The sequence below is a fragment of the Thamnophis elegans genome, chromosome 13 (genome assembly GCF_009769535.1).
Source record: "Thamnophis elegans isolate rThaEle1 chromosome 13, rThaEle1.pri, whole genome shotgun sequence".
In the NCBI taxonomy this organism is placed as follows: Eukaryota; Metazoa; Chordata; class Lepidosauria; order Squamata; family Colubridae; genus Thamnophis; species Thamnophis elegans.
The window spans coordinates 40,560,789-40,690,798 of record NC_045553.1 but is presented as its reverse complement, the minus strand read 5'-3'; the positions used below and the strand labels follow the sequence as shown (position 1 = coordinate 40,690,798).

Sequence of the window (130,010 nt, the reverse complement as noted above, 5' to 3'; positions counted from 1 at the left end):
TCCAGCCCAGCAGCCGTTCCCACCATCCTTCAAAATGTGATTATGAGGATCATTCAGGCTTTACACAGCTTGGTTTGGATTTGCCAGCATTCCTGTGAACAAGTGTCCAGGGACAACATTTGATCATTGGCTGCCATTTGCTGGTTTATTCTTGCTGGAAGTCAGCTGCCCAACAGCACAGGCTGACCATGAGGTGACCGGTCCCAAGGAACACACAAGGATCTCTCCTTTTTTACACCCCTAGCTCTGGACCAGCGTCCTCTGTCAAAGCCACCAAATTTAACTAGACGGGGAAAAGGCCGAGGCGTTTTCAGGGTAAGCATTTAAATGTCATTTCCTGTCAGGAAAGTCTGTGAAGATTTTCAGTCATTCAGGTCATGGTAATTAGTCCCACAGATGCTTTTTCAGGAGCCACTTTTTGTCATGAAGTTTTGGTTCTGTTTTGCAGGTGTTTTCCTGAGGTCCAAAAGGTTGGAGACTCCTGGCCCAGAGGGAACTGTGACCTGAAATCTCCCACACTGAATGAAACTTCTTTTTTTTTAACCAACAACATAACAACAACCACAAAGATTTGTGAGGGATCTGCAAGGCACAATGCCAAGCAAGGACAACTATGATCTGAAGCGAACCACGGTGGCTATCTATTAGTTTACATGCCCAGAAAATGACCCCTCACTTAGACAGCCCAATTACAATATTGTTGAGTCTCAACAAGCAAAGGGGATTAAAATATTACTTCCCCCTTTTCTTTTCTCTTTACGCAAAGAGAGAGAAAGCTGTAATGCAAATCTCTCTCACCCTACAATCCATCAATTCAGTCTTGTTTCCCACATTTCAAACCATTACATCACAAGCACAGTAGGTTTTGGGTTTCAAGCTGAGAGGACCGCAGAGAGAGACCATCTGGCAAACCTCACCGTCAGTAACAATGGTTAGTTTTTCAGATGACTGGGTCTGCTTAGCGATCTTGAGACCCTGGTGCAAAATGGAGGGTGGTGAGTTGCTCGTGCAGCAAACAGCAGCCCTAGGGTAGAGAGGCAGTTGGGATAATGGTTTCAGATTTGGGTTAATGTCAGGGTTCCAAATAGCATCCAAAATTAAATCAGAGTCCGAGGCAAAGCATTCCTCAAAGTTCCAATTTATTAAGAGAGCCATGTTGGCACATCTGGGAAAACCCGAATCTGAATGCTTCCTGGTTTTCCCCATCTAGTTGAAAGGTCAAGATCTTGCCCCCCACACCCACAAGCCCATCACATGGTCCAATCTCCCACTATCATGCTGGCAATTCCACCCTTCTAGTTCCGGTCAAGTGCAGGAGTGCAGAGACAAAGGATGACCTTGGCTTTCTAAAAAGAATGTTGTTATGGCTACATAGCATCCAACTTCGTACAATTCCCCCTCCCATTTTCCCACCATAGAAAATCTGGGTCCTCATTTTACCCACCTCGGAAGGATGGAAGGCTGAGTCAACCCTGAGCCGGTGAGATTTGAACCGCTGAACTGCTGATCTAGCAGTAGCCTGCAGTGCTGCATTTAACCACTGCGCCACCTTGGCTCTTAGAAAGTGTGGCAGGCCAAAGACCCAAAAGAAAAGATGGCTGCAGGTCTGACAAATGGATTATTTCCTCTCTGGTGTTCTTTCAGCTTAGTGGGTTTTTTAAAAAGACCTTTCATTATCCAAACGAGATAACATCATCAGTTTGCACTGCTCAATTAGCTTCTAGCACTAGAGCTGAGGAATTCTGGGAGTTGAAGTACACAGATCTTAAAGATGCTCAGATTGGACGTCTTAGGCCCGTACATTAGCCCAATTCAGATGCTTTCCAGACATGATAATTTGAGGCCATCGTAGCTGCGGATGATGGGACACGGTGGCTCAGTGGCTAAGACGCTGAGCTTGTTGATCAGAAAGGTTGGCAGTTCGGCGGTTCGAATCCCTAGCGTCACATAACGGAGTGAGCTCCTGTTACTTGTCCCAGCTTCTGCCAACCTAGCAATGCAAAAGCACATAAAAATGCAAGTAGAAAAATAGGAACCACCTTTGGTGGGAAGGGAACAGCATTCCGCGCGCCTTCGGTGTTTAGTCATGCTGGTCACATGACCACAGAGACATCTTCAGACAGCATTGGTTCTTCAGCTTTGAAACAGAGATGAGCACCGCCCCCTAAAGTCGGGAACAACTAGCACATATGTGCAAGGGGGACCTTTACTTTTTCGCTGAGGAAGTGTTAGCCCAATTCTGGGGCACTCCTTTCTCCAAGGCAAGCCATCCTTTCAGCACTCCCCCGACTTCCCTATTGTCTACACATTCCATTTTTCTGTTATTGCATGTTAGGCCTTTCCCTGAGTGTGAGCAACTGATCGCCTGCTTCCAGCTTCCAGTTAATGAAAGGGAAGGGCTGGTTTTGTTCTCCCATCTCACCCCCATCATTTTTTAAGTGTTAAAAAAAATTCTAGCAACTAAAATGTGAAAAATGAAACAGCCTTCCATCAGCTTCCTTAGGCACAAAGCCAGAACAACTTGCCAGAGTCCGCATGGGTTTGAGAATTAATGAAAATTAATGTCTTCTGCATATTAAACCCCAAAACTATTTTCTCTCTCCCTCCCTCTCCCTCTCTCTTTCTTTCTTTCTCTTTCTTTCTTTCTGCCTCTCTCTTTTTCTTTCTTTCTCTTTTTTCTTTCTCTTTTTCTGTCTCTCCCTCCCTCCCTCCCTCCTTTCTTTCTTTCTTTCTCTCTCTCTTTCTTCCTTCCTTCCTTTCTTTCTTTCTTTCTTTCTTCTGGCAGGACACATGCCAACTTGGTGATTTCATCGCCAGGGCAGGCTGTGTCAAACTGGTGGGATTAAAACATACAGGAAATCAATCTTGGATTGCAGTCAAAAATAAAATAAGAGAACGCAGCAGCACAAAAACCAAGAATCAATTGCAATTAAGAATGGCAGCCCTTTAGAACTCCAGGGGTTAGAAGATGGCCACCTTTCAAACAATCACATTTCCCTGTGTCTCAGGTAACACCCTTTCAGTCCCCACTTCTTCAGTGTGATACTCAAAGCAATTTAATCCTTGTTTTTCTAGACTCATTCCAGTGAACATACTTGTCTTTATTTCTCTTGGCAAGATAGTGTCTCCATGCTCAAAGCCAACAAAACATCTGATTTGTAACTTGGGTTATATATATATATGCCACCTCTTTCTACTCCATAAGGACCTTGAAAATGTACAATTTTGTTCAATTCGTTCTACATGGAAAAGAAAGCACCCTTCCTTGTTTCTATCACTACAGTACAAGGAATAATGACATTCTGGCAAAGATGTAGAGCAGGGGTCTCCAACCTTGGCAACTTTAAGACTTGTAGACTTCAACTCCCAGAATTCCACAGTCAGCTTTGCTTTGCTGGCTGGGGAATTCTGGGAGTTAACGTCTACATGTCTAAAAGTTGCCAAGGTTGGAGACTCCTGATCTAAAGCGTCTGTTGCAGCTTTCTCCAAGTTGGTGCCTACCTCAATGTATCAGATACTACATTCCAGAATTCCCAACCAGAAAGGAAGTTAATTTCAGCACAGGTTGGGAGGGATTGATCTAAATTCTAAATTCAATTTACCTTCTCTAAAGCTATCAATGTCTATAAAGATTCTCAGTCATCCAAGTCATAATTGTCGTTAAAGGTGATTTTTCAAAGAGCAACTGGACCAGAAAGTCCACTTTGCCTCTTGAAAAAGTACTTTTAGGACTATCAACTTTGCTGTCCAAATTTACCTAACATGAACCAATTCATATAAACAGACACTCAAAAACAAGGCATTTTTCACCCAGATAAATAACCCTTCCACATTCACCTGCTAGAATGAAAGCAATGAGGTATCTTGGAAAATTGAGGCCCCTTTAATCAAAGAGTTTGGAAGAAGAATTTCTCCTTTTTTTCATCCTTTCTTGTAAATCACTCTCAACTATTCTGGAAGGAAAATTATAGCCATATAATAAAGAAACCAGTATAAACTAAATTGAGATGGACAGTATTTTGGAACTCTTCGAAGGTCCCTGATCAGGGGTGGGTTTCTCACCCCATTCGAACCAGTTCGGTTGGAACAGGGCCGGCGGTGTCCTCATGCACGCGCACAGTGCACGCATGCGTACTAGCGTCTGTGCGATGCTCCAGCTGCTCCTGGAGGATCGCGCAGGCGCTGTATGCATCCTGCGCATGCGTGGAAGTGCAGAACTCGTCAAAACCGGGTAAGAAACGCAGGCGGGAGGGTGGACCCTTCGGCGTTCCCGGAAGTTACTTACTTCCGGGTTCGCCAACCAACCGGTTCGCGGGGACCACCACGAACCGCCTGAAACCCACCCCTGTCCCTGATTCAACTTATGACATTTCCTGTTCAAAGGATCACATATCTGATGGATAGGAAGGACCTTGGAAACAGGTGTGTGGTTTTTTTAAAATTTCCCCAAAACTTGGTGTCAAATCACAATATGGACAACTTAGATAAATTAGGCAAAGAGGCTGAGAAGGATGTTAAATCTGTTTCCTTAGAATTCTGTCACTTTAAACCATTTTTATTTTGCAAAGCATAAAATTTGACTTTGCCTGGGGCTATTAGCTAAGTTTTATTGATAATTCCAGAAAAGAGGATTGAGGGTTGGTTTTTTGTTTTGTTTTTACATTTCCCCCCCACCCCCAGACAAAATCAGTTGGCCAATTCACGAACGTACAAACCAAGCTCTTCCATGCTCTTTCATTTATGGCAATAAAAGTGTGGAATAACCATTCACATGAGGACATCACAAAAACTCAAGTAGAAAGCCCAAGGGCAAGTAATTCTACCAGAAACAATTAAGGGAAGGAGACAAAATAAAGCAGAACCAGGTTCTGCAAAATTAGAAGCATATGAAATGACGCACCTACTCCAACAAAAATTCGGAGCTCTTCCAAACTGCTAAAATATTGCTTTAAAAGAAGTTATTTTAAATGATCACGGTACATAAGTTCAGTTCAGGCTCCATCAAAAGACGACTGGTCTGGATGGAGATTAAAAATTAATCTCACAACCATCTCGATGGTCCATGCTAAGGATCATCCATCAAGCTTTGCTGCTCTAGATAGACTTAGAATAACTTTATTGTCACTTTGAATGTACGCTACTTGGCATACATTAAAATGAAATTTCGTTGCATAAAGCTCTCAAAGGGTCACCATCTCCAATGTAAACTGCATAAACATGACAAAATAAATAAATACAAAATTATGCATATACCCACATATATTATATGTCACAGTCTAATCCGGATGTAAACATGTACATGGCGAGACAAACAAAATCCTGCGAGTTACCAGATGGATGGCATAGGCAACAAAGCTATTACAGAATCCGGTAGTCCTGCTAGAAATACTTCAAAACCTCCTCCCAGAGGGGAGCAACAGAAACAGACTGTGGGGTGGGTGGGGTCTCTAACAGTGCTTTGAGCTCTAAGCATATAGTGGTTATAAGCAGTATTCTGAATAATCTTCTCCGCTGTCCTCACCACTCTCTGTATGGACTTTCTATCTGAGGTACTACTACCAAACCAATTGTTTGTTAAAACGCTCTCAATTGTGCCTCTGTAAAAAGTGGCCAGGACAGAAGGAGACAGATAGATGGGGTAGATGTGTATTTATTTAGCAGTTCCACAAACTGACAATGTGAAATTTTAAGGGATGCATCCTGCCATGAACTTATTGGACCTGGGTACTTGAGAGACCGCCTGCTGCCAATTACCTCCCACAGACCCGTTAGATCGCACAGGGTCGGCCTCCTCCGGGTTCTGTCTACCAGCCAATGCCATCTGGCTACCACCCGGGGGAGGGCCTTCTCTGTTGCAGCTCCAGCTCTTTGGAATGAACTCCCCGCGGAGATTTGGACCCTCACCTCTCTCCAGGCCTTCCAGAAAGCCATCAAAACCTGGCTGTGCCGGCAGGCCTGGGGTTGATGAGTTCCCCTCCCCTCTCGACTTGTATGGCTGTATGACTCTTGTGTATTTTAATTACGTGTATTGTGTTTGTATCCCCTTTCCCCTTTTGAGTTGTTCGCCGCCCTGAGTCCCTCCCGGAGAAGGGCGGCATACAAATAAATTAAATCTTAATCTTAATCTTATGTAATTTTGGATTGGGGAGATAACATGGCATCCTATAGGTGGTTTTGCCCGGGCCAATTTTGTCAGTTTCTCAAATCTACTGGGAGTTAGAACATATAAATCTTCTTCCTTTTAACTACTCAGAACTAAACATTACATTGAGAATATGGCATAGAACTAAAACAACTTAGGCTCTTGCAGAATTACAAGTTGTTTCATTTTGATTCCTCTCTAACCACTGTTGGGTCTGGTTTTTTTTTTTTTTTTTACTGAAATTGCTAAGGAGATGTCCATTTGGAAGCACCTTTGGAAAATGCAATTACTGTTTCGATGATGTTTTAGTAGCTGCCTCCCGTTCATCCCCAAATGGTAATGCACTCAAGCTGCTGAGAGTTTTTATTATTTATTTAGTTGAAGTCATAAGGCTGTCTATCTCACATTCATGATTCTGGGCAGCTAACAGCAGTTTAAAAATTCCATACAACAGCACAAACCATAAAGTTTAATCAGTGGAACAATGTGCCTCCAGAGGTTGTGAGTGCTTTGACACTGGAAGGACAACCATCTGTATGAAATAATGTTTGAGCATGAGGTTGGACTAGAAGACCTCAAAGTCCCTTCCAACTCTGTCATTCTATTAAAATAATATATACATAATTGGTAGCTGAACTAAAAATTTAAAAAAAGCAGCAAGCAAAACGCTCTCAGGATTCCAGTAACACACCCAATGAAAGAAGACTCCGAGACTTGAAGTTCCTCAAACTTCCATTTTATTAGAGATGTCATATTGGCACATCTGGGAAAACCCGAATCTGAAAGTTTCCAGGTTTTCCCCACCCAAATGAAAGTTCATGTGCCTGCCCCAACACCCACATGTCCATCACATGGCCCAATCAGGCACCGCCCCAACTGGAGATGCCTCCTGTTCGTGCATTCCAGGTGCAGGGCAAGATGTCCTTGACTCTTTGAGAAAGGAATGTTATTTTGACTACCGTATTTTTTGGAGTGTAAGACGCACTTTTTTTCTCAAAAAAAAAGAGGCTGAAAATTTGGGTGCGTCTTCTACACTGAATACAGCATTTTTTGCCTCCCCAAACCCCGTGCCCTTTGCAAAAATGGCTGTGTATAGCCTTTAGGGGTCTTCAAAAGTGCTCCTGGAGGATGGGGAGTGCAAAAATGAGCAAAAAATGGGCCGTTTTTGGAAGGTCTGCAGAATGCAAAAACTTTTTTTTTTAATTTGCCTCTTCAAAATCTTGGTTCGTCTTATACTCCGAAAAAAATAGGGATATATCCCCCAGCTCCATACAATCCCCCCTCCCAGTTTCCCACAGCATTGAATGTGGCAGGCCTGAAGGCCCAATGCACAAGATGGCTTCCAGGCCTGACAACAACACAATCATTTCATGGGCTCTGCCTCAATTCTGAACTCCCAGGTTTTCATGGCATGGAGCCATGTCATTAAGACCTCATGGAAGGCTAGCATGATTTAGGTTAATCTAATCTGCAGGGGGAGGTTATATTCCAAACTATGTGTGCCACAGAGGTGGGTTTCTAATTCTTTTAGAACCTCTTCTGTAGGTGTGGCCTGCTTTGTGGGAGTGGCTTGCTGGCCATGTGACTGGGTGGGAGTGGCTTGCCAGCCATGTGACTGGGTGGGCGTGACCAACTTGTAAAATGTGGTGAAACTCACTTAACAACGCTCTTGCTTAGCAACCAAAAGATTGGCTCAGAAACTCTGGCTTTTGAAGAACGCAAGTCTTAAAGCTGTCAAGTTACAAGACCCTTGCACCCCTAACCGTTTAGAAAAAAAACCCTAGGGATGTTCAAACTTGACAGCTTTAAGACTTGTGGACTTCAACTCCCAGAATTCCTCCTCTCGCTCTTCATCTTGATGATGTGCAGACGGGCAGGGGGAGGGAGCTGGAACCGGTTCTAAATGGCACTGTAGATTTGTGGAACCTCTTCTATAGGTTAGAACTGGCAGGAACCCACCCCTGGTGTGCCACAACAAAATAGAAACACCCTGGTCTCAAAAGAAAAGAAAAGAGCAAATATTGTAGTCATACTGGACCCATTTCTTTGCTTGCTACATTTCTATAAGAGCTTGCATGGATGGGCTATATGTTGATTTAGTCACGCTTAGACCTTGTGAAATCAATTGAATTCAAGATAGCCATAATAAGTCCAGTTGATTGACTAACTCTAAACCTACAGAAATCTGATTCTGGTTTTAGGTAAGCAAGGGAGCAATGGTGCAAACAGAATCACAGAGTTGGAAGGCACCTTGGAAGTCTTCTACTCCAATCCCCTGCTCAGATAGAAAACCCTACACCATTCCAGATAAATCGCCCAGTCTCTTCTTTAAAGCCTCCAGTGTTGGAGCATTCACAATTTCTGGAAGCAAGTTGTCCCGCTGATTAATCATTCTCACTGTTGGGAATTTTCTCCTCAGTTCTAGGTTGCTTCTCTCCTTGATTAGTTTCCACCCATTGCTTCTTGTCCTGCCTTCAGGTGCTTTGGAGAATAGCTTGACTCTCTATGGAGAATCTCAGCCATCCAGGTCCCAAAGGTGCTTTTTTCAAGAGGCAACTGGATTTTCTGGTTCTTCTTTGAAAAGGTTTTGCTTACTCCCTCTTCTCTGTGGCATCCCCTGAAATATTGGAACATTGCTATCGAGTCTCCCTTAGTCCTTCTTTTCATTGAATTAGACATATCTTGCAAACTGTTCTTCATATGTTTTAATCTTCATTGTTTTATATATACTTCGTATGTTTTAGCCTTTCAGTAGAAACAGAATATAGTGTAGAAGTAATATCATCATAAATAATGTATGTATGTGTCAGTGTTGGGTTTCAAAAATTATTCGAACCTATTCTGTGGCTCCTTTGTGGGAGTGGCTTGCCACCCATGTGACCAGATGGGAGTGGCTTGCCGCCCATGTGACCGGATATGAAGATGCCGACGACACTTGTCAGAACCACCTTAAATTACCTCACACACAGCACTGGCATGCATAAGAATAGGATGTAAACGTGTTTTTTAAAAGGCATCTTTGGTTTGCGTTAAAACAACTTCAACACACGCAATGTTCTGATTGCACCACAAACGCAGTAGTCATCCTTACCTTTCACAGAGGCACAGAGTTTTATAAATATGAGCATGATAGTGTAGAATAGTCATATCCAAGGACCAGTGGTGGGTTTCAAAAAATTTTGCAACCTCTTCTGTAGGTGTGGCCTGCTTTCTGGGTCCACTGGTGGAATCTCTTCTAACCAGTTCGGTAGATTTGACGAACCAGTTCTACCGAATAGGTGCGAACTGGTAGGAACCCACCTCTGGTATGTGTGTGTGTGTGTGTGTGTGTTTGTATGTATGTATGTATGTATGTATGTATGTATGTGTGTATGCATGTATGTATGTTATGTGTTACATTTTCTTCTTCAAGAAACCCTAACTGGAGGCATCTAAAAATGAATCAAGGGAGCAGCACCAGAGACAGAGTTGGCACAAGTTCTCCGCTTAACTAGTACAATGTGAATTTTGACATCCACATATTTGCAGCAAATTCTTTAGTTACATCATTAAAAGCCCTGCGACATCATCCAAAAATTTGGTGATAATAGCAGCTGCGAAGAACAGCCAAACAATACGGAGAACCAGCTGTGTTTGCTTCCCAGACGTTGGGTCAGAAGTTACAGCCATGAATTAAGAAAACGTTGCCAATAGACAACAAAAACTCAGAAGTCCTCAGTAGTCTCAAGATACTTCCAAGATTATGAAGTGGAAGAAAGAGGAGGAGGAGGAGGAGGAGGAGGAGGAGGAGGAGGAGGAGGAGGAGGAAGGAAGGAAGGAAGGAAGGAAGGAGGAGGAGGAGGAGGAGGAGGAGGAGGAGGAGGAGAAGAAGAAGAAGAAGGAAGAAGAAGAAGAAGAAGAAGAAGAAGAAGAAGAAGAAGAAGAAGAAGAAGAAGAAGAAGAAGAAGAAGAAGAAGAAGAAGAAGAAGAAGGGACACAGGATATAGGACACCAGTTGGGTGGAAGCCAATGCATATTTCAGTGATTAGGAAGTGAGGGAGTTTAGCCCAAGAGTTGATCTTAAAGTTTGTTGTGTCCAGATCAGATTCATTCACTGGTAAAGGTGAAAACTAAGGTCTCCATCAGAAGATGGTTATAGATGAAAAGGAAGCACGCATGAAGACAAACTGAATGCAAACCAGCTAATCAAGGTCTAAATGAGGTTTGACCTGACTTGACAGCATGAATCAGTGAAAGGAAATCAGTGGGCTAAGAGAAGAAAAGTTTTGCAGAGGCTCTCTTGCCATATTGAGAACTCAGAATAATAAGAGTTGGAAACAACCTTGGAGGTCTTCTAATCCAACTCCCTTCTGACGCAGGAAAGTCCATTCCATTTCAGACAAAGTGTTGTCCAATCTCTTCTTAAAAACTTCCAGTGTTGGAGCATCCACAACTTCTGGAGGCAATTTCTGTTCCACTGGTTAATTGTTCTCACTGTCAGGAAATTTCTCCTTAGTTCCAAGTTGATTCTCTCCTTGATTAGTTTCCATCCATTGCTTCTTGTCTTGCCTTCATGTGCTTTGGAGAACAGCTTGACTCCCTCTTCTTTGTGGCTGCCCCTGAGATACTGGAACACTGATATCATGTCATCTCTAGTCCTTCTTTTCATTGTACCGGACATATTCTGGTCCAATTCTTGCAATTTTTCTTCATATGTTTTAGCCTCCAGTTCCCTAATAATTTTTGTTGCTCTTCTCTGCACTCTTTCTAGAATCTCAACATTGTTTTTATACCCTGGCAACCAAAACTGTATACAGTATCCCTAGTGTTGCCTTAGAAAGGCCTTATCAAGTGACATAACAATTCACATGAACTTGTCTCTATCCCTCGGTTAAATGGAGCCTAGGATTGTATTTATCTAGCATTGTTCAACAAGAGATGCAGCATGAAGACACACATAACTCAGAGGTGGGTTCCTGCTGGTTCGGATCTGTTCAGCCAAATAGGTAGTAACTCAGCCAGACAGGCACCCAAACTGGTTCTATCCTCGGGATTGCCATCTTGATTTTTTATTCTGCACATGCGCAGAACGATCTTTATTGAAGAAAATGTACATTTTTTGCCTTTTCTAATGTTGTGCACATGCGCAGGCCTTTTTAGATGCAAATGCACATGGAGCACGCCCATGCAGAAGTGCAGGACTCTTATGTACTCTTGACCCAAAACACTGCACATATCTTATCGGGATTTGTTATCCTCTTCTGCCAAGCATCTAGTTCAACCCCCTGCTCAGGAGACCCTATACCGGTGTTGCCGAAAGGGGAGCACGCACGGGCGGGAGGGGGAGGAGCACCAGAAACCAGAAGAGCTGTTCCCTGGCATGCATGTGCATGCTGGGAGGCTGAGCCTCCGTTTTCTGGCACGCACCTGCGTGCCAGTCACCTGCTCTTCCAGGTTTCTGGCGCACATGTGCATGCAAAGACCAGCTGGGCCGGTGCTCATGTGCGCCAGGGAGCTGCTCTTCCAGTTTCCAGCACGTCCAAGCATGAGAAGATCAGCACTGTAGCCCAGAAGAGTAAGAGGCGACAGCTGGCATGCCTGGAAAGATGGCTCTGCGTGCCACTTCTGGCACACGTACTACATAGGTTCACACCACAGCCAGAAAAGTGGCTGCCCAGGCTTTTCTTAAAAGGACCTTCTTTGTAGAAAGACGTTCATGAAATGATGGGGGAGCAAGGAGAGATCATCTAATCAGCCATATCAGCCAAATCCACCTAAGCACTGACAGATGTGACAACCACATTGCACTCCCAACTGATCATACCCCACAATAGAGTACAATTTTCAGACTAGGGTTGACTGCAGTCATGCTAGATAGCCCTTAAGAAACTGCAGTCATGCTGCATCTCTTGTTGTTTATTAATGAAAGATGGTGGGAGAAAAGCGAAGGCATGCAAAGAATGTAACAAGCTCTGGCTCAGGACATTTGCTCAAAGCCAAAAGTGATGTGATTTCACAAGTATTCATCCCCTTTACTACAGGCTAGTCTCCCAGGGAAGACTGCAAATGTTGGGTCAAGATTGTAAGCCAACAATTCCTCTATTTGCTTCCCCTATTTTATTCCTACAGTGAAGGGAGCATGGCAGGCTGAGTTACTACCTACTCGGCCGAACCGGTACGAACCAGTAGGAAACCACCTCTGGTGTCCAGTGTGGCCATGGCCAGCTTGACGTCACTCATGTCAAGGGCACCTGCGGTAGCCGAAGTCCTCTACCAGAGAAAATGAGCTCTTGAGCTCCGTTTCGGCTGTGACAGCCTCCTGCAACCCTCTGCCAGTGGAAACGGACCTCAAGAGTGCAGCACGCAGCTCTCCAGTGCTCCATCTTTTCTGGCAGAGGCACCGCAGGCTAGTCCTTTGCTGTTTCCAGGGTGGCCCCATGCGCCAGATCTAAGCATCCCATGGGCCAGATCCAGCCCCTGGGCCTTGAGTTTGGCACCCCTGTTGTAGATAATCAGTCTGTGAGATTTTTTTAAATTGTTGTTATTGCTATTAATCTTTTGCAGGATGTCCGAATTCATTCGTTGAGTCCCACCCTAAATTTCAGAGCAGGTGAAGTTTGGAGCCATTTTCCACCTCATCCCTCAATCACCCTTGCACAGAAGCTGGCTTCAATCCTCATCCTTCTGTATTGATCAGGACTATGAAATTGCATTTCTTTATATTCCTGGTTCCTGCAGCTGCCTCTTATCCATCTCAAAGCATCTGCTATTTATCATTTTTATAAGCCCCCGTTATTGATCTTCTGGCTTGCGCGGAGCAAATCCTAATGTCATGGAAAATCAAGTTGGAAAAGGCTATGGGGATGGGAAAGGGCCAAGGTTGTGTGTTGTTAAAATGTGCGCCCTCCTCCCACGCCACGGATTTGTTCCTTCCTTTTGGATTTTCCTGTAGCTCATCCAAGATTAATTTAATTACACCCCAAAGCTTTTACCTTTTCCTTCGAAAGGCAGTTTCCACACACTGTCAGAATTTCCCTGTGGAACAGCCAACTCACACCAGCTCACACACTTCTAGAATGTTCTGTTTTTAAAGTATTCTATAACATGAAGATGTATGGGTGGGGTACAATTATAGCTTGTATCTCCCGTTTTTGTTTAAAAGCGATCCATAAAAACAATACAGCATCTCAAGTGCAGGCCCCCCACCCTCCAAAAAGCAGTTAAGCTTCCATTGCTGCCAATTACCTCCAATAGACCGATTAGATCCCACAGATTAGGCCTCCTCCGAATTCCATCCGCCAGCCAATGCCGACTGGCGACTACCCGGAGGAGAGCCTTCTCTGTGGCTGCTCCGACCCTCTGGAATGAGCTCCCCGTGGAGATTCGAACCCTCACCACCCTCCAGGCCTTCCGCAAAGCCCTTAAAACCTGGCTGTTCCGACAGGCCTGGGGCTAAAGAGCTGTTGCCCCCGTCTCAAATGGTATGACTGTTGTGTGTTTTTAAATTATGTATTGTTATGTATCGTCTTTTTTATTTTCTGTCTGTACCCCCCTTCCCTGATTTGAATTGTGAGCCGCCCTGAGTCCCCCTTGGGGAAAAGGGCGGCATATAAATAAAATAAAATAAAATAAAATAAAATCAATCCTATCTCATCCTGCCAACTTAACCTATTTGGATTAGCAAATAGATGATTCTTCAGAGGTGACGTTATGAAGCTTCCTAACTCTCCCAAAGGTGATTTTTTTCAGGAGGCAACTGGGCTTTCTTATTTTTTCTTTTGAAGACGTTTTGCTTCTCATCCAAGAAGCTTCTTCAGCTCTGACTGGATAGTGGGGAATGGAAGGGTTTATATTCCTTGCAGAGAGAACTGATCATATGCATCCTTTTAGAGAGTCCTTGAGCCCACTTGGAGTTTTATCTGTGTCTTCAGGGTCACCTGAGTGGTGCTCCTGGTTCCTGTAGTCTGCATTATTTTTTTTCCTCTGGAAATCCATTCCTCCTCCCACACCATTCCAAGGGTGTCCATCCCAAATTGTACAGATAAAAGTCTGTAGAGATTCTCAGTCATCCAGGTCATGGTTGTCCCAAAGGGGCTTTTTTCAGGAGGCAACTGGACATTCTTGGTTTTTTTTTTTTTCCTTTTGAAGATATTTTGCTTCTTTAGCTCAATATTCTCCAGCTCAATTCTTCAAGAGCTGAAGGCGTTTCTTGGATGAGAAGCAGAATGGCTTCAAAAGAAAAAAGAAAAAGAAAAAAAAGTCCAGTTGCTCCTGAAAAAGCACCTTCCAGACAACCAGGACCTGGAAGACTGTGAATCTCTACAGATTTCCTAACTGTCTTTCACAGTTTGCCTAAACCTAGAGTCCTTTGAAAGAAGAGCCCTCCCCACAACAAAATATTCCTAAGAGATGATTGGGCTCCCCTGGAACCCCTGCAGCAAAAGAAATCGCACAGCACTTGATGTTAACTCTGTTCCATTCACAAATTGATGATGCGGTTAAGATGTGAGCATCGTTGAAGAAACCCTGCTATTTCCTAATCAGGTAGTCCTTGACTTACAACCAGGGATGGGATTCAGCCGGTTCAGACTGGTTCGTGTGAATCGGATGCTAATTTTGCATCTGGTTCACCGAACCGGTAGTTGGAAGGACTGGCTGGCCGTGCCCACCCCACCCTGCCCCTCCCAGAAGTCTCCACACAGCCCATTCATCATGCCAGGTCAGTGCAAGGCCCACGCGGTGGCTCTGGGAGGGCGACGAACGGGCCTTCCAGAAGTTCCAGAAGTTCAGAAAACCCCCTAAGCAGGGGTTTGGACTAGAAAACCTTCAAGGTCCCTTCCAACTCTGTTATTCTCTAAGTGTCTCCATTTCCACAAAACCAGAATGAGTCAAGCTCTCACAGTCCCCTTCAGGGATGTTTGATAGCATAATTTTCCCAGCTGTGATCACAAATTTGGCTAGCAATTGAGGCCTATGTCATCTGCCAAAGCTTCACACACAGAGGGCTTTTGATCATATCTTGATGTGCCTGAAGCTTCCCTTCTCCAGAGGGACAAATTCTATGCTTATGATGAAGTATTTCTCACTTCCTTACTAACAGCACATATTTTAGCCTTTTGGGTCCCCCCCCCCATCATCTTGAGCATTAACAATTATGTTCTCACCGACTTTAATCTAGAACAAACTACTCACTGGTTTCTGAGAAGACGCCTGTACAAATATCGCAACTTTCTCTGGAAATTCTCCATTGGAACTTCGGCTATTTCCCATTATCCTTAAGAGTGAGATTTGTCAGGAACTGTCTAGTCAAGGTCAAACAGAAGGAGAGGAAATTGAGACTGATAAAGTCTGTGCCAAAAGTGCTTTTCAAGAGGCAACTGGACTTTCTTGTTTTTCTTTGAAGACCTTTCACTTCTCATCCAAGAAGCTTCTTCAGCTCTTGAAGAATTGAGGTGAAGAATATTGAGCTGAAGAAGCTTCTTGGATGAGAAGCAAAACGTCTTCAAAGAAAAACAAGAAAGTCCAGTTGTCTCTTGAAAAAAAGCACCCTTGGGATAACCATGAACTGGATGACGGAGAACCTCCATAGATATCTCATAAAGTCTAGTAAGGTTAAACCTTTTTCCTTTCCTGGTTATTCCCATCTATCTTTCCTGATGCCCTCCAGATCTATTGGACCAACTGCACATCTCTTTGTCAGCATGGACAATAATCATATATTAAGTGTGTGCGTGTGTGTGTTTGTGCATGAATCCATGCATGTCTCCATGGACACTCATATATACACACCCAAGCTTCAGGAATATTCAGCAGAAAATGAGACATTTGAGAGATCTTTGGAAATCATAACGGTGGAAAGATGTTTGTGAAAAAACAAAACAATATTTAGACAATGGCCTCTACTTGTCCAACAGATCCTTTAATCTGTCTTTCATCCCCAAGCAACTGTAGGAGATCACCAGGCTGAGTCCGAGAGAGGAGTCAAACACGTCATCAATCTTGAGTCGCTTCATGTCTGTTAGGTAAGCTCCTCGTTGGGAGAGCGAGTGCGTTCAGAGAAGCATTGTGAGAGTTGTGTTGGAGAACACACAAACCAGCATACAGAGACACTGCAGTTTAAATAGGCTTTTACTTTCATGGAAATAGAGGTATCAGAGTCCATCAAACAGTCCAAGTCATACACGGATAAGACAGTCAGTCATCAATGTCTTTCAGTTATGGGATAATCCAAATAACATAGTCCCTAATCATACAAACAGTCTGGTACTCAAAGTTTGCTAGCAGTTGCAAAACTTACAATAGCTCACGGCACTTTCTAACAGCCAGCTTCCAAAACACTCAGATCAGATCAGCCCAGCATCTAACAAACAAAGAGCTAACAGTCATTCTGGCTCCCTCTTATGGCCGATTGAGGAAACAGCAACCAGTCACATTTTACAGTATGATTTAAAGAAACAGGTACAACATTGTTACATGATTTATATATTGCCAACCCAACCGTTAGATTATATTCCTAACAATGTCCACAAGAGATCTAAGTCCCATCCACCTTGAATCCTATTGACTGTTATCTATCGCCAATTTGCTTTGACTGTTATTAGTTCAGATTCTTCCGAAGAGCTTAAGCTTGCAATAAACCTTTATATTCATTTGAACTGCCGGGTTTTCCTTATTTCTCTGACACTTGACAGCAAAATGATGGGCACCAAGGTCCTAATTCAACACAATCACGCTGGCTCCATGATATAAAAAAAAAAGGGGGGGGTATCAAAATAACAAATACGTGCTGAGAATTCAGAACTGAAACTTCTCTTGGGTTATTCTCAAACGATGAAACATTCCCTGCACAATTGCATCCCACAGAGACACTTTTGATCTGTACCAAGGGGTAAAACCCATTTTTTTTTAGCTTTGATATTTAAAATGTATCCAGGGAGTTTATTGTGGTTGATGCTTAAGGAGGTCGTGTGGCTGTTTCTATTTTTTTTTAACGACGGGACCATTTTAATCTTTGATTTGATGAATGCTACCTTACCCAAAACCCAACCCAAAATAAAGGATGCCTTTTGCACAGTGCAGCTGCTCAGATTTATTTTGGACAGTTGATATATTATAAGACCCATTGTATGGGAGTGTATTTTTAACTCAGTATGAACAACCTATTTTCAGGGCCCATTAATTATACATGTTTATTATTACTCTAGAATTTGGGAGTTAGCCTTTAACTTGATGCCTTTGGCTCAGACACCATGGACAAGTTGTTGGGGGGGGGGACAATATTTCAGAATCCAGGCACATCATGAACTTCAGAGGAACATGTTCACCATTTATTTATTTACATACAATACAATACAATACATACAATACAATACAATACAATACAATACAATACAATACAATACAATACAATACAATAATATAATATAATATAATATAATATAATATAATATAATATAATATAATATAATATAATATAATATATATAATATAATACAATACAATACAATACAATACAATACAATAGCAGAGTTGGAAGGGACCTTGGAGGTCTTCTACTCCAACTCCCTGCCTAGACAGGAAACCCTATACCATTTCAGACAAATGGCTATCCAACATCTTCTTAAAGACTTCCAGTGTTGGGGCATTCACAACTTCTGGAGGCAAGTTGTTCCACTGGTTAATTGTTCTAACTGTCAGAAAATTTCTCCTTCATTCTAGGTTGCTTCTCTCCTTGATTGATTTCCACCCATTGTTTCTTGTCAAAGCCTCAGGTTCTTTGGAGAATAGGTTGAGTCCCTCTTCTTTGTGGCAACCCTTGAGACATTGGAACACTGCTATCGTGTCTCCCCTAGTCCTTCTTTTCAATGAATTAGACATACCCAATTCCTGCAACTGTTCTTCATATGTTTTAGTCTCCAGTCCCCTAATCATCTTTGTTGCTCTTCTCTGCACTCTTTTTAGAGTCTACCTACCTACCTACCTACCTACCTACCTACCTACCTACCTACCTACCTATCGCCAAGTACAAGGAAACAAGTATGAAAACACATGAAAAATGGCACAAATAAATGGATATAAATAAGCAAAACATAGCCATAAACACATAAAGAGTACATATAAATGGGGAGAGTAGGACAGGGATGATAGGCACGCTGGTGAGCTTATGCTTGCCTCCTTGGGGACCTCTTAAGAAATGTGTAAGGTCCATCTTAAGGTCAAAGGTCTGGGGTTAGAGGAACTAACAACAGGATTGGGTAGGGTGTTCCACACATTAACTACTCTATTGCTGAAATCATTTTTCCCGTAATCAAGATTAGAATGGATTACATTTGGTTGTATCTATGGATAGCCCTTGTGTTCTTGCACTTGAAGTCAAAGTAGCCATTAACAGGGAGGACGTTTGGCTCGTGTGGGTGCCATTAACAGGGAGCAGATTATCTTGTGGACTAAGCTCAGGTCAGAATGTAGACAACGTAGTTCAAGGTTATCCAAGCCTAAAATTTCAAGCCTGGTGGTAGAAGGAATTTTATGACGAGCAGAGGAGTGGAGTCCTCTTCTTGTAAAATACCTCTGGACCCTCTCTAAGGTTTTAATATCCGAAATGCAGTGTGAGTTCCAGGAAGGTGAGCAGTATTCAAGGATAGGTCTGGCAAAGGTTCTTCTTAAACCTTCTTAAAGTTTCTTAAACTAAAGCAGTACAAGTTATAATACCGTTTTACAAAGCCTTAGCAAAACCGCTCTAGGAATACTCCATCCAGTTTTGGTCTCCACAATTCAAAAAAGATATCTGGAAAGAGTGCAGAGAAGAGCAACAAAAATGATTATGGGAGTAGAGCCGTGATGGGTTGCTCTTATCTTCACTACTGGTTCACTGCTCATAGTCTATCTGTGCATGCGCCTGACATGCTCTGTGCACGCATGCATACTCCACTGCCCCCGTGACACCCAGCTGCTCGTCGGAGGTCACACAGGTGCCGCATGCTGTGTGCGCATGCGCAATTGGCCCAATGGCCTTAAAAACAGGTATGGAATGCAGGCGGGCAGGTGGGCCAAACCAGCCACCGTACCAGTACGGTAGTCGCTGCTCCTGACTACTACCGGTAGGGCCGTACCAAGCCGTACCTGCTGAAACCCACCACTGGAGTAGAGGCTAAAACATAAGAAGAACACTTACAGGAATTAGGTTTGTCTAGTCTAATGAAAAGAAAGACTAGGGGGAACATGCTAGCCATGTTCCAATATTTGAGGGGCTCCTACAAAGGTGAGCGAGTCGGATTATTTTCCAAAGCACCAAAACGCATAGTCCATAATCATACAAACAGTCTGGTACTCAAGTTTGCTACTTCCTAATGGTGAGAGCAATTGACCGATGGAATGACCTGCCTTCAGAAGTTGTGTGGATGCTCCATCACTGGAGCCTTTCCAAAAGAGCCTGGGCAACCCTTTGTCTAAAATGATACAGGCAGTGATGGTGAACCTTTCGGCACCGCGTGCCCAAACAGGAATGCGTGTGCATGCACATGCATGTGCGTGCACCAAAGCATCGGAAACCCAAAGACCAGCTGGCTGGCATGCGCATGCCCATTTTTGCCTGGTTTTTTTTTGGCTGTTTTTATGCCATTTTCAGGCTGTTTTGTGGCCCCAAAAATGCCCCCCAAATGACCTGAAAACAGCCCGAAATGACCCAGGAAAAGGCCTGTTTTTTGGCTATTTTCAGGCCATTTTCAGGCTGTTTTCTAGTGTTTTGGCAGAAAAGCAGCTGGCAATGGCGGTGTACCCACAGAGAGAGCTCTGGGTGCAGAGCTGGGTTCCTACCAGTTCGCACCTATTTGGTAGAACCGGTTCGTCAAATCTACCGAACCGGTTAGAAGAGGTTCCACCAGTGGACCCGGAAAGCAGGCCACACCTACAGAAGAGGTTCCAAATTTTTTGAAACCCACCACTGGTCCTTGGATATGATTATTCTACACTATCATGCTCATATTTATAAAACTCAGTGCCTCTGTGAAAGGTAAGGATGACTACTGCGTTTGTGGTGCAATCAGAACATTGCGTGTGTTAAAGTTGTTTTAACGCAAACCAAAGATGCCTTTTAAAAAACAAGTTTACATCATATTCTTCTGCATGCCAGTGCTGTGTGTGAAGTAATTTAAGGTGGTTCTGACAAGTGTTGTCAGCATCTCATAACCGGTCACATGGGCGGCAACCCACTCCCATCCGGTCACATGGGCGGCAAGCCACTCCCACAAAGGAGGCCACACCCACAGAGTAGGTTCGAACAATTTTTGAAACCCGCCACTGTCTGCGTGCCACCTCTGGCACATATACCTTAGGTTCACCATCACAGATACAGAGTCTCCCTACAGGGTCAAGAAGGGAGAAAGACCTCTGAGGTCCCTTCCAACGATCATTCTATGTTCTTGAGAAAAGTATCATCCACACACAGTCACAGAGAGAGACAGCGGGAGGGGAAGACTTCTCCAGCTCTAATATGCCGTAAGCCAAGCAGAAATGAAGTGCCACACTTCTTCTGTCTGAACATTTGGAAACAATTTTCACAGAATTCAGAGGTGGACTTGGCGCGAAGCTAAAATAGACCAGGAACTTGGAATCTTGGGTTTTCTGTTTCCTCGATGAACTCAACATCCAGTTGCCTAGAATTACACCCCCTGCTTTGGAAAATGCAGAGATGAATTTCTGATGAAACAGGCCTAATCATGCCCATAAAATTTCCATCATAACGAACGTGCTGATCATTGCCACCAAATAAGAAATGCCACAAAAAAACTTTTTCTTTAGAAAGCATCTTAATTTCTTCCGCTCCACTTAAGGTTGTGGGTTTTTTTTTCGCTTTGTTTTGTTCCGGTCCTCAAAGACCACAAACCAGAAATAAAAGTTTACAGTTTGTAGCTGTCCAGCCCCCCTTATTTCTAACTATGTTTACCATGTACTGAGTCCTGAGGGCCTAGGAAACAGATTTAATTCCATACCAGCTTGATAATAAGTGATTGGAAAGGAATGTTTGATTTCTTCTATGAAATGATTCCTAACCAAGTGTGGGAATGGGGTCCAATGTCTAGAACATAGTAGTCAACCTGGTCCCTACCGCCCACTAGTGGCGTTCCAGCTTTCATGGTGGGCGGTAGGGGGTTTTTGTCCGATACTGAAGCACTTTCCTTTTTTTAAATTTAATTGACTTTTTAAAAAAATGTCATAGCATTATTTAAAAACATTTTCATTAGGTTTTCATAAAAACACCATTACTGTGGAACCGGTGGGCGGTTAGAAAATTTTTCTACTAACTGAGATACAAAAGTGGGCGGTAGGTATAAAAAGGTTGACTATCCTTGGTCTAGAATAACCTTGTGTCTTAGAGGGAAAATCTGACACAGAATTTAATTGACAGGGTGAACCCTTTTTAGATTACAATTTAAGATGTGGATTCTTATACACAACCAAAAGTTACTTTACACAGAGTCTTAGGATTTCTTAAATTACAAGTCTTTGAAGAAGTACTATGTCTTCTTACGAATCTGAAAATCATTGTGGAATGCTGAGGTGTTAAAGCATAATGTGAGACATAGTAATCTACAATAAATTCTACGTGTACGACTACGAGTATGGGTAGAATTTATTGTACTATCTCATATTAGGATTCATTCCTCAGAGTCCCATAGTGATTTTCAGGTTCTTAAGAAAACATAATATATTCAGTTATATACAGAAAGATTTCTAGTTCATGTGGTACTTGTAAATCCCTTTTTTCTACTTCTTCAGCATCTTTCTATCTTCTACGGCAGTGGTCCCCAACCTTTTGAGCATCAGGTACTACCGTGTTTCCCTGAAAATAAGACAGGGTCTTATTTTCTTCTGACCCCCCAAAATAAGCACTTGGCCTTATTTTCAGGGAGGTCTCATTATTTTTGACGTGCAGGAGGCGGCGAGCGTGGTCACCTTATGGCTGCTGCTGTGTTGCAATATTTTTGGGAGGGCTTATTTTAGCGCATGCACTCAAAGTCTGATTGGGCTTATTATCCGGGGAGGTCTTATTTTTGGGAAAACAGGGTAGTTCCATGAAGAGAGATATTTCCATGGACCCGAATGAGTGTGGTTTTGCATGCTGCCTGCATCCTGTGGATGGGGCTACTCTTGTTTGCATGGACTGGCGTGCCGTAACCTAGTACTGCTCCAGAGTTGGGGTTGAGGATCCCTATTCTATGGAGTTTTTTTTTACACTTCATCCTCAGATTCTACTTTGGATCATTCATATTGTATGTAAGACTCCACAGGATAAGGAATCAACTTCTAAGTAGAACGTTTTATTGTGGTATTTTCCTCTGAACACAAGTATTCCTTTACCTTTGGGTACATCACTTAGGAGGGCTTGGTAGAACTTCAGGATGTCTTACCAACTTGCTATCTGTTGTGGCCCACCAGTGGCCAGCAGAGCTGGTGGCAGACTCAGACAGTGAGGAGGTTGGGGAGGACGTGGGCCAGTCCTGGACTCTGGGGAAAGCTCTGAGAGGGCTCTGTGTCGGAGGCAGAGATGGGGCCAGGGCCGTCTCACAGTTATCAGCTTGCCTTCGGAGTCAGATATTAATGGAGCAGAAGAACAGCTGGAGCCTGTTCAAATGTGCGTAAAGCTGCCAGGAAAAGGGAACAGTTAAGGAACAAGGGCTGACTGAGGAGTAAAGGCACAGGTAGACGGTGATGGCCCCTCCTATAGGGAACAAAGAGGAGCAAAAGGGAAGTGGAGTTTGCAGGAGACAATTAGTTTGCTAATTAGTGAAAAGATTTGTTTGTGACTCTCAGACACTCCTTGCCAAGTATCTTCTTGTATGGCATTGCATTTGGAAGATATCGGCCTGGCAGCTCTCCAAGCCTGATAAGGACTGTGGTTGTAAATTCACCCTTGAAAGACTGTTTGCCGGAACTTTGCTGGATGTGAACTGGAGGAATTTACATGAGCTTAATAAAAAGGGGTTTTGTGAGGACAAGGAGTCTGCTTCGTGCTTTTCTGAAGCCTCGGTTTCTGAAGCCTCTTCCTCTGATTCCAGCAGTTTTTGGTAGCAGTGAATTGTCTTCCAATCACAATGGATCTGAAAAGGTCAACCAATGAATTGCAACCGTTCCCAGCCTGAGCTCCTTGGCATACAGAGTAGCCTTGAAGCTTGCTCTAGATTTGTCCTTCCCTTGGCTGAATGACTTATCATTTCAGTTCCATTTCTAGAGAAGGAAGAACCTTCTCCAGCCACTTCCTTATTGCTCAGGGCTGCCACGGAGCATCTCAGAAGCGAAGACAACCAATGAAATCCATCCAAGCCAGACTTTTTATAGGACTTCTCTTTCTTTGTCTTGAATGCTATTTAACGGTATACTTAAACGACAGCTATATGGAACAAAGCTGGACTGTTTCAGCCAAGAAGCCTTCCTACCTACTTGGCCTCTCTCAATTCAGTTGTGTCAGAATGCTGTGTGCTTCTCAGAGACCAAGACCTCCTCCAAAATTTTGAAGGGACTGTAAAAAATGGTTTTGATTTGCTTCTTCACAGGGGGTGCTTGTTGGTGCACCAAGATGAAGATGAAGATGCCCATGCTGCTTGGAACGGGCGGGCGCTGGAGTCCAGCATAACGAAAGGGCACCCAACACGAGCCAACTCTTGAGCTCCAGATGTTTAGCATCTGGCAGGCAGAAGGCCAAAACTATTGTGATAACCGATAAAAGAGCGACATCTAGTGGGTGGAAGGAACCGTCATTGGATTCTGTTGAAGCCTAGTGAAGAACAAAAAAACCTCCACAAAAACCAGAATGTGAGAATTAGAATAGAATAGAATGGAATGGAACGGAACGGAATTCTTTATTGGCCACATTTGATTGGACACACAAGGAATTTGTCTTTGGTGCAGATGCTCTCAGTGTACATTAAAAGACAAGATACATTCATCAAGAATCATAAGGTACAACACTTAATGATCATGGCACGACAAAACCGCGAAGCCCTTATCCGCGGAGACATAAGCGCGTCGCTAAAGCCGCGACGTCATCATCGCGTGTCATCACCGCCATGACAACGGCGCGGCAACAGAAGGGCGCTTTAAAACGGCGCTGCAGCAGAAAGCAGATTTCCATTAAGGTAAGGGTTAGGATTAGGTTTAGGGGTTGTTTTAGGGTTTGTTTTAGGGTTTGTTTTAGGGTTAGGTTTAGGGTTAGGTTTAGGGTTAGGTTTAGGGTTAGGTTAGGGTTAGGTTTAGGGTTAAGTTTAGGGTTAGGTTTAGAGTTAGGTTTAGGTTTAGGGTTAGGTTTAGGGTTAGGTTTAGGGTTAGGGTTAGGTTTAGGGTTAGGGTTAGGGTTAGGGTACTGAGTGCTTGGGAATGCGCGGATTTGCCCTCCGCGATTATGTCATCGCGGTAGGGTTGCGTTTTTCCTTAGCGCTTTGAACGGCGTGAATTAGTCTTCGCGCTTATGTCTCCGCGGATAAAGGCTTCATGGATTTGAGGTGGAACCCTTAATGATAGCCATAGGGTACAAATAAGCAATCAGGAAACAATCAACATCGATATAAATCTTAAGGATATAAGCAAAAAAGTTACAGTCATGCAGTAACTTATGACTATGTGGAAGGAGATGGGTGATAAGAACGATTAGAAGACTAATAGTAATAGTAATGCAGCTTTAGTGAATAGTTTAATAGTGTTGAGGGAATTATTTGTTTAGCAGAGTGATGGAGTTCTGGCAAAACTGTCCTTGTGTCTAGTTGTCTTGGTGTGCAGTGCTCTATAATGTCGTTTGAGAGTAGAAGTTGAAATAATTTATGTCCAGGATGTGAGGGGTCTGTAGATATTTTGACAGCCCTCTTTTTGGCTCGAGCAGAGAACAGGTCCTCAAGAGAAGGCAGGTTGGTAGTAATTGTTTCTTCTGCCATTTAGTGACTGTATTGCTAACACTGAAAAGATTCACTAGAATGATAGGGAGTGGGAGAAGATTTAATATGGCCAATGATTACATTTATATATATAAAAAAAACCTCAAAATTTGGTAATCCACCGCAGAGTTGCGTAGATTTCCCAACTTTCATTGGAACACTTATTTCTAAGGCTGCACAGAGAAGAAAGAAGGGATTTGAGCTTGCTCAGAATTGTTTATTTATCCAGTGTCTTTCTTCATCTTTGTTCCTTTTAATCCAAGAGAAAAGGGCAACGCTCTGACGACGGCATGTTTAAAGGAAGAAAGCCATAGATAGAACTTCAAGCCATAAAAGGAAATTGAGTCACATTGAACATGGCCTGAGCAACCTCTTGCTTCACACCCCGTGTGAAATGGTGGATTACATAAGGATGACTTATTGAATAAACTATTATTGTTTGCATAACAGGCTAAGGCAAAAAACAAGCAAGCTCTGTCAAAAAACACCCCCCCCCCCCCACATACAAAATATAAATATCTTTTATATTCTTAGGGTCCCCAAATCCATCTTCAGAGGTTGCTTGTTTTGGTTGCTTGGTTATAAATCTTAACTGTATTCAGCAATCAATTATTCTTGGGGAGCTAACAAGAACAAAAATAATTTTGGACTGGGTTTGCAGTGGTGAACGAGAGGGGGGGGGAATCCAAAGCTCAGCTGAGGACTAACACAGGAAAGGGAATAGCAGAAAAAGAAAACAGATGGGCAAATGGATATCAGGCACTTCGAATACAGAGCAGAGCTGAAAGGGAACTTAGAGGTCATCTAGTCCAGCCCCCTGCTGAAGGAGATCTTATAGCAGGGGTGTCAAACTCAAGGCTCGGGGGGCCACTTTGGTAGGAAAACCGTTTTGGTCTGAATGGATAAACCTGTTTAAATAGTTTTTTCAGTCTCAGACTGAAAACTCAGACTATGAGTTTAACAAGGAGATTGGTCTGTAATTCTTAATTTACGTGTGTCTGCCTCTTCTTTGGGTATTAATCTACCAACCGTCTACCAGCCAATGTCACCTGGCCACTACCCGGGGGAGGGCCTTCTCTGTGGCTGCTCCGGCCCTTTGGAACGAACTCCCCGCAGAGATTCGGACCCTCACCCTCTCTCCAGGCCTTCCGAAAAGCCGTAAAACCTGGCTGTGTCGGCAGGCCTGGGGTCGATGAGTTCCCTTCCCCCTCTCGAATCGTGTGGCTGTTGGTTGTTTTTAAATGCCCTGTACTTTTGTAGTTTTTGTGTTTTTCCCTTCCCCTCCTTGAGTTTGTGCGCCGCCCTGAGTCCCGCCGGGAATAGGGCGGCATATAAATAAAATGAAACTCGAAACTAATGTAATGTATGCTTCTAACCAGGAGTTGGGTATATAACACTTTGGAATATATGAAGCCCACCCTGAAAAGCAAATGGCCTTGATGTTTCTTGACGCGCAGAAGGCTTTTGATAACGTGAACTGGTTATTCATGATACGATAAATGGAACTAATGAACTTTGGCAAGAACCTTATTCAAGCTATACAAACAGTACGTGGCACGACAAAACCGCGGTCCACTAAAGCGCGCCCGTTAAAGCGCGTACCTGACATCATCAGCAGCGCAACAAATACGACCGCGGAGATTTTAAAAAGCGCTTTTAAAGCAAGCCGATTCACGTAAAGTTAAGGGTTAGGTTAAGGGTTAGGGTTAGGTTTAGAGGTTAAGTTAAGCGTTAGGGTTAGTTTTAGGGTTAGGTTAAGGGTTAGCGTTAGTTTAGCGTTAGGTTAAGGGTTAGGTTTAGGGTTAGGTTTAGGGTTAGGTTTAGGGTTAGTTTAGGGTTAGGGTTAGGTTTTGGGGGGGGTTAGGGTAAGGTTTTCGCGTTAATTTAAGTTTACCGCTCACAGCGTGATGTTTTCGTCGCGCTGTGATGACGTCAGGTACGCGCTTTTGTCGAGCGCGCTTTAGTCTACCGCGGTTTGTGGTGGAACCCAAACAGTATACTACAAACAAACAAAAGAGATAATGATAAATGGAGAAAAAGACTTGGGGGGCCATATCCGGCTCACCAGGTGCTTAAATCTGGTCCACGGGGCCACCCTGGAAACAGTGAAGGGACCGGCCCATGGTGCCTTTGCCAGAGTGGAGCTCAGGAGGGGCATGTGCATTTTGGCTGGCAGAGGATTGCAGGAGGCGGTTGCAGCCATAAATGGAGCTTGGGAGCCCATTTTCGCTGGCAGAGCGCTTGAGCCACCATAGGCGCTTATAACACAAGGAACATCAAACTGGCAACGACCACCCTGGCCACGCCCCACACATGCCCCCCCCCTGAGGTCAAACACAACCCTGATGCGGCCCTCAGTGAAATTGAGTCTGATACCCCACCTTATACCATTCCAAGCAAATAGTTGTTCAGTCTCTTCTTGAAAACCTTCAGTGTTGAAGCACCCACAATTTCTGGAGGCAAGTCATTCCACTGATTACGGTATTTTTCAGAGCATAAGACACACCTTTTCCCTCAAAAAAGAGGGTGTAAATCTGGGGTGCATCTTATACACTGAATGCAGTATTTTTTTGCCTCCCGAAACTGCGCCCCCTTCACCAAAATGGCCATGCCATAGCTTTTAGAAGGCTTTCAGAGAGCTCCTGGGGGCTGGGGAGGGCATAAATGAGCAAAAAATGGCCCATTCTTGCCCCCCAGCCACCAGCAGCACTCTATAGGCTTCCTAAAGGCTATTCATGCCCTATTTTTGACAAAAAACAGGCCCTATTTTTGACCAAAAAAAACAGGTCACGAAAAATGGGCTGTTTTTTGCTTGTTCCCCCGCCCCCCAGAAGCACTCTACAAGCCTCCTAAAGGCTATTCATGCCCCCCCCCTTTTTTTTTTAAAAAGGGCCCGTTTTTGGGAGGTTTGCAGAGTGCAAAACCTTTTTTTTTTTTTACATTTTCCTCTTCAAAACTTTGCTGCATCTTATACTCCGGTGCGTCTTATACTCTGAAAAATACGGCAATTGTTCTCACTGTCAGGAAAATTCTCGGTTGCTTCTCTCTTTCATTAGTTTCTATCTGTTGTTTCTTGTCCTGCCTTCAGGTGCTTTGGAGAATAGCTTGACCCCCTCCTCTCTGTGGCAGCCACACAAATATTGGAAGACTGCTATCATCTCACCCCTAGTCCTTCTCTTTGTTAGAACACATATTCCCAGTTAAAGACTGTGGTTTATTATCTCCCCCTTTCTGGCTTACTCTGCAAAAGAGCAGTGGGGAATGGTATTATTTGCAGAACGGTTTGCAGCAGCACAACATGTGATGATAATGCCCAGACCTGGCCTGTTTGACCAACACCCCAGCACAGAGCTCTCCCTATAATCTCCTGCCTCTCCCGAGGCACAATTAATCTTTAGATTTAATACTTTAATTCCACTCTGGGCCCTGCGAGCCTCTCCCTTTCTCTCCCCCACAGCAAGTTTGCATCGGTGCCAGCAGGCCGATCAATGAGGGAGACGGAGCTGCAGAGGGAGGGTGTGATCTGCAGCATAAGAAGAAGAAAAAAAATATCCAGATTTTCAGATCTGTCACCAGGAGAACCAAAGCAGTATATTTCTCCCCTCCCCACCCCAGGTTTATACCTTCAATCATCGCATGGCTTAGTTGTTCGTGCCCAAGCAACACATTTCCCATGGTGCCTGGAAGGCCTCCTGCAACATCCTGGAAGGCATTGACAAAGTAGACGGACAATCACTTTACATAAGCTAGGGAAAAAGTGGGATAGAGAGCTTCACACACCGGATGGATCTGCAACCGGCTGACAAATGGTACTCAACAAGTAATCCTTAATGGGTCTAAGTCTACATGGAGAGAAATAAGCAGTGGGGGGTACCACAACAGAAGTGGGTTCCTACTAGTTCGCACCTATTCGGTAGAACCGGTTCGTCAAATCTACAGAACCGGTTAGAAGAGGTTCCACCAGTGGACCCGGAAAGCAGGCCACACCTACAGAAGAGCTTCCAAAATTTTTTGAAACCCACCACTGGTCCTTGGATATGATTATTCTACACTATCATGCTCATATTTATAAAACTCAGTGCCTCTGTGAAAGGTAAGGATGACTACTGCGTTTTGTGGTGCAATCAGAACATTGCGTGTGTTAAAGTTGTTTAACGCAAACCAAAGATGCCTTTTAAAAAACAAGTTTACATCATATTCTTATGCATGCCAGTGCTGTGTGTGAGGTATTAAGGTGGTTCTGACAAGTGTCGTCGGCATCTTCATATCCGGTCACATGGGCGGCAAGCCACTCCCATCCGGTCACATGGGCAGCAAGCCACTCCCACAAAGGAGGCCACACCCACAGAGTAGATTTGAACAATTTTTGAAACCCACCACTGGTGCAGAAGCAAAAAACAAGATGGTAGCGCCTATGGCACCACCGGGAAAACAGTTTGATGTAAACTTGTGTTTTTTTCCACCACTGGTGGAACCTCTTCAAATCGGTTTGGTAGATTTGACGAACCGGTTCTACCGAATAGGTGCAAACTGGTAGGAACCCACCTCAGTTCTGCACATGCGCCCATGGTGCATCACGAGCAAAACTGTACACCCCTGTGTACAACGATTGTGAGTACTATCCATAGGGACTGAAAAGTCTAACACGAAATGGCTGTCTCCGGTCTCCATCTGAAGTCAAAACATGTCGTTCTTTGCGTCTGAGCATTGTCTGATGAAGTCACTTTAGCCTTAGCCACCACTTCCTTTCACAAAGTCATTTTTTGGGCTCCTGCTTTGCACCTAGGCTGGGATCTAAAGAGAATCTGGACTCGGTTCTGGTTTGTATTTGGATGAAACAAACAGCAAAAACCAAGACAAAATCTATTCATTGGTGAATCTTTTTGCAGTAAAATTCATCTTGCAACCTGGAACAAAAAGAAAAATCGGAATAGAGCTGGAAGGACCTTGGAGGTCTTCTAGTCCAGCCCTTTGCTCAAGCAGGAGGACCTATACCATTCCAGACAGATGGCTGTCCAGTCTCTTTCTTTTTTTAATATATATATATATATTATATGTGTGTGTGTGTGTGTGTCTGTGTGTCTGTGTGTGTGTGTGTGTGTCTGTGTGTGTGTGTCTGTGTATGTGTATATGTATATGTATGTATGTATGTATGTTATTTTGTGCTAATAAATAAATAAAGGGAGACTTTATCAGCACAAATATAACAAATGTAACAAAAAGGCAACAGTAAAAATATTGGGTTTCTGTCTGGATGGTCTCTTGTGACGAGCCGAAGGACAGAGAATGGAAATAGTGATCTTCCTCCCATATTTGGGCATACCAGGGGTTGTGACTTCATATATATATATATATTCTTTTTCTTAAAAAAACAAACAACACATACAAAACAAGAGCAAGAAAAACACATATGCTCAATGACAGCGAAATATTCAGTTATGTTTAATGCAAAACCAGTGATGTTATTCTTATCTTAAGAATTGATGCACAAAAACTTGTAACCAAATGACTGTCAGCGTTCCAAATACCATGTAGAATCAAATCAGAATCAAAGGCAAAACTATGCTTAAAGTTCCAATTTAATAAAGCAGGCATGTTGGCATAGTGCTGTGGGATTCAAACTCTGGAAGTACATCAGAATCCCACCCAGTTAAAAGTTCATGATCTTGTCCCCATACCCACAATCCATCATCACATGGTCCAATCTCTCCCTTCCACGCTGGCATCCATGCCCAGCTTCTTCCAGTCAGGTGTGAAAGTGTGGAGACAAAGGATGGCCTTGGCTTCTAGCAAAGAATGAAAAACAATACATTCCAAAATCCTACTCCTTCTAATCCCCCCTCCCATTGTCTATACTTAAAGAAACAGCATAATAAAATAGGAGAAAGTGTGGCAGGCCAAAATTCTAAAAGGAATATAATTGCAGGCCTGACATGACATGCTTGGATGAATGGAGGAAAGTTTTTTTTCTTGTCCAGTCTCTTCTTAAAAACCACCAGTGATGGGACACCCACAACTTCTGGAGGCAAGCCCTTCCACTAATTAATTGTCTTTTAGAAAGTTCTTCTTAATTCTAGGTTGCTTCTCTTCTCCTTGGAGTCGTCCTCCATCCATTTGTTTCTTGTCCTGCCTTCAGTGCTTTGGAGAATAAGTTGACCCCCTCTTCTTTGTGGCAGCCCCTCAAATACTGGAATACTGTTATCGTGTCCCCCCCAAATCCTTCTTTTCTCTAGACTAGCCATACCCAGTTCCTGCAATCTTCTTCCTGTGTTGAGCTCCACGTTTTTCTTCTCATTTCACACCAACTGTGGCCTATTTTACACTTGAAGAATCTGTTGCTGGACAGTTTCCTTTTGCTCATCTAACTTTAAACCAAGAGAATGAGCATCTCTGGCTTTTCAATCTGTGTGAGGGCTCTGCCTGGCTACTTCCTGAGCCCAACGGCTCTCTTATTCTGCAGCTCAGCAGGAGGAGAGGAAGCCAAGTGTAAATGACACACTGGACATTTCTCCACTAGCAATTTATAGCCTTGCCCGGCCAGCTTCGCAGCACCACAAAACTAGCTTTCCTTAGTGATATACTATAGCATAGCAAAAGCTGGAAGTCCGTATACATGATTAGTGTGGAAGTACTCATTAAAAAGCAAATAACCATAAATATATGCAGCCTTAGCTCCAGGCCTCTGAATCTGCCAGGGTTTTGAACAAAATTTGAAACACTTGTGTTATTTATCCCAATGCTCCAAGGGCAACAACACATCCGAGTGCATTGTGGAGTACAGGAGATTACATCTTCAGCTCTTTTGTCCACAATTTAGAAGGGAATTATATGGGCATCTTATGGTCATTGCCAATCTGTTAAAAAATAGGACAGAATATCTATCTAAACATGCATCCATTCATCCATCCATAGACCTACCCATCTCTCTCTCCCTCCCTCCCTCCATCTAGTCTATTTACCCATCCATCCATCTAAATCCAACTATATCAATATTTATGATCTATCAGGGATGCGGTGACTCAGTGGCTAAGACGCTGAGTTTGTCGATCAGAAAGGTTGGCATTTCGGCAGTTTGAATCCCTAGCGCCGCGTAACGGAATGACCTCCCGTTACTTGTCCCAGCTTCTGCCAACATAGCAGTTCGAAAGCAGGTAAAAATGCAAGTAGAAAAACAGGGACCACCTTTGGTGGGAAGGTAACAGCGTTCTGTGCACCTTCAGCATTTAGTCATGTCAGTCACATGACCACGGAGATGTTTTTGGACAGCGCTGGCTCTTCGGCTTTGAAACAGAGATGAGCAACGCCCCCTAGAGTTGGGAACAAGAAGCACAGATGTGCGAGGGGGAACTTTACCTTCATGGAGGAAATATATTGGCTTCAGAAGAATTGGATTCACACACACAGCTGAAGCATCTGTTGCTCCAGACTTTATCATTCTTGTTGCTCTTCTCTGCATATTTTCTAGGCTCCGAACATCATTTTTTCTGTCGTAGTGACCAAAACTACACAGTATTCCATGTGGCTTCACTACTATGGTATAACGTGATATTACAAATAGTTCTTGACCTACAGTAGTTCATTTAATAACCGAATAGCAATAGCAATAGCAGTTAGACTTATATACCGCTTCATAGGGCTTTCAGCCCTCTCTAAGCGGTTTACAGAGTCAGCATATCGCCCCACAACAATCTGGGTCCTCATTTTACCCACCTCGGAAGGATGGAAGGCTGAGTCAACCCTGAGCCGGTGAGATTTGAACAGCCGAACTGCAGAACTGCAGTGCTGAAGTAGCCTGCAGTGCTGCATTTAACCACTGCGGCACCTCGGAGTAACAACAGTGCTGAAAAAAGTGCTCTATGACCGTTTTTCACACTTATGACTGTTGCAGCATCCCCATGGTCACATGATCAAAATTCAGATGCTTGGCAACTGATTCATACTTATGACGGTTGCAGTGTCCCAGAGTCACATGAACTACCCTTTGCGAACTTCTGACAAGCAAAGTCAATGGGAAGCCAAGATTCACTTAACAACTGTGTGACTAATTTAACGACTGCAGTGATTCACTTAAAAACTATGGCAAGGAAGGTAAAAAAAAAGGATAAAATTCACTTGACAACTGTCTCACATAACAGCAGGACTTTTGGGCTCAGTTGTGGTCATAAATCGAGGACTTCCGGCATCAATTCTTGTGATCTTGATGCAACTCTTCTGTTTTGAGGTTCTCATTTGCTTATCGGATCTAACTCAGGCCAGCTTTTCAAAAATATTTCAATCAACACAGTACATGATGAATTAAAATGAAGCATCCATTAAAAACAAGTTTAATAACAGATTAAGAATCATCACACATTTCCACTTCATTCAGTTTTCCAATAAAAAATAAAAAATGGGGGGGCAGAAATATTGGTAGGAATCATGTTTGGTAAAGTTTTCTCGTATTTAAGCTATTTACGCATTTTTTTAAAAAAAAGATACAATCTTATACATATACAAACACGTTAAGAAGTAAAATTGAGCTGATTAGTTTCAAATAATTTTGAAAAGCTTTCTTTTAACGTGAAATAAAACAGTTAAGTCTGCACCCGGTCCCTTTCTGTAGCTTTGTGCTTTAAAGAACAGGACACGGTGAAGAATTTCCCCGATTGTTAAAATATCCTTTTCATTCAAATATCCTAATGGGTGGGGTTGGGAAAGACCTCTTCCCATTTTTGTCCTATGTCTGTACAACAACGTCTTCAAGAACATTATGTAATTTTCTCTGGTCTACAACTTTGGAGCAATAGAGGTGTAGAACAACACTACGTTTTACAGTAAAGAATCATTACTTGTCCATCCGTTGTAAAAGAAACAATTGTAAAAATAACAGACCACACAGTGAAATACTGCAGTCTTGTCCATTGTCTTGCAGGAAAGTTTTAGTTCTATCTAGCTTTACTTAATAGTGTTTGTTCCCTAAAATAATCTCACAGGCATCCTTTCTTTCACTCAACGGCTTAGACAGAGGCACTTAATCTACTCAAAGAAGGCTCAAATCCTGTTGATGCTGCCAGCAACACCGAAGCAAATCAGCATTTGACAGGATAGAAATGCTCCCTAAAAAGACTGGACTACAACTCCCAGAATGCATAACCAGCTTGGCCAACAGCTAGGAGAAGAAGAGAAATGCTAACAGCACAACGGCTTCCAGGGAGGCTCCAGATTGGAGAACTGGCATTATCTTTAGCCATCAACCTATCAAGAACCTTAGTGGGCTCCTAAAAGGAAAGAAATTATGCAGAGTAGCATAGATTAAACAATGCTGTACAATAAGGCACATTGTGGTAATGCCAATCTGCACCAAAACGGGGCAGAAAAAGGAAACAATCCACTCATACAAACACACACAAATTCACACACACACAATTATATTCTCTAGATCTCTCTACATCTATCTCATTCTAATGAGGTAAACAGGTGCAGAGGGACTGGATTAAAAGTGCAGGGCCTCAGAGATCTCTGCTCCGTATCAATGTTTTTCCAAGATGGGCTTTCTCCTGGACATTGGCATTCCCATTCCCAGGCAGCTTATTTTGGTGCTCAAGGTATCGGAGGGGGACTAAGTGAGGGAAGATGGGCTACTAAAACCTCCTGGATACGACGGGATTTGGGGAAGGCGACAAGCATGCCAGGAGGTGTGCAAATAATCTCAGAATGTCTTCCAAGAAGGTCAGGAGACCAAGTCTCAAGAATATCTGAAACATGCAGCATTTCACAAGTGCCAAGTGGTCCCCATATTTTTTCGGAGTATAAGACACACTTTTCCCACCCTAAAAGAGATTGAAAATTTGAGTGCGTCTTATACAACGAATGTAGCACCGCCCACCTGCTGGGCCCCACCCTTTGGCCTCTGCCTCCCAGCAATTTGCGTCCTTGCAGCAAACAGCCTGTTTCCGTTTCAGCCTGATTAGCACAAGCAGCTGATTGTCTCTTGGATCAGCCTCCCAACCATCAGCTGTTTCAGGCTGCAGGGATTGCCTATTGCCGTCTCGGCGCACCCCATTTTCAGCCTCTGCATGGCCCATTGTCCACCCATTGCAATTCCCACCACCTAGAACGGGCAGAATATGGGGCACATGGAGGCCAAAAACGGGGAGTGCGGAGGCTGAAAACGGGATGCAGAGGCTGAAAATGGGGCGCACAGAGGCAGCAATCGGCTATGTCAATCCCTGCAGCCTGAAACATTGGGAGGCCTGACAATCAGCTGTTTGTGCTGATCAGGCTGTGCTGAAACTGAAATGGGCTGTTTGCCGTTTGCTGCAAGGAGGCAAATTGCTGCGAGGGCAGAAGCAGATTTTTGTTTTTTTTTGTTTTCCTCCCCAAAAGCTAGGTGCATCTTATACTTCGGAGCATCTTATACTCCGAAAAATAGGGTAGGTCTTTGTCATTGACAGGATGTCTCAGGAGATGAAGTCCAACTTAGATGCAAGGCACAAGCTTTTCAAAACTCAAACAAGCAAGATATGTGAGTTCCAACAGGCTTGCTTTGAAGTCTTCCCCTCATTCCCATTTCCATCCACCATGTTCCATCTTCGATGGAAAGAATCGTGATTATTTTTTCACTGTTGGAAAAGTCCAGAATCAACTGGGTTTTGTTTTTTTAATATAAAAAGAAGAGGCAAGTCGATTGCAAGTCCCAAATATTTCAGCTGGACTTTTACATGCAGGCACAGAAAAGGCAAAAAGTTATTATTCCCTGATTGTCGGTTTTTATCCTTAGAGGCATTTTGGAGATTTGTAGGCAACCTAATAATAATCGACAGAACCCTTGTAGAAGTTGATTCTGCCTACAAAAATGAAGATTTTTTATCCCATGGATTCAAATGGATAGAAATAGGGGTTAAAAAAATATCAAGGAGGGAATCTCAATCTAAATTATGCTGGCAGGTAAGATGTAAAGACAGGGAAACAAATGAGGATGGGTAAGGAAAAATTCAGAGGTGGAGGGAGGAACATCCTTGCTGTCCTCTCCCTTCCTGTTTTTCTTCCCTTTTACATCTCTGACCATCGTATTATAAAAAGGAGGCGAAGTCAGAGATGGGAAATATTCCCTTTAAAAAAAAAAAATCTGGTACGATGCTTCTTACATTGCAGACCAAGTATGATTTTCAGTGCTTATTTTGTCAGCAAGGCTGTATTTTACAGGCAATTCTGCACCGATATTATGAAGTTCACTCAGGGGGAATAGGGAGGAAAAGTCATTTAATCAAAGAAACTGCTGCCTTATTTTGCTGCAAACATCCGAAATATCACTGGCGATGAGCAAAAGGCAGCTTTTTTTTGGTATCTCTCTGCTCCCCTCTAGTGGTCCCGCCAAATTTTGCAGCGATTTTATAGCCTTCAAATCTATCCACATCGTACAAATCTGGAAATTGTCACAATTCCCTTTCCGTAAGGATTCCAGGGGGTTACACACCGAGACAGCAAAGATAGCAACCTCACTCTTAATGAGGAATTTTAAGGGAACAATGATAGGACGCAGGATCATTGCAGATGGCATTGTGTCGGACACAACAAGGAAAAGAACAGGGCGCCAAGCTCAGAGACCTGGAATCTGTTTTCTAAACAGGCAGGTTAGTCTTCCTTTCTTCCCACTGCCATCTGTTTGGGGCTTGGGAAAAGAGGAGCCAGTATAATCCCATCTCAAATTGGTTCCAATCTCCCCATGCACACCTGTGCAGAAGTCGGATCTGGGCCGGAGCTCCAGGCCAGTCAAAAAACCCCTCAGTTCGTGTTTAAATGAAGACACTGCGATGATCTCGGGAGTTGCAGAAGCAAGGAAAGAAGCAGCTGGAGGGCTCTTCAGGTGAGCATGGTGTCCATGTACAATTAATCCAGGTGGGTCATTTATGATCAAACCAACCTTCCCCACCCAGAAGACCCAGAAGAACAAGGACAAGAGGAGGGAAGGGTTGAACGTATGAGACAGGTTTCCCTTCACATCATGTGGGAAAGTCTTCTTCAATGGCCAAGTTGACCGATCTGTGCAAGGGGGTCAGGTGTGAACAATCCCAGGGGCAGAAACCACCTACACCCCTGTTTTCTCTTTGATCCATGTTCGTAGCTTAGTGACCCTGGTGTAGACTCCTGGCCTGTCCCGGCGAGCACAACCGTCTCCCCAGCTGACTACACCAGCCAGGAACATCCGATTGTTAACTTCTATGCTGGTAAGCGGTCCTCCAGAATCTCCCTAGAAGGAAAGGAGGCAGCATTTAATCAAGGAACATAATCCCTGGTGCTCCCTTCCCTCGTTTCATACTTCAAGGACGTTTGCCAGGATTTCGGTCTCTAGCAGTGATGGCAAATCTTTAATGCACCAAGTGCCCAAACTGCGCTCCCACGCATGCCCAAACTGAAAGGTTCACGAACGCACACATGCGCAAGCATGCACACATGCGCAAGCACACACACATGCATGAACGTGTGCATGCATGGACATGTGTGAACATGCATATGTGCGGACGTGCGCACACATGTGCAGATATACACACATGTGAAGGAGGGACTCGAAGACCAGCTTGCTGGCGGGAGGTGAAGCATCCCACAACCGGCAGCGTGGCAAGAGGTCCGATCTTTTTCCCTTCGGGAGCTTCTGCTTCGTCGTTTGCAGGGAAACAGAAGCTGACGAAAGAAACGCCAGGGAGATCTGACCTGGGGTGATGGTGCACATGTCAGCAGAGAGGGCTCTACGTACCACCTCTGGCATGCCATAGGTTCGCCATCATGATTCTATAGCTTGGACTTTCTAGAACAGGACTGTCCAACCTTCGCAACCTTAAGTCTTGTAGACTTCATCATCATCACCTTCTTTTAACCACCCCATAATCCCTTGTGGGTTGGAGTCTGGGCAACTTAATGGAGCTAGCAGAGCGTTTCATGGCCAGATGCCATTCCTGTTGCCGATGAGGAGTTTTGTTCAGCAGATTTATTCTCATCATGCCCAGAGAAAGAAATATTCGCCTCTACCTAGGATCGAATTCACAGCCTCCTGATTGTGAGGCGAGAGCTCCACCTCTAGGCCACCACACCACTCCTTAAGTCTTGGGGACTTCAACTCTCAGAATCCTCTAGCCAGTATGGCTGATTAGGGAATTCTGGGAGCTGAAGTTCACAGGTCTTAAAGTTACCAAGGTTGGACACCACTGTTCTAGAGCGAGATAAACAATAGAAAAGAGGAGCATAGTCAGATGGTCTGAGCACAGCCTATGTTGTATGGTCAGTGGTTGCTTCTTGCCAAGTGCCTACAAGGATAGTGAAGGAGCAGATAAATCTCCCAATGCTGCTGAACAATTCTCTATCTTCTGGATGGAGTGGCTGTAGCGGCTTATTAATTGCCATTGAGCAACATCTAAAGAGCTTGCAGTTCTTCAGGACTTGAACCTCTCCAGGAGAACATCTAAAGGGCTTGAACGTCTCCAGAAGACATCTAAAGGGCTTGAACGTCTCCAGGAGAAGATCTAAAGGACTTGAACATCTCCAGGAGAACATCTAAAGAGCTTGAACATCTCCAGGAGAACATCTAAAGGGCATGAACATCTCCAGGAGAACATCTAAAGAGCTTGAACATCTCCAGGAGAACATCTAAAAGGCTTGCAGTTCTTCAGGGATGGAATGTCTCCAGGAGAACATCTAAAGGGCTTGAACATCTCCAGGAGAAGATCTAAAGGGCTTGAACATCCTCAGGAGAACATCTAAAGGACTTGAACGTCCCCAGGAGAACATCTAAAGGGCTTGAACGTTCCCAGGAGAAAATCTAAAGGGCTTGAACGTTCCCAGGAGAAGATCTAAAGGGCTTGAACATCTCCAGGAGAACATCTAAAGGGCTTGAACATCTCCAGGAGAACATCTAAAGGGCATGAACATCTCCAGAAGAAATTGCAAAGTTTCTCACCTGGCAAGCATCAATTCCTCCTGTCAGGACTCCTACACACATCATCCGTGGAGTGAGTTGATTAACCAACAGGGACTCACACATGGTCTGATTGATCGCCCGGATTTCTGCCTTCTGCAAAATTCTGGCACCAGCACCTGCCCCCCCCAAAAAAATCAGAAATGTTTGCATGAGATTTAGGGAAGTCACATATGACAACCAGGATGTAGTTGCAATATCCATTTAACAAGCAAAATCAATGGGGAAAGCCAGATTCGCTTAATAACCGCATACAGACAAGGTGATAAAATTGACCAAAGTTCATTTAATGACTGCACTACATACCCATGGACATTCCAAATCCTAACTACCGTGTTTCCCTGAAAATACAACATGCCCTGATAATAAGGCCATGCCACGTTTTTCTGGTGGGCAAAAATATAAGCCCCCCCCCCCCACAAATAAGCTCCCTGGATAATCCCTACCTACATCCGGCCAGGCAGAGCACCGCTCACCAACTAGCGGTATCCCAAAGGTGCACGGTGGAAGGCACCTTGGAGGTCTTCTAGTCCAACCCTCTGCTTAGTCAGAAAACCCTTCACCGCTTCAGACAAATGGTTGTCCAATCTCTTCTTAAAAACGTTCATTGTTGGAGCATTCACAACTTCTGGAGGCAAGTTGTTCCACTGGTTAATTGCTCTCACTGTCAGGAAATTTCTCCTTAGTTCTAGTCGCTTCTCTCCTTGATTAGTTTCCACCCATTGCTTCTTGTGCTGCCCTCAGGTGCTTTGGAGAATAGCTTCACTCCCTTGTCTTTGGGACAGCCCTCAAATATTGGAACAATGCTATCATGTCACCCTTCGTCCTTCTTTTCATCAAACTAGACATACCCAGTTCCTGCAACCGTTCTTCTAGGTTTTAGTCTCCAATCCCCTAACAGCAATAGCACTTAGATTTATAGACCACTTCATAGTGCTTTACAGCCCTCTCTAAGCGGTTTACAGAGTCAGCATATTTCCCCCAACAATCTGGGTCCTCATTTTACCCACCTCGGAAGGATGGAAGGTTGAGTCACCTTTGAGCCTTAATCATGTTTGTTGCTCTGCTCTGAGTCTCTTTCTAGAATCTCAACATCTTTTTTTTACATCGTGGCGACCAAACTGGACGTTTGATCCAAAACGAGCTGCAGATTGGTGCTAAGCCCTCTAATCTTTTCCCCTAGGAGATACCCTCTTCTTCCCACCTCTTCAACAGAACCGAGGTGGTGCAATGGTTAAATGCAGCACTGCAGGCTACTTCAGCTGACTGCAGTTCTGCAGGTCGGCTGTTCAAATCTCACCGGCTCATGGTTGACTTAGCCTTCCATCCTTCCAAGGTGGGTAAAATGAGGACCCGGATTGTTGTTGGGGGCAATATGCTGACTCTGTAAACCGCTTAGAGAGGGCTGAAAGCCCTATGAAGCGGTATATAAGTCTAACTGCTATTGCTATTCTCATTCCTTGACTCACCATTTTCTTGCGTCCTTCCCCATCCAGTCACCCAGAAGGCTTTCCCTGCAGGGAAGTCGTGGGTGGCATCAGGCAAACAGATAGGAATGATTCTTTGGAAAAAGTGACGGGGCTGGATAGCTCCATCAGAGCGATGTCATAGTCGAACGTGAAGTCATTGAAGAGGTGCCTGATGATTTTCTTGATAGTCCTTTTCTGAACGAGCCTATTCGTCCTGTTCTCCAGATCCAGAAGACCCATGTAGGCAGTCCACAGGGAGGGGTCAGTATATCTGCAGACAGAGCAGTGGATCTCGGTCAGTGGTGAAATCTGTTTTTTTTTTTTTTTTGCCCACCAGTTCTGTGGGTGTGGTGTGGCGGGTCATGTGACTGGGTGGGCGTGGCCAACTTTTTTTTCACTTTTTAAAACATTTTTTCCTGCCGGTTCGGGTGAATAGGCAGGGGAAAAAATGAGTTTAAAAGTGTGTGTGTGGGGGGGGGGGAAATGGTTTCGACGATCCCACGGCTCATAGCTGATCCACACAATCCTCGAACCATTTTTTTAACTTTTTAAAGCATTTTTTTTACTACCAGTTCTGGTGAATAGGTGGTAAAAAACACTTTAAAAAGTGAAATAAAGAAGGTCCAACGATTGCGTGGTTCACAGCTGAATTGCGGGATCATCGGAAGCTTTTTTTTATTTTACTCTCGGTTCGCAGAACCAGGGACAATTGTCCCTACCAGTTCGGCCAAACCAGGCTGAACCGGGAGGATTTCACCCCTGATCTCAGTTAGCGAGGGCGAGACTAGCAAGGACATTTTTGAAGACAGGCAGCCCTTGTGTCAGCATTCCAGAAGAACCCAACTCCAATTAAAAACTCCGAGACAGGCATTTTTTCAATGTTCCCTTTCATTAGAGTCGTTATACTGGCACATCTGGGAAAACCCAAACCTGAGAATTCCAGGTTTTCTCTCAGTAAGTCAAAAGTCCAAACCCATCCCTTGCACCCATTGGTCCATCACATCATCCCCATCCGTCCCGATCACTTCAACCACTCCTCTTCCAAGTGCAGGAACACCATGGCCTTGACTCAAAAGAAGAATGCTATTTTGTCTAACTACATTCCTCTACTGCATTTCCCAAGCCCAGAATGTGGCAGCATGGAAGCTTCCGGTGTTAATATGGCATCCAAGGCTGACACCTTGACTTAGAACCACTGTTTAGTTGTCCATTTCAAGTTACAACACCACTGAAGAACTTGTGACCTGGTGTCACACTTACTGTCAGGCCTGCATTTATATTCCTTTTAGAATTTTGGCCTGCCACACTTTATCTTATTTCATTATGCTGTTTCTTTAAGTATAGTCAATGGGAGGGGGAATAGAAGGAGTAGAATTGTGGAATGTATTGTTTTCATTCTTTACTAGAAGCAAGGTCATCCTTTGTTCTCCGCACCAGTACACCTGACCGGAAGAAGCTGGGCATTACTGCTTTCTACCTCAGTGTTTTCCACTTTCTCATACCAAAATGGGATTCATGGCATGGATCAGGATCCTTGAAGAACCCTCCCATCCCAATTAAATTGACCCGTTCCCAACCAGTCAAGCAAGGAGGCCATGCTGTTTATCCCATTGGTCTTTTGAGGGTCTCCAACCTTGGCATCTTTAAGACTTGTGGACTTCAACTCCCAGAATTCCCCAGCCAGCACGACGGGATCTTGGGAAGGGTCTTCTCAGCTGCTATCCCCACCCTATGGAACATCTTACCCTGTCGACCCTGAAGCTGACCTGGCTGAAGCCATCTCGGAGCCTCAGCACTGCCACACTGGAGCCAGGAGTGGGGAGGGGAGATGAGAGATATCTGGGGTTGTGTAGTCAAAATAAAATTGGGAACCAAGGACATTCTGATAGGCTGGAACAAGGAGGAGTAATGTCACCAGACCAGCGGACTCTCTCTTGATTGGGCCATGTAACTGATTGTATGTGGTTGAGAGGGAAAACTTTGAATTAGGTGAAAACTGTGGGAACCTTCAGTTTTCACCAGAGTCGGTTTTCACCAGATCTGTGCCAATATGAATATCCAAAATGCTATTCATTGAGGAATTCATCTGCCTCAGAGTTTTGCTTGCTATGGATTTATTACTTGGAACCCTGACATTACTCCCGTAAAGGTGAAACACCCTCCCCCAACGCTTCTGGTTTCTTTACTTTAAAAAATTAAATAAAGTATTTAAAAAAAAACAATTAACTTCTGAAGCATGATTAAAAAAAACTCTACCAACCTGATGTAGTTCTTTTCATTAAAGCAATGGGAAGCCGTGACCAGCCACTTGTTGGATATCAAGGAAGCCCCACAGACATGGCCATCATTCTGGGTATGGAGACTGACCTGCCAGGGCCATTCGCCCGAAGTGGAGTCCATTCCACCCCACAATCCGGACTGCTTGCTATATGCCCGGATGCCACAATCTGAAAGGAACAAAATTCAGACACACACCCAAAAAAGATAGTTAGCAATAGCAGTTAGACTTATATACCGCTTCATAGGGCTTTCAGCCCTCTCTAAGTGTTTACAGAGTCAGCATATTGCCCCCACAGTCTGGGTCCTCATTTCATCCACCTCGGAAGGATGGAAGGCTGAGTCAACCCTTGAGCCGGTGAGATTAGAACCGCTGAACTGCAGATAACAGTCAGCTGAAGGGCCTGCAGTACTGCACCCTAACCACTGCGCCACCTCGATTCAGTTCAATGGATCTCCTTAGTTCAGAGATGCTTGGCCATCAGTCAAAAGACATTCAACAAGAGTTTATGACGATTCTCAACCAGGGTGAAATGCTACCGGTTCACCCAAACTGGTTGTAAAAAAAAATGCTACCAGTTCGGGTGAACCGGTTTTTCCAAAGATCAGCTGTGCCGCATGATTTTATTAGCTAGAAAACAGGATTTCCTGCTTTCGGTTAATCTAAACGTGTGGCATAGTGGAATCCCCAACCCTCCGCTGTTCTACTTACATTTGCAGGCATGCTCAGTAGCACGCTCCACCCACCTGCCCAGATTGACTCTCTGAGCATGCTCACACTGAGCATGCTCACATTGCTAACCGAACCAGTAGCAAGAGAAGTGGATTTCACCCCTGTTCTCAACCATTCAGTCATGTTGTCCCAAGGTGCTTTTCCAAAAGTCAACTGGACTTTCTTGAGGGGGGGGGTTCTTGAAAATGCTTTGCTTCTCATCCAAGAAGCTTCTCCTGTTCACTTCTTCATGAGCTGAAAGCTTCTTGGATGAGAAGCGAAACATTTCAAGGGGGGAAAAACAAGAAAGTCCAGTTGCCTTTTGAAAAAGCAGCTTTGGAACATTCCAAGAGTTTCCCACAATCCTTTGTGCGGGAAAATCCTCCTTCCCCAAATTCTGTCCCCTCTTTAACATCAAGGCAAGAACTGTCTGTTTTGATCTACTCTTTTCTGCATTAAGGTGGTGAAATATTTGGAAGACGTTGGGATAGAAGTAACCCCCATCTCTCCAAAAGGACCAGTGTCCCCAATAACGGAGAAATAAGAACCTCTGGCTAATGAAGACCATATCCTGCCCATCAACACTGCTTCCAACACCCCAAACAGATCAAGAATAACGTCATCATATTCACAGCACATACTCTGTCCTCTCCAGGGGATAGAAAGAACAAACATGGCCATTTAATCCAAGTTGGTTACCCTACCCTAATTGCTCAATTAAAAAACAACAAGTGCAAACAATAATATAATAGTAATCTCATCATCATCTAAGTTCAACCTTTTCATGCAAGTTAGCTAATTTCTTTTTTCTTTTAAATTTTTTTAATTGGTTCATATCATACATCTATTTCTATGTTGCGCAGTGTGTTCTCTAGGTGTCCAAGGTGTTACATACGAACATCATCATCGTCATTATAATCAGTGGTGGATTGCCATTCTTTTACTACTGGTTCGGGTGCGTGCGTGGCGCCGCTTTTGCTCATGCGCAGAAGCGCAGGAAGGTGGGCGAGCCTCCACTGGGACTATACTGGTTTGCCCGATCCAGGCTGAACTGGGAGCAACCACCTCTGATTTTATATATGTATGGTATGTATGTAGTATGTATGTATTTGATGTAGGTATTGCATCTTAGGCAAACGTCTTAGCCATTATGCCACAGGACGTTTGCCTAAGATGCAATACAGCACAGATTCGAATCCCAGTAGGGTATGGCTAGCTGATGAGAGCTAAATAGCTTGAAATAGATCTATACTAGTCTCCCTTTATTTATTTATCAGCACAAATAAAACACAAATATAACAAAGGCAACAGTAAAATATTGGGTTTCTGTCGTGATGGACTCTGTGACGAGCCGATTGACGATGATGGAAGCAGTTAGCTTCCTCCCATAATGGGGCTTACTGGGGTGGGTTGTGACACTAAAATATACCTTCTTCCCTGGCTTCAGCTGATAAGGAGGAGACCTGTGGCATATGGCTAGAACGTTTGCCTAAGATGCAATACAGCACCAGGTTCGAATCCCAGTAAGGGTATGGCTGCTGATGAGAGCTAAATAGCTGAAATAGATCTATACTAGTCTCCCTTTATTTATTTATCAGCACAAATAAATATATATTAATATAATATATATATATATATATATATATATATATATATATATATATATATATATAATGTTTTATATAGTCCCCATGTTGTAAATAATCTGAATCTTCTTTTCCTTTAATTTTTAGGGTTAACCTATCCATCTCTGCACGTTCCATAATTTAATACCTTAATCAATACTGAAAATTAATCGTTTAATTTTCCAAGATTGCTACATGTGTGAATCATTCACTTCCCCAGCTTATCCACTTTCTTGCTATCTTGGTATAATCAGAACTCACTGCAATTCTCTTCGTCTGATTTGTCACTACAGTCTGTCGCTCCATCACATTCGGGATTCTTCTTGCTCACACACAAATTGTTGCGGCATTTGTAGGTGTATGCTTGACAGGTAACGGTGTCCACTTTGGATAGAAGCAAAGAGAGATAAAAATTTGATGTCGAGGAGGAGGACTGTTCTGATCCAACCTTTGCAAGTAGGAATAAGGCATTTACTCATGAGTAAAACAAGCCCTTTTTTATAACAGGGCAGTAACAGTTGTTTATTCGCAGGGATAAACAAAAAATCAAACGTAATTAGTCCCAACAAACCTGGGTTTAGCCAAGGAATATGAATTGCTTGCTGTATACTAGAAACTAATGATTGTCTGTGATAACCGGACATTTCAAAACCCCTCCTATTTATTTCCCAGCCAGTGAGGAGCTGGCTATTGTCTGTCTCTGCCTTTTCCTGAGAGCCAGCTTATTGTTTTCCTGTTGCTCTCCTCTCCTCTCTACGCATACAGCATGTGGGATGAGCTCCATCACTTCAGGTGCTTTGGAGAATAGCTTGATTCCCTCTTTTTGTGGCAGCCCCTGAGTATTGGAAGACTGCTATCATGTGTCCCCCTCTTTTCATCAAACTAGACACACCCAATTCCAGCTTCGTCAAACTAGACATACCCAAAGCTTCCCTGCTTACAAACCACATTTTTCACAGCTTTATCCCCACTCTAGAGCCTTTACCGGAGCCACACTCCCCCTCGTCGCGCCGTCTTCGCAGTCTGCTTTTCCATTGCATTTCTGCTGCATTGGGATGCAATTGCCGTTACTGCACTTGAAGCTATCAGGAGGACATTCTGAGGAGGAAAAGAGAAAAGCAAGTTTCCTATGCAACGCTATCTTTCATGGTAGCTTTGCTTCAACACTGGAGCTGATTTTTGCAAGACTCCATCGAAAGACCATCACACGTAAAATTGGGTTACAGATTGTAACAGAAGTAGAGTGTGTTTCAACCCTTTTAGTTAAGTCACACTAGGGATCTAATTGTTATGTAGATCAGTTTTATCACTATAAAGCTGTAGCGCTGAGCTAGCAACTCTGAATGGATATCATCTCCCTTTCTATTTGGGACAACTTGGAAGGGGCTTGTCTTGGATGTTTTTTCAGATTACATTTCTGCCCTGGACTCAAGTCTTCTTTTATCTGACCATTTTATTGAAACATTATAGTCATCCATTTTCAGCCAATTCTGGCAGTTCCCAATCAAAAACTAAAAGAGATATAAAAATGATAAAACACAACTAGTTAAAACCTAAAACATGGATAAACAAATAAGAAATAAAATAATAAAATAATTTAAAATAAAATAAAATATATAATAAAATAAACTAAAATAACATATAAGATAAAATAAAAATTAAATTAAATTAAAAAATAAATAATAATATAAAATAATTTAAAATAAAATAAAAATAATAATAAACTAAATTAAACTAAACTAAACTAAAATAACATATAAAATAAAAATATAAAATTAAATTAAATTAAAAATTTAAAATAAAAATAAAATGAAAAATGAAAAATAAAATAAAAAATAAAATAATAAAATAAAATAAAATAAAATAGAATAGAATAATAAAATAGAATAATAAAATAGAATAATAAAATAAAAATAAAATAAAAAATAAAATAATCAATCAAAAATACAAATAAAATAATAAATAAATGAAATGAAATATAAAACAAAATACTTTATAGTTGTTTCCCAGATAAGGTCAAGATAAGTTATATCTGGGTTTGGAAGATGGATATAAAGATACTTCTCACCCAAGATGAGAAGTAAGTTTAAAGTCTATTTTTTACATTTTCATGGGGCCCCATGAATGGTATCCTTGGAGCGATACCATTGCCATGGCAATATCTCTTCCTTCCATCCCTCAAGGCCCTTCCATTTTCCCTCAACTCTTACCAGCTTTGAGCTTCCTAAACTGTGTAAATCCAGTTCATGTTTCAATATACTGCGCAAAACGTCAAATTACGGTTTCGTTAAGAAACCCCATCTGGACAACTAAGAGCTTTGAACACCAATTCATACTAAGAGCGCTCCAAAGTGTGAACTCGTTCTTTGTGCACTAGATTTCTCCATTTCATAGAAATGACTCACCACACTGCAGTTCGTCGCTGTTGTCCCCGCAGTCATCCACCGTGTCACAAAGCCAGTACCTTGGCTTACACCATTTATGGCATCGGAATTGATTCTTAGTGCAGTCTGAAGAAGAAGACCATAAGCAATGTAGTTATGGAAAGGCCACCAACAGCTTTGGACACTGTGGGCAGTACAGCCCACTGGAAAAAACTAAACAAGAATAGAATAGAATAGAATAGAATAGAGAATAGATATAGGAATGTAGAGTAGAGTAGAATAGAATAGAATAGATATAGGAATGTAGAATAGAATAGAATAGATATTGGAATGTAGAGTAGAGTAGAGTAGAGTAGAATAGAATAGAATAGATATAGGAATGTAGAATAGAATAAAGATAGATATTGGAATGTAGAGTAGAGTAGAGTAGAGTAGAATAGAATAGATATAGGAATGTAGAATAGATAGATATTGGAATGTAGAGTAGAGTAGAATAGAATAGAATATATAGGAATGTAGAATAGAATAGAATAGAATAGATATTGGAATGTAGAGTAGAGTAGAGTAGAGTAGAATAGAATGAATAGAATAGATAGGAATGTAGAATAGAAGAATAGATATTGGAATGTAGAGTAGAGTAGAGTAGAATAGAATAGATATAGGAATGTAGAATAGAATAGATAGAATAGATATTGGAATGTAGAGTAAGTAGAGTAGAGTAGAGTAGAGTAGAGTAGAGTAGAGTAGAGTAGAATAGAATAGAATTCTTTATTGGATACACAAGTGTGATTGGACACACAAGGAATTTGTCTTTGGTGCAGATGCTCCAAAGCTCTAAACAAGACTTATGAGCATCATCCACACCACCTAACAGAGCTAAAAAGGAGGACTTACTGCAATCTCTCTCATCGCTGGCATCTGGGCAGTCAAGCCACCCATCACAGCGCAGTTCTTTTTTGATACAACGGCCACTTTTGCAGGTAAATTGCCCTGGGCAAGCTACAAGTCAACAAAGAGGACGGGGAGAGAAAAGATATAAATACATTGATGTCTGCATAGGTGAAAGCATCAACATGTTTTGCTGCCATTCTGTATGGTATATTTGCAATTCTGCTCTTGGGGAAAGTCTTATTTTGCCATAGCGTTGAGTCTTGAAAAACCCAAGGACGACCCTTGGAGAAACTCTCTTAAAAACTGTCTCCAGAGATTATTCTATATGGAATAAAACTCTGATATTAGAACAAGCATGGACATAATTTCATCTACTGTGAATTTTCAGAGGAGACACCCAAAAGGAATAATTAAGGAACGTGTCAGTATATGATTTGATACTATCGGTTATTTCAGCACCAGTTTAGGGATCATCTAGAAATTGAATGTTCTCAATTGACATTCTCTCCTTCTCTCTCAGAGTGATTCCAGATCCTCAGAAGGATTCCAGATCCTCTTTCATTATGGAATAAATCCAATGTTTATCTGAGCCAGAACCTGGAGCTGCAAATCATGCTGAAAGGACAAGAGCCATCTCATAATTTATGGATTATTTGTCTAGTTTATCCATCTAGTAAAACTTGGAAAAAAATTCCCTAGGGTCTCCACGATAGAAGTTGGACAGAGCAGGGTGAAATTGAGATCTTATGCAAATAATGGACCTCACCGTTGAACTTTGAATTAGTTGTTGGATAGTGCCTAAATATGAGCAGAGGAAAAAGGCAGGAAACTAAGTTCTAAAATTCAGTTTACTAACTGTCATTCCAAGGTACTTATCATTGGAAGCTTCTTCTAATATTGTTCCTCACATTCTCTAAAGCAGGGGTCTCCAAACCCTGGGCTGCGGACTGGTATTGATCTGTAGCCTATTGGGAACCAGGCTACACATGTGGTGGGTGATCATGGTGAAGCTTTATTTGTGAATGCATGGGATTAGGCAACCATCCCCTTCCCCTTCCCCACTGCCTTCATCGTTGCTGGTCCATGGACCCAAAACGGTTAGGAACCACTGCTCTGTAAGGGTCCCATACTCTATGTGCTAGTCATTCCCAACTCTAGGGGCAGTGTTCATCTCCGTTTCAAAGCCGAAGAACCAACGCTGTCCAAAGACGTCTCCGTGGTCATGTGGCAGGCATGACAAAACGCCAAAGGCCCACAAACACTGTTACCTTCCCACCAAAGGTGGTCCCTATTTTTCTATTTGCATTTTTACATGTTTTTGAACTGCTAGGTTGGCAGAAGCTGGGACAAGTAACGGGAGCTCACTCCGTTATGCAGCACCAGGGATTCGAACCACCAAACTGTCGATCTTTCTGATCGACAAGCTCAGCGTCTTAGCCACTGAGCCACCATGTCCCTTCACTGCTCTGTAGGATGCTTCATATCAAGCAAGGACTTTCCTCTTTCCCATAGAGGGCTTCTCTCTCTAAAACTCAACCTTTCCTGACTGAGAAGGTGACTCATCCCACCACCTCCCTCCCTGATTAATCTCACATTTGACATCTCCACTTACGATCATTGGAGTCAAAGGACAAATACTCAGCCGAGAAGCCATTGTCCACGTGTGAATTATCTGAGTGGAAACGAACTGTGATTTTGTTGGTTTTACTCATTACCACAAACCCTTTGCTGGGCTGACAATATCTAAAAAAACAAGAAAATAAAAATCAACTGGAGGCCGGCTCATTCATTCATAATGAGCTGCATCAATCATACATAAGATCCCTCTCTCTCTCTCTCTCTCTTTCTCTCTCTCTCTCTCTCACACACACACAAACAAACAACACACACAAATGACAAGAGAAATATTGTGCTTTTTTTAATCAAGCAAGGACCTTTCATTTATGGTATTTCTATCCTAAAAGATGGCAAGGAAGAGTCTTGAAGACATTAAGGGGCTAAGACAGTTTTTCTCTTCTTGCCCATTCACAACAGATACACAAGAACTGGCAACCCAGATTTACCAATGAATAACGTCTCTTACTTGATACCGTTGATTTCCACATAATCTTTGGGGCAGGAGTTGGAGGAGTCACCAGGATCCTCCAGGTGGAATTCATTGAAGCGTATCTTTACATTTTTGTCCCTAGGCACCTGAAAATGAGATTGAAAGTTGGCAGGGGTAGGCAGAGATGGGAGGAAACAAACACTGACACCACTCCCAAGATAGACGTCTTTTCCAATATTTTCTGAAAGAAACTACGGCAACTGTTGTCGTTGATTTAACCATTCAGTCGGATCCAACTCTTAGTGACTTTATAGGTAGGTGCTCTCCATGCTACCCCATCAATCGCAACTTTTTTCAGTTGTTGGATGTTCATCATTGTATCAGTTTTGATGGGATCAAGCCAATGTGTTGGCTTGTTTTGATGGGATCCAAGCCAATTCTTTCTTCCTTCTTCTTGCTCCACTAATCATTCCTAGCCTCATTGTCTTCTCTAGTGAATTTGCACACATGACATACCCAAAGTAAATAATACATAGTCTTGTGATTTTCGGCTTCTAGTGATGTGTCTAAGGTAAAGTAAAGGTTCCCTTCGCACATATGTGCTAGTCATTCCCAACTCTAGGGGGCATTGCTCATCTCCGTTTCAAAGCCGAAGAGCCAGCGCTGTCCAAAGACGTCTCTGTGTCATATGGCTGTCATGACTAAATGCCGAAGGCGCACGGAACGCTGTTACCTTCCCAGCAAAGGTGGTTCCTATTTTTCTACTTGCATTTTTACATGCTTTCAAACTGCTAGGTTGGCAGAAGCTGGGACAAAATAGTAGTGATAAAAAAGGGTTTGGTTCTCCATTGTTGAGTTGACATGATTTTTTTGTTGTTTTCAAACTTTTAAGAATACAACCCAGAAAAGGCCTTTCAACTCTTGATTTAACACCTTGATAATTAGCCAGATCCACAGGTTAGAAAGGCTCTCCCTTAGTCCATGCTACGGGCCCCAGAAGAAAAAGAGAATTAGTACTCTGGAATTCTTACCTCTATATTCCACACGCAATCCAGATTTGGAGGGTAGTAGGCTGGATAGTACGGAGTGGTGAAATTCCCTGATATGCCTTTCAAAACTCCGCCACAAGCTGCAATCAAGTGAGGGAGAACCGGTGTGGAGGGAGAAAACAGAATCTTATGAGCTTTATTGGTGACCAGAAGAGAGGCATTTGTGCATAATGGCCATTAATAAGATAACGTCAACTGTTAAGAGCCTGATTCAAAAGTATGGCTATAACCCAGGAGACCAATTAGGGTTATCTGTACACACCTGTCCATCAGCTCAACCCCGTCCAATTTCAACCCCAGTTCTCATTAGGAAGCATTATCAGAGTCTCCAGAAGTGTGGTGGGGGAGGGAGAGGGTGTTATTTATCACAACATCTCCTGTGTGAGGGAAAAATAATTGTGCCCCTGATGCATTGTTATCCTCAAGACTTTCTCCCTCTCTAGCCTGTTCATTTTTCACTCTTTATCTTCTTCTTCTTTGTTCCCATTTTATTTGTTTTATTTATGTAACATTCAATTTCCATCAGTGTGATCTGGTGAGATATATTTTAGAATAGAATAGAATAACAGAGTTGGAAGGGAAATTGGAGGTCTTCTAGTCCAGCCCTCTGCCTAGGCAGGAAACCCTACACCACTTCAGTTAAAATTGTTATCCAATCTCTTCTTAAAAACTTCCAGTGTTGGAGCATTCATGACTTCTGGATGCAAGTTGTTCCATTGAGTAATTGTTCTGTCAGGAAATTTCTCCTTAGTTCTAAGTTGCTTCTCTCCTTCATTAGTTTCCACCCATTGCTTCTTGTTCTACCCTCAGGTGCTTTAGAGAATAGCTTGACTTCCCTCTTCTTTGTGGCATCCCCTGAGATATTGGAACACTGCTATCATGTCTCATCTAGTCCTTCTTTTCATTAAACTAGACATACCCAGTTCCTTCAACCTTTCTTCATATGTTTTAGCCTCCAGTCCCCTAATAATCTTTATCTGAGTACAATTATGAGTACAATTATGTTTAGATAGTCATATTACATCTTCTTTGTGATATTCATCACCATCATATTGATAATTTAGCAACATAATAATATAATAGCATTAATACTTAACAACATCCTCTTCTTTACAATTTTCCACTTAACCATTTCCTCTTTTTCTCTTTATATTTCCTCCTTTCTAACCGGTTTCTGTTATCTAGCCATTGATAAAATATGTCCCGTATCAAAAAATATTCGATTTCTTCTTTATCCTTAATAGTAAGTGTTAGTCTGTCCATTTCTGCACATGCTAATATTTTCTTAATTACATTCTCCTCTAGCAGAATCTTATCATTTTTCCATTGTCGCACAAATACAATTTGTGTTGCAGTTAATATATGCAAAATCAAGCATATAGTCTTTTATCATATTTTTCTGATAGAATGCTTTCAGATATATATGTTGTTTTATCATTTTTTCCAGCCATGTATGTATTTTTGTCCAGTATTTTATTTGCTCTTGTCATGTCCACCACATATGGTAATATGCACCAGATAACTGATCGAACATTTAGCACTCATCTTTATCTCTACTGGACTGAACCCTTTACTTAATTAGGAGTAAACTTTTTTTTGCATGAATGGCTTAATAATGTGTACAATGGTGGGGAATGCCTGCTATTCTTTGAAGAAAGTGAGGATAAATCAGGGTCAAAAATGGCTGCTAAAATCATCTTTTTTTCTTGGGCGTCTGGCTCATATCCTTCTAGTCTCTTCTTCCCTCTCTTAAGGAGAAAACAGCCAGGAAAAGGAGCAATAGTAATACTGAATTTATTATCAGGCCGCATCCTGCCAACCCATGATCTCCTAGTATTACCCCAAAATAGAAAGAATGGCATTCTTACATGTCTTTGACATCTGGAAGAAGTCTGCTTTGAATCCAGGAAATCTTCCCTTTGCATCTGTACTTAACATAACCAGGAGAACGTTTTGGGGAGGAGATGAAAGTCAGGTTGTATGAAAAATCAAAGCTCCCACACAGCCTGGGAAGGAAAGAAGGAAAGAAGGAAGATAGGATGGAAGATAAGAAGGAAGGAAGATAAGATGGAAGGAAGATAAGAAGGAAGGAAGGAAGATAGGAAGGAAGGAACATAAGAAGGAAGAACATAAGAAGGAAGAAACATAAGAAGGAAGGAAGGAAGAAAGGATGGATGATATAAAGGAAGGAAGGAAGGAAGGAAGGAAGATAGGAAGGGAAGGAAGATAAGAAAGGAAGATAGGAAAGAAGGAAGATAGGAAGGAAAGAAGATAGGAGGGAGGGAAGGAAGGAAAATAGGAAGGAAGGAAGATAGGAAGGAAGGAAGATAGGAAGGAAGGAAGGAAGATAGGAAGGAAGGAAAGAATATAGGAAGGAAAGAAAATAGGAAGGAAGGAAGATAGGAACGAGGGAGGGAGGGAAGGAAGGGAGGTGAAGGAGGAAGTTGGAGGAGGAGAAGAAGAAAGAAGGACGATTAGTGACTAAGCAATGAATATTTGGCAATCTCTTTCCCCATCAGAGTAGGTATCAGTAACAGGGCAACCCAGAAGAAGCCATGAAAACTGAAGACTACCTCAGGCTCCTGCCAATTATCCCCCAGCAGCCCATCCTTATTTCTCCCCAAGAGAGCATGTCATGCTGTACTTACTTCACCAGTGAGCGTTCTTCCACTGGGCTCAATGAATTGTACACCTTGACAAAGTCCTTGCCTTGGTCGCATCCCTCGACGTCAAAGGTAGTGAAGGTCAGGCTAATGACTGCGTTGGCATCAGCTCTCAGCGCCCAGAAGCAGCGCATGTTGGATGGGTAAGGGCTGTTTGGGAATCCTGGTGTGGCAAAGCTTATCACTTTCCCTTCTTTGGCATGCAACGCATAATTGCAGCTGTCTAGTCAGGTGAGAGAAACAACATCAGGAGAGAAAGTTCTCAAGATAATGGCAAAAAGGGTTTACTCTGATTCAGTAAAAAATATTCAAATGGGCAAATTAAAACTGGAAGGATCCGAAACATGTTAGAGATGGGCAACAGCACTTAGCAATAGCACTTAGATACGGCTTCACAGTGCTGTACGTATCTAAGCGGTTTACAGAATCGGCCTCTTGACCCCAAGAATCTGGGTACGCATTTTCCCAATCTCAGAAGGATGGAAAGCTGAGTCAACCTTGAGCCAGTCAGAATCGAACGGCTGACAGTCAACAGAATTAGCCTGCAATACTACATTCTAAGTATTGTGCACCCTGAAAGGAAGGGAGGGAGGGAGGGAGAGAGGGCACTAGCCCTAGCAATAGCGCTTAGACTTATATACCGCTTCACAATACTTTACATCCCTCTCTAAGCAGTTTACAGAGTCAACATATTGCCCCCGACAATCCAGGTCTTCATTTTATTGACCTCGGAAGGATGGAAGGCCGAATCAACCTTGAACCGGTCAGGATCAAACTCCAGGAATCACCAATCTTTCAGACCTCAGGGACCACTAAATTCATAATTTTAAATCCTTTTGGACCACTAATAGAAATTAGTGACGGGATGGAGTCCTTCAGGCACTTAGCTTGGACGCCTGTTAGCAGAGAGAAGCGCTCAGGGTCAACCCTAGGTTTGCTGTCCATTGGAGCTAGAAATTTCAAGTACGGCCAAGAATGAATGTCTTGTAGCCAGCCTAGATACTAGATTGGCCCCCTGCAATTTGTCTTTCGAGGAGCCCGGCTGAAATTTGGTGCACTGCTCACTGAAGCGCCTGGACTCCCAGGGCGGGAGGGAGGGAGGGAAAGGCTGGAGCTACTAAACAGGCAGCCAAGCTAAGTGCCTGAAGGACCCCATCTCATCAGCTAGCGGGAGTAATTGCTTCGACGGGCCATATCTGGCCCAGGGGATGTAGTTTGAGGATCCTTGATTTAGTGCAGTGGTTCCCAAACTTGGCAACTTTAAGACTTGTGGACTTCAACTCCCAGAATTCTCTGCTGGCTGGAGAATTCTGGGAGTTGAAGTCCACAAGTCTTAAAGTTGCCAAGTTTGGGAACCACTGATTTAGTGCAATATTAAAAAATGCAAAAATGCAAAGATTTTTCTGTGGACCAACAAAATTTTCTCGCAGACCCATCGGTGGTCCACGGACCACCAGTTGGTCACCTCTGCTCCAGACTCTGGGCAACGTTAGCCTGCAATACTGCTTTCTAACCACTGTGCCAAGACAGCTTTTTGAATAAACTGTGTTTCCAGGTTAAGACTGGTTTTGTTTTCCATTCATTTAAAACAGCAGTAAAAATAAAAAGCTGTGTCACATGGTTGTAGAACTAATTTTCTTTGGTCATCTTCCTTGTTACCATTTCCTGTTTATCACCTCACTGCAGTGGTTCCCAAACTTGGCAACTTTAAGACTTGTGGACTTCAACTCCCAGAATTCTCCAGCCAGCAGAGCTGGCTGGAGAATTCTAGAAATTGAAGTCCACAAGTCTTAAAGTTGCCAAGTTTGGGAACCACTGCCTTACTGTTATCGCAACACTTTACCTTGTTAATTGAGTCACTGTCTATTTTGAATTTTTTCAATACAGTCAAACCGCTTTTCAATGGTGACTATTAATGAATTTGCACACCATCCCAAGTAGGGCAATTACTGAAGTGGTTATAACAAATAAAGAAAGCAAGGAATGTGTTCTCGAAGTGATTTTTAAGGCCTGCCTAGACAAAATTTCATGTTCCTTCCTTGGTTTGGTGAAGAACTATATATTTCTCGGAGAGATTACACTGTCATGTTTAATGAATACGGCTGTCAAATCTTGACAAGAGTTTTAGCAACAAAGGTCTCACAAAAGGAAGGGCGTACACATTCTCCTAAACTGTTGAGAAAATAGAGCCATGTGTTTTGTTTGCTAAGAATTGGGCCAGAAATGAAAAAAAAAAAAAAAAAAAAAAAAACCTTTGTGAGATACTGTACTAACATGGCAATCTGTGAAAAAGCAGATAGCAGAAATATCTACATCCTGAGACAAGCAAGCTCAGAGAGCATCAAGGACCCCACATATGAACCCTGAGCTACAAATATTCTCCTTCATTGATGCTTCTAAGGGGTCCAGTTTCACGGAAATATTTTAAGTAATTCTTCCATCTTAGTTCTTTTCCCATCAGTTTTGGTTCTAGTCACAATGCTTTTGTTCACATTTTGTAACAACTTTTCAAATGTTTGTCTAAAGGTAAAGGTTCCCCTCGCACATACTGTATGTGCTAATTGTTCCCGACTCTAGGGGGCAGTGCTCATCTCTGTTTCAAAGCCAAAGAGCCAGCGCTGTCTGAAGACGTCTCCATGGTCATGTGGCCAGTATGACTAAATGCCAAAGGCTCACGGAACCTTCTGTTACCTTCCCACCAAAGGTGATTCCTATTTTTCTACTTGCATTTTTTTTATGTGCTTCCAAAGTGCTAGGTTGGGAGAAGTTGGGACAAGTAATGAGAGCTCACTCTGTTACGCAGCACTAGGGATTTGAACCTCTGAACTGCCGACCTTTCTAATCTACTTATAGCAATAGCAATAGCAGTTAGACTTATATACCGCTTCATAGGGCTTTCAGCCCTCTCTAAGTGGTTTACAGAGTCAGCATATTGCCCCCAACAACAATCCGGGTCCTCATTTTACCCACCTCGGAAGGATGGAAGGCTGAGTCAACCCTGAGCCGGTGAGATTTGAACAGCCGAACTGCAGAACTGCAGTCAGCTGAAGTAGCCTGCAGTGCTGCATTTAACCACTGCGCCACCTTGGCTCAGTGGTTAAATGCAGCTACTTAGATTGTCCCTTAGCGCGTCCCTTATTCTTGTCTACTCAGCAGATAGAAACTTACCAAAAATTAATGTAAATGTCTTGGAAAACATCTTTTCAGAAGCAAAGAGAAAACAAAATCATACATGCAAGATTGAAATCTTCCTGAAAGTCCCTCATTAATGTGTTTGTTTGTTTGTTTGTTTGTTTGTGTGTGTGTGTGTGTGTGTAGAGGGGGGATCTCAGTCAACATCCTGCTTCTAATGTACAAACCGCACTCTTTACTAGCATTGATGATGTTCCTTAGTTTGGGTAATGAAACATCTGCAAGAAAACTAGAGAGCACCAAGGTCTCCTCATTTCAACTCTGAGCTACAAATATTTCCTTTATTGGTGCTTCTAAGGTGTCCAGTTTCAAAAAAACCCAAAACATTTTAAGCAATTCTTCCATCTCCTCCCATCAGTGTTAGTTCTAGTCACAATGCTTTTGTTCACGATTTTGTAACAACTTTTTGAACGCTTGTCTATTCGGCAGAGATCTGTGTGTGACGAAATTTTAATGTATGCCAATTAGTGGACGTTTAAAGTGACAATAAAGTTATTCTAAGTCTAAGATGGAAACTAACCAAGGAGAAAAAGTAATCTAGAACTAAGGAGAAGCTTCCTAACGGTGAAAACAATCAATCAGTGGAGTACCTTCCCTCTAGAAGTTGTGGGAGCGCCATCACTGGAGGCTTTCAAGAAGAGATTGGACAGCCATTTGTCTGAAATGGTAAAGGGTCTTTTGCTGGAGCAGGGGGTCGGACTACATGACCTCAAAGTCCCTTCCAACTCTGTTGTCCTATGTCCAACTGAGTTCAAGAGCCTTTATCCCACATAAGAGGTGATGGGATTGCAGCTTCAATATGTTTTTTTCCCCCCTGCAGATAGCAATATTCCATTCTATCCCCACACAATCTCCAATTATTCAAAGATCCCATAATTTATTATTACTGTGATTAAAGCAACCACAATTTTTTTTTTAAAAAAAACCAAATTTTACTTACTGTCTCGGGTTGCTTTGACAATATCCTCATCAGTAGCTGCAAGTTAAAAACACAAAACTTTTATAACGAGGAAATTAACTTTGCACCTTCAATGTAGAGCAATCGCAGACAACCCAAATTCACAGAAGGGAAATTCCCCCAAACAATCGTTTTGGGAAGAATCATCCAAGATTGTTTTCTATCGACAGACACTGATGTCTTTAACAGATGATGTAAATCTAGTAAATGAGGTAGTCAAAAATATTTTGAAGCCTCAGACAAATTTATATGGTTTTTTTTAATGATCCTGATTCCTTGCTTTGGGATGCCAATTGCCAAATCTCAAAGCAACTGCCTTTTCTTTCCTCATGATAGTATTGTCCCTAAAACTAAACTAAGACTAAAACATATGAAGAACAGTTGCAGGAACTGGGCCTGGCTAATCTAGTGAAGAGAAGGACCAGGGAAGACAGGATAGCAGTCTTCCAATATTTGAGGGGCTGCCACAGAGGGGAGTTAGGGGATCAAGCTGTTTTCCAAGACACCCAAAGGCCAGGCAAGGAATAATGGATGGAAACTGACCAAGGAGATATTCAACTTGGAAATAAGGAAAAATTTTCTGACAGGGAGAACAATCAATCCATGGAACAGAAGTTGCCTTCAGAAGTTGTGGCAGCTTCATCACTGGAGGCTTTCAAGAGGAGACTGGACTGCTATCCGCCAGAAATGGTGTAGGGTCTCCTGCTTGGGCATGGGGTTGGTCTAGAAGACCTCCAAGCCTGGATTGGATGACCAACAAGGTCCCTTCCAACTCTGTTAATCTGTAATCCCGCCCCCTCCAGACTGATTCTTAGAAATCTCTCTTTTAACATGAGTTTTCTGACCATTCCTCATCAACTCAAGTCCAATTATACTCTTGCAAATAAAAAAATATGGTTGCGTTTCAGTCCTCTGGATTGTTGAGACATTAGAAGTGGGAGTATTAGATTAGATACCACATTCTGGTAGAGAGAAGTTCCCTCAGGATGGGCTCCAGCACGATTCCAAAAACTCAGAAGACACAACTTCTGGTCCCCGTAACCGACCCAGAGTGGATCTTGCCACATTATCCTGGGACACTTATATTCACCTTCATTCAGATGAGATTTACTCTGCTGTTTTCTACTAATGTCACCTTTTAAAGGTTTCCTTTGCTTTGACACACCCCAAAGCTCAACCTTTCCCTGGTGACTAGTGCAAATACTTCACCAAGCTTGGTTATGTGGGAAGAGCAGAACAAAAAGAAAGAGAGACTTACGAAAAGCGGTGAGAGACTCAATTTGAAATTCCTTCAAACGCCCTCTTCCCGGTCCTGATAGTTTTAAATTATGGAAATTGGCCATGGCATTTTCAAGAATATCCGTCTTGTATTTAGGAACACTGAATGTGGACAAGAAGTAAGCAAGCACACTGCCCTCACTGTGTGAAGGGGAGAAAAAGACAGAAAGGTTAGCACCCAGCTTAAATAATTAGGGTGGCAAAAAAAAAGATTTCTGTAGTAGAACATTCTACTATGAGCCATGCAGGGGTGAAATGCTTTGAAGTCTGCTACCGGTTTGTTTTGCGTGCGCCTGCATGCTAATTAGAAATTGTGCAGCACAGCTGATTGTCAGAGCTACCGGTTCGGGCGAACCGGTAGCATTTTTTAGTATCGGTTCGGGCGAATGGGTCCGAACCGGTAGCATTTCACCCCTGGATCAATGGCTTCAAGGTCTAAAACAGTATTTTTTTCCCCAGACTTGGCAATGTTAAGATAACAAACATACCTAATATGCTTTCCCCACAATGGCAACTCTGTTAGGTGGATTGGGCTGATTAGTCCAAAGTCACCCAGTTGGCTTTCATGGCTAAGACAGGACTAGAAGTCACAGTCTCCTAGTGAACAGCCCAAAGTCACCCAGCTGGGGCTTTCATGCCTAAGACAAAACTAGAACTCACAGTCTCCTAGTGATTGGCCCAAATTCACTCAGCCATCTTTCAAGCTTAAGGCGGACTAGAACTCACAGTCTCCTAGTGATTGGCCCAAGTTCACTCAGCCATCTCTCGTGCTTAAGGAGAGACTAGAACTCACAGTCTCCTAGTGATTGGCCCAAGTTCACTAAGCCATCTTTCGTGCTTAAGGAGAGACTAGAACTCACAGTTTCTTGGTGATTGGCCCAAAGTCGCCCAGTCTCCTTTCATATTTAAACAGGGACTAGAACTCATAGTTTCCTGGTTTCTAGATTGATATCATTTATTTATTTCATTGATTTATAGGCCGCCCAATCCCGGAGGACTCATAACCATTAGACCAAACTGCTCTAAATTTTCAGGAGGTACGCACCTGAATGCTAGTATCTCTGAGTCATTGTGGAATGGACCAACATCCAAATTATTTTTATAGATGTCCAAGAGCTACAGATAAAAAAAATGGCTGCATTAAGAACAAGTATATGATATGTACATACAAGTATATACGCTGCTATTTAATTCAGCTTTAAAACCAGCCTGTTCCTGCTCATTTTTTCACACCCTAAACTATTATTTGTCAAGGTCTTACTTATTCGTCTGTTGGAGTTCTAGCTTCTTTGCTTTATTACAGGATGTCCCCTTTGTTAGCAGTCTTTGTCTTAGCTAGGATTTACTGAACAAACTATGGGATTGGACTACAGTCATTCAGAACACTAAAGTGGCTTATAAATTGGGATGACTGGATCCATGTCAACATGCTAAGCCCAAATCCAATAAACCACATTATATGATTTGTGTCATGTAGGAACCCTACCAGATAACTAGAATATCGTCTGTTGCAGGACCTGAAGATCAAGGAAGAACTAAGCCTTAAAGTGCCGAATCAAGGCAGAACTGAACAAACATTGAACACAGAGGTTGCTACAATGCTGGACAAGAGATCACTAGCAAAGCTTTTCTCTGCTCAAGACCCTAGAGAACTATTCCAATATGGGTAGTCCACCATTTGAAGTTACAATAGCATTGTACAAGCAGGACTTGTGAGAGATCCTCATAGTTGTGACCATTGCAGCATCTCCACACTCATGTGACCTCAATTCAAGTCAGTGGTGGGATTCAAATAATTTAACAACTGGTTCTCTGCCCTAATGACCAGCTGGGTAGGTGTGGCACAATGGTCATGTGACTATGTAGGTGTGGCCAACTCAACGTCACTCATGTCGATGGGCGCTTCACCTTAGCTGTTACAATGTAATAAGGGTTAAGCGGAGAGGCAGTTTCTGTAAGCAGGGCAATCAAGATTAGGCTAGAAACAACACTAGAATGTTTCCTTCCTGCCTTCCTTACAGGATTAGCCCTGTAAAGTGGAAAAAAAACAAAAGGAGATTTCTTCCAACAACCAGTTCTCCCAACTGCTTAGAAAGTTAACAACCGGTTCTCCCGGATAGGTGTGAACTGGCTGAATCCCACCACTAATTCAGGTCCTCATTAAACTGGCTTGCAACTATAACATTGCAGTGTCCCGCTGTCACATAATCACCATTTGTGACAATGTCCGTCTTCCACCAACTAAAGGCAATGGGGAAGCCAGCAGGAAGTCGCAAATGGAAATCACATTGACTGTAGGATGCTGCAAGCATGTGATATTCACTTAATGGCGGCAACTGGGACTTCTGGAACTACCTTCTAGGTTGGCAGTCACATGAAGTTGCATCTTACAACCATGTCGCTTAATGATGGAGTTCCAGGACCCAATTAAGTAAGGATTACCTATAACATTGGGTAAACATCAGCTGGACGATTGTTGAGTTCAGCCTTCCTTAAATATGGGGTTTATAACTCCCAGAATTCCTTGCAGCTAGGGAATTCTGGGAAGTATAACTGCAACACAGCTGGAATCAACAGGGGATGAGGAAGCTGCCGTAATCTAGCCCTTGATATTCAAGGCAGAGAATCCGTTGCTGCCGTTGCTCATACAGCTTTCAATTCTTACCATCGTCTTTGCCTTCTCTGCCAATGCAGCAAATTCAGGAGAGCTGGAATCCTCGTAGGCATCGATGAACTGTGTGCCTATCAGTTTCATGTGGCCGTTGTATGACTTCTTCACCACGGCAGCCCTGTCTAAAAACAGCCAAGAGAGGACAGAGATCAGAACCAGCAAAATATTGGACAGGTGTTCTGACCCAACTCCCCAAACATGACAAACCCTCTGAAGTTAACTCATTATAGGAGTGCCAGCAGCCCCGGCAAAAATATTTCTCTCACCACAGGCCAACAAGTCCGGCCAGCTGGGAGATGAATAGTTATCTGCTACATCTAGTCATCTCTGCCCACTGCCTTTTATCCCCAAAGCTAGAGTAGGGCTTCGCTAGCAGCAGTGGCTCTTCCTTCCCAAGGACCGGCCCATAGATTTCCACAGCTCTCCTCTCCTCTCCTCTGCCTTCTGTGCATTTGTGCATCGGGAACGGAACACAGCTGTTCCTCCTCTTCCTCCAGACCTGGGGGCTGTTGACTCTTAATCTGAAGGCTGACAGAAGGCCCAGGCTCCCCACCCTCTCCCTGCCAGCTCCATTCCCTCTTCCCCCATGGAGCTCCCAGTTTGCCCTGATTCCCACGCCTTCTTCTCCTCCTCTGATTCAGCTCTGGAGAGGCCAGCAGCTGACAGGCCACAACACTCGGGCACTTTCTGCTAGCAACCCAGAATGTCTGGAATAAACAGATACCCATTAAATTATTTGGAAAGTGTCATCTTTTGATCCTTTCACCTTGTTGCTTCTTGGCTATTACAGCTGAAACCCATCTGGAAGACAACTGTAACTGGGTTTACTGGGTAAACTAAATAAATTCACCAGGACTAGAAACTCAGCACTTCTACTTTATTGGTGATGAAACCCACGTGGATGTAAAGCTGGTAGAATCAGTCACGGGTTATTAAGTAATGTATTAGTTGTTTTCTACCTTAACGTATTATATTCGTAACCTATTTTTAGTTTTGGAGTGCAAGCTGAACCTTACACAACTTACATTTGAAGTGCCAAACCAGCATCCCAACCGTCAGAGAAACGACCACGGAGATGGATGCCACGATGACCAGCACCACCCAACATTTTGGACCACGCTTCTCAAGCTTCTTGGTATTCATGGTGGGGAGGAACTCCACCCCTTCCTCAAGGCCGTTCATGTCCTAAGTACGACAGACAGAGAGGTGATCAGGTTGCATCTTAGTACATCCAAAGTCCCAATCCCTAAGTACCCCATGGATGTTTTCTCATCCAAGTGTATTCAACTGGGTCAACATCAGAATTGTTCTGACCTGAAGAGCATGAAGCCAACTCCTTGTCCCGACAAAAAACCCTTTTATTAATTTGCTGTGCATTCTGCTCATTCACATCCAGCAAAGTCTTTCGAGGGAGGATTTACAGTCACAGACCTTATCTGGCTTGGGGAGCTGCCAGGCCGGTATCTGCAAAACTTGACAAGGAGTCTTGGAGAGTCATGAACCAATTAAGCGAACTAATTGTCTCCTGCAAACTCCACTCCCCTTTCGCTCCTCTTTTTTTCCTCTGGGAGGGGCCATTCATCATCCACCTGTGGCCCCCCAGAGTCAGGAATAACTAGCACATATGTGCGAGGGGAACCTTTACCTTTATGATTCAATAGGTGCTTTATTTATTCTCTCTTACTTTCCTCCTTACTTGCAATCTCTTAGTTCTAATTAGTTTTTGCTCTGTTGGATTTTGCTTGCTCCATTTTTTTTTTTTTTTTTTTTTTTTTGCTTTAAGCTCCAAGGATTAACCGACTTGAGTTTAAATTGCTTTGCGTCACACTGCAAACCAGCTCACCATCGCCTTTGCGGCTGCAAAAAGCAAAGCAGGCAGAGAGATGGATAGACACAACATCCTTTCTTTCTCTCACCCCACAGAATGACATGTGATCCTTTTGCACATTTATTTGAGTGTTCAAGGGCAAACCCCCACCCCCAAACTGTTGGTGGCGCAATACTGGAAGAAGGAAGATTTGCCTATTATTCAAGAATGGACATTAAAAGTCACAAACTTAGCAGAGATGGCTAAAATATCAGCATATCTCAAGGACCACTCAAATGAGAGATATAAACTGGAGTGGAGAAGATGGATTGACTATATTCAAAATAAATACGGGACTAAGAAATTCCCGATAGTTTATGACTGAAGAAGCGAGGAATGATATAATCTGTTTAGAGTTAGCCTAACAAAAGAGGAGTTAAAGCTTAAATGAAAGATGATACTAACTTCTTTTTAAAGTTTATTTTAGAACATCTTTGTTAAAGATTTATACCCTGTATTTGTTCTGGGAAGTTGGGGGGAGGGAAAGGTTGGGGGGGGGAGGGTTGGGGGGGGGTTCGGGAGGGGCGGGTGGGGGAGGGGAGGTAAATATTTGTAAAAGCTTTTTTTTCAAAAATTTTCAATAAAAAAATTAAAAAACAAAAATAAAGGAAAAAAGGGCACACTCCTAATGCCTGGTCAAGAGACTCACACCTGCTGCTTCTCAGCCCATCCACCTGCCCTACCACCAAGAGTTTTCACTTCTTGCCATATCTGAATTATAATATCTACCAAGCCATTCTCTCAGCAAATGTACATATGCAAAGGTTATCTCAATATTTGATTCCAACACAAGCTACAGAGGCTATAGAGAAACAGAATCGCTATTGTGAAACGGCTTCTTCTTATTGACATATACAAATGCAGGACCAAATAAAGTACTGGAAGACTTGAAGCTGCTGGAATAGCAACTGAATACCCATGGAGGAAAATATTACGCATTTCAGGTCTAAATCCAAGTTCTCCATCAAAAAAGCACAGATCTATAGCACAGGCTGTCAAACTCAAGGGCCAGATCCAGCCCAAGGGATCCTTAGATCTGGCCCATGGTGTCGCCCTGGAAACAGCAGAGGGCCCGCCCGTGATGCCTCTGCTAACAAAAACGGAGCTCGGGAGGGTTGCGGGTGGCCCTCACAAACTCCATTTTCAATGGCAGAGAGTTGCAAGAGACCGTGGCAGCTGAAAACGGAGCTCGGGAGCCCATTTTCACTGGTAAGAGTGTTTGGCCACCACAGGCGCCCTCTAACACAACTGACGTCAAGCTGGCAACACACACCCTGTCCCCCTGAGGTCAAACACAACCCTGATGTGTCCCTCAATGAAATCGAGTTTGACACCCCTGCTGTAGCCCTGTATTTGAAAATGAAAACCACAGACTCAGAACAACAGCTAGCCATGTTACATTCAGGTCAGGCTGTAGAATTCAAACTACAGACTCTAGTTTCTTCAACCAATTACTCACAGTGTTGGGGAGAAAAAAGCCTGCAATCCAATCTGCTTATCCACGAATCAAAAATGGAGAAATTCCTTAATCCCTTAACCCTTTTTGTCAAATCTTTTATGACCCTGGGCCGATCTTGGTGAGCCTGACCCACCTCATGGGACTGTTGTTATTGTGGGGAAAATAGGAGGGAAAGGAGGCGAGGTGGAAATATTCGCCACGTTGAGCTGTTTGTAAAAATAATAAAGGCGGGATGCAAAATAAATACATTAAAAAAATGTGTCGGGCTACAATTACCCTCCCCCTGTGGGTTGGGGCACTGCTCTTCTGGCGCACAGAAACTCTGAATGCACAGCTGGAGAACCTGCACACTCATTTCCAGAAACTGCAGGGACATTTGAGTATTGCTTGCACACTCACCGAGGAGTTTCAGGAACACTCTCTTCTCACTCGCCCAACCCAACACCTCTCTAGCAACTGAGAGTCAATCTGGCCAAAACAGGTTGTCTCACCTGGGCCACACCTGTGCTGCACTCTTGGCAGCAAAGAGCTCCAAGGTGATTGAATCCCCTCTATAAATCTTTCAACAACAAGGAAAAAAGAGGCGTTTTCTTCCTTTTCTCGGGCGCCAAACCCAGCTTGAGCTAACAACCTGCTTCTTCCTGTAACCTTTCAAGAATGGAAATTCAAAGGAAGTAGAAATGGCAGTCAGGGAAAGGTCGGATGGATCCCAGAAAGTACCTTCCTCTTTTCCATCTTAGGCAGGTGGATGCTACAGTAGTGGCCAAAATTGTGGAAACCTTTTGGGAAAAGTGTATTTTTGAGGTTTGATGGCTAATGACACCACTTTTGTTTTGGAGTAGTACCATAACATTATATATCAATGATAATTTAATCAAGAATATAATGCAACAAAGCTTGTTTAATTATTGTAGTCTATGAAAAGTTATTGCCAAATATAGCCAACAATAAGACGCAGTTAATAGAAGCAATCATTCAATCTTGGTTTCACATTATAACAGCTGTAGAACTCAAAAGACTTGGTTCACTCCATGGGAAGATGTTGTAAGGCCATAATTCATGCTAAAGGTTACCCAACTAAGTAGCAGTTAGACTTATATACCGCTTCATAGGGCTTTCAGCCCTCTCTAAGCGGTTTACAGAGTCAGCATATCGCCCCCATAGTCTGGGTCCTCATTTCACCCACCTCGGAAGGATGGAAGGCTGAGTCAACCCTGAGCCGGTGAGATTTGAACAGCCGAACTGCAGATAACAGCCAGCTGAAGTGGCTGCAGTACAGCACTCTAACCACTGCGCCACCTCGGCTCTATTATACTAGAGCCACCTCGGCTCTAGTATTAACTGACATGGTGATAATTTTTGTATATCTCGTTTTTTCTACCTGTTTCACTTCTTCATAACTGCTATTCTAATAGCAAATCCTTCATAAAAGTTGTTGCATTACATTCTTGATTAAATTATCTTTCCATTGATATATAATTTCATGTACTACTCCAAACAAAAAGTGGTGTTAACAGCCATCAAACCTCAAAAATACTATACACTTTCCCCAAACGTTTGGCTACTACTGTACCTTACAATGAACAGAAACACACCTGGATGGGAGATAATTCTGTCTCACCAGCAACACTCTGTTGCTCTTCTTTCTCTTTGACCTGATTAATTAATTAAGGTAGATGGATGTGACTCCTTGTTAAACCTACCTGTCAGATAAATCATCTAGTAACTGGGGAAGGGTTCAAATTGCCTACTATACAGCTAGATCGTTCCATTTATGTGTAATGAATTTGCTCACAGTTCCTTGAAATTTTCCTCCAAATACACATTTTTTTGCAGTTTTTTGAGCCCATTAAATTCCTCTTGCAGTTAAAAAAAACAACCTTCAAATTTCGTTCTTTGCTAGCCCATCTCAAACGTTCTACCACATATGTTTATAATGGCTCTCCAGACTCTTGGCTTTTTTTCTACAAACAATAGGAACTATGTTTATTTTTGTTTATTTGTTTACTTGAATCCCGCCCTTTATTACTTTTATAAATAACTCAAGGCAGTGAACATGTCCATCACATAACTTCCTACTGCCACAACAAACAACCCTGTGAGGTGGGTTGGGATGAGAGATAACGACTGGCCCAAAGTCAACCAGCCACTTTTTCATGGTCAAGGCAGGACTAGAACTCTCAGCTCCTGGCAATTAGTCCAAAGTCACCCAGCTGGTTTTCACTGCTAACACGGGACTTACAAGTATGTACATATATTCAGGCATGTATGCATCCATTTCTGGGGTTTTCATTCTAGATTTCTCCTCTTCCACACTGGTATTTGGTCACCAGAGCCATAGAGCAGTGGCGCAGTGATTGGAATGCAGTACGGTAGGCTACTTCTATTGACTGCCGGCTGCCAGCAATTTGGTAGTTCGAATCTCACCAGGCTCAAGGTTGACTCAGCCCTCGTCCTTCTGAGGTGGGTAAAATGAGGACCCAGATTGTTGGGGGCAATATTCTGACTTTGTAAACCACTTAGAGAGGTATGTAAAGCACTGTGAAGCGGTATATAAGTCTAAGTGCTATTTTCCTTCCTTCTTTCTTTCCTTCCTCCCTCCCTCCCTTCACAGTGGTTAGAGTGCAGTACTGCAGGCTACTTCTGCTGACTGCCGGCTGACTGCAATTTGGCAGTTCGAATCTCACCAGCTTAAGGTTGACTCAGGCTTCCATCCTTCTGAGGTCGATAAAATGAGGACCCAGATTTTTGGGGCAATAGGCTGACTCGGTAAACCACTTAGAGAGGGCTGTGAAGCGGTATGTAAGTCTTAAGTGCTCTTGCTATTACTATTTTCTTCAAGGTAATAGAAAGCAACTGGCCTTTGTTGACACAAGCCTGGGAACCTTTGGACTCTGCCTTCCCACTTCATTTCCCGCAATGCTTCCTTTTCCCTTGCCTATTCTGAACTTGAAGTGTTGTAAGAGTCAGAACCTGGCTACTGTTCGTTTTTAGACATTTTAAAAGGATGCGGGAGCTCTCAAATAGCCAACCTTAAATGTAAGACTGATCTTTAGAAAGTTAGTGTTGAGAAAAAAAAAAACTGTAGCCAGATGCATCTCTAGAGTTTCAACTCTGACTGTTTAAACAGAACATATAGCCAAAGTTGTTGGATTTCTTTTTTCCTTCAAGCATCATGATGTTCATCTCTTATTACTTAGAATTAGATTCCGCTTTTCTTCCATAGACTCCTTCAATGGAGTGAATAACAATCAAAGCAACCACCTTTTAAAGTTGATGAAGCTGAGAGAGAATGGCTGGCCCAAAATTTCCCAGGGCATCTCCATATAATTTAATAGCAATAGCAGTTAGACTTATATACCGCTTCATAGGGCTTTCAGCCCTCTCTAAGCAGTTTACAGAGTCAGCATATTGCCCCCACAGTCTGGGTCCTCATTTTACCCACCTCGGAAGGATGGAAGGCTGAGTCAACCTTGAGCCGGTGAGATTTGAACCACCGAACTACAGCTAACAGTCAGCTGAAGTGGCCTGCAGTACTGCACTCTAACCACTGCGCCACCTCGGCTCATAACCATTACTGTGCAATAATTCAAGCTCAAGGAATAATTCTACTTCCTTGCCCCAATCCAATATCAAAGATACACAACTGCCTTGTTATCCTGAAGTTAGAAAAATCCTTTTAGCTCCATCACTGGCAACTACTAAAATCATTAAAAAGTGAACCAATTTGAGCTAGTGATGAAGGCACCAAGTTAGAAACCGGGTGACTGTGAATTCTAGTTCAACCTTAGGCATGAAAGCTGGCTGGGTGACTTTGGGGTTATCACCAGGAGATGGTGAGTTCTAGATCCACCTTAGGCATGAAAGCCACTTGGGAGAACTTTGGGTAAAATTACTCTCTCTCTCAGCCCTACACACCTCACAGGGTTATTGCGGGGAAAACAGGAGGAGGAAGGAGGTATGTTCCCCAACTAGAGTATTTATAAAAATTTAAAGAGCAGGATATAGGTCTGTGACAGCGAAGCTATGGCACGCATGTCACAAATGGCATGCAGAGCCCTATTTGCTGGCATGGTAGCCCTCACCTCTGGGGTGAATGCCACACCAGCCAGCTAATTTTCAACCTTCCAGAGGGCTGTGGGGCCATTTTCACCCTCCCCAGGTTTCAGGAAAGCCTCCGGAGCATAGAGACGGTGAAAAACAGGCCTAACAGGCCAACCGGAAGTTCATTCCCAAACTTACGGCTGGCCCATTGGGTCATTTTTCACCCTCCCCAGGCTCCAGAGGCTTTCCTGAAGCCTGAGGAGGGCAAAAACGGCCTCCCCGTGTCCCCTAGAGGCCCTCCGGAAGGCGGAAATGGATCATTTCTGAACTTCCGATTGGCCTGTTGGACCCGTTTTCACCCTCCCCAGGCTCCGGAGGCTTTCTGCATTGGGGGGGGGGGTTGTCACACACGTATGTGCATTTGGGTGGGGCATGCATGCGTGAGCAATAGCGTATGCACAGACAACTTTGACACGCCTTTAGAAAAGGTTATCCATCCCTGGTATAGGCAGTCCTTGGCATCCAGCTGAGCCCTTAGTGACTTCATGAAGATCCATATACTTTTTTTGATGATAACACTGAAATAGTTTTCTATTCCCTTCCATTAAAAAAAATAATTTTTATATTTCTGATTGTTTTTCACAAATAAGATGTTTCATTGGCTTTTACATTCACTAACAAAAAAAAATCTAAAAAGATGTTAGTCTCTAGAAGCTTGAAGGGACATAAATTTCCTACTTTGATCGTGGGCCTGAAATGAACCAGCTGTTTTCATCGCATGGATGCACGAAACCAGAACCAGAAGGCTGGCACTAATCTAAGACTGCACAGTTTAGTTTAGTTAGTTTAGTTTAGTTTAGTTTAGTTTGTTTAGTTTAGTTTAGTTTAGTTTAGTTTAGTTTAGTTTAGTTTAGTTAAGAGCCGAGGTGGCGCAGTGGTTAAATGCAGCACTGCAGGCTACTTCAGCTGACTGCAGTTCTGCAGTTCGGCTGTTCAAATCTCACCGGCTCAGGGTTAACTCAGCCTTCCATCCTTCCGAGGTGGGTGAAATGAGGACCCAGACTGTGGGGGCGATATGCTGACTCTGTAAACCGCTTAGAGAGGGCTGAAAACCCTATGAAGCGGTATATAAGTCTAACTGCTATTGCTATTGCTATAGTTTAGTTTAGTTTATTGTCAATGCACCTTGTACAATGCAATTAAATGCCATCTTCAGTGTACATTATAACTACAAAAATAAAAACAAACACACCTCCTTCATATTCTATGTAATTGAATTGAAAACCCATATTGCATTCATATGCACTGTAATTCAATATACTTACTGCACTGGGATAGAAGCTTTTTTTCAGCCTATTTGTCCTTGTTTTTATTATCCTGTCCGTCACCAGATTGGTAAAAGTTAAAAAAAAAAGAGGGGGTGCCCAGATGAGATAGGATCTTTAAGATGTACTAAATATGAGAAACCACATTTTATCCTGTTTAAACTCCTACAATTATAAAATATTGGAATTAATAAAATCATCATCAATATCCCTGAAATTTATATGAACTGTGTAGGCCAGGGTCTCCAACCTGGGCAACTTTAAGACTTGTGGACTTCAACTCCCAGAATTCCTCAGCCAGCAAAGCAGTTGAAGTCCACAAGTCTTAAAGTTGCCCAGGTTGGAGACCCCTGATATAGTCCACCTATCTTACCTCAAGATAACTGTGATGAATGAAATCTAATGGGAAAAAAACCTCAGCCTACATGTTTTTGACCTCCCAAAAAGACTAATAAGATCGGTTTCAGTGACAGGAGGACACTTTTGCAAAGCTGTTCAGGAAACCGGCGGCTTTGTAATCATTCACCAAAGCTGACTTCCTTCTTCAAGATAAAATCTTGCCACATCGCTGTTGTGTAACTTGCAGTCTGGTTTCATTTGATCACTTTGGGGACTATCTTCATTGGATGACTCACCGCTTGCTTGAAACGCAGTGAAAACATGTGGAAGTTAGACCATATATGGATTACTTGATCAGCAAAGCAAAACTAACTCGGGAGGTTCCACCAGGAGAGAGATTTCTCCTTTTATATTTCCTCTTTACTCATCCCCATGTGGAGGTTAAGGATAGCTGGGAACATTCAGAGCCAATTCAGACACCCACACATTTAAAAATACATCGCTACAACTATCCACTAATATCTAACCAGAAAGACAAGAGTATTTAGATTGTAGACAACACAGTTTGAACTCTGCTGTAACAGTATGTTGGAAGAAATATCCATCTGGTTCAGTTCCAAGTGGGGAGTTTCCAACTGGAAACTGGTTGGAAAGATGGTTTAATGGAGCAGAACCATCGAGCACATGGTTTTGGTGCAGCTGATCACATGGAGTTGAGAGAGAGGGGTTTTTATGCCCACTCTTGGGCTTTGAACTTGAGCTTCCTGTTCCTGGGCAAGAACATTTATCCTATTGGCAGTAGTCAGACCCCCATGGAGCCATGTAAGTTCAACGTTTGTCTGAGTCACGTTTAAAAATACATCGCTACAACCATCCACCTATACCTAACCAGAAACACAAGAGCTAAATTGTTAAGGTAAAGGTAAAGGTTCCCCTCGGACATATGTGCTAGTCATTCTTGACTCTAGGGGGCAGTGCTCATCTCCTTTTCAAAGTTGAAGAGCCAGCGCTGTCCGAAGATGTCTCTGTGGTGATGTGGCTGGCATGACTAAATGCCGAAGGCACACGGAACGCTGTTACCTTCCCACCAAAGGTGGTCCCTATTTTTCTACTTGCATTTTTTACTTGCTTTTGGACTGCTAGTTTGGCAGAAGCTGGGACAAGTAACAGGAGCTCACTCCGTCACGCGGTGCTAGGGATTCGAACCGCTGAACTGCCAACCTTTCTGATCGACAAACTCAGGGCCTTAGCCACTGAGCCACTGCGTCCCTGAATTTAAATTGTAGGCAGAATGTATTTATTTTAAATTCTAGACAGAGTTTAGAATGTGGTTTGAACTCTAGTGTAACAGTAGATAAATCACGGTTTCTAATTAGGATATGAGAAATCAGATCAATGTCCAGAACTATGTTTTTCAATCTCAACAACTTTAAGCTGTTTGAACTTCGGCTCCCAGAATTTCCCAGCCCCAATGGCTGCTGGCTGGGGAATTGTGGGAGCTGAGGTCCAAGCAGCTTAAACTTGCTGAGGTTCACAAATACCGGGCTAGAAAATATTGGAGAAAAAAAATAATGTTGCAACACACCTTTACGAACTATGTATGGAATGAGCAATTATCTCTTAACTCAAGGATTCTGGCCACGATAATACCAACCTGTCATTTTAACAACACAAAGCTGAAATACATGTTATCACTTGCTTCCCCACCAGGTCTTCTACGGACACTTATATCCTTAGATTTATGCAGTTGTCCATCAATGAAAAAGCATAACTAAAGAAACAAAAACATGCACATCAGGGGTGGGTTGCTGCCGGTTTGCTTCGCACACCGCTTTGTTTGTGCATGCACAGTTCCCGGCCAAGGTCCTCACTGAGTGACTTTGGATTCACTCAGTGGCCAGGGCAGTGTGCCGCCCCAGGGGGCTTGTGGCAGTCCCGTTCCTGTAGGAGGAGGCTGTGCACGATGCATGGAGGCAAGATTCGACGGATCCAAATGAATTCTCTTTTAATCCTAGTAAATTGCTGGAGATCCAGAATGTGCAACCTCCACTGAGTGGATTGAGTCAGTAAACTGGGGAATACCTGGTGACCAGGGGACGTTGCCCAAAGAGCTTATCTGACTCAATCCAATCATGAGAGGACAAGGTCAACCCATTCTGGATACTCCTCCCCTCTCACTATGGAGAATTGTTCTGCGCATGTGCAAAGACAATTAAAAACTAATAAAAACCTTGCCAGGAATGGCAGCAGAGACTGGGGAAGCAGTTCAGGGGCGTGGCCAGCCTGGGTCGCTGCCAGTTCAGGCGACTGAGGCCAAAATATCACTATTGGTTCATCCGAACCAGTGCGAACCTGTAACAACCCATCTCTGATGCATATGCATCAATATAATTTCAGAATTCTCACTAGAAACTACCTTTTCGCCGACAGTCATGGAGAGGTAGAACATATTTATGGATTTAACTGAGAATAGATTCTAGAGGAAGAACACAACACCGATTACAGCTTGGGCACAAATTCTGAGATTATTTATTTTTAAGTGATGCACTTTCCCTCTTTGACTTGAAAGTGTCAACAAAACACAGTTTGCAACATCAAGCATCACTCAGCTCTCCAACAAAGATAAAACCACCATGGTCGGAAAGGTCAACCTTAGGCCACACATCTACCTCGCACTGTGCATGTTGAAATGGAGAGTAAGTTAAATAAATGAGAAGTCACCTCTGCAAACCAAGGATACACAATTAAATACTGTTACAACCAATCTATAAACCGGTGTAGGCAAATAATAATGGCAAACACGTGCAGTGAAAAATGTCCCTTTGACGAGTGTAAGGGATGTCTTAGTCGGAGAAACCTTAACAGATTCATCCACAAACTGCCGATTTGCTTCCCTCATCTTTAAAGCCCTTCATGGCTTGGGACCAAGTTAACTGAGGTACGATCTCTTGCCAGTCACATCTACCCAAAGGTTTCAAAGGTTTATTTCACTTGTATGCCGCCCTATTCCTGAAGAGACTCAGGGCGGCTAACAAACCAAGGAGAGGGGGGGAATAGTACAAAACAAAAAACAAAGGACAAGCAACAAAATACAAAAACAATTTAAAAACAATCAACAGCCACACAATTCGAGCGGGGATGGGAACTCATCAGCCCCAGGCCTGCCGGAACAGCCAGTTTTAACGGCTTTGCGGAAAGCCTGAAGGGTGGTGAGGGTCCGGATCTCCACGGGGAGCTCGTTCCAGAGGGCCAGAGCAGCCACAGAGAAGGCCCTCCTCTGAGTGGTCGCCAATCGACATTGGCCGGCAGATGGAATTTGGAGGAGGCCTAGTCTGTGGGATCTAATAGGTCTTTGGGAGGTAATTGGCAGCAGGTGGTCTCTCAAGTACCCAGGTCCAATACCATGAAGGGCTTTATAAGTTGCGACTAGCACCTTGAAGCGTATCCGGAGGCTGATAGGTAGCCAGTGCAGCTCACGGATAGGTGTAATGTGGGTGTACCGGGGCGCACCCACGATCACTTGCACGGCTGCATTCTGGACAAGCTGAAGCCTCCGAATGCTCTTCAGGGGCTGCCAACCCATTAGAGCGGGAAGACAGGGAATGTTGCGGGTCCCATCCCTTAGGGAGATACACCTGGTGGGACCCAGAAGAAGGGCCTTCTCTATGGTGGCTCCCTCTCTCTGGAACATTATTTCCTTGAAGATTAGATGCCCCCCCCCACTTGACCACTCTTCCAGAAGGCACTGGTTCTGCCAGGGAACTGGGGAACGCAGAGCAAGATGGAGCCCATTAAATGGCTCATGTGATGCGTTGTCGCCAGGGTGTGTGGTGATTATATTATTTTATTAATTTATTATATGATTATACTCTTTTATTAGTTTTTGTTTTGTATGTGAAGGTTTTTTTGCGGGATGCAGTGGCTCAGTGGCTAGAACACTGAGCTTGTTGATCAGAAAGGTCAGAAGTTTGGCAGTTTGAATCCCTAGTGCTGCATAACAGAGTGAGCTCCCGTTACTTGTCCCAGCTTCTGCCAACCTAGAAGTTCGAAAGCATGTAAAAATGCAAGTAGAAAAATAACGAAGGTAACAGCGTTCCGTGCGCCTTCGGTGTTTAGTCATGCCGGCCACATGACCACGGAGATGTCTTCGGACAGCACTGGCTCTTTGGCTTTGAAACGGAGATGAGCACCACCCCCTAGAGTCGGGAGAGGAACCTTTACTTTTTTATAGCAATAGCAATAGCAGTTAGACTTATATACCTCTTCATAGGGCTTTCAGCCCTCTCTAAGCGGTTTACAGAGTCAGCATATTGCCCCCACAATCTGGGTCCTCATTTTACTCACCTCGGAAGGATGGAAGGCTGAGTCAACCCTGAGCCGGTGAGATTTGAATCGCTGATTTGAAACAAACCTACCGCAGCCTCTGCTAGCTGCAGAAAACAATAATATGCCACAAAACGCAATCTTGGGCCTTCTTGTTCAAAGATGCAGTTGCTTTACAGTTAGAGAAGGGAGGAAGGAGGAAGACACATAAGCAGGCAGGAGATTTCAGGTTGAATGACAGGTGGGAAGGTAGTCAGCATCAGATCTCCTAGTCTGACTCTTACTCCAACAATAGCCACAGAAGAAAATGAGCCAGAAGTTCAACCAGGGCAAAAGGGAAACCAACCTTAGGAGAAAACCAGTTTCAGGTCTAATCCATTCATCATGAAGAAGTGACGTTTGATGTACGTCATCAACCACTTGGGGCATCCAAGCATGAGTATTGCGATGAGCTCATCCCAATGGCATCTATTCATTGCAGAAACGTGAAACGCCTCCCTCAGTAGAAATTCCCAGAGTAACTGATAGAAAAGGAGGAGGCAACCACAATTAAAATTAGGGTCCAACCATGCAGGAAGAAGGAAAAGATAAGCTGTTACAAGCCTGTAGCAGGAAGACTTCTGAAGACCAACCAACTGATCACATTGTACATTTCCAAAGTTAACAGTGTCAAAAAAAAGTAGGGAAACACCCAAACATATGGTCACTAGCCACAGTCATCCCCATCTTCAAAAAGGGTGACCCCAGCCTAGTTGAAAATTACAGAACAATTTCTTTATGTTGCGACACCTGCAAAGTCATGGAATCCATCATAAACCAATCCATTACCCTCCACTTAGAGACAAGCCACCTCCTCTCTAACAAACCATTTGGTTTCAGGAAAAATTTGTCCTGTAATCTGCAACTTCTACACTGCCAAAACATATGGACTACACAACTCGACCAGGATAAAGCAATAGATGCAATTTACATAGACTTCTGCAAAGCCTTTGATTCAGTGGTACATGACAAACTACTTCTAAAACTAAAATCTGATGGCATTTCCGGATCCCTGCACAAGTGGACAGCTGTGTTCCTGTCAAACAGGCAACAAGTAGTCAAACCCTGCACCTGTTAACAGAGGTGTTCCCCAAGGTAGTGCATTAGGACCCACAATCTTTATACTGTGCATAAATGACCTTTGTGATCATTTCATAAGCAACTGTATTCTCTTCGCTGATGACGTAGAAATGTTCAACACCACCGACAATGCAAAGAGACCTTGAATACGTGTCAGAATGGTCAAACAACTGGCAACTCCAAATCTCAACAACAAATGCTCCGTCTTACACATTGGCAAAATCACAACACCCACAGAAAAAGACAGCAGCACCCAAAGGTCTAACTCACAATTCAAATCTCAAAGGTCACATCACAGACTTTTATCATTTCCTTGCAGCCTTTCCCTTGCTGCAAATCTTGAAAAGTAATTACCTGCCATAAAAAAAAATGATTGTTGGAAGATGATGCTGGTTAATCTTTACCAGGGCTGGCCAAGAAACAGGCAAAATATGAGAAAGAGTGATTCAAACCAGGAAGTCTTATTTCTGTCATGAATTCCCTTGTTAAGTTTCGGTTGTAACTGTAGCTAAGTCAATGATAGCTTATCTAGTAACGGTGGAGGTTTCGTTGACAATAAGCCTTGGACAGGTGGAAGAGTGCCTCAAATCCTCATTTTGATTTCGCCTCATTTTAAATAACACTGGTTATTTTATTAAAAGGTAATGTAAAGGTTCTCCTCACACATATGTGCTAGTCGTTCCCAACTCTAGGGGGCAGTGCTCATCTCCATTTCATAGCCGAAGAGCCAGTGCTGTCCGAAGATATCTCTGTGTCATGTGGCCGGCATGACTAAACGCCGAAGGTATATGGAACGCTGTTACGCTGTTACCTTCCCACCAAAGGTGGTTCCTATTTTTCTACTTGCATTTTTCACGTGCTTTCGAACTGCTATGTTGGCAGAAGGTGGGACAAGTAACAGGAGCTCACTCGGTTACGTGGTGCTAGAGGTTCGAACCACCGAACTGCTGACTTTTCTGATCGACAAGCCCAGCGTCTTAGCCACTGGGCCACTGCATCCCTTATTTTATTACTGTTTTCCAAACTAATTTGGTAAAACAGATATTAATCCTGCTGATGACTTTCTATTCTTTTATAATCCTATGCAATCCTAGTCTGCATTAACAGAGGGACAGAATCAAGATCATGTACCGCTCTCTAAAGCTGTAGTAAGGCCACACTTAGAATACTGCATCCAGTTTTGGTCATTATATTATAAAGAGATGTAGAGATTTTGGAAAGAATTCAGAAAAGCAACAAAGATGATTAGGGAGCTGGAGGCTAAAACAGATGTAGGAACTGGGTATGTCCAGTCTAGTGAAAAGGACTAGAGGTGACATGATAGCAGTCTTCCGATATCTCAGGGGTTGCTTCAGAGGGGAAGGGCTCAAGCTATTTTCCAAAGCATTAGAAGGCAAGATAAGAAGCAATGGATGGAAACTAATCAAGAGGAAAAACGACCTAGATCTAAGGAGACATTTCCTAACAGTGAGAACAATTAACGAAGTGGAATGGCTTGCTTTCAGAAGGTGCTCCATCACTGGAGGCTTTCAAGAAGAGACTAAACAAACTGGAATGGTACTATAGGGTCTCCTGCTTGAGCAGGGGGGTGGACTAGAAGACCTCCAAGGTTCCCTCCATCTCTGTCAGTCTGCTGCTCCTTACACACTGACATAGATGACTACCTTATTGACTTGGGCAATTGTCAATAGATATAAAACATCTAAAGCAACATGGCATTTAGAACAGAACCAGTTGATCCAGTACGTAGCCACAGTCCTAAATTTATCCCTGACAGTCCTTCAATAAAGAATCAAAACCTGATTTCTTTGCTTCCTGACGAGTGTATCTATGTCACATTCACTTTGTTCCATGTGCTCTTCAAAAATCTTATGTGTCATTTATTTACAGTCAATCCTGGTCCAGCAGAAGGAACCAGCAAGTTCTAATTTCCAGATCTGTATTGGAACCAATACACAAAGCCCGCACATCCTCTTGCCTGACCTTACAGCAATTTACTTAACAGAGAAATTCCACAGATTTTAGTGGTATTTTATTATCAAGCAAATAAGGAAATTTAATTACAAGTTCTTAAAAAAAAGAAAAAGTCTAGGAATACTGCAGTACCCAAGGGTCATTTTACAAGTCAGAACCCTCTTTATTTCAAAGCTCATCGCTTCATTTAAAATGATTCTATTTATTACAGACAGCAACCGACAGAATTTACTTGCAAAGAACACTTTTCACCCATAAATGGTACCAAAATTCAAACCCACAACGTTGCAAGAAAGGTTTAAGCTAAGAGTGATAGCATTTGCATTATCCAGTGTCAGAGTAAGAGTTTCATATCCTTTACCAATACTAACAGGTTCTCCCCCAATTTTTCTCTGCAGTCACAATACCCAAATAGCAGACTTATATATCACTTCACAGTGCTTTAGAGCCCTCTCTAAGCGGTTGACAGAGTCAGCCTCTTGCCCCCAACAATCTGGGTCCTCATTTTGGCCTCGGAAGGATAGACGGTGGAATCAAGCTTAAGCCGGTCAGGATCGAACTGCTGGCAGTGGGCAGTGAGTTAGTCTGCAATACTGCACTCTAACACCACTGCATCACCATGGTCCTTCCTTCTTTCCCTTCCTCTTAGCAATAGCCCTTAGACATATATACCGCTTCACAGTGCTTTTTACAGCCCTCTCTAAGCGGTTTACAGAATCAGCCCATTGCCCCCCACAATCACTGGTCTTCATTTTACCTGCCTTGGAAGGATGGAAGGCTGAGTCAACCTTGAGCCAGTGAGAATCGAACTGCTGGCAGTGGGCAATGAATTAGTCTGCAATAGTGCATTCTAACCACGATCCTTCCTTCCTTCTTTCCCTTCCACTTTCTCCCTTCTTTCTTTACCTCTTAACAATAGCACTTATATACCACTTCACAGTGCTTTTACAGCCCTCCCTAAGCAGTTTACAGAGGCAGCCTCTCTTGCCCACAACAATCTATGTCCTCATTTTACCCACCTCGGAAGGATGGAAGGCTGAGTCAAAGTTAGATATACAATCTTAAAAAAAAAAAAAATCACAGTTGGTGAGAACTGGAAAACAGGTCAGTTATATCATCTGTTGTTTACATTCTGGGTGTGCATTTGATAGGGAGCAATTCGATTTGAGCTACATTCTCTCTCGCTGTCCGTATGAGGCAGATTAAAAAAAAATTAGATCAGGTTTCCCCTACCTGCAGCTCTCCAGATGTGATATGCTAGGCTGCTCCTAGCTGGAGGTAAGATTTAAAAAATGACTTGGATGAAGGTAGCTCAACAACACCATGATGGATAAGAATTTTGGGGCTGCCCCTGAAAAGTGTTCGGAGACTACAGTTGGTCCAGAATGCAGCCGCGCGAGCGATATCGGGTGTACCTTGATACACCCATGTTACACCCATCCTCCGCGAGCTGCACTGGCTTCCTATTGGTCTACGAACGCGCTTCAAGGTGCTAGTCATTACTTTTAAAACCCTACATGGCTTAGGACCTGGATATCTGAGAGACCGCCTCCTGCCACCTACCTCCCAACGACCAATAAGATCTCACAGGTTGGGCCTTCTCCGGGTGCCGTCGACTAGACAATGCCAGCTGGCGGCTCCTTGGGGGAGGGCCTTCTCTGTAGTTGCTCCCGGCCCTATGGAATGATCTACCCGTAGAGATCTGGACCCTTTCCACCCTCTCGCCTTCCGAAAAGCCACTAAAACCTGGCTGTTCCGGCAGGCCTGGGGCTGTTGAACAAGGTCCAGCCCCACTTAAATGGAACATATGATGCGTTTTTTTTAAATTGTATCTTTCTTTATTTTTAATTTCTTCTTTTTACCTTGTTTCTGTAAGCCGCCCGGAGTCCTACGGGATTGGGCGGCATACAAATTTATTAAATTGCTTAAAATTTTGGATCTGGAAGATCTGGATTCAAAACTTTGTTTCACTCATGGCATCTATGGTCCAACTGCTCAGCCTTCCATCTTTTCAAGGGCAGTAAAATGAAGATTGTTAGGGGGATATCACTGACTCTGTACAAGTAGTTCTCGATTTACAATCGTTAATTTAGTGGCCAATCAAAGTTCTGCAACTTTCGATCACATTTTGCAACCTTTTGACAAGCAAAATCAATGGAGAAGCCAGACACACTTAACAGCCATATTTCTAACTTAACCACTGCAGTGATTCACTTAGCAACTGCGGTAAGAAAGGTCATAAAATGGGAGAAAACTCACTTAACAAATGTTTCACTTAACAAAGAGAAATTTTGGGCTCAATAGTGTTCGTAAGTCAAGGATTACCTGCAAACCGTTAGAGAGGGCTGGAAAGCACTATGAAGCGGTATATAAGTCTAAGTCAGTGGTTCTCAACCTGTGGGTCGGGACCCCTTTGGGGGGTCGAACGACCCTTTCACAGGGGTCGCCTAAGACCATCGGAAAACACATATTTTTGAAAAAAATATGGAAAACAAAAAACAATTTTATGGTTGGGGGTCACCACAACATGAGGAAGTGTATTAAAGGGTCTCAGCATTAGGAAGGTTGAGAACCACTGGTCTAAGTGGTATTGTAAGGAGCCGAGGTGGCGCAGTGGTTAGGGTGCAGTACTGCAAGCCACTTCAGCTGACTGTTATCTGCAGTTCAGCGGTTCTAATCTCACCGGCTCAAAGGTTGACTCAGCCTTCCATCCTTCCGAGGTGGGTGAAATGAGGACCCAGACTGTGGGGGCAATATGCTGACTCTGTAAACCGCTTAGAGAGGGCTGAAAGCCCTATGAAGCGGTATATAAGTCTAACTGCTATTGCCATTGCTATTGCTCTCTCAATCTAACCTTGGGTTTTGCAATGTCCGCAACTTTAAGTTGCATGGACTTCCACTCCCAGAATTTTACCCAGCATTCCCCAGATAGACAGACAGAATTCTGGGAGTGGAAGTCCATGCAACTTAAAGTTCCTGAAGTTGTGAAACACTGGTCTAATTTCTAGGAGATTGATGGAGAATTTGAATGGAGAAAACCTCCTCTCATGATCTCTGTTTGGGGCTGCAGAGAACTGCTGTTCAGCCACCACTAAAGGAGTGTAGGTCTCCTCTTCCAGGAAACAGGAAGACACAACATAGAGAAAAACCCAGTGCAAGAACTCACCATATTTTCAGTAAAGACCATGCTGGTTAGCTCCCTCGGTGCCCAACTCCTCTCTTCTCTTCCTGGTTAGTATTTTGATGTTGTAAGATTAGAATTAGAATTAGAATAACAGAGTTGGATCGGACCTTGGAGGTCTTCTAGTCCAACTCCCTACTCCAAGAAACCCTATACCATTTCAGAAAAATGATTGTCCAATCTGTTCTTTAAAACTTCCAATTTTGGAGTATCCACAACTTCTGGAGGCAAGTCATTTCACTGATTATTGTTCTAAATGTCAGGAAAATTCTCCTTAGTTCTAGGTTGCTTCTCTCCTTGATTAGTTTCCACCCATTGCTTCTCCTGCCTTCTGGTGCTTTGGAGGATAGCTTGACTCCCTCTTCTTTGTGGCAGCCCCTGAGATATTGGAAGACTGCTATCATGTCTCCCTTAGTCCTTCTTTCATTAACGAGACATACCCAGTTCCAGCAACCGTTCTTCATATCTTTTAGCCTCCAGCCCCCTAAAACATATAATGAATAGTTGCTGGAACAAAGGTCCTGCAATCCAAATGCTTCATACTAGATGTTCTTTACTGCCCAAATCTCCATACTTTTAAGTTGGAATCTTTTCCTCAATAAGAACCCTTTTTTCATAAAAGAAAAAGGGCGAATCATATATCTGACGATGGGATACTGGATTGCAGCCAGGGGTGATTTTGCTTAGGAGGCAAAATACAAATCCTATCAATAAATATGGAGACACGTTCTTGAGAAGACATCATTCAAGTTGAAAAACACTTTTGCAATTTGCAAGTGGCAGAGCTCCTCTGACAAAGATGTTTTCTAACCCAATTCTTGTCTAGTGATAGTTTATTGTGGTGTATTCTGATTTCTGAAAGCGATAAGAGACCCTTAATCTTAATCTTTCAGATTAAAGTCCTTACCACATTTTTTTTTTCATTCTTCCATGGGATAGTTTGACAGTTTCGGTCATAAGCTTTAGTATTAAGGATTCTAAATGGAAATTGGCAAAAAATAAAATAAAAAATAAAATGCCCAAGGCATCCCTACCAAAGTAGAAAAGGTAAATATGGCTAAAATATCAGCATATCTTAAAGATCATTCAAATGAGAGATATAAACGAGACTGGAAAAAATGGATTGACTATATACAAAACAAATACGGACTAAGAAATTCCAGATAGTATACGCTTAAGATCAGAATGAGGTTAAACTGTTCAAAGTTAGTGTAACAGGAAGAAGCTAAGATCAATGTAGAGATGTTATTAACCTCTTTTTTTTACTTTTTTTTGTCTCAATATATTTTAGACTGTGTTTGTTAAAAATCTATACCGTGTACGGGCTCTGGGAAGTCGGGGGGGGGGGAGGTGGGGTGTTAGGGGGGAGGGTAGGGAGGCGGGGATATATACCATGTGTTAGATATCAATGTAATGCGATTTCACATGTATACTGTTTCTCTTTAATTTCTCTGTAAAAAATAGGACAAGCTGAATACATTGACATATAGTAGAAATACACCAAGGGGAGGAGGAGTGGGATAGAAGAAAGAGGGGTAGGAGAGGGCGGGAGAGAGGATGGGAGGGAGAGTGGGAAGGAAGGGAGGGAGTGGACCGGGAGAGAGGAGTGGTAGAGGGGGAGGGGAAGTAGGGTAGAAGGGAATGATGGAGTGAAAATAGTAAGTTGGAGGGGGGCGGAAGAAAGAGGTTGTATGGAGGGTGGAAGAGGTATATTGGGTTTCTAGTTGAGTTTGAGTTTGAGTTTTATTTTATTTATATTCTGGGAGTATTGTTGACAAGAGGAATTGCTGTGATTATTGTTTAATGTTATATGGCCCCGGTTATGTACAGTATATATGTGACCGTATGAAAATGAAAAATGGAAAATAAAAACATTTTAAGGGGGGGGGGGAAACAAAGTAGAAATTAGTTAGACACTGCTACGAATTAATCCTTTTCATCTTTCGTAAAAGAAGAGAAATTTCCCAAGACTTTTTTTCCCATCTCTGCTCATCATCATAAGAGTGTTCTGAGTTGGCTTGGTTTTTCAACATAAGTCAAGCCCCCCTCTCAGATCCAGTTACGTGAACTGTAAACCTTTCCCCAAAATAGTCCATTTAAAAAACATTCTTCTAACAGAGTAAATCAAGTTAATGGTTTCCTGGCTTTAGCAAATCTCAAACATATCCATGTAAACATGCATCCTATAAATCAGGCTGCAGAGATATACAAGCTAATTCCCTCATTGCTCTTGTCAAGATAGACTAAACAAATGATTATAGAGGTCAGGAATGAAAGAGAAACAAAGGAAAGGATCTGTTTAAAGAGAAAGATTTATATCCTTTTAAGAAGAGAACGAAGATCAGTACTACACATGGTTCTTAGGTCTGAGCACATACAACACAGGACTAACATCTGACAAAACACACATAGGTGCAAATCACTTCGATTAAATTACTAGTGCAAGCTTCCTTTAGTATTCTCTTGCTGTTTATTTTGGATGGCAACAGTGGTGGGTTGCTCATCCCATTCCAACTGGTACGGTTGGAACGGGGCTGGGGGGCGTCCTCATGCATGTGCGCAGTTCACGCATGTGTCTTAGCGCCTGCGCAATGCTCCAGCTGCTCGCGGAGAATCGCGCAGGCGCTGTATGTGCCATGCGCCTGCGTGGAAGCGCAGAAGCCTTCAAAGACTGGTAAGGAGCACGGGCGGGCGGGTGGGGGCCTTCAGCATTCCCGGAAGTTACTTACTTCCGGGTTCACTAACCAACCGGTCCGCGGGGACCGCCGCGAACCTGTTGAAACCCATCTCTGGGTGGCAAACAAAAGTTGTTGGTAGCAATCTCATAATTATGAGAGGGAAAGGTCTTTCTTGTATTGGGGAAAGGAAGGAAGGAAGGGAGGAAGGAAGGAAAAAGAGAAGGAGAGTGAGAGAAAGGGAGAGAGGAGGGAGGGAGAGAGGAAGAGAAAGGAGGGATGGAAGGGGAAGGAAGGAGAGGGAGAAGAAGGAGGGAAAGGAGTGGGAGGAAGGGAGGGAGGGGAGGGAGGAAGGAAATAGCATTTGAACTAATGTTCATAGGAACTTGTTATCATAAGAAAAAGGACTATATATAATGACTATACAGACTCTATACAAGGACTATGTATAACGGTATAGATTAGAGACTACCTTTTATGCAAAAATAACATTTTAGGACAAAAAAGTTCTTGCTTTCCCTGTTACTTGTAGAATCAAAGTAACCTCTCTTTTTAAAAAAAAAAAAAAACCAAAACCCTTCCATTATCATTTCATGGCATTTCTTGATCTGCATTATTTCATGGCAGCCATGTAGAGAAATGGTTGGAAACTAGAGGAGTTGGGATAACTTTCCACAGGATTTCCAGCCTGCATAGATAACGGCTAATTCATCACGAATCCACAAGATCAGATAGGAACAACAATCTAATCTAAGAGTTCCGAGATGGCTTTTTGTATCTCAGCAGGTGATAATACCTGACAAACTCTACTGGGCTTGGAAACAAAACAGGGTTCAAACCAGTTAGTCCTAGCCTGACACAACAATAGGAAGACTCAGCAGCCTATCTCTCAGGAGAAGACAACAGTAAACCATTTACAGTAGCGGCCAAAATTGTGGAAACCTTTTGGGGGGGAAAGTGTATTTTTGAGATTTGACGGCTAATAACACCACTTTTTTAGAGTAGTACCATAACATTTTATATCAATGGAAGATAATTTAACTCAAGAATGTAATGTGAAGTATAAATGCTATCAACATAGATTGGAGTTTGCTCAGAAGCGGAAATACACCAATGAGAGGAAGAGTGGGAAACAGAGGGGAGATGGGAAGAGAGGGATAGGAGAGAGGGTGAGGGGGGAGGATGAGGATAGGGAGGAGTGGAATGTAGGGAGAGGAGAGGGAGAGGAGAAGGGGAAGTAGAGTGGGAAGGGATGATGGAGGGAAGATAAAAAGTAGGAGAGAGGTAGAAGAGGGAGGTGTATGGAGAGCAGAAGAGCTAATAATGAGTTTTTATTTTTGGGGGGGGGTGTTGATGACAAGAGGAACTGATGTGATCATTATTTGTTGCTATATGATACTGGTTATGTATAGTATACATGTGATTGTATGTTGTGAAAATGGAAATTAAAAAATATGTTTTTTTTAAAAAAAAAGAATATAATGCAATAACTTTTATGAAGGATTTGCTATTAGAATAGCAGTTATGAAGAAGAAAAGCGAAACACATAGAAAAAAACAAGATATACAAAAATTATCACCATGGAAAAAATGAGGTGTACAAAAATTATATCACCATGTCAGTTAATACCTAGTTGGGTATCCTTTAGCATGAATTATGGCCTTACAAGGTCTTCCCATGGAGTGAACCAAGCCTTTTAGTTCTGCAACTCTTGTCATGTGAAACCAAGATTGAATGATTGCTTCTATTAACTGAGTTTTATTGCTTGGTCGCTTCCGACCTATAACTTTTCATAGAATACAGATAATTGAACAAACTTCATTGCATTACATTCTTGATTAAATTATCTTTCCATTGATATAACATATAATTTTATGGTACTACTCAAAAAAAAAGTGTGTTATTAGCCATCAAACCTCAAAGATACACACACACACCCCAAAAAAAGGCTTCCACAATTTTGGCCACTACTGTATGTATGCTGCCAAGCAAACTTCCTTGTTCCCCAAAGACAAGTTCTTCCCAACAGATGAAATTAAGAAGGTATGAAGAAAATTTGGGTCAACACGAACAGCTAGAGAACATTGCAAACTAGACCCAGCTCTTCCTGTCTTTAAGCCCTGGGGTTGAAGCCCACCAATTGAGAGGTTTGTTTTGCATGCTACATCTCCCGGCCACTTTTTAACGAGCTGTTAAAAATTGTGAAATGCGATTCGTGGTAATTAAGGGAAACCTACATTTTTCTTGTAAAGGAAGTCTTGGCTAGCCTCGCCCACCGAGGAACAAATGTTCAACTTCCACTCTACTACTCCAACTGGAAAATCTGCTTTTAATGAACAATGAACCTTCTTAACAAAAGGCAAACGGTTCATTTTTTGAGCAACACCAAAGAGGGAAGAAGAAAAAAAATCCACATCTTGGGATCAACATTCAGCGCACTTCTCAGATCAGGTCTATCTGTAGCATCTTGAACTCAGCTCCTGGTATCTTCACTGTGCATCCATGTTGTTTTCTTGTAACAAGGAAATGACTTGTCGTTGTGTCTTCTAAGATGTTCTATCATCTTCTCCGCTTAGCCTACAGCCTGGGGATTTTAGGGTAACCTCCCATTCAGACATGAACCTAACTAGATCCTGTTAAGTCTCTGATCCCAGACAAGTTACTAATTACTAAGAATTTTAGGAGGAGATTTTTTCAGGATGGGGAAAAAGAAGGTAAGTTTTCCATTTGATCGTGGAAGATTGAAGCATTCTTTATTTGAATGCATTGGTGAGAAGAACTCACTACCATAAGATTAAATCTAGTCTTGTTACTAAACACACAGATGGTTAAATTTAAGAGCCGAGGTGGTGCAGTGGTTAGAGTGCAGTACTACAGGCCCCTTCAGCTGACTGCTAACTGCAGTTCGGTGGTTCAAATCTCACCGGCTTAGGGTTGACTCAGCCTTTCATCCTTCCGAGGTGGATAAAATGAGGACCCAGACTGTGGGGGCGATATGCTGACTCTGTAAACCGCTCAGAGAGGGCTGAAAGCCCTATGAAGCGGTATATAAGTCTAACTGCTATTGCTATTATGTTTCTACCGACAAAGAAATAATATAACAGTAGTATAACAGTAAAGATTCCCCTCGCACATATGTGCTAGTTGTTCCTGACTCTAGGGGTCAGTGCTCATCTCCACTTCAGAACTGAAGAGCTAGTGCTGTCTGAAGACATCTCCATGGTCATGTGGCTGGCATGACTAAATGCCAAAGGCACACAGAATGCTGTAACTTTCCACCAAAGGTGGTCCCTATTTTTCTACTTGCATTTGTACATGCTTTCAAACTGCTAGGTTGGCAGAAGCTGGGACAAGTAATGGGAGCTCACTCCGTTACGCAGCGCTAGGGATTCCAACTGCCGAACTGCCGACTTTTTGATTGACAAGCTCAGCGTCGTAGCCACTGAGCCACCACATCCCCTGGAGACTAGTATAGATCTATCTAAATTGATTGAAATAGATCTATACTAGCCTCCCTTTATTTCTTTGTTTGTAAAAACATAAATTTAACACAAAATTAGTTTGTCGTGAAAGCGACTGTCTGCAAAGGCTCCTGGATTGGGGCTGAAAGGGGGAAACGGAGGCAGTATGCTCCATCCCATTTTTGGGTAGACCAGGCTGCCCTGATAGACTGGTCCCACTGGAGAAAAACACAGAGATGGTTGCTGTTTTTTCCCATCCCAAGCAACTCTAACTAAGAGCTTCTCTCAAACTCTCAATGTTTTACAATTCATTTTCATATCAACAGTTGGTCGGGTTATTAATAATCTGTCTCACATGTAAAATGCATCTGTATTACCTCTACCCTTATCCTAATTTAAATCCTCTATCCATGGAACTGCTCGGTGCACCAGATGAAGTGAGCCGTAGATCACGAAAGCTTTTTAATACAATGTAATAGCCGGTCAGTCCTAGAGGAGATCAACCCTGACTGCTCTTTAGAAAGCCAGATCCTGAAGAGGAAACTCAAAGACTTTGGCCACCTAATGAGAAGGAAGGACTCCCTGGAGAAGAGCCTCATGCTGGGAAACATTGAGGTCAAAAGAAGAAGGGGACGGCAGAGAATGAGGTGGCTGGATGGAGTCACTAAAGCAGTAGGCTTAAATGTGAGCTTAAATGGACTCCAGAGGATGGTAGAGGACAGGAAGGCCTGGAGGAACGTTGTCCATGGGGTCATGATGGGCCGGACACGACTTCGCAACTAACAACAACAATTAGTCTGAAATGATGCTGCAAGAGTTCTTCAGATTTTTGGCCTTCAACCAAAGGAAACTCCTAATGTTTGAATATAAATCTTGCTTTATTTCCTAAGCATTTAGTTTCATCTTATCTTCCTGCTAGGGTACATTACTGAATGTTGATCATATGACTAAGAGAAACCAAGTAAGAAAGACATTTAACTTCTCAGTCCAACCCAGAATCTTGAGGTCTTCTCCTGGTTTCTCATTCAAGTACTAATCTGATCCAATCAAAACAGATCCTTAAAACTATTTATGGCAGCCTTCCTGCCAGATAAATAAGACCTCAACTCCTATAATGTTCAGTCAATAGATCAGAGAAGAATGAACAGCAACATCACCAAAGATGCTGAAAAAAGGATCCAAATTGCATCTCAAATCCTTTGTAATATCACCAACTTCATTTACATGGATACTTAATCTGCCCCATCCCAGAGAGTCAACGCAATCCATAAATTAGCAATCCATAAATCCACCTTAGTTTACCTAAGGTAAAGGTTCTCCTCGCACATATGTGCTAGTCGTTCCCGATTCTAGGGGGTGGTGCTCATCTCTGTTTCAAAGCCAAAGAGCCAGCGCTGTCCGAAGACATCTCCGTGGTCATGTAGCCAGCATGACTAAATGCCGAAGGTGCACAGAACGCTGTTACCTTCCCACCAAAAGTGGTTCCTATTTTTCTACCTGCATTTTAGGTGCTTTCGAACTGCTAGGTTGGCAGAAGCTGGGACAAGTAACGGGAGCTCACTCCGTTACGCGATGCTAGGGATTCGAACTGCCAAACTGCTGGTCTTTCTGATCAACAAGCTCAGCATTTTAGCCACTGAGCCACCGAGTCCCTTTAATTTACCCTACCCTTAGCCAATCAAAAGGAGGCTTTTAAAAAGGAAAATGCCTTACATCACTCCCAGCAGAAGACACATGAACTTATATTTTGGTAAATCTCTAAGAAGAGGAAACTCAAAGCTGAAATTTGTCCACCCCAGTCCATAGGATTATCTCTGTTCTGAAATGGGGACAACAGTCCTAAAATCTTTCTCCACTGAGGGTGTTAAAAGAGGAATAAGGTGGCAGCCTAGTAGAAAATTTGCATTTACAGAAAAAAAATAAAAAGATTCTGCGTTCCCCTAACAGGATGTCTAAATGATCTGTAGCCAATGTCCACCTCTTCAAAGTCAAACCAATCCCACCTTTAAATGAAACAACTCTGGAAATATCCAAGAAGCAGACTTCCTTCGCCCTGCTCATACAGCAACACAACTCTAACTTCCAAAACAAATTTCAGAGCTCAAAATTATTTTCAGTTTCAGGATGACTTTTGTGTGTGTGTGTCTTCTGCTGCAGTGGCAACTACGACTTTAACCATCAATCATCGCCATCATCATTGCTCAATTTCTGAGTATTTTAGGTCACCATCAATACTTTCACTGGAAAACCTTGAGAAACGCCAAGGTAGCACAGTTCCCACCCTTCTGAGTTCTGCTTCAGCAAATGTAGGCCATCCCTCTGCCTCCAGAAATCTTATCATTCGTATACCGCAGTCAATTCGATTTTCCTACCTTTCTTTTCAAAGAATCCGCTGTCAATCCATCAGATGATGGCCCAGGCCTCAAACTAGCCTGAATGAGTATTGGATTTATTAGTCAAGAGTCTTTTGCATTATTCTTAAATGGATTTAGTTCGCCATATATTATTTTTTTTAAATCTTTGTGTGTTATAAATTTTATTTTTTTGTGTGTATGTCTGTGTGTCTATGTACCTGCGTGTGAATGTGTAAGCACATGCACAGAGAGAGAGACAAATAAAATATATAAAGGGATAAGTAACTTGTGTTACTTAGCCCTTTATAAATTTCATTTTGTGTGTGTATGTGTTTGTGTGCGTACACATACACACCACAGGTACACAGATACACAGAGAGACAAATAAAATGTATAAAGGGATAAGTAACACGCACACAAAGATAAAAATAATAATATATGACCAACTAAATCCATTTAAGGATAATACAAAAAAACCCTTATATATTATTAGTTTTTTTAAAACTTGGTTTATTTTATCTCTCTTTTTAGCTCTTAACATGACAGTCTCGACCAAGCCACAAATTTCTGTTGCTAACCGAGACAGTTGCGAAGCGAGTCTTCTTGCCCCAATTTTACGGCCTTTCTTGCCACGGTTGTTAAGCGAATCACTGCAGATTTCCCCCTTAGTAGACGTGGCTGTTCGGTGAACCTGGCTTCCCGGTTGATTTTGCTGGTCAGAAAGTGATCACGTCACCCCAAGAGACTGCAACTGCCAGTGAGCCAACCCTCTCTGCATTTTGATCCTGGGGGAGCCACACCCGTCGAAAGTGTGAAAAAAACACATTTTTTCAGTCCTGGGGTCCCTTTGGATGGTCGCTAAATGAGCTGTTGTAAGTCTACGGTTATTAGCTGTTTTTAATTCCTCCTCTTCCTCTGCTGATCTTGGATCAGAGATCACAGGGATCTGGTCTCCTGTGCTTTCGAGTTCCCCACCTTTCTCCACCAAGAGGCCCTGTTTCACCTTTGCACACCTTCCTGCTCTAGATGACCAGCTGAACACACCTGTGCAGCTCAGTTCCCGGATCGCATTTCTTTTCTTTTTTTTTTTCCTCTTTCCTTCCTCCCAGCCTCCTTTCTCTTCCACTCAAAGCCTAAATTTCTCTGGAATGAAGCCTCTCCAAGCGCCAGATGGAGACCAAGGCTGAGCGAGACCCCCCTGAGAGTCCCCCTCCCATGCTCGGATCCCCCTCGAGAGACCCCCCCCCCCGTTCGGAGCCTAACAAAGAGGCGGCAGGGAAAACAAAAAGAGACGAAAAACTTGGGTAGGATCCATTCCATCACTATTCCGGCATCGCCGCCTTCGCTTTCCAAACTCTTCACCAGATCGCTCCGTGGTTGGAACAACAAAAAATTAATAATCCTTTTAAAAATCCAGATATCTTTTTTTTTGTTTTGTTTCAAAGCCACCCTTCGCCTCCTCCCCATGAAAAGGGAAAAGTAAAGCGCTCACCTCGGTCTTGCTGCTGTATTTCAGGCCGGAGACCTTCGTTTTGGCCCCCGAAGGTGGGCGATAGATATTCATCTTTCCTTCGCGTTAGGAGAGGGGAGCCTTCATGTATCGATTAATCGCTTTGGCGTGGAGGGGGGGGGGCGTTGAGGGCGTTGAGTGGGGAGGGGGATGTTGGGGAAGGGAGCGAGCGATGATGCGGGAAGAGAGAGTCAAGAATTCCCCAAAAGAAAAGGAAAAAAAAGGAAAGGGGAAAAAAAGTCGAACTGCCGACGACGGGAGCAAAGTTCTCTCCAACTTTTGTCTCGCTTCCAGACGCAACTTTCGGTCTGCCCTACAAAGCCAAGGGGGAAAACCCAGACGGGGGCTGATCCAGGCACATCCGGTGCTCGCCCTGGGGGAAGTTTCTTCTCTTCTTTCTGTCTTCTTCTTTTCTTTTTCTCCTTCTTTTCTCCTCCTCTCTCTCTCGCCCGATTGAAGTGGGTCGCGCGCGGGCGCGCTCGCTCTGCTTCCCTTTCGCCTTCCTGGATCGCCCTTTTGCGCGCACAGGTGACCCGCGGCGGGGCGGAGCTGCTGCTGCTGCTGCCGCTTGAGCGCCCGGGATATTTACCTGGCGGCGCCCCGCCCGCTTCTCCTGCTGGCAGGTGAGGGCCGGGAAAGAAATAGCCAATCAGAATAGAGCTTGGAAGGGGCCTTGGAGGTCTTCTAGTCCGACCTCCCTTGGAATTGAGAAGAGCCACCCATTTCTAGTATGGATACTGATTTATTTGAAATGGCAACGGTTTGCAGGGAGCAAGGCTTGTGTGTGTCTATCTGGGAGTGATCACTTGTTGGGCTTATACACTGAAATAAACTACCATGGGGTTTGGTTGTGCCTTGGTCAACTCTTGACCAGTAAATACAGATTATTTTGTTTGTTTGTTTGTCAAACATGTACAAGATAACAAATATAGGCATGAACATAAGGTTCCACCACAAAACCGCGGTAGACAAAAGCGCGGTCGACGAAAGCGCGTATGTGACGTCATCACAACCCTAACCCTAACCCTAACCCTAACCCTTACCTTTATGTGAATCGGCTTGCTGTAATTTAATTTTTATTTCAATTTTTCGATCTTTTTCGTCGCGCTGCGATGACGTCACATACGCGCTTTCGTCGACCGCGCTTTTGTGGAACGCGGTTTTGACGGGTCACGGGACAAAAACATGAACCAAGGAAGTAAATACAAATAAATGGGGACAGTAAGACGGCCGGTAGGCACGCTGGTGCGCTTATGCACGCCCCCTTTTCTGGACCCCTTAGGAATGGGGTGAGGTCCACGGTAGACAGTTCGAGGTTAAAGTTTTGGGGGTTTGAGGTTGTATCAACAGAGTCGGGTAGAGCATTCCAGGCGTTGGCCACTCTGTTGCTGAAGTCGTATTTTCTGCAATTGAGTTGGAAGCAGTTTACCTTCAGTTTGTATCTATTGTTTTCCCAGGTATTATTGGTTGAAGTTGAAGAAGTCGTTGACAGGTAAGATGTCATAGCAGACAATTTTGTGTACTAAGCTTAGGTCAAACCGTTTCTATTGTGAGCAGAGAGGAGTGGAGGACTCTTCTCGTGAAATACCTCTGGACCCGTTCAATTGTATTAATGTCCGATATACAGCGTGGGTTCCAGGCAGACGAGCTGTATTGGAGGATTGGTCTGGCAAAGGTTTTGTATGCCCTAGTTAGTAGTACAGTGTTACCGGAGAAGAAGCTTCGCTTTATGCCTGGGCACATTGTGGGAATCTAGCCAAGTGTAGTTTACTTAGTAAATTGGTGAGTGAGATCTCTGTTATTATTGGAGTAGGCTAATGCAATGTGCTTCCAAAGGGAACTGATAGGAAAATACATGACTGGAGAAAACATAGGTGGTTTTAAGCACTGGCCAGTCTTAGTAGAGCAAACATTTGCAACCTTGAACTTTGATTCCGAGAGGGAATATTTTGGATGGGCAGGAAAACCGGTGTTCTTTCTGAAATGAATGGTTTCCAGAATTGAAGGTATCCATTCAACCGTGTGTGTGTGTGTGTGTGTGTGTGTGTGTGTTTTGAGAATTTGAGTTGTAATCCTAGCATTTCTGTGAGGGGCAGCCAACTCTGCTGTGGCCCTCTTGAGCAAATACTCTTAGGATTAAAAGCCCAGAGCAATGAAGTAAAATAGCCAGTAATGAAAAAAAATATTCAGATAGGCAATGCTGAAAAATTTCTGTGAAATCACAAAGATGCCCAGAAAACAAACTAAGATAGGTAGTTAGGTAGGTATAAAGACAGACAGACAATTTCACATTGCTGAAATTCACTGCAGATTTAGTTTAAAAAGTACCTAGACTATGGGGAGAAATAGTGTGTGAATGAATGAAGTACCTGAATGAACGGCAAGATATATTAAATATATGAGGAATAACCTCAGCATCAAGAGGCAGAATTAATGGAAAAGTTAGTTACAGCAGAGGATTGTGTTTCCTATTTACAGGATCACTGACTGGTGTATTTACTGCAAGCTGTTTAGTACATCTGTCAGGGTGTCTTACACTGTCTTTAGATCATCCCAAGTATTCATTACACAAGAACATGTTGCTACCTGGAGGGTTTAAAATCCAGTGAGAAAAATATCCAGCCAAGAAGGAAATGCTGGTTGATGAGCAGAAGAGCGAGCCAGTCAACCAGACAAAAAAACAGTGGCCTACAAAAGCTTGAAAAGGAGAAACTAAGTTGACCCTCATGGCTATCGGGGCAGAACTTGAATTAATGCGAATTAGAACATTGCTGGGAGGGGCCTCAGAGATCTTCTAGTCCAGCCCACTGCTCAAGCAGGAGATCCTATACCTCTTCTGAATCTCAAGCAAGAAAAATCCCAACTTCTGCAAATTGGTTTACCTTTTGTGAACCTTAAGATACCCTGATGTTCTATATAGGTGTTCTGACCTAGGCTTCCCGATACAGTAAAAAGCACGTGCTTAGTCCCCAAAACCCTCTTTTTATTTCAAAGGCTGTGAATGATGTTCATTCACAGCCCATAATGAGTCCCAAATAGTTGTAAAGAGTCCTACAGTAGGCTGCCACAGTCCTTCGGGATAAGGCTGATAAGCACCCACCTTTATCTTCCTTGAAACGCTGTCAAAGACTTAACTGGCAATTAACTTGGCAAAGCTTCACGGAGCAAAAAGTCAAAACGGAGCTTCAGAAGGTAAACTGACCAGCATGAACCAAGTTGCTTCCTGCAAAGACTCACGTGTCTTTGCTCCTCCTTTATGTCCTACGAGAGGGGCCAATCACCTCCAAGGCTTACTTCCGAGTCGTCCCTTCTGTCTTAACTGTTCTTGCTTTCTGGCATCTGCGCATGCGCACACTGGGGACAAGGGGAGCCTATTCCTCTGCCTCGCTGCTGTCTGACTCTGGAGGCTCCGGAGGCAGCACAGATGGCCCTGGCCCTCTCTCTGCCTCCGACGCAGAGCCCTTGTCCGAGCCTTTCCCAGACTTCAGGACTGGCCCATGTTCCTCCCCAACCTCCCCACTGTCCGATTCTGCTGCCAGCTCCGCAGGTCACTGGCAGACCACAACAATAGGATGTATGCAGACAGCGGAATTAGATGGTCCGTTAAAGGAGGATAAATGTCTGCTCGCCCTTTATTCCAAAGTCTGTGCATTCTTCCAGCGTTTATGAGGGATCTTTATGCTTTGAAAATTCTTTTAAAGAAGTGCTTTGGCTCCTGTGTGAACGCAGCACCTGTCAGTTGCCCGTTAAACAATGCATACACATCTTTTCGTACTTCAGGGCAAGGATGCTTTTAAGAGCTGCCTCAAGCAAATTATGCTAATGATTGATTCACGAAAACAATGGCATCTTTTTTTTTCCCTCCTGGGTCTTGCAGACATGTGATTGAAGCTAAGCAGGCTCACCAGAACTGCTCTGGGCTCCTATAAGATCCAAAATACTTATTTCTGAATTATGTACATTTTACTATATTGTTTGAATAAACATACAGAAAATGGCAGGTGTCTGCCAAATTCTACAATTCTCATTACTAGTTTTCAAATAAAGTGCCATGTATCGTTCGTTATGTTTCCCCAACTTTTTTGATTTTTGCACCCCAAAGTAGATGCTAGATTTGAATTCCCACTTTCTGGTAATAAAGTACAATGAACTTGATTAACATCTGATTTTAATGTCAGATGACATCGTAATAGCCTAGCAACTCTGACTTTAAAAAAAAAAACCAAGGCCATGCAAAACTGTGGACATGGTATGCAATAACTATTGTGGTTCATAGACGTGGCATTTTTCTTTTAGCAAAAATACAGACAAAATAAGATATTCCTTTTCTGCACTCTGTATCACTTTTGAAAAGTGATAGCTGACAATAGAACAAAACAGTTCAGGTAATATAGCTGAGCTCATGCCAAGAGTTCGTTCGTAACGTTTTGTAATCTTTATTCAAAAAGCAATAAAAATCAACAGTTAGGCTCAATCTCCACTAAAGTGAGCGAGTTAAGTGGTCACCAAGCTCTGCGGTGAGGTTGGCTTCACCTGTGATTTCGAGAAGCGATTTTTCCTGTCCCATTAAGGCCACCAACATTTTTCAAAATGGGGTTAAGAGGGAACAAAAGAATTTAACTCTTGGCTTTGTTCACAACTAGCTCATCTTCTTATGAGATTTTCTTGTGCAATCTGCTGCGGGCGAGAGAAACATTTGCACACAGAAAGAAGGACCATCCCACCCAAAGTGGTCTCAGATCTCAAAACAACAATCATAAACGTACACAGAACAGACAAAAAACATTGGGAACAAACAATAAAAATCCGGATTGCAGAAAGTCCAATCCAGTGTCCGCTACTTCCAACACTCCCTTTCTTCTTCTTGTCTTATTTGGAATCCCTTGTGGAAACATATACTCCCACCATCACAAGCCAAGAGACTCCCCATCACTCAAAACTCAATGTGGACATCACTAGCACGCTACGCTAGCTGGGCTTGTATTGGTGGGTCTGCCTATTCAGAACCCAAGGGACCACCGGAGATGCTTCTAGTTACATTGGGAACCAACCTGCACCTCGCCAAGTCCGACCTGAGCAAGACGTGGCTCGGGTGAAAATGGCGCGAGAGAACTAGAGATTTAGTTGTAATTCTGCTGACACTTTCACGGCTGATCCTGGGTCTGTTTTGGAGATGGGGCTGCTGTGACAACTACAGTGGACACTGCTTTTGTAGCGCCGGAGACTGTTCCCGACTGGAGATGGGAAGCTGGGACAGTCTGAATCCGCACCTGTACAGAACGGGACAATGAGATTAGAAATCTCCCCCACACTGCAGAAAATATCAATACTAGCAAATAGCAATAGCACTTAGCACTTATATACCACTTTACAGTGCTTACAGCCCTCTCTAAGCGGTTTACAGAGTCAGCCTCTTTTCCCCCAACAATTTGGGTCCTCATTTTACCCACCTCGGAAGGATGGAAAGCTGAGTCAACCTTGAGTCTGGTGAGATTCGAACTGCCAAATTACAGGCAGCAGAAGTAGCCTGCAGTACAGCATTCTAACCACTATGTCACTATGGCTCATGGTGCTAGGGGGGAAAGTCTGTCGTTTAAACCAAATTTCTAAGCTTGCCTCACCCGTGCCCCTCAAATCCTCAACCTCTGACCGAATCATTCTCTAAGTGCACAAATAAATAAATCACACCCCAAAACTAATTGCAACCGTCAAGGCGATGGTGATATTTCAAAGCCAAGCCGTGTAGACACTGAATGGGGTTCCTTACCTGGGCCGCCTGTCCTTGTTGCTGCAGCTGTTGCAACTGCTGGGCAGTCAGGAAGCTCACGGGTTTGTTCCCAGCAATCAGTTTGGTTCCAGCTGGCATCGTGGTAAGGATGATATTCCGCCCCAACCCGCTAATGCTGTGGAAAGCAAGCCATCCAGAAGTCAGGGGGAGATTGGAAGCATTAAGGGACAGACTCTTTTGCCCGAGGCTGGGCTTTTTTGCATTAGTTACTGCAGCCTCCAGGTTCCCAACAGTTTACAAGAACGCCAGCAAGGATTCAATGTCACAGGGATGTCTCCCAAAGCCTTGCCTAGTGAAAGCTGTTTTCTTTTAATATCAAACTAGTATCATCTCTAGCAGGGAAGGAATTGATGTTCACCTGCTTTACGAAGAAACATCATTTCCCCTCTAGTAGTGCCTCTACTTTAAAGTCTGTGTTTCCAGGATCTCAGTTGAATTCTGCACATTTCACTATGAGGCGATTTGGTATAGGGGCAGTGATGGCTAAGCTTTTGGTCGTGGTGTGCCGAAAGCGTGCATGTGCATGCTCACACCTGTAATGCAAGGCATGTGCAACGCCTCCCGTTCGCCCCAGCCCCCTGCACATGCATGCACAGCACACACACCCCTTCAGTGGCCTGTTTTGGGCCTAGCAGGCCTCTCTGAAGCCTCCTGGAACCAAAAATAGATTGCGGTGGAGGGGGGAGGCACTGCCCCCACCCCGTGCTCCCCCCTGCACCCTGTACATGTGCACATGATCCCCCCCCCACCCTCCAAGCATGTGCACGCATCTCCTGCATGCGTCCTGCCCCCCTGCGACCTGAAAATCAAGTGGCTGGCAGGAGCTGCACACTCATGCGTGATGGAGCCGAGTTGGGGCGACGGGTCGTCTGCCCTCAGAGAGGGCTCCACATGCCACCTGTGGCACACGTGGCATAGGTTCACCATGACAGGTATAGGGGTTAAGCATCCAGGCTAAAAATCAGGAAAGGCATGAAAGCTGGCTGGGTGACCTTGGGCCAATCATTCTTAGCCCACAGCTCAAGTGGCAGCTGGTGAATCAATTCCTGCCACAGACAACAGATCAACGTTTAGCTGATCCCGAAACATGAACCTTGCATCATCTGTGGGAAAAATGCTAGGGGGGGGGGGAAGAATAATTCTGCACAGCTCATTGCAAAGGGAACTGTTTTATGGGGAGACACGGTTGCCATAGAGCTGAAGGGATGGACAGGAAATCCTCCTCCTGCTTTAAAAAACTGGTGAAAAAACAACAAATAGAGTCGTTAGTTTTTCAATCTGAAAATGTTACGTTCTGCGGAGCCGAGGATTACATTGCAATAGCTACAGAAGCAGGTTAGGATTTGAACAATTTAGGGGAGGCAGGGGGAAATGGTGATAGCCAAATAAAGAAAGACACTATGCAACATTCAATATCATTCAGGTGGTGGTGTTTTTTTTAAAAAGCACCAAACTGGACACTACTTAACCTCTTCTGCAGGCTGAGATTTTGTTTTATGTTTTCAGCGGCTAAAAGAATTAGGGCCTTTTAGAACTTTCAATCCTCTTGTTGGCTTTCCGGCGGTCTAATTACAGCCCTAAGGAATTCATTACGGAACGATTCCCAATTCCTCCTGCATTACTCACTTGGCCCCGAGGTTGCCTTTGATGATGGGCGCAGTCACAACATTCTTGCCCTTCACAGGCTGGCTGATGACCGAGAGGGGCACGGTGATTCGGGTAGGCAATTTCCCCTGGGCAAATAAATAATATGCAGAAATCATTTGTTAGCCTTTCTTCTGCCCTATAGATATCCAAATGTCCAGAGAGAGTCTCAGTCATTTAGGTCACGGTGGTCACAAAGATGGTTTTTCGAGAACCAACTGGACTTTCTCTTTGAAGATGTTTCGCTTCTCATCCAAGAAGCTTCTTCGGCTCTTCAGAAGCTTCTTGGATGAGAAGCGAAACGTCATTACCAACATAAATTTGATAACGGCAGCTAGATTAGTGATGGCTAAATATTGGGGATGAAATTGGGATATTCAAAGAAATGAGTGGCATAATGAAATTTGGAGTATGGCAACAAAACGATAAATTAACAACAGGAAATAAATTTTAAAAAGGGGTGATCAAAGCAAATAATTATAATGAAATATGGGGGATATTTTATAAACTCAGTGTGGGTGGAAGGCAAAGGGAATAAACTACTCAAGTATATATGTTGTTTTAGTGGGGGATAAGGGCACAATTAGACACAATTATTATATATCTTTTAGTTGTTATAGACAATAAGGGACGGGGGAAAGGGTCTCCAGGGGGTGGGGGTACATTGTAATATTTGTTTTTTTCCCTTTTCCTTTCCTTTTTTGTACTTAGATGTATATGTACTATGTTTGTATTATTTGTATTTTTAAAAATGTTAAAAAAAAACAACCCAAAACATCACAATACATATACCATATTTTTCAAAGTATAAGATGCACCAAAGTTTTTAAGAGGCAAATAAAAAAAAAAACAGACTGTTTTTTTTGTGAAAACAGCCCCCCCCCCTCCCCAAAGGCATGAATAGCCTTTAGGGAGCTTGCAGAGTGCTCCTGGGGGAATGGTGGGGGGGCAACAACAAGCCAAAAAAGGCCCGTTTTTCGTGAAAATGGGCCTGCTTTTCATAAAAATAGGGCATGGATAGTCTTTAGGAAACTTATAGTGCTCCTGGAGGCTGGGGGTAAAATTGAGCAAAAAATGGGCCGTTTTTTGCTCATTTCTGCCCTCCCCAGTCCCCAGCAGCTCCCTGAAAGCCTTCTACAGGCTCTGCATGGCCATTTTGGTGAAGGGGGGGGGGGGGGGAGAGGCAAAAAATGCTGTATTCAGTGTATAAGATGCACCCAGCCTCTTTTTTCAGCCTCTTTTTTTTGGGGGGGAAAGGTGCGTCTTATACTCCGAAAAATACGGTAATCCTTCCACGCGGTACTTGTAAACAATTCTTAATGACGGAAGAAACCAGAATAGCAACAAAGCAAATTATCTCCAATGCCGAGACTTTCCCCGTCTCAGGGACTCCCTGGAAAATCAACGTTACTTACTGGCTGGGAGGTGGAAACCACTGTGGTGCTGACAGGAATCTGTCGCACAGTGGAGGTTCCTGGTCCTATGGATATGGGTGTTCCCGCCGCTGACACCACGGCGACGGCCTTGGAGACAGAAGCCGTCATGGTGGGCAGGGAAACCGCGGAGGTATGGCCGGTCCCAGGGATGCTGACGGAAGAAGAAGAGGCCATATGCTTGGCATGAGTGGCTACTGTAATTGTCTGGCCAGGTTTGGGTGGCATCACTCCCATGCCCTGTACAATCCTTATGGTGGCCGCTGGCTTGGCTTCAGAGGACGCTATCGTGGTTATGGCCTTGCCCTTGTGGTCCGCCACGGACATGCCCAAAGCAGGCATCAGTCGGAAAGCAGAACCGGCAGACTCCACTGTTTTCAACTCTGGCGTCACTTTGACTACTGTTGGTCCAGCAGGACCAGGTGAAGCGGAGGTGTTGGGTGTGCTGGTCTTGGCCGGAGAGTCCGAGGATTGGATGGGGCTTGACGTCACGCGCAGAGTGGCGCAGATGCCCTTTCCTGCAGGGTTGCTTCCAGTGGCGGCGGCTGTGCTGAAGAGGTCTTGAGTGAGTTTGACAGTAGTGACTTGAGACTTGGCCAAGGTGGCCATCATGTCCGGAGTGATGCGGAGGACTGTCTGCCCCTTGGCATCTGTGGTGATGGAGGACGGAGGAAGACGCAGGACATCCTTGCCTTGAATACGGAAGTTGGATGTGGTAAGTGGGAGGCTGCTCCCAGTCTGGCTCTTCATGCCTAGCTGTCCGGTAATAGCCACCTGCAAAGCAAAACAGGCATCAATCTGTTTTAAAAAACACTGGTGGGAGTGTGTGTAGCCATGTTGGTTATATTGTGTGCCAACTAAACAGGGCTGGTAAGCCAAAAGTGATATGGAAAGTGCCTTTCAGTTATTAAAACCTTGAGCTCTTTAAAAACCAGGCAAATTAATGGGCAATGGGACTACCCCTCCAAGGCTGAGTAGCAGGGGTGAAATGCTACCGGTTCGGACCGGTTCGCCTGAACCAGTAGTAAAAAAATGTTACCAGTTGGGGTGAACCGGTATTTCCAAAGATCAACTGTGACGTGTGATTTATATTAGCTAGAATCGTCGGATTTCCCGCTTTCTAGCTAATCTAAATTGCGTAGCACAGCGGATTCCCTCCCCCCACCCGCTGTTCTACTTACCTTTGCAGGTACGCTCGGTAGCAGGCTCCACCCACCCGCCCGAACATCATCACATCCCCTTTTTTACGCTCTGCGCATGCGCGGAAGGTCATACACATGCGCAGAGGTGGCCGCTCACATTTGCGAACCAGTAGCGAAGGTAAGTTAATTTCACCCCTGCCGAGTAGCCTCCTGGGATCTATTTCCTAGTTTATAACACAGCTGCCAGAAGCCTGAATTTCCTCTTCCATTTTACCATCTCCTTTCTTTTGAGCCATGACTGTGAGAATGACATGGAGTTATGCGCTTTTATTTGAATAAATTTAAGAGCGTAATAAATCAGGAGCGGCTGGTGAATTTCCTGGGGGGTAACATAGTTAGCAGTACGTTACCTGCGGCAATTCCTTAGCAGAGTGAGATCCTCACCTGTTTAATGATATTTTGGCCAGCAACGTTCTGGAGGACAGTGGTGGATGAGGAAGAAGATGATAAAGAGGCAGAGGAAGACAACGGAGTGGTGGAAGGGTTGGCCACTGCACTGTTCGGAGAACTATTTGCTGGCTTGGGGACAGGTGTAGGCGTTGCAATCCCTGTTCCAGTGACATTGGCTGCTCCAGTTACAGCAACCGTTGTCCTCTGGACTTGGACTGGGCTGGTCTGAGCTTTCACTGGAACAGTCATGACAGCCTGAGGGGGAGAGAAATCATAATCATAACAATTGCATAGCACCTAAATGCCTTTCTGTTTTGGATTGCTCCACGTGAGCAAAAAGTTCAAGGTAGCTCTTACCCCAAATCACTTTTTGAAATACAGAAATATGGACATTCTTGTGAGGACTCCTTTCTAACCCAATATACACTTGGACTGTAGGAAAGCATTTGCTTTCAGGGGGAGCCTGAAACTCCCAGAGAGCATGTCTGTTCTGACCTAGGCTTCCCTCAAAAGGACGCGGCGGAGTCCCGATCTCGACAAAACCCCTTTTATTAAATGAATGTGAATTCCTCTCCTTCACCTTCAGCAAAGGCCTGGCAAACAATCTTTCAAAGGAATATTTATGACTACAGACCTTATCTATCTTGGAAAGCTGCCATGTAAATATTTTCCACATGAGGTGCTGTGCAAGGAAAGGCTGGGCACAGAGTCTCTGAGATTCACAGAGAGATCTTCACACTCCTGAAATGAATCTAACAACCAAACAAACAAATTGTTTCCTGCAAAAGCCCACTCCCCTTTCGCTCCTCTTTTATTTCCTATGGGAGAGGACAATCACCTTCCACCTGTGACTTTACTCCCAAGTCGACCCTGATTTCTGAGGGTTTTTTTCTTCTGGCGGCGCTGCGCATGCACACATTGGGAACAGGCTCCAGCTGTTCCTCTGCCTCACTGCTGTTTGGCTCCGTAGGCACCCTCTCACTGCCAGATGGCCTTGGCCCCATCTCTGCCTCTGATAGAGAGCCCTCGTCCGAGCCTTCCTCAGACTCCAGGACTGGCCCATGCTCCTCCCCAACCTCCTCACTGTCTGACTCTGCTGCCAGGTCATGAGTATCAACAGAAAGCAGAGGCCATATTGGTCAGAATGGCTTCAGAACAGCACAGAGTGTGGTGGCAGCCATTTGAACTGCATGTGCATAGCGGTGTAGAAAGCAAAGGGAAGACTACTACATTATATATTTCCCAGGAAAATCATGGTAATGGCAGCAAAACCTAACAATGGCCCCGAATAAGGGCACCCCTTAAATGGGGCAGAATCTCTTGGTCTGCTAGAAGCATGATAAACCTAAAACTACAATTTGGAATGTGGAATCTGAGCAGCTTATATGAATCTGGGAAAACACATAACATTAACCAAGAAATGTCCAAATACAATAGGATCGCAAACATCTGATGACAGATCTGGCACAAGAAGAAGATGCACTTGGAACAATTCTCCTGTTCCATGACTTATTTGAGGAAACAAGTAGCACATCTAAGAAATGACTGGAGTCCATGACTCACTTCCTTCATTTTTTCCCCCCAGTTCAGCTAACGTAACTGAATTCAGACAGATCGACCCACATACACTCAGTTTTCTTTTTTTAGCAACACAAATGATGCAGCACAGACAACACAAACTGCTCACATTCTGTAAAGGAAGTTGTTCCTCATCGCTGTTCTTCTGCTTTGGGGAATCTATTGGCTGGTAACGACATTTAACTTGTTCAGAGGCTGAAGATCTGTCTCCCATCTTCCCCCATGTATGATTCTGGACCAGTATTTCTGAACCTTAGCAACTTTTAAGATGTGTGGATTTCAATTCCCAGAATTCTCCAGCCAGTCTTATTGGCTGGCTGGGGAAGTCTAAGAATTGAAGGGTGGTGGTTGTTGTTAGTTTCGAAGCCGTGTCCGACCCATCACGACCCCATGGACAATGCTCCTCCAAGACTTCCTCTCCTGTATCATCCTTTGGAATCCATTTAAGCTCACGCTGACTGCTTCAGTGACTCCATCCAGCCACCTCATTCTCTGTCATCCCCTTCTTCTTTTGCCCTCCCTCTTTCCCAGCATGAGGCTCTTCTCCAGGGAGTCCTTTCTTCTCATTAAGTGGCCAAACTATTTGAGTTTCCTCTTCAGTATCTGGCCTTCTAAAGAGCAGTCAGGGTTGATCTCCTCTAGCACTGACCGATTGGATCACCTTGCAGTCCAAGGGACTCGCAGGAGTCTTCTCCAGCACCAGAGTTCAAAGGCCTGCATTCTTTGGCGCTCATCCTTCCTTATGGTCCAACTTTCACAGCCATCCATTGCAACTGGGAAAATCAAACAATTGAAGGGTACACATCTTAAAATTGCCAGGGTTGAGAATCACTGGCCTGGATGTTCAAAAACCCCAAGGTTTAAGAATGAGTTCCATTTCTCTACCAAAGGGAGTGGAAAGAGAAGTCTATCCATGAAAAACATTAAAAAAAATGAAATGGGATTTTTTCCAACAAAAGTTAAGGACTCTTCTGTCTCCAGACAATTTGCTAATCCCAAGCAAAAGCATTTTGCTTTTCTCAGCAAGAAAATCCAGCAAAGATGTTGTGAAAATGGAAGTCTCTTTGGTGTCATTTAACTTTTTACACAGGAAGCAACTAGACTTGTTCCACTTTTTCTGCAGGCACTAGTAAAGGGGTAGTAATTTATTTAGATACCTTAGTCCTCATGCATTGAATTATACTGTGTACAACTGCTATTCAACGATGTAAAATTAGAGGTGGATTACGTTCAGTAGTGATGGAGAGATCACCTGGAAGGAAGATTACTAACACCTGTGCTCATTTCACGCCGGTTACTCACCTGAGAGAATACTTTGCTTTGCACAGAAGTGGAAGGAACCCGGATCTGAGGGACGGATGCTAGTGATGGCTGCTGTTGTGCTACCACCTGGGCCGGCTGAGACAAAGGGGGAAGGCTAGTCTGAGCTGCAACTACTCGGACTTGAGGAAGGCCTGAGGAAGTGGTGTGGCTAGCCACCCGCGCGGTTGATAGCTGAGATCCAGGCTGAGCCTGAGCGCTCTGTGTGGTTGAGAGCAACGTCCCAAGCTGGGGCATGGTGGGAGAAGATACCAAAAGGATGCTATGCAACAATGAAACAAAACAAAACATCCTCATGAGTATACAAAAAAAAAAGAGAGAGAATGAAAGAAAGAGAAGGGGGGGGGGAGAACGTTTCTTCTAGAGCAGAGTTCCAGCTGGATCAAATGTTCAAAACACAGTGAGACACCACAGGCCCTTCTTTTCTCAACCCTCCCCCCAAAAAACAATAGTTCAAACAACAGCTTATCATTTGAAATGCTACTTCAAAGACATTTCCCCAAATTGCTTGGAAAGCCTGCCGATATTTCTACATTCTTCAAACAAACCAGACCACAACCATGTTTTCAAAACAGTCCCTATTCTTACGTCACCTGCTATGCTCTGGAGCGGGGGTGTCAAACTGGATTTCTTCGAGGGGCGGATCAGTATTGTAGTTCTCTGTGTGCCCGGGGGGGGGGGGGGGAGAAATGGAACAGACGCCTCTTGCAGCACCCTCCCAGCCAAAACAGAGCACGGGGCGGCTCCCCCTTTTCGGCCTGAATGGCCTCTTGCACCACTTTACTGGCCAAAACGGGGCATGGAGGCCCTCTGAGCCTCATTGTTGCCCTCCATGGCCTCCTGCAGCACTCTGCTGGCCAAAAATGGGCCTGTGGGGCTCTCGTGCAGCCTGTTTTCAGCCTCCTCGGCCTCCAGCACCACTTTGTTGGCCAAAAACTGGCCACCTGGAGGCCTCGTGCCATTTTTGGCCAGCAGAGTGCTGCAGGAGGCCAGGGAGGCTGAAAATGGGCCACCGGGGAGAGGGGGGAGCACACAGTCTGTTTAAGCCAGCAGAGGCACCGCAAGTCAGTCCTTTTGATATTTCCAGGCCGGCCCTGTGGTCCTTGAGTTTGACACCCCTGCTCTGGAGGAATGACTTGTAGAAGATTGTAACCAAGAAACCTGGCATCGTTGGTTATATTTTCCCTCCTTTTACCAGCTAGCGTGCTCTCTAATCCCTACCCCTGCCTTATCCTTATTCTGCCTGGAGATATTTCTAACCCGCTCCGACGTCTTATTAAGGTGTACAAGAGAATTACCTCTGGCTGGATTTTGCTGGCTCTGTTGCAACGCAAGACAAACTCTTGCTAACCACAGAGACGGGAGGGGGTGAAATAGGCATTGCTGGCAAGGGGAGTGCAGCGGGCGTCACTGGAGTTACTGGGGTTGGCGGCATGCTGGAATCGCTAACGCTCAGCTGGCTGAGCTCAGAGATGCCGGTGGTCACCCCTTTCGAAGAACTCTCCTTGGTGCTGGATTTCTACAATGTCAAGAAAGGAGCTTATTTTCTTGGAACACACAAACACACACACACACCCCACACACACTCTCTGCATTCATCTCTGACAATCTGGACAAGTTCACATAATGAAAGAAGAACACCAGATCTTCTCAAAACAGTCTGCACTTCAAGGACACAGCAAATTTAAAACCCTGTTTTAACCCCGGACAATTTTAGAAGGAATTGAGAAGACCAAGAAAGCTGCGGCTGATCATTATGGGCAGAGCTCCACTAGATGAGCAGACTCAAGCCTTTATGAGCTGCCTCTGTGCAGGTATGAGAGGAAGAACAAAAACCAAGCAGTGAAAACTTGCAGTGAAAAGGCAACAATTCCTGAAAGGAATCACAGCTTTCTATCCTCAGCCTATTATCATATGCAGAAGGTTTTTCATTGGCTGCTTTGCACATCATATTCAACTGCAACTTACCACTTTAAGAGAAGTAAGAGAGAAGTAAGATATAATCATCCTGTTTATGTCCCTACCAATCCATACACTTGAATGAACAATTTATGGCTTCCATTTTTATTGTCCACCCTTTGTCCTAAGAGTAACTCAAAAAGTCTCGCTTTTACTTTTGTTTAAATGCAACTACTTGTAACCAGGAACAATTTATGGCTTCCATTTTTATTGTCCACCCTTTGTCCTAAGAGCAACTCAAAAAGTCTCGCTTTTACTTTTGTTTAAATGCAACTACTCGTAACCAGGAACTGAGATTGATGCTACCCTGTTTCCCCAAAAATAAACCCTCCCCGAAAATATTGCAACACAGCAGCAGCCTCGAGGTGACCATGTTCGCCGCCTCCTGCATCTCAAAAATTATAAGACCTCCCCCAAAATAAGGCCAAGCGCTTATTTCAGGGGTCAAAAGAAAATAAGACTGTCTTATTTTCAGGGAAACACAGCAACGATGATGAGATGTTTTTCTATGACTTTATCTATGTGTCAAATCAAGTCTGTGAGGGAATGCGGACTCTTTGGAATTCTCTTCTCCTGCAGACTTGTCTTCCCAAAATTAGAATTGGTCCAGCACATTTGAGAATACAAACTACTTGTTTGTAGCCAGAATTAGGATATGGCCAAAGATACCTCTACCCAAGCCTTCAAGGTAGGGCAATAAGATTTTCGGAAATCTTTGCTCCAAAGCACAACTTACTGTCTTTGTAGGAGGCTTTGGCTTCTGCTGAAGAGCCTTCTTGGCCTTTGCTGCAGCTGCCTGGGCCTGATGAATCCGCTCTGGAAGGAAAGAATCAGCAGCAGTTCTCAAACAGATGCCAAGCGAGAGAGAGAGACATGCACACCTAGGCAGCCCTTTCCTTCAAAAATACACATGTGATTCCAAGAATTCCCTCCCACGGTTGACATAATTTGCCAGCCTAGAACAGGGGAGTCATACATGAAAATTGCTAAGGTTCTAAAGACACTTTCTTGCTATCCATTGAAATCATGTTCCTATAGGCGGCTTCTGTGTCTTTCACTTTAAATTTTGAATATGAGCAAGCAATGGCTATTCAAATATAACAAGAGAAAAATTGTGAGTATCCTCTCAGCAATGGCAGCATTTATAGTAAACAGGGGCAAAACATGTTAGGAAGGAAGGGAGGGGAGAGGAAAGAAGGAAGGGGAGAGGAAGGAAGGAAGGAAGGAAGGAAGGAATCCAGTTTTACACACTGTTTATACAGTATATGGGGTACCCTATATATAAATGGTTTATACATGATTTATATATGTGGTACATAAATTGACTATACAGACTGTATACTGACATCCAAATGGTCCATCTGAGGAACCAAAGACTTTTTCTAGGGTAAAGAGCAGCAGCCAGATTTTTCCCTCTTTTATTTCTATAATGCAACGAGTGTGTTCCATAAGAAGATGGATGTTTGCATCAAACTGACAGCATTACAATGAACTACAGTTAGTTCCCTCCAGCCAATACCTACCAAACTCCTCTTCACTCCTGTCTCGGTGTAGATATATCCATAGTTTGCGACCAATATCGTATTTTACACAGGGGTCTTTCTCATAGTGCAACCGATCTAAAGCACCACTCACCACAGTGTTAACCTAAGAAAAGGAGTCACCATGAAATTAAGGGGTGAAAAAGTCTTTTTGTTAATGTAGAAACCGGCTATCAGTGACTTATGGAAGTGCAGAAAAGAATGTTTTTGAGGGATGAGAAATATGCCACACAAGTAGGAACTGGATACCCAAACCATTCGAAACTAAGAGGTAAGATGGATTAAAAAAAAATCACACATAAAACTCTCTGGATATTCAGATCTGCAGAAAACACCCCTTGTTAATATCTACATTTTTTAAAAATTGATGCTTCAATTCTAAGAAAAACCAATTGCAGTAGTGTCCCTGCTTCTCTGAGGTACAATATTCAAAAATTTATAAAAGCACATTTTTGCAACTCCATTAGCTAATCTGCAGCTCTACTCACATTCTACTAAACTACAGCCTTTACAAATGGTTGCAATGTGTTGCTATTTTCAGTTGGAACACACACACACACACACACACACACACAAATACACCAACAAAAACACACATTTATGGGGATTCTGAGACGCCAGTATGGTGGCTTGAACATGTATGGCTTACCTGAGCACTGGTGACATCAGGAGCAAGGAACTGAGAGTCCTTCAGAAGCTCGCAAATTTCAGCACGAGTTCCCTCTCCATTTGGAAGACGGGCAGCTGCATCCCGAACTGAGACAGCAAGAGAAGGCCAAGCGCAATCAGGGTCCCGATAGAATCCAGGACTGAAGTGGTAACTCTCGAGCTATTCTTGTGCCATTTATTTTAAGGCCTCCCCACTTCAGCCCCACTTGGGACTTGGTTTTTCTCCTTTCCCCTAAAGGGATTTTGCAGGTGGCCCCTCCTGTTATGCAGACAATCCAGATTCCAAAAATAACCCTGTAACTGTTAGGATCAGTTATGATCTCAACTTATAGGTTCCTTCTCTACTTCTGCTTCTCTGTTCCTTCAAATGCAAATATATGACCTGTTTCCTATATAAAAGACTGAAATCTTCCTATTTGGGGGCTGAGGAGGAATTTCCCGCTTTCAAGCCGCCTAAGGTTACACACTAATGTGACGCAAGAGGATGAATCTCTTTATGTCCTTCTTCTGCTGTCTGTTATTTAGGAGCCAGTGAATCTTGACGGGCAAAATTATTTCTGGTTTATGCTTTCTACAACATAGAGCAAGGTTTGATGCCTGAAACTTTCAGTCTCCAAAAGCTACTGTGTTTTTCGGAGTATAAGGGTCACTTTTCCCCCTCTAAAAGAGGCTGAAATTTTGGGTACGCCTTAAACTCCAAATATAGACCCGCCCACTTGCCGGCCCCCACCCTTTGGTCTCCGCGCATCCTCTTCCTGGCTGCAGGATTATCACAGACAATGGCTTGCATTTCTGGGCTCCGTGCCTTGCATTTTCAGTCTCAAAATGCTCCGTTTGAGACCCATGCAAGGCTGCTGGGATCGCCAGAGCACATCGCTGCCGATTGCTGCCTCTGGACGTCGCATTTTTGGGCGGTGATTGGAGCGTTTGGAGGCTGAAAACGTAAGGTGCAGAGGCCAAAACGGCAACCAGGAACAGCTGCTGCCTTCTCTTACCTCTTCCTCGCTTCACCTGCTTTAATAATTGCAGCTCCTTGCGCCGATCACACGTGGTTTAGAACATGCCCGTTACATCCATAGGTTGTAAAGGCATCACCTGCACGACTGACCCAATTTTACAACTTTTCCATCAGTTGTTAAGCAAACCATTTGATTTTTATGGGACAGTTTTGCTGATAATTAGAAGTAAAAACCAGTTTTCAGCAAAAATGTTGTAAAATGTGGTCTTGTGATTATAGGAGGCTGCAAATGGCCGAAAAGTGTGAACTGGTTGTCAAGCACCCAAATGCGTTCATTTGATCAGGGGGAGTGGATCAAAATTTCTGAACTGGGTCCGAAGTATCCCTAGAGAGGTCCATCGTATCTGAATAGTCGCTAAGTGTCCGGTTATACGTCGAGGACTACCTGTAGGCTATATCTCTATGAAGTAGCATTACATATCTGGCTTTCCTCTGGAACTTTCTGAAAGCTATGAGACTACTCTACTCTATGTTCCTCTCGCTATCTTCTCTCTTTCCGTGCTGATTTGCTGATTTCAAAAGTCAACTTGGAATCATAATGTATTTTTTTTTATTCCATCTTTGCACAGGTAATTTCAAGATGGCTTTACAATATAGCTAAAACCAAATTCAATTCTATCCTGCTGTGTTATCACTCATTTCCTCCTACTGCAAAATTCATTCGGTCTCTATAGAACCTCTTCCCTACCCCCCACCCTCGCACGCGTGCACACCCACACACCCACACACAAAACTTACCAAGAGACAATATGGTGACGTATGCAGGTCTATCTGATCGCAATAGCGAATGTTCCCGGGGTTTGTTTAGAGAAGTTTCCTTATCAAAAACTCCTTTCACGGGGCCCACCACCGACTCAAAGCCGTGCATACAGAAGGTAAAAGCTTTGTGAGGTTGGCTGTATCGATAGCGTTCCTGCAGGGGTAAAAGGATGAAGGACATCCAAGTAAGAGATTCACAAGAGACGAAGACAGCAGAGCAATGTGGATAGATAAATAAATGTGTGTGTGTGTGTCTGCCCGCGTGCTCACGCATTCAAAATGTTGATCTCATTAATCGGAGGAAAATTGAACAGAGGCAAAGCAATAGTGTTCTTAAACTGGGGTTAATTGGGGCATATTCTGGAGATAGCGGAGCAATTTATAATTGCTTGTCTGTGACTCAAAGACTGTTTTGGACTGTTGGTACCAAGATGCTTGTTCAAAGCCACCGGTTTTATCATAGGAATAATGATGTTATTGGAGACTGGGGAAAGGGCTGAAAGCACTTAAGACCCATTGCGATGGTACTTGCCAACTGTAGCTTTTTCCATACATGTCTGAGGATGAATCCTTGCTAACCTTACCTGTTCTTGGAAAACACGTTTTTCTTCTCCAGTGCTAGGTCGGACTATGTAGTCTGTCCTTCTGAAACAGACAACAGTGTGAGACTCAATGATCAGAATGACTGCAGGTAGCCCCTCAACTTGTGACCGTCAGTTGAGCCCAGAATCACAGTTGTAAGTTGTGCAGGTTGTGAAGCAGGTCACCACACTCAATTTCACAACCTTGTTTGTGGCAGTCATTAAGTTAATCACTGTGGTTATTAAGTGAATGCTGTGACCATAATGAAATCCATTGTCCGCAATGGGTGTTTTTTGCAGGAAACTGGAAGTAAATGCCAAAAAATAATTATACGTCACAGTCATATGACCACAAGACTCGGCCATAAATGTGGAACAGTTGCTGAGTGCCCAAAATGCAATTACACGACTATTGTGGGAGGAGGGGGGAAGGCACTGGAAGTTTGTATCTGGGTCATAACTAGATCTTAACTTCAAATGATCCCTTATTGACTGGTCGCAAGTTGAGGACTAGCTGTACAGAGAAGCTCAGAACCAGTGACAGCAATTAATAATAATGAGAAAGGATAATATTTTTTTGTTTGCCAGCTATACTACATTGTTAAAACTAATATGAATTTAAAAAAAAAGATGAAAGTCAGAGAAACTAATTGGAAATATATGTGAGCCAATTTTAGGAAAAACAGAAACCAATTTTGAGCATTATGAATACAGGAATGCCTATCATTTTTAAGCACCTGATAAGAGGGAAACATTCATTTGGACACTTGACGGATTAATAAATGCAAAGGATGTAATTCTAAATTATTCTTAGTTTACTGGACATCTGTGTCCTGTGTATGCTGGGGTTGTGAATTAACATAATTTTAGAAAATCACTAATCAAGAAACAGAAAAGATAATCACTAATAATATTGTTCTAGTTCTTTGAATTGTTTAAAAAAAATTTTTTTTACTTTTGCCCGCAAAATGTACCCATGAATTACTCATTAATAACAGTACAAGCATGAATATTCTTAGACTGTACACATAGTCCATGAGTTATGACAACTGAGCCCAAAAATTATATTGCTAAGTGAAACATTTGTTGTTAGCTTTGTCCCGTTTTATGACATTTCTTGCCACAGTTGTTAAATGACTCATTGTAGTCTTTAAGTTAGTAACACAGCTGTTAAGTGAATCTGGCTTCCCCATTAACTAAGGTTGCAAAAAATGATCACATGACCCCGGGACACTGCAACCGCCATAAATAGGAACCAATTGTGTAGCGTCTGAATTTTAACCACGTGACCATGAGGATGCCGCAACAGTTGTGCGAAAAATGGTCACAAGTCACATTTTTCAGTGGTTTCGTAAATTTGAATGCTCAGTAAATGAACTGTTGTAAGCCAAGGACTACCTATATTTAATGTTGACTACCAAGACTGATTTTAAGGCTTAGGCAAAGTTCACTTTTTTTAAAAGACTTGTGAAATCCATAAATACTCACACTCGTGGAACTGGCGTGGTAGCATCTGAGCTATCTTCGTTGTCCTGAAAAAAGAGAAAGGAAGACTATGAGACACGATGGATGAATCAGCCGGACTTGTGCCAGTTGAAATAAATATTGGTCGCACCTTGAAGAAAACTTGGTCTTTAGTCTCCAACCAAAGTTGGAAGAGAGCTGCTAGCTCCTTCTCGTGATCCTGGGAAGAGCCTAGAGAAGAGAACAAGCCACGCAGATTATCATCTATCACTAATCCCTTACACTTACAACAGCTACACTGTAGATGCTGGGATACCCCACCTTCCATCACCTGATTCTCCTGCTATCAAGAATGGAAAAGTGGGGAAATAATATGTATTTCTGCCACAACAGAAATTAGGAAAGATAAAAGTAAAGGTAGAGGTTCCCCTCGCACATATGTGCTAGTCGTTCCCGACTCTAGGGGGCGGTGCTCATCTCTGTTTCAAAACCAATGAGCCAGGGATGTCCGAAGATGTCTCTATGGCCGGCAGGGCTGAATGATGAAGGTGCACGGAATGCTGTTACCTTCCCACCAAAGGTGGTTCCTATTTTTTTACTTGCATTTTTACATACTTTCGAACTGCTGGGTTGGCAAAAGCTGGGACAAGTAATGGGAGCTCACTCCGTTACGGGGCGCTAGGGATTCAAACTGCTGAACTGCCGACCTTTCTGACCGACAAACTCAGCATCTTAGCCACTGAGCTACCGCGTCCCAACAAAGATAAAAGTAAATGTATACAAATCTATCTGGATCACAAGATTTAATAAAGAGTGGAGAAGGAAGCTTAGCTACTTTACCTATAAGTTTCCAATGCTGAGTTTTTTCCTTGAATTCCACAAAAGGAGAAAAACTGGAAGAAGCATCTGTAACAAAAACATTTTACTAGGCTTAGGCACGACTGTAATGTATTTTTAAATCATTTCAGAACTGTAGCACTGGATTAATGGTCAATCTATAAAAAATGTGAAGTTCACTCATTGTTCATTAGTGTCCTTCTGTAAACTGTCAGGCATGCCCTATCCAAAAACTTTCTAATTAAATCTATGGATTTCTATCCTAGTTTGAACTGCAGCTGGATGCATCACTACACTCGGGAAATCTGTATTTTCCATTACAAGGCAATCCACAAGAAAAATGATATTTAAAGCCTGGCAAGAAAATAATAGTACAACACAAAATTGGAAACATATAACACAACTCTTCCAGGCATAAGATTTTTTTTTTATTTGTGAAAGATTTCTTTTAATACGGTATCTAAAGCCACACTGATTTGATAACATGAAACACCCAGATCGAAAAATATTGTTCTCTATTTTTTATAATGTGGAATAAAGTTTTTGAACACATTTCTTCAAGATCAAAAGGTTGTTTTAACTGAATGAATCTGAGAAAAAGGTTAAGTATGATATCAGCAAGGTGTTTATTCTGACAGCTGCTACTCTTTGACATTAAGTGGCTTGCATAAAACAAAATCAAACAACAAGCACAGATTAGATATAAGCAAATCCCAGCCAAAGTACATAAGCATCACTTGTTTAACACTTGTTCAGTTAGCTTAAATTGTTGGTGAGCACCAAGTAACTGCTCACTTTCAGCTTTAATAGAATCAGTTGTTTTGGATGATCACCAAAAAAAAAAGGTGTCTCACCTCGGCTGACTCCAGTGAGATATTGCAAGGCAGGTAAAACCAGTTCTGACCAGTTGGGGGCAAAGGAGAACCAGCTGTTTAATGTGCTGGCAGGGGAAGATTGCCAGTCCATGACTTTATCTTCCAGCTGAAGGAAACAAGATGACAGGTAGAATTTATACCGCTTACAAAAACTGTGAATGGCCTGACATTCAATGTGAAGCTCAGAGTCATACGTGGCTAATTCAACTGCCAAAAAATAAAATCAGAGAGACCTTTACCTCAATGCAGGAATATTTATTACTAGCTGAATACCCGTGATCCACTACGAAACTATGTGATCGGGCTTGATAAATCGACAGTTTGAAAATTAATGAGTAGTTACAATAGGCCTCTCCCCTCCCCTTCTCCCCCTCAGGATTGCCTCACAGAAGCCTCCCCTATCCTATCCCTTTCTCTCCCTCAGCCTTACCCCTCAGAAACCGCTCCTATCTTATCACCTTCTCTCCCTCAGGCTCCTCTTCACGTTCAGCCAACAGGCTGGATGAAACACTCACTAGCCACAACCACATCCACGTTTTCAGGTTGGGAGGGAGAGTAGGACGTCTAACTCCTTAGCATGTTAATAATAATATAAGAAATACTAATGGTCTGATGGTCATTCCGAAAAATCCTTTCTAAGTGAGCACCTAAGAAGCCAAGAGGAACATACATGCCACATTTCAAGCCTGCAGGGTATACGGTTCTGGAGATTTTGTGATGAAGCATGAGTGGTTTTCACTTTTATATATATAGATGCAATTTTTGATAATGCTCGACTCCAATTGGGAAAGTGGAAACCACAAGGCTGAAAACTGTTCATGGGTGAGGAAAAGAGGAAAGGCGACCAACACAAAATGAATCCACTGAATTTGGAAGGTTGGTCTTACGTACAGAATTCTAGCCTGAATAATTCCGATTCTAGAAAGGCACCTGGAGAAGTGAAAACAAACTCTTACCACTGAGAGACAAGCGGGGCCCTCTAGCAACAGAATCTCGAGAAGCAGAGCAAAGAAGCTGGAGGAGATTTCATTCACTCCAAGACAAGGCTTGATGTCTTCAAGAGGCCTTGGAAAGAAGATAGGTTTATTTTAACTCAATTAAACAAGCACCACGGCAATCACACTCAGTTATATCATTCTGTGTTCAAATTTTCACATATATTAATCCCAGATACCCAAATATGAGGTAAGGTATCTCGATAATGTAATCTGGGAGAACTTTTAAACCTAAGAGGTTATCTAATACATTTGTGACTGACTATGCAATTATTTGACTATCGTTCCCTTACTTATACCAAACTTATCCCCAACATGCTTAGGTGCTTTTTCAGTCTCAATTTATAGCTTTCAAACAAGAGAAATGTGTTATGCTTCCTCACCTGAAGTCAATGTACATATATATTTACAAATAATACTCTCCTGTTATTGGACTTGATGTTGCAATGGGTGTTGAAAGCTGACCTAACCTGTACCTGTGCCTTACAGTAAATCATACCTATATTTATCTGACAAGGTTGCAACCTAAAACAGATTAACTGATGTATGCATACTGAGTTTGAAACTTTGCTAGCAAGAGCAAAATATTTTCCATGTTGATTAATCTCTATGTGGCTAGAACCGGCTTCATTACAACTATTAATGTATATTTACATTCTGGGGAATTACATGTACGATTGCCATTCCCTTTGGAAGTGACTTACTCTTCTTTAACAGATGGGAGGGATGGGGGATCCCACAGGGGAGGAATGGGGGAGGGGTTCTGAGAAACAGGAGGGATCCCTTCAGAGTTGCCAAGAGTTTCAGAGAAATCTTCAGCCTCGGATTTAATCACTTTTAGCTTCTTTTTCTTTTTCTCCTCTTTTTCCTTCACTTTCTTTTTGAGGACTGCAAGGTCAAACAAGGCTTTTTTTAAAAAAACAAGAGAGAGAAAAAGATGTGCTTAGTTACAAAACAGTTTTTAAAAAAAATGTAACCCAAACACCATCACTCTGCTAAACAAATAATCCCTCAACACTGTCAAACTATTTGCTAAGTCTGCATTACTATTACTATTAATCTTCTCATCGTTCTTATCACCCATCTCCTCCCACTTACGACTGCATGACTGTAACTTTATTGCTTGTATCCTTACGATTTATATTGATATTGTTTCCTGATTGCTTTTTTGTACCTTATGACTATCATTAAGTGTTGTACCGCATGATTCTTGACAAATCTATATTTTCTTTTATGTACACTGAGAGCATATGCACCAAAGACAAATTCCTTGTATGTCCAATCAACTTTGGCCAATAAAGAATTCAATTCTATTCTATTCTATGTACAATTTAGAAACCTAAAGTATTACTACTATGCACCAAGAATTAAAAATCCCTTTAATCATGTAACTTTACACTTGAATGTTTATCAGGAAGCAGATTCTAAGTACAGTGGCACTTATCCCAAAATGAACATGCAAATAGATGCAGCTCTAATCGTGTGCAGCAGTGGTGGCTGTATATACATCTGCATGGTTACAAATGTATTGGCCATTCTGCCTTTTCACTTGAAGACATGTAGCCTTGAATTCTCATGGGTCTTTTTGGAGCAGTGCAAAAAGCGTTGTTTGACTCACTGAGAAGGCAGACATTTGCTGCCTCTGATTCACTGACCTGCCAAAGATCCCTTCCTGCCAGCATTCACACGTGTCATGATGTCAGTCAGGGTCAGGTCTCCTATCATCAGATCAGGGTGATTCTATGCGGAAGAAAAGAGGAGAGCAAACAAAAATCAGGTTTACCGCAAAAAGAAACCAGCAAGAAGCAGCCCCCCCGGCAGCCTTTGATGGGATGAGACAAACACCTAACTCAGGTAAGGGCCATACAAAGACCTAGGATCAAAAATCACAGATCTGAGTTTTGGTGCTCAAACCAAATTTAGGTTGGAACATGTGGGAATAAAACACATTCAACCTGTTAAGATGTTTGAGTACATACCCTGTTTCCCCCGAAGATTAGACCTCCCCGGATAATAAGTCCAGTCGGGCTTTTGAGCGCATGCGCTAAAATAAGCCCACCCCAAAAATATTTAAATGCATGCGCAGCCTGGGGGGAAATGGCGGGAACCAGCCCACATGCACCTGCCATCTACACGGAACGGCCTCGCAGAGGTCACTCCCGCAAACCCTAGCCCCTCCTCTTAGTAGCGGCTGCAAAAAGAGCGGCAGGCACAACGACACTAGGGCCTGAAACAGAGACAGAACTTCCGCCCGTCTCTGGATCAGCTGATTCATAGGCTGCGGGCCGAGGTTAAGGGGCCTCCTACACCTCAAAAATAATAAGACTTCCCTGAAAATAAGGCCAAGTGCTTATTTGGGGGGGGGGGGTCAAAAGAAAATAATAGGTTTGAGGTTTATTTTATTTATATGCTGCCCTATTCCCTGAGGGACTCAGGGCGGCTCACAAACCCAAGGAGGCGGGGGGAGGTAAACACAAAGAAACTACAACAGAAAAGGTACAGGGGAATTTAAAAGACAACCAACAGTCACACGATTCGAGAGGGGAAGGGAACTCATCAACCCCAGGCCTGCCGACACAGCCAGGTTTTAACAGCTTTTCAGAAAGCCTTGAGAGAGGTGAGGGTCCGAATTTCTGCGGGGAGCTCGTTCCAAAGGGCCGGAGCAGCCACAGAGAAGGCCCTCCCCCGGGTAATAGCCAGATGACATTGGCCAGTAGATGGAACCCGGAGGAGGCCTAATCTGTGGGATCTGATGGGCCTTTGGGAGGTAATTGGCAGCAGGCGGTCTCTCAAGTACCCAGGTCACAGATACCCTGTCTTATTTTCGGGAAAACATGGCATTAGCACAAGAGAAAGGAAGTCAAAGGCCTATTAGTGTCCTTGGTTACTTTAAATGGTGCTAATAACTAAATATTAAAGAGCAGCCATCTCACTGCCTTTTAACTTACTGGTTGGCGCTTGCGCTTTTCATGGTGTTTCTTCAGCATCATCTTCAAGCTATTCTCACCGAAATCCAATTTATCTGGTGGCAAACAAACTCAATATTATTAAAAAGATATGAACATATTTACATAAATTTATTCCACAATGAATAATATAATGTATATAGCCTATCCCATTAAAGATATAATTATTTACATTATTCTTTTATACATCTATCTTCTTCAACTATTCTTCAAAAACCATGGCTCATGATTATTGCCTACATATATCTATTAAAATTGTCCAGTGTCCCTCACAGAGTAAGAAAAGATGCTTTTGCAAAACAGCTTTTTAAAAAAAAGAAAAGAAAAAGAAAAACTAGAAAAACTAGTTTTCCCAATAAAAAATGAGTATCTTGCACAATTTTACTATGGAGAAAATTTTCAAGATGGTTTAAGAATACAACACCTGCTGTTTTCATGTCTTGGGTTGATAAAGTGGGTATCACTCTGAGAGGAAGAGCAGGACTTGAACAGTGGGCTGGAGAGGTTGGAATCCAGGAACTCAAATCTGAAATACAGAACAGTCAGGTTTCTGGAGGGATGCTGGGTGCACAACTGTTTTTTTTTAACCAATAAACACAATCAGTTATCTAAGTAACTTGACAGTTTTACTTCTTTGATCAGAAAAGTTAGAACCATATAAATACCTTTACAAGACCACAAAGAAATAAGAACTGTTATGTTAAATCTATTTCTAATTCTAATGCTAAGGAAACAATGTTATTTTAGTAAGTTGATTGCAACAATAGAAAAAGCAAGTCTTCAAAATAAATAATATTCTATAACAGTAACTTCGGTCTAAAAACATTGAGAGAAATAGATTTGGGCTTATTTCCTAAGCTGAATAGGAAATTTAAGTGGACATTACTGAAGAGTAACAACCCATTCAGAACCCTGATCAAAAAGCACGTTCTGCTTTAAAACACATGAAAAACACTACAAGTAGACAATTTCAGCATACACTCTTGACAATTAACTACCTTAGCCCTGAATATATCAAATGTTGCTGACAGCTCTAGTACTGCTGACTGAGGAATTCTGGGAGTTGAAGTCCCCCCCCCATCTTAAAGCTGCCACAGCTGAGAAATATTGTCTTATCCTCTATCTGAGGTTAGCAATAGCAATAGCAGTTACACTTATATACTGCTTCATAGGGCTTTCAGCCCTCTCTAAGCGGTTTACAGAGTCAGCATATTGCCCCCACAGTCTGGGTCCTCATTTCACCCACCTCGGAAGGATGGAAGGCTGAGTCAACCCTGAGCCGGTGAGATTTGAACCGCCGAACTGCAGATAACAGTCAGCTGAAGTGGCCTGCAGTACTGCACCCTAACCACTTGTGCCACCTCGGCTCAATTAATCCACCTGGTGGATTAATTAAGTTTTCAATTAATCCACCAAATCCACACTAGTAGTACCTTCTTCATCAGAGGATAAGGTGGTGTCTCCACATTCCTCTTTAACTTCCCTGAGGATTTTAAGGTATCGCCGATGCGTCCGTCTATCTCGTTCTTCAGCAGCATAAGCAGCTGCTGAGTATTTTCTCTTGACAGCCAGATCCGATCCCCCCTTCTTAGCGAGTTCTAACAGATGCTGAAACAGACACCGTGAAAAAGGAAACTTCAGATTATTTATTACCGGTAAATCTGCAGTTCTAGCTTTACTGTTCTTGAGATCTAGGGTTCTACGAGGCAACAAGTGATCAAGACACAGAGTTTAAGATTTACACTATCCCCCCACAATTGTACTTTCCAATACTTACATTCCGGGAGGCAAGAATCTGTTTCAGCAATCGATAAAAATACTGCTGCTGGGAACTGAGGTAGCGCTTATACTGGGACTTGAAGCAAAGCTGTCTGTACTTCACCACTTCAGGATTGAAATGTCCATCTATAAGAAGAACATTCACGTTGTTCCTTTATTTTGTTTAATCCTACCAACCAGTGGAGAAAAGGCTGTATTACAAAGAAAACTGGCAATTTTTAAGGATCCTAAGCATACTTCAAAATTTCTGCATATGTAAACCAAAGGGCAAAAGTGACTTGAGGTTCCTCCAGATGAGATCTCCCATCCTGTAGAAGAGCCAGATTCATCAGCACTGTTGCTGAAAAGGGCTGGGCTATTTTGAGAGGCAGTCTTGTTTTGTTGGGTTTTGAGGAAAGAGATAGGAATTCTCCCATTCCCATCGTAAAAATCACCAATAAATTCCAAGGAATGTGCCAAACATTCTGGTGCTGAAATATGGACGTTTTATCATTTTAAATATGTCAGCAATATGGCTTTAGAGATACACATGACTGCTCACTGTCAGTGTAAGCGTCAACATATGGGACTCGGTAACTCCAAGTTTAAGTCCACAAACTTTTTCAGCCAACCTTCACAAACAGGGTGTCAAAATAGCGCTACTGACAATGTGATTAAAACACCAACTGTTTTTATGTGTGTGCCAGAGTGTTTCTGATGGAAATAAAAGTCAGTGAGAGTTCTCATAAAAGCCATCTTGAACTCTTGGAATAAAGAGGAAACATTGTAATAACAAGCAGCATATATCCGGGATGGCAAACCTATGGCATGCGCACCACAGGTGGCACGTGGAGCCATTTGTCAGGGCATGTGAGGCGCTGTCCTGTCAGCTGAGTTCACCCTTTTTAAAGCCATTTTTTGCCCTCCCCAGGCTCCAGAGGCTTTATATGAGCCTGGGTTGGGCGGAAAGAGCCTCCCCCACCCCCCAGGAGGCCCTCATGAGCTTCCCTTAAGCCTCTGGAGCGCAAAAAACTGGCCCTATGGGCAAACCGGAAGTTCGGGAACGGACTTCCGGTTTGCTTGGAAGGTCGTTTTAAGTGCTCCAGAGGCTTCAGGGAAGCCTCCTGAAGGTCCTTGAAGCCCCCAGAGGGCCTCTGGGGAGGCGGGGGAGACTTTTTTCGACCCCCCCCCCCAGGTCCCTATAAAGCCTCTAGAGCCTGGGGAGGGCAAAAAAAGGATGCAAAAAATGGGGGGGGATATCGCACCTGTAGTACATGCATGCGCCCTTGGGGGTGTCTTGCATTGCATTATGGGTGCAGCACGCCCGCGCACAACCCCCCTGCGCTTCCCCCGCGCACAACCCCCCTGCGCACGCGAGCCAATAAAGGTTCGCCATTGCTGGAATATATCATCTGGACGTAGATTACCTGGAAAGCCTTGAAACATGAAGCAATATGTTCAACCTTACGCAGCAGTTCATATAAAGGTTATTTTTTTAGTTAATACCGTTTCCCCAAAAATAAGATCTCCCCAGATAATAAGTCCAATCGAGCTTTAGAGCGCATGCGCCAAAATAAGCCCTCCACGAAAATATTGCAAAACAGCTGCAGCCATGAGGAGATGGCTGCTGCTGTGTTGCAATATTTTCAGGGAGGGCTTATTTCGACACATGCGCTCGCCGTCTCTTGCACCTCAAAAATAATAAGACCTCCCTGAAAATAAGGTCAAGCGCTTATTTCGGGGGAGTTCAAAAGAAAATAAGACCCGTGTCTTATTTTGGGGGAAATACGGTAACAACTCATCATTTTGCATCTTTAATGATTCTGAAGCTAGATTTGTTCCAAAAGTGCTTTTTCAAGAGGCAACTGGACTTTCTTGTTTTTCTTTGAAGAGGTTTAGCTTCTTATCCAAGAAGCTTCTTCAGTTGAGAGCACCTCTGGGACAACCATGACTTGGATGACTGAGAAACTCCATAGACATGATGCTAGATTTATTTATCGTCTATATTTATATAGCTGTCCCATATAAGAATGGTTCATAAGCAAGTGTTATTTTAACATGCAGTATAAAACAAGACAAGTTATTAAAGCTAAGCACAAAATTGAGTTCTAAAAACATATGTTGAAATGTCACTGACCCCGGAAGAGTTTTTGAGCAATATGAAGTGGGTTTCCAAATCGGAAGTTCTCTCCATTAAATAGGGACAGGATAAGATTATTCTGGAAATCGGGATTGTTTTCCGGGAAGCGGGGCAAAAACTTTTTTAAATGTTCTCGCTGTGAATCCACCAACACGTCCTTCCAGGTTGAAAGACTGACAACTTCAAAAAAGATCTCAGGCTGCAGAAAATATAACACATGGAATAAAAGATAAGAAAAGCTTTTTTCCCCCTCATTCCTTTTTAAAAAAATATGCGGCTTATTCCCTTAGCAGCTCTGGAGAGTTTGCAAAGATACAATAAAATATTCATTAAAACATGACAAATATAAACCAAAACAGAAGTGGTAGAAGTACTGGTAAAATACATGGGAAAATGTTTCGAACTCATTCCTAAGCAGTAGCTAGGAGAGGACTGCTTCAATTAGTTGACTCCACAGTATGAACCCCAAAATGGAGAAAACAGAATTGGTTCTTAATGGTCAACATTATCTGTGGCAGGACGCACAAAGGAGGAGTGGGAAGGAGGTAAGGTAAGATAGAGATTTAGGTTGAGCCTCTAATTTTGGCTGAGGGAAAGGTAGTACGGTATGCAAAATCCAGATTCAAACAACTTTCCCTTCTGAAAGCCAGAAGATTTTCTAAAGAACCTTTGGTTACTAATTTTGCAAAAAAAGAAAAGAAAAAAAGCTACCACATTACTTTTCTGAATGATCAATTCAACAGCAGTGTATTTACATTTTGGACATTATTTATAAATAAAGATTTTACATTTGTACCCTACCTGAATTTTTTAGAGGTACCAAAAGAGTCACCCAAACAGTCAAAGATTTATACTAAGGAAATAGACATTTGATCTCTTTTTTTATTATTCAAGCAATTATTCTTATGCCTGACCCATTTCCCTGAATTTGCAAGTGATTCTAAGAATGAAACACAACTTAGACAAGAGGAAGGAAGTGATACTCATTCAATAAATGATCCTGATCCAACTACTGATAAACAAAAAATGTTTATTTCCTAAAATTACAGAACATGTCATGATTTACATGTCACGATGGTTAAGGCTGGCGACACAGGAAATCACGTCGGGGTCACCAAATGTAACGTTCCCGTGGTTCGCCCATGAGGCCAATGTTGAGAAAAGACAGGAGACAACCTTTCTCGGGATGGAGCGACCCAGATTGGGGGTCTGAGAGCCCCTTTTATTGCGATAGGACAAAGGCAGGAGGAGCAATAGCATGTGAGTAAAAGCAGCCTGTAAAAGTACAATTTCTAATCTACTGCTCAGTCTATATATGGTCAAATCCTGGATGTCAATGGTAGGGCACATCTCAGAATGTTATGTTATGCACTATCAGGATGTTATGGAGTTCTAGGAGTTTGTTTTCTCCTGTGTGATTCAGCGTGGCTCTGCATGCCCTAGTATGAACTGGGCCATGGGGGACACACACCTACACAAGGAACTATATTACAACACTTTTCTAATTTAATATTTCTGAAGCTAACAATGATAACTGTTTGGTTCATATTTTTGCTTTGTTACTTGGTTGCCTACTCACATCTTCCAAAAGATCTTCAGGTAGGCTAATGCGTATGGATCCCAGCATGCAATCCTCCATAATTTGGGTGCCATTTCCTTCCCCAGTTGGTCCCAGTTCCAATGGATCAGTGAGCATATGATCCAGCGAGTCCATCTTTCATATACCAGTGAACCACTTGAACAAAAAAAAAAAAAAAAAACGTATTAATTCAAAAGGGTTTTTTTTGGGGGGGGGGCAATTCAACCTACTAAAACAGGAATAAAGATATACTGCAAATTCCTTGCTGCAGTGCATTCATTATCCTTTTGCAAAGTTTACCCAGCATTAATTACTTTTCCTTTATTTCTTTTCTTTATTCCTTATTATTTATTATTTATTCCAAGCTCCAGGAAGAAGACCATGCCACAGAAAAAGCTATGCTGGTTCTTTATATGGGCCAGAGAAAGAACAATTGTTGTCTCGCATCTTCCCTGCCAGACTAAAAAAAAAAAAAAGGAACCTAAAATTAATAGCCAAGAAAAGGACAATCAAATTAACTTGAACTTTATTTCTTTCTGGATTAAATCCTGAATAAGCAAAGCCCCTTCCAACTCTATAATTCTATTCTATAGATGTTTACTTGAATATTTTCACACAATAAGTTTGAACTGAATCACTTCTATACTAGCCTTAATTCTTTCTTCTTTCTCTTTCCTTAACTAAAGAATTGATCTTCTCTCTTTGCCTTTTCTTAATACTCCCCAATTTTGCATCTCTCTCTCTCTCTCCCTCTCTCTTCCTCTCTCTCTCTCTCTCTAGATGAGATGCCCATTTGAGTTTCTTCGAGAAATAAGACTTTCCAAATAAACAGGATAAAAATGTGTTTAAAAAGAATGAAAAACAAACAGCGAGCAAACCTTTGGTGGTTTTCCAGTGTCTCTGTTCGCTTTCCCCATTGGTAGGGGAGAAAAACGAAAGAGGAAACAAGTACCCCAATGATGCAAGATTAAGTATATTAACAAAATTATTTAAATTGGAATATATCTTCAAAAGTTAATTGTATGCAAATGTAATATATTTAATATAACCGCAGTGCTTATTTTGAAACAGAAACATACAAATAATGGCTGAAAACAGATTTCTTACCTTGCAAATTTTTATTCGATATATACTAGACCCCACGAACATCAGTTAAAGAGGGAAGAAAAAGGCTCATAGCTGCCATCTGAAATAGTGCGAAGCTGGAAAAATAAAATTAGCATTCATTAGCAACTCTCTCCTCTAAAGCTTTTTCTTTCATTGACCGAATCGCGTCCATTCAATTCTATTTCTAATGAAGATTTGATGTTCTTTTTGCAAAACTACCTATTTGTCAGAACAAAACTCATTTGATTCTGAAAAACAATATCAGCTTATATAAAAATAAGCTCTCTGTAACTTCACTCATATTGTAAAAGAAAGTGTTCTATCAATGACCATATTTCAGTGAGAACAATTTTATGATAAGCTATCTTGCATGAGAAAAGCCCCACTAAAGCCTCAAAGAAAGATTATTCTTTGACTATATCTTTTTTTAAATTATTCTTGTCTCTTTCTAATCTGTTCTTCCTCTTTCTCTGGTTTCTCCTCTTATCTTCTTCCTCTTCTTCCTATCTCTTCTTCCTTTTTTCTTTTCTTCTGCTCTTCCTTCTCACCTGCTTTTTCCTTTTTCTCTAGTTTTTCTATTATCATTTGCTTCCTCTTTTTCCTTTCTCATTTTCCTTTCCTTTTCTTCTCCTCTTCCTTCTTCTCACTTGCTTGTTCCTCTTCCTCTAGTTTTTCCTCTTTCTCTATTTTCTTCCTCTTCCTCCTATCTGCTCCTTCTTCTTGCTGTTGTTCTTCCTCTTTTAATCTTCTTTTTATCCTTTTTTTTTTTTTTTTTTTGCAATCATGGGGTCCACCCAGCTAAACTCAGGGCAAGGAGAATAGAATAGAATAGAAATCTTTATTGGCCAAGTGTTGGTTGGGCACACAAGGAATTTGTCTTTGGTGCAGAAGCTCTCAGTGTACATAAAAGAAACGATAAATTCGTCAAGGATCGTAAGGTTAATGACAGTCATAGGGTACAAATAAGCAATCGGGAAACAATCAATATTGGGGGCGGGGTCTTCCTGCAGAACCCCCCCCCAAAAAAAAATGACTTAAGTACATTATTTTTTTTCTCATTTCTCTCTTGAAAAATCACCTTTGGGACTTAAATACATTATTCTTCACCCACTGTTGAGGGAAAATTAGCCTCTTCTCAGAGGACCCTCCTAGCAGTGGTGATAATAATAATGATCATGATAAGATGAATAGAAATCTCAGCTGACAGTCAGGGGGATCTTTTTTGCACATGGGAAAAGCAGAGGGGGGGCGAGAACGGGTCTAACACCTTCGTGTCCCCCCCCCCCACTTCCACACAATCCACCCCTCCCGGATCTACCCCTCCCCAAATCCCACCTCCCCCCCCTGCGACCCGGGTTACCTCAGCAGCCCGACGGCGACTGCGCGGACTTCCTCCGCCTGGCCCCGCCTCCCGCATTCCGCTTCCAGGTCGCGGCGGGGAAAGGCGGCGGCGGCAGCGGCCACGCGCGGAACGGGGAGTGAGGGGTGGGGGAGAGGTGAGGCGTGGACGGAAGGCGGAGTGCGCAAGCGCGCTCGAGCCCGTGAGGCTTTTCCAGTCGCAGGCGCCTGCTGTGGCGGAGTGCGCAAGCGCGCTCGAGTACCGGAGGCCTCTCCTCCTCGCCGCCCCGCGGTGTGCGCATGCGCGACGTGCCGAATGCCCGGACTCTCCTTTCCGCGTGAGCCGGCCTCCCCTGCGCAGGCGCGAGCTTTAAAGCTTTTTTTTTTTCCGCGCTGCTTTGCAGAGCTTTTGGTACAGAAAGGGATGCCCGGGGGGCACAAACTGGGCGATTGATTGACGGACGTCCAGAATTGATCCAACTTTCTGGGCGCCACCAACTCATGCCCTCTCTCTCCCTCGAGCTAATAAAACTGGCTGGCTTTGCACGATGCGTATCTTCTAAAATCAATGCTTATCCAAGACTTGCAGTGCAAATAGAATTAAATAGAATTAGGATAGGATAAGATAGGATAGGACAGGATAGGATAGAATAGAATAATAGTAGAGTAGAGCAGACGGAACGGACCTGGTAGGTCATTCAGTCCAACTTCCCACCTAAGCAGGAGACCCTACACCATTTCTGACAGAAGGTAGTCCAGTCTCTTCTTGAAAGCCTCCAGTGATGCCACAACTTCTGAAGGCAACTTTTGTTCCATTGGATGATGGTTCTCACTGTCAGAAAATTTCTCCTATTTCTAAGTTGAATCTCTCTTTGATTAGTTTTCATCCATTATTCCTTGTTTGGCCTTTAGTTGCTTTGGAGGTTGGCCTGACTTTATTAAACTAGAATGTGACTCTGATCAAGAGGGAATTGATGTGGTTGTTTTGGGTTCAGTAGTTATTATAGCACTGACGAGACATTCCTTGTGAATTCAGAGACCTAATCCTTAGTGGGTTGACCCACCAATGTGATTTTCCCAAGACATTTACCAGGAAATCTAAATAAACCTGGCTATAGAGAGCAAAATGGCCATCGGCAACAGGTTTGGAGTATATGGGTATGCTTAAGGGCCCCAACTTTTTGAGTGTCCAAATGGAAACATGGATAATCTGAATCCGTTGGCAATGCCCATTTTGCTCTCCAAATTCACAGAGACCCAACCCTAATCCTAAATGGATTTGCCCCCCCCCCCCCATGGCATTATTCCATTTATTTTACCAGGAAACATAGATAAGGCAAGCTCGAAGGGCGAGTGTCCTCCTAACCCATGCAAACCCATGCACTCTGAATCCATTGGTGATAACCATTTTGCTCTCCGAATTCATGGAGATTTAACCCTAACCCTAAATGGATTTTTCCCCAATGGGATTTTCCCATGTATTTTACCAGTAAATGTAGATAAGCAGCAGTGGTGGGATTCAATTTTTACTACTGGTCCTATAAGTTTGGCTTGGTGGGCATGGCAGGGGAAGGATACTGTAAATCCCCATTTCCTCCCGATCAGCTGGGACACGGGAGGCAGAGAATAGATGGGGGCGGGGCCAGCCACAGATGGTATTTACCAGTTCTCCGAAAGACTCAAAATTTCTGCTACCGGTTCTCCAGAACTGGTCAGAACCTATTGAATACCACCTCTGATAAGCAGGCTCAAAAACTCGGTGTCCTCCTAAGCATATCCGTGAGCTCCAAATCTGCTGGCATTTTGCTCTGAATTCATGGAGACCTAACCCTAATCCTAAATGGATTTGCCCCCAATGGGATTTCCCCATGTATTTTACCAGGAAACTTAAGATAAGCAGGCTTGAAAAGTTGGCACCCTCCTAAGTGTACCCATGCCCTCTGAATCCGTTAGCAATGTCTAATTTGCTCTCCAAATTCATGGAGACCTAACTCTAACCCTAAATGGGTTCCCCCCCCCCCAACTCCCCTCAATGGGACCCATGCAGGATGATGCAGTCCGTGCCCTGTCTGGCATTGGGTGGGACGGCTGAGCAAATGCGGAACTGCATGCCGGAGAGGATCAGCTGCCGAGGGCCACAGTGGCAATAAACTACAGATCACTAAGAAATATCTGCCTCTGCAGATCAATTCGTGGGCATGGGAAGCTGTGCGGAGGTAGGGACAGGTGAGGCCCGCGTGAGGAAGTGGAAATTAATTAGCACCATTGGTGAGCATTTGTGTGCAATAAACTGTCTGTACTTGATGCATGACTTGGGTAAGAATAACAATGTTGTCAGGTTCACTGTCAAATGCATGCTGGACAAAAGCGTGCCGACGAAACCGCAGGGAAAAAAACCGTGAGTTCCAAATTGCGCTGACGAATGAGCGCAGAAGCGCGCCGGCAACAGCGCGCCAACAGAAGCGCGCTCTAAACCTAACCCTAAAGGTAACCCTAAACCTAATCCTAACACTGAACCTAACCCTAAACCTAACCCTGAACCTAACCCTAACCCTTACCTTAACTGTAATCGCACTTCTGTCGCCGTCTTTTGTGGGCGCGCCTTTGTGGGCGGGCTGTCGACGTCACGGTTTTATTGCCGCGGTTTTGTCGGGTCATGATGTCCATGTGGCTTTGGTGTCAAGTACAAAAGTGTTTACTTTCTGGAAATGCCAGAGGCAAAGAGTTTTGCAAGCAAATTCTGTGTGTTTTTTTTTAAAAGGTTTCTACTTATTGTTTATACTAATATCCACCTCTTGGTAAATAGGCAGTAAAATTTGAACCATTTAAGTTACTGAAACTTCCCCAGTTATAATGACACAGCATTCAAGTGATTACAACTAACTCTCTCTGTAGAGTGAATAAACTAGTAATAATAAAACCCCTTCGCTACAAAATAAATCAAAATTATTGCCAATTTAAGGAATGTCTATCCCCCCCCTCCCCTGTTCCAGTTTCTATTGCAGGATGATGTCTCACTGGAATTAGTTTACAGGAGACATTGTCAAGCGCATTTTGGAGCAATCAGTTTCACTTCATATGACTATGGGGTGTTTATTGCTATTTAAGTCAATTTCCTCCTTAGAATGACAGGAAAAGCTGCTCTGTGCCATACACCATTTATTGGAGGTTGGAGAAAATACATTTAGTGCTTGGAATAAATCTACTGTATTTCACAATAGCATCCCAAG

General features: G+C 43.1%; 2 protein-coding genes and 1 long non-coding RNA gene across 5 annotated transcripts; 1 reads left to right on the top strand and 2 right to left on the bottom strand.

Annotated features, from left to right (window-relative positions):
- Window positions 1-35,402: 35,402 nt before the first annotated feature.
- On the bottom strand, window positions 35,403-92,360 carry ST14 (suppression of tumorigenicity 14). The gene is given in 22 exon segments (XM_032229320.1): window positions 35,403-37,273; window positions 38,975-39,111; window positions 40,462-40,554; window positions 40,557-40,732; window positions 42,722-42,908; window positions 45,337-45,459; window positions 46,061-46,084; window positions 46,087-46,173; window positions 47,481-47,585; window positions 48,354-48,458; window positions 49,963-50,093; window positions 50,434-50,543; window positions 51,429-51,526; window positions 53,315-53,402; window positions 53,404-53,452; window positions 54,095-54,332; window positions 58,242-58,277; window positions 59,518-59,678; window positions 60,583-60,653; window positions 62,203-62,330; window positions 63,234-63,393; window positions 91,822-92,360. Coding segments are annotated over 22 exon segments (2,541 nt in total). The 5' UTR covers window positions 91,894-92,360; the 3' UTR covers window positions 35,403-37,111.
- A 13-nt stretch (window positions 92,361-92,373) lies between these two features.
- LOC116516677 lies at window positions 92,374-94,830 on the top strand. The gene is made up of 3 exons (XR_004256389.1): window positions 92,374-92,462; window positions 93,297-93,331; window positions 94,318-94,830. It is a non-coding gene; the product is annotated as an uncharacterized LOC116516677 (long non-coding RNA).
- Window positions 94,831-96,239: 1,409 nt separating this feature from the next.
- Window positions 96,240-126,952, bottom strand: NFRKB (nuclear factor related to kappaB binding protein). 3 transcript variants are annotated; one of them, XM_032229282.1, is made up of 27 exons: window positions 126,803-126,952; window positions 125,443-125,537; window positions 124,336-124,491; window positions 122,754-122,955; window positions 120,636-120,763; window positions 120,292-120,466; window positions 119,283-119,384; window positions 118,841-118,914; window positions 117,548-117,632; window positions 116,597-116,798; window positions 115,854-115,962; window positions 114,877-115,003; window positions 114,026-114,091; window positions 113,337-113,416; window positions 113,210-113,253; window positions 111,725-111,785; window positions 111,120-111,294; window positions 109,344-109,450; window positions 108,677-108,800; window positions 107,890-107,969; window positions 106,493-106,713; window positions 105,177-105,456; window positions 102,291-102,551; window positions 100,687-101,478; window positions 99,254-99,360; window positions 97,607-97,742; window positions 96,240-97,109 (listed from the first exon to the last, which is right to left on the bottom strand). In XM_032229282.1, the coding sequence occupies exons 3-27, from the start codon at window positions 124,468-124,470 to the stop codon at window positions 96,984-96,986; spliced, it is 3,999 nt and encodes a 1,332-aa protein (XP_032085173.1). In that variant the 5' UTR covers window positions 124,471-124,491; window positions 125,443-125,537; window positions 126,803-126,952; the 3' UTR covers window positions 96,240-96,983. The 3 variants fall into 3 exon arrangements, with proteins under 3 accessions (XP_032085173.1, XP_032085175.1, XP_032085174.1); XM_032229284.1 differs by having other exon boundaries at window positions 111,725-111,782; XM_032229283.1 differs by lacking the exon at window positions 126,803-126,952 and adding an exon at window positions 125,991-126,015.
- Between the last annotated feature and the right edge of the window lie 3,058 nt (window positions 126,953-130,010).

Bases quoted from the DNA above. Each gene is read 5' to 3' on its own strand.
- NFRKB (XM_032229282.1), bottom strand. From the start codon at position 124,470: ATGGACTCGCTGGATCATATGCTCACTGATCCATTGGAACTGGGACCA. The intron at 116,799-117,547 runs GTCAGTGAATCA...TTTTAAAAAAAG, and splicing joins CAGGAAGGGATCTTTGGCAG to CCTTGTTTGACCTTGCAGTC. The intron at 106,714-107,889 runs GTAAGTTGTGCT...TTGACATTGTAG, and splicing joins CAAAGCCTCCTACAAAGACA to AAATCCAGCACCAAGGAGAG.